The 144,179-nt window shown below is 36.6% G+C and overlaps 1 long non-coding RNA gene and 3 pseudogenes across 1 annotated transcript; all 4 read left to right on the top strand.

Annotated features, from left to right (window-relative positions):
* The first annotated feature begins 31,228 nt into the window (after positions 1-31,228).
* On the top strand, positions 31,229-32,366 carry LOC141417258 (insulin-like growth factor 2 mRNA-binding protein 1; annotated as a pseudogene).
* Positions 32,367-39,842: 7,476 nt separating this feature from the next.
* Positions 39,843-59,776, top strand: LOC141417473 (uncharacterized). The gene is made up of 4 exons (XR_012442035.1): positions 39,843-40,414; positions 41,935-42,020; positions 51,581-51,614; positions 59,064-59,776. It is a non-coding gene; the product is annotated as an uncharacterized lncRNA (long non-coding RNA).
* A 6,554-nt stretch (positions 59,777-66,330) lies between these two features.
* Positions 66,331-99,717, top strand: LOC141417472 (DCN1-like protein 5 pseudogene; annotated as a pseudogene).
* A 25,547-nt stretch (positions 99,718-125,264) lies between these two features.
* LOC141417285 (cytosol aminopeptidase pseudogene) lies at positions 125,265-127,164 on the top strand (annotated as a pseudogene).
* Positions 127,165-144,179: the final 17,015 nt, after the last annotated feature.

The raw sequence follows: 144,179 nt of genomic DNA, 5'->3' as shown, positions 1-144,179 counted from the left end.
ATCCTTGATGCTTGACTTACTCAGTGGAAGATATTACTAAGAATACTGATGATATTTCTTAAGAACACAAGAGAAGTGGGAGTAATTGCCTTATTCAAAATTATTTTATCATATTTGTACAGTGATTAAGATAGGATGATAATGGCACAGAAATAGACAAATACACTAATGCAATATAATAAAGAACACAAACACAGCATTTCAAATCCCGCTTATGAAAAATATTGTCACATGGCCTGGCTAAACAGAACATGTGGATATCCTAGGACCCGAGGATTGTATTCTTGGATGATGATATTGTTGTAAATGTGCACTAGAAGACAGAAGCATTTAAAAAACAAAGCTGTGAAATCCACATAAACATCTACCTACTACAGTGTGGATAATTGAGCTGTGGTGTGTGAGTTCAACAGAAAATTATAGAATTGCAAAAATAAATGAAGTTCAGCCAAACATATTACGATGGATCAATCTCCAGCATAAAATTGAGCACAATAATCAGGCAATAGAAAATTGATAGAGTGTGATTCTCTCTAGAATCAGGTGAATCAATGATACATTGTTTCAAAACATGCATTTTAAATGATAAAATTATAAATAAAGGCAAGGGAACAATTAGCATAAAACTCAAGGTAGTAACATCATCATCAAAATGATGGAATAGATAGTTTAAGTTCTTGTCTTTCACAGAAGCATTGAAAACAGGAAGTGCCAGAACCAAATGTATCAAAACTTTGGAAAACAGTTGAAGATTTACAACAACCCAGCAATTAAATGTTTACTGTGGAAGAGGTCTGGTAGAAATGAACCAATATGGATGTAACACACATGTGTGTAGAAGCAATGATAGGAATCTTTCTGTATAGCTATCTTTATCTCAAACTTGCAAAAATGCTGTCTTTCTTATTTCCTCTGATGTTTTCTCTTCAACAAAATTAGACAAGAGTGCAGAACAGGTTCTGCCTGGAAGCGAGGGAGGTGGGAGGTAAGGAGGGGTGGGCGGCCTGTGGGAGAGGTGGCCCAAACAATGTATGCACATATGAATGAATGTATAAACAATAAAAAAAAAGTTTACTGTGGACCAGTTCCAGCCTAGTTTATTTAGGGGATTGTAACTGATGAACTCTTCATCCTAACTGCCTGAGAAAGGTAAGAAAAAGCATTCATTAAAATCCAAAACCAAACTATTACATCTCCTTTTCCTATGCTCTTTTGTATTACAATGTTTGAAATACAATAAAATTTAAAACACAAGAAAAATAAGACCCATAATCAAAAGACAAAAAAAGTAAAAAATACCTTGCTTGATGACCAGACATTGGAATTATCAGATGAAATGATTTAAAAATATGTTATTGATAGAAGAATTGTTAGGAAAGAGCAAATAGAACAGGTAAAGAGGTGGAATAATAAGATATGTAGACATAGACAGATATACAAAAAATAGCTATAGCTATATAGATAGACAGATATTTTAAAAGGAAACTAAAACTAATCCCAGAAGCAAAAATTATAATACCTGAAAGAAAAATTCCTCAGATGGTGCCTAGGCAGCTAGACACTATGGAACGGATTGAACTTGAAGATAAGGTAACATTTTTTGCCCAGCTGAAGCATAGGTGTCTCCAGTATAGCACATAACCTTTCTGACAAGACAGCTTACTTGAGCCACATGCCAAGAGGTGCTCTTCATCATTACTCCATGTATGTTGGCAGAACTGAAGATTAGTGTGGTAGTTAAAACTGGCCCTCCATTTCCCCACCAAAGTATGATCACTAGGCTCAAATGGAGAGCCTACCTGATAATAGGTATTGGTGGAACCAGCCAAAAACAAACAAAAATGTTGCACTTTAGCCTTGTCTGGGAATAGCCATTGGAAAGAAGCTGGAAATAAATCATACTTTAACGTGACATGGAATACACATTTCACACCAACAGGCAAGCCCATTGTTAAAAATTGAACAGGGGAGACATTATTAAAAGCAGACTCAAGACATAGATATGCCGTTGTTAAATTTTATAAAGAGGATTGGCATAAGATGTAGAACTCAGTACAATACTGTCAAGGTTCCTAAGAGGATCATCTTAATGGACAAGACCTTTTCTTTAAAAAATATGTGGACGCAAAAAGAAAATATCTCTCCTTTTAATGTTAATTTCTCTCTATTAGGATTACATATATTTGTAGAGAAAGATAAGTCTTCCTATTTAGGTTGCACTACTGGTTTTTCTCCATTTTCAAAACTAAATCCATAGTTTTTTTCCAGAGAAGAAACAGCCTTCTGAGCAGTAAGTATAACTGTAAGGATTGTTTTGGTCTTTCTTCCCAATGCATGAATGCTGAAATATTGGACCCTCCAATCTATCTGAAGACTGCCTAGAGATTATACATGGAGGTCTGTGTTCCATCAGTATTTCTGTATATTGGTTATAATCTATTAAAATTGTATTACATGATCTTTCATATACTAAGTTAGGAAATGGTAAGGTTTTTCTTTAAAGAATCAGAGAGTAAATACTTTAGGCTTTGTGAACCAAACGTTCTCTATTGTAGTCCAAAATATGTTATAGATGATAAGTGAATGGGTGTAGCTATCTTTCAATAAAACTTTATTTATAGGGGCTAGGGATAGAGCTTATGTTTACTTAGCATGCCTGAGGGCTTTGGTTCAATATTCAGCATCACAAAGAAAATCCAAAAAGCAACAATGCAGGGAAAGCCTTTATGTGGCCCATAGGCACTAATTAGCTGCTGACTTGTGCTAAACCCACGGTGTTGTTAGTGCAGTGAATATTCTTTATCAAGGTATACCAAGTGCATGTTGTTCTTTTTAAAGATAATGTATTTTGGCATGTATCACACAGATTTTTACACACTGCCTTCCTATATAATTTACAAAAGATAATTTTCTAAAATAAGATTATTTTCTGAATTGCTCCCTATTATTGCTCTTATAGAATCCAGTAGCTTCATATAACTAATTGCTTATATATTCAACAAGCACAAGCTGTCCTAGAATTAGATTTCTTTAATCAAGCAAGAAATATTCCCCTTTAAACTTATGGTCTTTCCATGGCCTTTATTTTTAATTATGAGCAAAATAAACAATCAGCTTATATACTATAAAACTAAGACATATTTGAGTTGTCCTTTAGTTTGTAATTATATGAAGTCATTATTTAAAACATTGGTCTGTTTTTAGTGGCACATACATGTAATTCAATAAATCCTGAAAGAAAGTGCTACAAACATACTATGTGATCATTATATAAGTATTGAAAAATACATTAAACAAGAAGAAAATAAGTCATTCTTGATTATGCATCTTAGTTACCTATGATGTGTTTAACAGAAAGGTCTCTACTCGTGGATTCAAATTTATTTCCTTTGTGTGTGTGTGTGTGTGTGTGTGTGTGTGTGTGTGTGTGTGTGTGTATGGTGGTAAGGATCAAACATAGGTGATCCCTTGCTAGGGATCAAGCCTGCGGCATTGACCGTGCTAGGCAAGCATGTTACCTTGACCTACACTTTCCATTCACTCCTGAACTCAGTGCAGTAACTCTCATTCCCACCACGCCTGCAGCACATATGAATTTCATTTTCATCCTTTAACTTTCCTTCTTTAGCATACCATGCATTCTGCCTGTCAGTCTTTTTTATTGTTATTGTGTGTACACTTCCTTCTCATAAGTAGGATTTAGGTTTGTTTACTAGCTCAGTGCCAAGAAAAGGGCCTAGATACTCAAGAAATTTTTATTAAATGGGTGTATGCAGTTTACCTGAATATATTGTTCTAAACATTAAAGTAATTGTCACTTTTTAAACATTCAGTGTAGGTCCATTCTAAAACACATACATCCATTTTTGGATTCTTTGGACTCTTTCTATTAAGTTATATTATCTATTTTTGTTCCATTACAACAGATTACTCATGATTTAAATTTGCTGGTATTTATTGATAGTTTTAATGTTTAAATGTTTAAATGGATCACTGTATTTGCAGATTTAACTCATATTTTATTATTAATAATAAAAGGATAGTACATTTGTTGGACTTAAACATTTTACAGCTGAAGAATGTATAAGTAATTACCATTCTTTATCCCTTTTATATACTTATAATGAAGTAACACCAAGAAAGTTAAAATGATACATTCAGATATCCAAAGGGGCATCACCAAGCATTCTATTGCACCAAAGGATGTGCAATGATGCTGTAATTCTGGATCAGATAAGTTATGAGACAAATTCATTAAACTACTCAAATGAATTGAAAATGTGACTATGGCAAATTAATTTAATGTATTGTGGGTGATGGGAAACCTAACCTACTTTCACTTTTAAGGAAGATCTCTTGAATTTTCTTGTCACCATGTATTTTCCATTCCATTCTTTCTTAGCACCAAATACTTCAAAGTATTTGCTAGTCTTTTGATATTTATCAAAATAAAAGCAAATCAACTAGTCATAACTTTATAAAATAGTATCCTCTGAGCAACTTTTCATGTTTAATGATGATAAGTGCTAAAATTTAAGAGTAAATATTACATAAATCACTGTTCAGAACAAGAATATTAACTTCACACATATATTTTACCTCTGCATCAACATTTGGCCACCCTCTTCTGATGTAGGACCAGAATAATGGCAGCAGGATTGTTAGAAAACCTTCTGAGTAAAAGTGCACAACAAAATGGGTGAGTTCATTTCATTAAAAAGAAATATGGTTGAAGATCAGCTTCTTCAGGTGAAATGATGTTTCTTGATTGATACATTTAAATTTTGACCTCTGTTTTAAAGCTTTTGGTTACCCTTTTCTGCCCTACCTTCTCCCATCTATGAAATGTTCAATGGAGACTCTCTCACTATTCCATCACATAGACAGTCAATATGCTGGCAGAATCTGAGAATAATTTGTCAGTACAAATTGCCTGTCTCGAGTGCTGAACAGGCTAACACAAATTTGCTACCTGAAATGAGATAAACGTGGTAATGTAAACGAAGGGAGAAAGATATATTTTCCCTCCATCCTCCCATCCATTGTCTATTCCTGGCTAAAGGTTAACCTGTGTCACTCAAAAATAGCACTCTTGTATCTTCAGCATGGAAGTCATCTGTTTAAAAAATTCTTTCCGTCATCCTAAAACACTGCAAGAAGTCCTTTGAAACATTTAAAATGCTTGAAAGCTAAACGTACAAAATCAAATAACAAATGTAAATACTGTTGGGAATATTCTTCCAAGAGAGATCAAAACAAAAAAAAAACGTTAAAATCCAACTACTTTTCCTATATAAGTCCTGCCTTATGCAGGTCCACATAAGCTAGTAAGCATTAACAACTTCCATAGGAGGCCCAAATGTGGCAGGGTATGACTGTAATCCCAGCTCTGCGGGAGGCATAGGAGGATCACAGTCCGAGGCCAGTGCCAGGGAAGAAGCATCAAAAATAACTAAAGTAAAAAGGGCTGGGGGAATGGCTCCAGTGGAAGAGTGCCTTCCTAGCAAGCACTAGGCATTGATTTTAAAAATTTCATTATCATTGAAAAATAAAATAATAACCATCTCTAGGCTCTCAGATACTCATTGAGAGAAATAGCTGGAAAAGCAGTCTTGGTAGTTGTAGCTCTGTTTCCCTAAGTGCTATTTAAATATCTTCTTGACACAGGGTTCCTCCGCTCAGGTCCCTCTTCTGCAGGGTTCAAAAGTCTCCAACCTTTAAACTTTCAGCCTATAAAGGCAAAGATTTCTGAAATAAATACAGGCTCAAATGATCAATAGAAGACACTATTTCCCTGTCATGTAAAACAAGCTAAATGGAGACTCAATCACCTGCCCTCACCATAGACTTGTTTCCAGCTATTCTGCTGAACCTCTGCGGCTGTTTGCCAGCCAGTCCTAACACTGCCCTAACCTGTATGCATACAGGAAGAACAGCGATCAGTTGGGAAAAGAGGTGGTGGTGAGGGACCTCCTCATAGCTCTATGTTATTCAGCAACTTTGAGTCCCCTAGCCCTTGAGAGATTCTATTTCACCCTCTGTAAATTGGAGTGTAAGTAGGTGATACAACAATCCTATATGCCAGAGAGACTATAGAGACTCTATAGAGATCTTTCCAAGGGATCAAACTATTTTAGTATCTTTCAATGGAAACCTTAAACTTTGTCAGTCATTAAAATTGAACAAACAAATAAAAAGCAACAACCTGTTTGGGACTCACTTCAACCCCCTCCCATTTTAAGTGCCTTTCTAGATAGTCCCCATCATCCTGTATCCTTAACTCTCATTATAGCTTTAAGAAACTTGTCATAACTCACAGTATTTTCATCTTGTTTCTAAAATTCTTATTCCTAGTTAACCCAGTGTTTCTCTTGAAACTTCCTCTTCCCCTGTTAATTCCATCTCTGATGTTTGGCTACGTGATGAATAATTCAGGGTGCAATACTGGAATATTATGTTTAATGGTAAATTTATTATACTCATACATGCATTTTCATTCATCTTAATATGAAGATGGTCCTCACTTTTTAAAATTAACTTGTGCTTCATAAACCTTGACATCTTTTTATTTTCATGTCCCACTGAATTTGCATCTGAGTCCTTTAGAATTTCTCCACTACAAATTATTTTATGTGAAGTCAAGGTCTTTGTAAAGAAAGCATCACAAAATAGGTAGAGGCTTCAAATGAGTAAATATTTAATTTATTGACTTGTTCAAATAACACTTTAATTTTTCACATTAGATGTATGGTGTGAATTATTTCTTGAAGGAGAATATTTTTGTTTCATATATAAATGAGGAAATTGCATACAATATAGTAAAATGTTTCTTGCATATTTAATTATCTCTTAACTGGATCCTGCAAAGTAAAGCCAGTATTGCAGTTTTATGTACTCGAACTACTTAAATCCTAACAGTTTAAAAAGTACCCAAACAACCAAGTTGTCATTAGTACTATAATGGAGATAAATTTCAATTTAGTGGTGCTTATTTGCATTTTCCAGTTATTCTCACTATGTGGTATTCTTAAAAGTTAGACATCATTTTGTCATAATCCTACTATAGCCATTGTCAATGTTGAAATGTATTATAATTGTTATAGTGTCACTGAACTTAGATAATTTTAAAACATAATTTTTATTTTAAGCACTGATTTCTAGTTCTTTCCTCCGGAGAAACATTTGCCCAGGTCTTTTACTTTTCCTGTCTATTTATTTGTTTATTCATCCTTGGTTAAATTTTTAGAAGCACACTTAGAATTGGTGGAAATTTCCAGTTCTCATGTGAAGAACTTTCCGTCTATTAATCATTTCTGAGTAAACTGCTGGCAGATGTCACTACCCATTATTATCTTAGTGTGTATACTGTACAAGTCAGAACATTCTAAATAACCACAGTACAACCTTTATAATCAGAGTGTTAACCCTGAAACATGCTATCATTTACTCCTCACATTTATTTTCAGGTTTCCCCACTTATATATATTGTCCTTGTGTCAAAGGATCCCATTCTGATCCATGGATTGTACTCTTTTGTTGTATTCTTCACGTCCTTCAGTCTGCAACATTCCATCGTATTTCCTTGACCCTCGTGATCTTGAATTGTTTAAGGTAGAATTTATACAGAATGTTTCTCTGTGGAATTTTTCTGAGGCATAATTATGATTCCACCCTGAGCATGTGTTTTTGGCCAGAGTATCACACAAGTTGTTCTGTGATTTTTTCATGGAATCCTATCATGGACCTGTAATTTAGATTTTTCTATTATTAATGATATCATCAATGGTATCTGCTGAGTTGCTTCTCTCTCATAATTTTTTTTAGTTTTGTATATACTAAATGTTTTGGAGTAAGTAATTTGAGATTCTGTAAATATCTGTACCTAATAAAATTGTAATTTTTATTTATGTGTATTCAGTTCAATATATATAGTGAGCTATAATTTGTTAATGTCCTTTTAAAATTTATTTTTCTTTGGGAAATAGTCTAGTTTGACAATTTCTGGCTTATATGAAATCTGTAAGAATATTTCAAAGAATATTCCCAAATATTGACATTTTACTACATGTGCTCCATCCTTTCTCCTCCCTCTCCCTGTGTCTTTCTAGATAAATATGAACATAGGTTTATAATAAATATTTTTCTCTGAACAATTTGTGAGGTCTGGTCATGCTGCTTCTTTTATCTTAAATACTTACATTTCCTAAAAATAATGAACTATTTTATATGACTGTAATGTAATGATTGGTTCCCCATTAATATATAATCTATAAGCATATTAAAATTCTGCCAGTTATCTCAATGATGTTCAGTTAGTCAAGGAAAATCCAAGATGGGGGATTTTTTCTACTTCATCATTCATTGTGCCCCATGGTCCTGTTTCTTTAATCTCCTTTAATTTGGGACATTTCCTGGGTCTTTCCTTCGCTTTCATCACATCTATGTTTTTGTACAGAATAGGTCAGTTATTTTATAGATCTTTCTTCAGATTGAGTTTGTATGAAGTTTCTACATGGCTATGCCATGTGGGTTGTAGTGTCAAGCAAGTGATGCTGACTTCTATGCAACACATCAGATTCCTGTGGACTGGCAGATCCTCCTGGTTTGTTGAAATCAGCAGCCATGTTTAAGAAGCCCACCTGACTATGAACTGTGAACAGTCTTAGAAATTGGAGGCAACCCCTAGGACTTGAAGGTAGCCCGTAGCTCAGAGCCAAGAAATAGCTGGGATCCTCAGTCCCACAGTCACAAGGAAATAGGCAGACAAACTCTGTTACTTGGTTCCATTGTTAGTCAATGTTAACTTTATGTGTGGTTAAGGGTTGTCTGCCACATTTGTCCATAGTAAAGTAACTATTTACTCTATTGTGTTTCATAAAAATCTTGTTCAAAGATACTTCGGGACTCTGTAAATATCTGATGGCTTCTTAAAATTTCACATACTTCTGTTATAATGCTCTTGTCATTCGTGTTGAGTGAAATGATTGCTTTGAGGATTGCCAAGTAATTTTCTTCTTCTTTCACTGTCTGTACAGTGCTCATTTTTACCTGTTGGTACCACCAGGGCTCCTAGGCTGTGTGGAGCCAAGGCATTGGTGAGTTGGACTCAGGCTTCCAAGGTCTGTGACCCAGCAAGAGTGAGGGAGAGAACAAGCAGGACTCAGGCATGGGTTATAGAGACATTCCTGATCTAGGAGGAAAACTTGGAGAACACAGGCAGGAAGTAAGCCAGGAAGAATGTATGTGGGCAAAGACACTTGTGTGAGAGTGAGCAAAGTGAGTTGGGTATGGCCCATGTGAGGTTAGGGGATGACACTCTTGGAGCTTCACACAGCTGCATAAGGAGAAGACAGATGTGGCAGAAAGGTAGCAAGGGGAAAGAAGAAGTGAAGGAGCAGGAGGTAGATCATGTACAGGGCTGAGCTCTCAATCTCAAATGCTGGGACTCCACAGTTTCTTAAAGTGACAATGCTACACAGTTTGAAAATATGAATTTATGGGACAAGTGAATGACTAATTTAAAAAATCAAATAATACACCAACTATGCTTCTATAATGAATTCATTATAGACTTACTAGTTAAAAATAAATGTAAAGAGAACATGAGAAAAAAGGCTGAGCCAAAGAGAAGGGGTGCAAGGCATGCAGACATGCATTTGCTTTGCCTCTGGAAAATGTTCACTGCTTTCCATCAGTTGAGGAAACACCTTTCCACCATCTTTGAAATCACTAAAACAGCCTTCTATTAATGCATCTGCTAAATTCCCATGGACATGCCTGGACTCAGGAAATGTTCAGGAAATTAAAATTGGAGTTGGGATTTTGTTTGTAGAAGAGCTTTCTTGGCACCAAAACCTTCAGCATCCTAAAGTTCCACTCCAGTTTTAGCCAAGTTACATATAGAGATCACTTTGCCATAGGTGCCTGTAGGCTTTTAGGGAAGAATCCTAAGGCTCATCCAACTCCCAGTGATGTTTGACATTTGAAGGTACACAGATCTGCTCAGAAGTTGCCATTTGACAGCCTGGACCCTGCACATGCACAGTGAGGACCCTGGGCTACCAGATGTCACCACTGTCAGAGGATCTTGCATGTGCGTACTTGATCACTTGTGTTTGCTGGCATTGCTTGGCAACAAGGAAGTGCCATTGACAGATACTAAACCACCAGCTTCCCTTTTGGAAAGGACACCTCGGCAAGACTTGGTTGGCTCACATATAGGCTCAAGTATTGCTTTGCACGGTGGTGAAAAGCCCAGAACTGTCTTCCCCCAACCCAGTGGAGCAGCTTTTTGAAAGAAACACAGATCTGCTCAGGAGCTGAGATTTGCTAGTTTGGGCTACATGTGCTTTTGACAATTCTTGGCTCCTGGTTCTGTAACCACTGGCAATGTCCCATTTGCACAATCTCAAGTGCATACTTGTGTTTACTAGCATTGCTAGGCAAGGTGTACCTGCCAATTTACAGGTACTAACCACACAGCTTCTCTGTTGAGATGCAGTGAAGACACTTTTTCCTTTCACTATAAGTGACAGTATTGAGTCAATAAGGGTAGGGGCTGGGAGGGGGTGCTCTTGTGAGGCCAAGACCCAGCCATGAAGCCCTCTGACTCTGGAGCCAGTGTCTAGCTCCCTCGAGTTCCTCAACCTGCCGGTAGAGGACCTTCCTGTGTTGTTGGTGTGTGGTGAGGATACGGAAAGCCACCCCACACCCAGTCACCTCATCAGCTACAAAGCTGTGGGAAAGATGGATGTGACCAAAGTGCAGTGAATGCTGGATGGTGGGAAACATTGTGTGAATGGTACTGATTGGAAGATTAGGTAACAGGTCCTGGGAATGAATGCAGGGTCATCCACGGGAGGAAGGGAAAGGGTGGGTGTGACTTCAACCAGGATGCTACACTGTCTTCCCAATACAGGCTTCTAGGCACCTGGGACCTGTACAACTTGTAGAAGTCCAGTGGCACTGCCATTGTTATGAGCAGCAAGGAAATCCACTCATAATTTCCCCTCTAGAATTTTATTGATCATTGAAAAGTTATTTTACTAAAACAATTAAGTATATGCAGCATTTTATTTCTGTGCACATTTAAAAATAATTTTATTGAGTATATTGCAGAAAACTGCATAATGATGCAAATATTTCCCACAATATATCAGCTGTTGAGCTGAAGAACTCATCAGATAAAATCCAATATCCACCTTATGTTATTTCAGTATATACCCACGTATATACGAATGGATTTATCTCATTTAAAAACAAGTAATTTATGAAACATGTGGAATGCTTCTCTTGAATTTCTGGAATTTAATTTTTTTATTATTAACTTTTATGGTCGTACATGGGGTACATTGTGATATTTACCTAAGTGTTTACAATACATTTTAATTAGATTCCTTCTTCCATCTTTTTCTTTTCCCCCTCTGTCATTCTTAGAACAATTTTTCCAGGTTCATTTTTTGGGAACAATACCCACAGGCCTCACAATGCCAACAAGAGTTATATGTGACTACTCTTTCAGAAAATGGGGCTGATTGGAACGTGATAGACTCCAGCAGCAACACCGCTCTCCACTACTCTGTGTGCAGTGAACAGACTTCAATAGTTGCCAAACTCCTCACACACAGGCAAAAATTGAATCACAAACCAAGGTAAAGTTCACCCAAGATTATTTCCAAAATATTTTGAGTACAGTTGTTTTCACAGTGACGTGGGTGCCTGTTTTCTTTCTGGCCAATTGTGATCACTGTGAGGAGAGCACTCTCTAGTCTGCCTCTCCTTGTGCCTTATTCTGTGTGGGTCACACTGACTCTAGCACATAGAGTTATGGCTATATTTCTGAGTTTGTCTTTTTCTACTTCACTAGTGGGACGAGAGACTGATATTCTGCTTTTGGAAAATGATTGCAATTGATAAATCTAATTTGTGCCTTCAAGGAATTTAGTCTTTTCTAGGAAGAAAAATACTGGTATTTGAACTCAGGGTCTTGTTCTTCTAGGCAGGTACTCTACTACTTCAGTCATGCCCCAACACAGAATTTAATTGTAAGAGGACAGGTGGATTGGGGCAACTTAATTTTAGACAAATATAATTAAGAAACAGAGAGAAGAGAATTCTATTGCTACATTAAATTCTTTGCAGAATAAATTACACATGAAAAATTCAAAGTGCTGATTGATGAGTTCAAATGGACAGATTTATGCAAACAAGTCCTGTGGGAGTTTTTTCTATAATTAAAAATGGAAGACCTATTATGGAAGGCAGATAAAGGAGGCAGATGGGGTATAAGATAGAACAAGGGTGGGTGACAGGAGGATGGAACAGGACCCCACATCAGAGTAAAGAATATGGTGCAGAGATGCTTTTATTCATGTAACAAGCACTCCTGAAACATCTACCAAGAGACAGGCAGTGTGCTAGCTCCTTTGAGTGAAATCAATAAATAGTTTCTGAAAAGAGCTGAGAATTGTCCATATGTACAATTAAGAAGAAATTGTTGATCAGTGATGTGGAGGAGTTTCTTTCAATGGGATCTCTGCTGATCAGCAAGATTATAAGAATTGTAGGAAGAAATCTGTAGAGAGATTATAAGAATTGTAGGAAGAAATCTGTAGAGAGAACAGATTTAGATAAAAGTACAATGGTAGCTTACGTGAAAAGTAAAAGATTTATGTTGAGTTATTGTGATCAGCATTTTAAAATTGAAATCTCTTCCTTTTGAAGTCATGATTGCCTGGAGGAATGTCACACGGTTGCTGGTGTTTTCTATAGATGCCAGGTTTCACTTTGCTGGAGATGGGAATCTTGGTGGCATTGTTCTACCAAATGATGGTCAGTGTCACCAGGAACACAATGTATACACAATGATCCATTATTACGTAAATACTTAAGTCCTAACCTAGCAGATGGGTTAATGTTGAATTTGAGTGTCTAATGTTAACAGTATTGTGGGTAAGTGGTTGGGTGTTGTTCAAGGTTGAGGGTTTGTTATCTTGTAGCATAGACCATAATCTAATGCCAAGCTATTATGCTGTTGGTGAAGGTGTGTGATGTGCTTGTTGCTTGCACCCCAACAAGGGTGAAGTGTGGAAGGGGTGCCTCAGGCAACAAGCTACTTCTGCCTTGAACTAGGGGTATCCTCTCTTGCATACACATTTGGTAGCAACCATGCTATTATTTTTAAACAAATTTTCTCAGGTTACACTGTTGCACTGCAGTCCTCCTGCTTTTGACTCCTACATAACTGAAATTACAGATACACACCACCATGCATGGCTTCTTTGTGGAAGTGAGGTCTCCAAATTTTTGGCTGTGTGCCTCCAATCACAATCTTCCCAAGGTGGGATTTCACAGGCATGAGCCAGTGAGCCCAGCCCTAATCTTGTTCTTTTTCTTAAATGATAGATCATAGAACCTTTAATAATGAGCGGTTCTTTAATTTTGTTGTCCTAACATTTATCATGCATAGACTATCTTACTATTTAAGACCATTTTAATATGGAGATTCTTACACATGCATAAAAGTAGAAGAATAGAACCCAAGAATACACTACCTACCATAGCAATTATTTGCATTTGTTATTATTTGAAAGCAGTCTTGTCTTAGAAATCCATTTATATATGCAAATCATTATTGTTTTCATAAAGTACTGAACAGTTCAAATCCTGTAACCCCAGCACTCAGAATGTGAAGGCTGGAAAATCACAAGTTCAAGACCAGCCTGGGTTATGTAGTGATCCCTGTCTCAATAATACAAAAGCTCAGAACACATTAGAAGGGTGTTTTACATTCTGAATTGTATTACTTCATTTCTTAAGACTACCTTTTTATTGCTTACATTGTTTAGAAACTCAGTGAAAATAACATTTGGACAATTTTTGCAGTTACTGAAAAATTTCAACCCATTTATAAGGTAAATATATGTGAGATAAAAGGAACAAAGCTTAGATTTTTTTGTTTAGTCTTTTGAAGCAAAATTACATGTCTGTATTGAATAGGAAATGGCTTTGGGTAGGCAGACTGAATTTTATAAAGTGATTTATGTTCATTTTTATTCACATGATATAAAACTAGTTTTCTTTCTACTGGTTTGATTCCTAAAGTTGTTTAAGAAATACTTCAAGCTAAATATTTCTTGTTCAGTAGATTGGCTAAATAAACATATTTTTATTTAACCAAATAAAAGTGTTTATTTGGTAAAATTAAAAATTTATAAAAATGTTTTATCTTTTAATTGTAGGAACTGAAAAACTTGATCCCTAATTCAGCAGTGGAAACATTAACTGGAAATTCTAGCAATGTAATTCAGCTGATCTTCAGTGCTTACAAGGTGAGTACATTTTCAGTTAAATCAATTTTGGAAAGACATTGTTCAAAGGCAGTAAAACATTATTTACACACAGTTAGCAAGACTAGAGAGCAATAAAATTTTAAATTGTCCATCTGGAAGAAGAAATTTATAGTCTCATAAAATCATGGCCCAGGCAAAACATTGTGTACAAATACCACATTTTCTTAATCCACTCGTCAGCAGTGGGGCATCTTGGCTGTTTCCATAACTTGGCTGTTGTGACTAGCACTGCAATAAACATGGGTGTGCAGGTGCCTCTGGAGTAACCTCTGTCACATTACTTTGGCGATATCACCATGAGTGGGATTGCTGGATCATATGGCAGATGTATGTTTAGATTTTCAAGAAGCCACCAAATTTTTTGCCAGAGTGGTTGTACTAGGTTTCGTTCCCACCAGCAGTGTACTAGGGTTCCTTTTTACTCATATCCTCCCCAACACCTGTTGTTTGTCATGTTTCTAAAGATGGCTAGTTTAATAGTGGTGAGGTGGAATCTTAGTGTGGTTTTGATTTGCATTTCCTTTATGGCTAGAGATGGTGAGCATTTTTTCATGTGTTTTTTGGCCATTTGAATTTCTTCTTTTGAGAAATTTCTGTTTAGTTCAAATGCCCATTTCTTTATTGGTTCATTCATTTTTGGAGAGTTTAGTTTTTTGAGTTCCCTGTATATTCTGGCAATCATTCCTTTATCTGATGTATAACTTGCAAATATTTTCTCCCACTCTGTGGGTGGTCTCTTCAGTTGAGAGACCATTTCTTTTGCTGTGCAGAAGCTTTTTAGTTTCATGAAGTACCATTGTCCATTCTTTCTCTTAGTTGCTGAGATTCTGTGGTTCTATTGAGGAAGTCCTTGCCTATACCTATTACTTCCAAAGTGTTTCCTACTCTTTCCTGCACAACTTTAGAGTTTGGGGTCTGATATTAAGGTCCTTTATCCATTGTGAGTTGATACTACTACAGGGTGATAAACATGGATCTAGTTTCAGTTTTTTATAGACAGCTAACCAGTTTTCCCAACAACATTTGTTGAAGAGGCTGTCTTTTCTCCATAGTATATTTTTCAAGCCTTTGTCAATAATATGGTGAGTATAGTTGTGTGGATTCATATCTGGGTCCTCTACTCTGTTCCACTGTTCCTCATATCTATGTTTGTGCCAGTACCATGCTATTTTTATTGCTATTGGTTTGTAATATAGTTTGAAATTGGGTATTGTGATACTTCCAGCATTGTTCTCTTTGGTGACTATTGCCTTGGCTGTTTGCAGTCTCTTGTGTTTCAAAATGAGTTTTAGGGTAGATTTCCCATGTTTTGATTATGGTCATTGTGATTCTGATGGAAATTGCATTAAACATGTAGATTGCTTTTGCTAGTATAGCCATTTTTACTATGTTGATTCTATCAATCCATGAGCATAAGAGATCTCTCCAGATTCTGTAGTCTTCCTCTATCACTTTCTTCAGGGGTTTGTATTTCTCCTTGTAGAGTTCATTCACATCCTTTGTTAAGTTTACTCCTAGGTATTTGATTTTTTTGAGGCTATTGTAAATGGAATTCTTTTTATATATTCTTTCTCAGTTTGTTCGTTTTTGGTGTATAGCAAAGCTAATGATTTTCGTAAGCTGATTTTATATCCTGCTATCTTGCTGTAGAAATTAACAGTGTCTAGGGGTATTTGGGTACAGTTTTTTGGGTCTGTAAGGTATATGATGTTATCATCTGCAAACAGGGATACTTTGACAGTTTCTTTATCTGTTTGTTTTCCTTTTATTTCTTCTTCTTGCCTAATTGCTCTGGCTATGAATTCCACTACTATGTTGAATAGGAGTGGGGACAGTGGACATTCTTGTCTCATTCCTGTATTTGGGGAAATGATTTCAGTTTTTCACCATTAACTATGAAGTTAGCTGTAGGTTTATCATATATAGCTTTATAATGTTGAGGTACGTTCCTTCTATTCCTAGTTTTCTTAGAGCTTTTATCATGAAATGGTGATGATGTTGTTGCAAGCTTTTTCTGCATCTATTGAGATGATAAAGTGTTTTTTTTTCTTTGTGTCTATTAATGTGCTGTATTACATTTTTTGTTTTGCATATATTGAACAACCCCTAAATTTCTAGGATAAAGCCATCTTGGTCATGGTGAATGATCTTTCTGATATGTTGTTGAACTCGGTTTGCCATTATTTTACTGAAAATTTTTGCATCAATATTCATGAAGGAGATTGGCCCATAGTTCTCCTTTTTGGAGTTGTCTTTGCCTGGTTTTGGGATGAGTGTAATTTTGGCTTCATAAAATAGGTTAGGCAGTGTTCCTTCCCTTTCTATTTCATGGAACAGTTTAAGGAGGGTTGGTATTTGTTCTTTTTAATGGTCTGTTAGAATTCAGCAGTGAATCCATCAGGTCCTGAACTTTTCATTTTTGGGAGACTTTATGGCTGCTTCAATTTCATTTTGTTTTATAGATCTATTCAGGTGATTAATGTCCTCTTGGTTCAATTTTGGGTGGTCACTAGTATATAGAAATCTCTCCATTTCTTGAAGATTTTCAAATTTATTAGAATACAGGTTCTCAGTGTAGTTTCTGAGGATTTCCTGGATTACTGTGTTTTTTGTTGTTATCTCCCCTTTTGCATTTCTGATTTTACTGATTTAGGCTTTTTCTCTCCTAATTTTAGTCAGGTTCATGAGGGGTTTGTCAATCTTATTTATTTTTTGAAAGAACCAGCTTTTTGATTCTTTGTATGTTTTTTTTGTTCCTATTTCATTGATTTCAGCCCTTATGTTAATTATTTCTTTCCTTCTGCTTGTGTTGGGATCTTCTTGTTCTTGTTTTTCTAGGAGTTTGAGCTATAGGAAGAGGATATTGATTTGAAATCTTTCTGTCTTTTAAATATGTGCACTCATGGCTATAAACTTTCCTCTTAGGACTGCCTTTGCTGTGTCCCATAGATTCTGATATGTCATGTTTTCATTTTCATTAACTTCCAGGAATCTTTTAATTTCTTCTTTTATTACATCAATGACCCATTTATCATTGAGCAATGTGTTGTTCAGCTTCCAGCTGTTTCCATGTTTTTTTACTGTTGCTTTTGTTGTTGATTTCTAGTTTTCATGCATTGTTGTCAGATATAATGCATGGGACTCTTTTTATTTCTTATATTTGCTGAGGCTTGCTTTGTGTCCTAAGATATGATAAATTTTGAAGAAGGTTCCCTGAAGTTTGGTGTTGCCTGCCCTTTCATGGCTTTCTTTGCTTTCATTACTTGTGTGCAGAATTCCTTGGAAAATATTTTGTAGTGGTGGCTTGGTGGTCATATTTTATTAGAAGAGCATTGAGTAAGGTTTTCCAAGCACTGAATGAAAATAAATTCAATCCTAGGATACTCTGCCCAGCAAAACTATCATTCAAAATAGATGGAACAATAAAATTCTTCCATGATAAGCAGAAACTAAAACCATATATGATTAGCAAGCCACCACTACAAAAGAATCACAGTTTACAACATCCTGGAACACTAGCCCATGGAAAGCCTCCCTATATGGTGCTACACTGAGAAAAGCAGTGCCATTTCTGACTGTCAGCCAACTCCAATGCTGCTTGAGTGAATCTGGAGAAAAAACAGGTGAGCATCACACACCATGTGTGACTCCCCTACCCAGACCCTGGGAACATAATCCAGTGCAGTCCCTGGGCAGACTGAATTCCTGCAACAAAACTGAAAAACATAAAAAGTGAACTTTAATCTAACACAAATGGAAGAGGTGGGGGTCGTATGCTGAACCTTCCCTGGAGAATGGGGGTGGGGCAAGGAGCCAAAATCACAGTGCTGAATTCTCAGTGAACTAACGTGGGAAAAGCAACAAAGGTTGAAAGCAGAAGTGGGGCAACAAGCCAAGTTTCCAGAGGAGCTGCTAGCATCCAACAAAGGTTGGGAGAGGCACAAAGGCTGAGAGTGGACATAGGATGACAGGCCAAACTCCCAAAGCAGAACAGGTGGTGGCTCCTGGAGCTGATCTCATGGGACAAAGGGCAGCATTCAAAAGTGAATTGCCCCACCTTGCTGGGGGAGGAGCAGACCAAATAGAGTTGCAGCTGAAGCACAACACAGCTGCTGCCTGGTTAAAACAATAAGAGCTCTGACCACCCTGCATAAAAACTGGCAGACTTACCTTACCTCAAAATTGTTAAGTACCCTGTGGACAGATGACCAAATACTACTCACAAGCCATTCACTTGGTGAGACCACATCAGAGATTCTGCTTGTGTGCCAGTACCAGGATTGGACACCTAAGGAGTAACTCCAGAACTTTTACCAAAAGACTGAACTTTTTGTTGCTCCTGAACCTGGTGTTCTATACTTTTTTTCCTGTATTATTAACTTCACCATAAATATTTTCTTATCCCTTTCCCTCCTTCTCCTGTGCTACAATCCATTGTTCTCCCTCCCTCTACTATTTATACCCCTTATCATCCAGTCTCTTTGGTGGTCTTCACCTACCCCCTCTATCCTTCCCCTGACCTGACACAGCACTACCCTTCCCTCACACACATTCACCACCTGCTGACTATCCCACTGTACCAACTGTACACAACCCTAGCCCCCTGCAGTCCGTGACACAAGCACCCTCCACTGCAATGGCAGAAATACACCCAAACACATGCAAGGTCCACAAAACCCAGCAGCCCCCATACCTATTACCTACCAACTCACTCCTTTCCCTACTCCCCCTTTTAGTCCCACCTTTATCAATTTCCCAAATTTCTATATCTAGCCTAATACCCATTACCCATCCAACTCCCTCTGTTTATAGATATTATCAACAAGGGTGTTTCTATACAATATGTAAACAACTGGTTTGGCATTCAAATTATGAAAGTGTTATTGTTAAGTTACACCACCAGGCCAGGGACAGAAAGAGTATACCAACCTAGCTAACAACCAAGTTAACCACAACACAAAAATTAAAATGAGAAAGAAAACCACCAGCTAGCCTATGAAGAATACAGTTGCATAGCACCATGTGAAGTGATGGGAAGAAGAAAAAGGAATGGAAATCACTCTCTTTTTAAAAAATAATACCATACAGGATTCAATGGGAAAAGAAGAAAATGGATACCCAGTTCCTGACTCCAACAGAACAATGATAAATGTCAGTAAGAATCTCAATGAAACTCACAAAAAATATACTCAAAGAAAAAATCTTGGAAGAAATCACTGAGAAATTCATGGAAAAGATTCTAGACATGGTTAAACAGAATGTACAATATGCATTCAACTAATTTCAAGACACCGAAAACAAAGAACATGAGAAAACACAGAAACAAATAAATGCACTCAGAGAGGACTTCAAAAAATACCCTAGTGAAACAAAGGACACTGAAAAGAGAGATACATAAATTAAAGATGACAACACAAAATATAAAAGAGGAGTTGAACAAAGATATGAGAAATCTCAGAAAAATGAACCAAGCAGAAATCCTGGAAATGAAAATTCCCTTTAGTCAAACAAAAAACACAGTGGAAGGCCAGTGCAGTAGACTAGAACAAGTGGAAGACAGAATCTCAGAGCTTGAAGGAAAACATAAATTAAAGAAAAAGAGAAGAAATTTTAATCAAACAACTCAAGAGCTGTGAAAGGAATATGGAAGAACTTATTTAATCCATCAAAAGACCAAACCTGAGAATCATGAGTATTGATGAAGAAAAAGAGGTTTAAACCAAAAGGATACATAATATATTCAACAAAACAATAACAGAAAATTTCCCAAATCTCAAGAAAGTTTGGCCAATTCAGGTACAGGGGATATTCTTGTTAAAAAACAAACACAGACAATAGAGAAAGAATATTGAAGGTATAAGAGAGAAAAAACAAATAATGTATAAAGGTAAACCCATGAAAACAACAGCAGATTTCTCAGTGGAAACCTTAAAATCAAGAAGGGCATGGAGTGAGGTATTTTGGGCACTGAAAGAAAATAATTTCAGCCCTAGGATACTCTACCCAGCAAAACTATCACTCGAAATTGATGAAGAAATAAATAGAAACTAAAACAATATATGATGACCAAGCCACCACTACAGAAGATTCTACAAGGATTTCTGCTCTCAGAAGATGAAATCAAACAAAATCACAAGAGGATAGGAAGTCTCAAATCACAAGAGAAAAAAAGACAGAGATTAGCAATTGATTGACTGCACACAATCAAATCCTTAAATGACCAAAACAAGTGAATTGCAAGAATCACCACATATCTATCAATATTAACAGTGAATGTCAATGGACTCAACTCCCTCATGAAAAGCCACCATTAGGCAAACATGATTAAAAAGGAAGATCCGACAATTTGTTGTTCACTAAAGGCCATCTTATTGACAGAAATAAACACTGGCTTAGGGCAAAAGGCTGGAAGAAGATTTACCAATCCAATGGCCCCTGAAAACAGGCATGAGTAGCAATACTTATACAAGGTAAACTTCAAACTTACATTGGTCAAATGAGATAAAGAAGGTCACTTCATACTAATAAAAGGAGAAATACAAAAAGGGAAATAATAATTATCAACCTATATGCACCCATTTTCAGTGCACCCAATTTCATCAAACATTCTTTAAAGGATTTAAAATCACATATAGACCCCAGCACAGTGGTAGTGGGAGACTTTAATACTGCTCTATCACCAATAGATAGATCATCCAAACAAAAAATCAAAAAATGAAACCCTAGAACTAAATGACACCACCGATGAAATGAACTTAACTGACGTCTACAGAATATTGCATCCAACATCAGCACAATATACATTCTTCTCAGCCTATAGAACATTCTCAAAATTGGCCATATCTTAGGGCACAAAGCAAGCCTCAGCAAATCTAAGAAAATAGAAATAACCACTTGCATTCTATGTGATCACAATGCAATAAAAGTAGAAATCAATAACAAAAACAGCAGCAGAAAATATACAAACAATTGGAGGTTGAATAACACATTGCCCAACCATTAGTGCATATAGAAGAAATGAGAGGAAATCAAAAGGTTCCTGGAAGTTAATGAAAATGAAAATACAACATCCAAGAACCTGAGGGACATAGCAAATGCAGTCCTAAGTGGAAAGTTTATAGCCATGAGTGTACTTATTTAAAGGACCAAAAGATCACTAATAAATGACCTAATGCTACATCTCAAACTCCTAGAAAAGCAAGAACAAGCAAAACCCAAAACAAGTATATGGAGAGAAATAATAAATATAAGGGCTGAAGTTGATGAAATAGAGACAAAAGAAAACAAAATAAAACAAAACCCAAATAATCAATGAAATAAGAAGGTGGTTCTTGGAAAAAATAAATAAAATTGACAGACTCCTGTCTAAAATGAGGAGAGAAAAAACCCAAATCAGTAAAATCAGAAAGGAAAAAAGGGAGATAACAAGAAACACCAAGGAAATCCAGGGAATCATCAGAGACTACATTGAGAACCTATATTGCATTAAACCAGAAAATCTTGAAGAAATGGAAAATTTCTAGTTATTTATGACCATTCAATACTGAACCAAGAGGATATTAACCACCTAAACAGATCTGTAACAAATAATGAAACTGATGCAGCAATAAAGAGTCTCCCAAAAAAGAAAAGTCCAGGACCTGATGGATTCTCTGCTGAATTCTACTAGACCTTTAAAGAAGAATTAATACCAACCCTTCTTAAACTTTTCCATGAAGTAGAAAGGAACAGAACAATGCCCAACTCATTCTATGAAGCCAGTATTACAGTTATCCCAAAACCAGACAAAGACACATGCAAAAAGGAGAACTTCAGGCAAACTCCTTAATAACATTAACACAAAAATCCTCAGTGAATTAATGGCAAACCTAATTCAACAATGTATCAGAATAATCATTCAGCATGACCATGTTGGCTTCATCACAGGATGCAGGGATGGTACAACATACACAAATCAATAAATGTAGTAAAGTACATAATTAGAAGCAAAGACAAAACCACTTGGCTCTCTCAATAGATACAGAAAAATCCTTTGATAAGATTCAACATCACTTCATGATAAAGCTCTCAGAAAACTAGGAATAGAAGGAATTTTCCTCAACATTATAAACCTTGTTTATGACAAACCTTTATCCAACATCATACTCAATGGAGAAAAAATCAGGAATGAGACAGGATATCCACTCTCCCCACTCCTATCCAATGTAGTCCTAGAATTCCTAGCCAGAGCAATAAGGAAAGAGGAAGAAATAAAAGGAATACAGGTAGGTAAAGAAATAGTCAAAGTATCCCTATTTGCATATGACATGATCCTATACCTCAAGGATTATGAGTCAGCTTGCAACAAAGCACTTGTACACCCATGTTTATTGCAGCACTATTCACAATAGCCGAGCTATGGAAACAGCCAAGATGCCCCACTACTGACAAATGGATTTTAAAAATATGGTATTTATACACAATAGAATTTTACTCAGCCACAAAGGACAATGAATTTTTGTCATTTGTAGGTAAATCAATGCAACTGGAAAACATCAGCTTAAATGAAGTTGGTCAGAGTCAAACAGCCAAAAGCCACATGTTCTCTCTCATATGCAGAATCTCAACCCAATACAAATGCAGTAGTGTTAGGAAACACTGTTCACACTACGTGGAGGTAATGCAAGGGGGAGAAGGGAAACTAAGAGCTTGAGTACAGCTGCTATACTTTCTATACAAGAATGAATATAGAAATCTTAAACTGAAACTACTATAAGGAAGGGACTACTGTAGAATGAAGAAAATTAGAGGAAATAAACCAATTGTGGTTAAAATACATACATGGAAATATCACAAGGAAGCTCCCAGTGCAGCTACCTTTATCTCAAACAAGCTACAATGTCATGTTTTTCATTTTATCTTTTTTCCTTTTCCTTCAACAAAATTGGAGAACAGGACAAAAAGTCCTGCTCATGGGGAATGGTCTGCTTCAGTGGGAGGGGAAGAGATGTTGGGGAAAGGGAATAGCAGGATGAATATGGTGCAAAAATATGTACATATGTATGTAAATGCAAAAATGATACCTTTTAAAACTACTCCAGGAATTGGGGGAAGGTGATATAAAGGTGAATGGCAGAGGTAGTGAATTCATGTATGATATATTTGATACATTATAAGTACCTGTGTAAATGCTACAATGTACCCTCATGCAGCACAACAATAGGAGAAAAAAAATCACTAATTTTAGAGGTATAAATAACACCTGTGATTTGGGTTATGATATTTTGGACTGGTGAAGTTTGACTATGCATGCACAAACCACTGGTTGCTTCCTAATCACTTTTCCCGTACTTCAGCCAATGTCCTCAGCCATAAACTTCCCCTATCCTCAGGGAGGTGAATTTGGGACTTGTTCCCCCTTCTCCACATGTGGCCATCTTGTGAATAAAGTGGTTCTCCTAAAAAACACAACAAAAGCAAACTCATTTCAGTGACTGGCATACTGCACAGTGGGCAAAACATCCTAGTTCAGTAATCATAACAAATACTTACAGTCACAGTCCTGGGTAAACGGTGAAAAGAAAAGGAGGAAATATATAACATGCTCATCTTTGAGTTCTGGGATGATGGATATATTAAATTTCTTCCTTAATTCCCTTTCCAAATATTCTATAAGAAATATTTAGTGATTTAAGATTTAAAAAGCTATGGCCACTTGAGAAATTGTAAGTATCCAACTGATGTCTGGAAATACAGTGACAAGCACTGCAGTGGACTTGTCTTTTATTAAAGAATGCAAAACCGGAAACACGTATATTGAGTTGAGATTGCATGTGTCTCAACCCAGGGCTTCTGTTGGATGTTAAAAAGAGACAGTCAGTGGGGAAAGGCTGGATTTTATAATAAATTGTGCTGGAATAATTGGCTATCCATCTGGTGAGATAAAAATTAGATTTTCTCTACCTTAAGCTATATTAAAAATAAGTTTCGGATGTACTAATGACCGGAACTTAAGGAATAAAACACTAAATGAAAATTTAGGAGACTGTGTAATTTTTAGTGGGTGATACTAATGAAGACCAAAATATTTGACAGAGATTTATAGACATTCACATACAGGGAGAAAACAATGAACAAAGTCATTGCACAAATAATCTACTGTGAGGCACATGAGATGAACTAAGAGCTATGGTGCCTAATACACAAAGGGCTGCCCAAGTTGACAAAAAAGACAAGCTCACTACATATTTGAGTAAATGTTACTAACCCCCTTTCCAACCTGAATTCAGAACAAATTGAGGTGTGTGACAAAGAGAAAGGCAGATGGTAGTCAACATATCATAGTTAATATGGATATGTAGATAGCATAAAGGATGCAGTACAAGAGATGACTGTGTTCCCAATACTGGATATGAGATTTGTACAATGGGCTGACCAGTCATGACACTGTAGCTACAGAACAGACTCTTCACAGACAAGGTCACCAACATGAGAGAAAGGGAGAAGATGTGTTAATAAGACCAGGGGTCATTTAATCCATCAGCAGGTCACATGTCCACTCCTGGGGCACAGGCAGTGAAGGGGCAGAGTGCAGGATGTTCACAAACTCTTTCATGTGGACACACCATTGGGTGTGCAGAGGATATAGTCTATGCCAAAATCCAATAGAAAAACTAGGCAAAGGATATGAACAAGGAATTACATCAAGTGAGAGGAGGATAAAAGAGGAAGAGAGCAAGTAGGGAGGAAGAGAAAAGAAAAGGGTGAAAGAAAAAAAAAACTCCTCTCTTGGGTGTGTATATATGGTGCAGAAATACCTCACAAGGGAATGTCCAAAACCCAAGGGCTTGCCTTGTTTTTCTTAGATAGCTGTGTTGCTTAATTCATTATATAGATTATCTGTAACTTTAAAAATTCCCTATGAATGAAAAGATGCAGAGATTATTTCCTCAAGAGAAAAGAACTGTGCGAATTTTCTCAAATGTAAATGCTATGGAGAAGGTAAAGTGTACAACTTTGACATGGATCATGAACTAAGAGTTTCTTGTAGATACCAACAATGGCAGTTTGGGGTATCATTGTGGCCCCAAGTCAGGTTTTGACAAAGCGAGGAAATGTTGATGTGAACATGAAGCATTCAAAGAATTTGGCTAAGGAAAAGATGAGATGGTAGCTTGAGGGAACCCAGTAGTGATGGACAGATTTTGTTTTATTATTGTATAGATGTGAGCCTATTTATATACATTGATGATGGTGGCAGTGGAGGAGAGCAAAGGCATTCTGTGAGCAATGCCTCAGACAACACATAAGGTGGGATGGATGTAGGGATGTGTAAGTCTGTGGGTGAAAAGGGAAAATGGCTTATGGTCAGGTAGAGGGTAAGATTATATTTCCTGATCACGAAGTGTGGGAAAATTGAGAACACAGTTCAATTTTCATAATTGTCAATGATAATCTGGATGAAGTTGGAGACCAGACATTTCACCAATCTGATAGTATCCAGTAATAAATTTAGCAGATATTAGCCTCAGTTTACAAGGCTTTCAAGGCAACTATGCTAGGGTGCAAAAGATTTGTGGGAGTCAAGAATCTTTGAGTGCTGAGTATGGTGTTACCCATCTGTAATCCCAGCATTTGGGAGACTGAGGCAAGAGGATTGTGAAGTTGAGGTCAGCCTGGACTACATATCAAGACCTTGTCCTAAAAAACAAAAATAAAAATAAAGGGTGAATAAGGTATTGTGGGTGGTACAGTCTTGTGATCTCAGCACTCAGGAGTCAGGAGGGTGATATAGTCTTGAAAAAAAAGCAAAAGATTACTTCTTCATCTCCTGAGCATTTTATATACCTCATAAACTCACAATAACTGCCATTTATTTTCTGCTACCAATCCCACTAAGGTACAAGGAATTGTCTGCATCCTCCAGTCCTCAGCAATTTGGTTTAACAAGGGTATCCTTTGTGTCTCGAGGCTAACAATTATTGAATAGATTCTTTTAAAACATTGTATTATGCATTTTGTTGCTTTATTTACTTTTCAAAGAGGAATAACAAACAGTGTTAGAAGAAAAAGAAGGTGACAAAGCTATTGCTTCAATATTCAAGAACATTTCCTGTGTTTTGAGGTGAGAGCACAGTTAAGTTTGCTTAGAGCTTAGTAGATTCTGAATTCATAATTGTTATTCATCTTTCAGGAAGAATGAGTGCAGTCAGTGAACTCTTTAAGTCCACCCAAAATGTGTTTCACTTCTTTGTGTTTCTGAAGAATACATACTCAAATTAAAATGGACTAAAGACTCATTACAGTAAACTGATGTTGTTGCCACTAATATTTATCCCATACACCTGATGCAAAGGACTTGGTAGTGAGTTATAACACATAGGAATAGATGAACCTTACCTTGGAGATAAAACTGGATCTATTTGCCAATGAATATGGGTTTCAGAACAACATGTTCTGTCATGTTTTAGGATCATTCTCTTAATGTTCTAACATTTATTTAAATCTTCCTAATAAAGGATGTTTGTTTAAAGCTCTTTAGAAATATAAATGCAGTGGTCTGTGGCTTTAATTTTTAATTTTTGTTGCAATGTTTATCATTCCAGCCAATAGTTATGTACAGAAAAATAGAGCATGCATTGTTCTTCATGTACAAGAAATATTCCCCCTTCAAATCTTAGTCACCTTTAACTGACCTAAGATTATTTGTAAGAACTGAAATTCAGTGATTAAAGAGAGGCTAGTATTTAAAATACAGGAACTGTCCAGTCCCAAATATCAATTGTGCCAAAGTTGAGAAACTGTAGTCTAACACTTGCAGATAAATAGGTTTAATGGACTGGAGATGTGGCTCAAGTGGCAAAGCAGCTGCATAGCAAGCATGCAGCTCTGAGTTCAACCTCCAGTACTATCAGAGAAGAAAAAGAAAAGCTATTTTTAATAATACCTTTCAGTTGCCTCATGAGTGTCAACTCATATATACAAAGCACCTGCCACATAAGATAAGAATAAAAATAAGAAAAAATAGAGGTGGAATATTAAGATTTAGAGAGGAAAATGCTAAAGTCTTAATTTCCCTTGGCAACTTTGGATTGAGTATTTATTTTCAGGACATGGAAAACTATGTTTTGTTTTGATTGTTGATATTTAAGGAATAAATTCATAATACAACCAGGTGATGATTTTCCTGTATATCTGAAGTAGAACCTTCAGGAGAAGCTGATATCAGCTACATTCATAAAATCACCCATGTTGGGAAGCTGGATCCAAGAGAAAAAAAGAGGAAATTTTTCAGTGTTACAGTTGCAAGAGAGGTGGGTTGTAGCAAGTCCAGTTGTACCTGGATGTAGCAAAGTAGAGTTTATTTGCCCTTAATGCTTGGGTTGGGGAGAAGGGAAGGTGCCACTAGTTCTTTTCTTTTCCTCTCCTCTCCTCTCCTTTTCTATCCTCTGTTATCTCTTTTCTTCTTTTTTCTTTTCCTTGCTGTGTGGACAAATGCCTAGCCCTCAGAGACAATTGCTGCTAGAAGCTTATTTCTGGCTCTTTCCCATCCTGCTCTGGGACTGATGTTTGGCCTTATAATGGGAAAAAGGGCCTCATATGGAGCCTTCCAGATCTCTTCTCTTGCCAACTCAAACCCCTATTTCTTGTCCCTCCAAAGTGAGAAGTATTAGTAGGATTGTTCAGAAAGTCAGCCATTTGTCTCTATATTGTACAGCTTACTCCCAGAAAGGAGCTATGAATTGGTTCCCAGAATTTTATGTCACTTTAGATATAATTTTTTTTGTATTTGCTTATACTGTTTTTGGAGCAGGATTTCTTGCAGTCTGTGCTATGAGGTTGGGAAAAGTTCCTAGATTCATGGTTTGATGACATTGTCTTTGGTGTATCTTGTTTCATTCATTCCAATCTGTTTTGGAAGGAGATTGAATAAATGTGTTAATTTATTGCTGCATTTTCCAGATGTCCCAACACCTCTCTTAGTGGTTATGTAGCATTCCATAACCAGGATGAAGCTTAGTGTACTGAACTAATTGCAACTGACATCGTCCAAATGATTTCTAATTTTTCATCGTTATAAAAATGCTGTGAAAATTTTGTAACTAAATGTCTATGCACATTCCTGATCATCTTCTTTTTCAGCACCTTCTTTTTCCACCAGATCATATATGGACCCAGATAAACTGATCCCTGGATTCAGCTGCATGATGTTCCAAAAGGGATGTTCTTTACCTTCATTGCTGTTCTTCCTCTGTGCCCTCCTATGCTTCTTGAATCCTATATAGCTTCTTGCACAACACCTTCTACCTATTCTCTTTCACTTCAACAAAACTGCTTTTTTTTTTTACAGAATTCTGTGGTTCAGGGATTCATTTCCCTCAGGGCTTTCATTGTTTGACAATCAGTGTGACAGTCATTCAACTAACATACAGATTGCACATTTTGTGTATAATGTGCTACAATTTGAATGCAGTTCTTTATGGACTTACCTTGGTTTCTGATTATAGGTTTTGACCTTAATACAGAAGTTTTTTTTCTTTTATGATGGTTCAGGGTTTGAACTCATGGCTTCACACTTGGTACAGAAGCACTCTACTACTTTAAGTAATGCATCCAGCCCTTTAGGGACTTACTTTTGATGTGAAATTATTGAAAGTGTAATCTTCTTTCTAAAAGAATAATAACACACTGACTTTGGATGAAATATTTGATATGAATGCAGACCTTTTTATTGGTATTTTATTCTCCATAGCAAACCAATTCAGACTTCCTGTCTACACATGTAAATACATAAATGCTAAGCATGAAATGACAAAATAAGGATAAGTTGTTGCCTTCTTTTTTGGATCAGTCTTTGCTTTCTGGATCAGTCTTTGTATTAAGTCTACCACTGAAGTACTCCATAACAAGGTACTTTTTTAACAAAGTATCCCAAAGTACTTTCACTTTGGGGATAAAGACTGCAGCTTCTGTCTTAGGTGAGTGTGGTTTTCTGTCTTGTCTCTCTGTCTTATCACTCACTCTGGGAAATATCACCTGCTCTCTATGGGAAAGCCCAGGGGAGAGGTGGGAAAGGCCTGGGGAGAGGTGAGACAGCTGCCATGTTGTGAGTACACTCAGGCAGTTGGTGGAGAGTCCATGCACTGAAGAACTGAGGCCTTGCCATGAGCCACAGGAGCCTTCAAAAGATCCTGTACTAGTCAGCTTGAGATGTCGGCAGGTTTGTGAGAGGTCCCAAGTCAGAATTATCCAGTTAAGCTGTTCCCAGATTCCTGAGCTCTAAACACTACAAGATAATAAATGCTTGTTCTTTTAAGATGCTAAGTTTGGGGGTAATTTGTTAAGTAGTAACATATAACTACTAAGAAAGCAGGAATTTATTCACTAATTTATTGTACAATTTCAAAAATATTTACTGAGTTTCTCTAGGTACTACTTTAGGCATCGAGGACACCACACTGAACAAAAGGGAAAGTTCTCCTTCCATGAAAATTACATTCAAATGTACCATGTCATTTTTCTCCAATTTCTGAGTATTTATTTTAATCAGTTTCAGTTTCAGAGAGCAATGACTTTAGCACATACTATAAATAGAAAGGAACATACACAGGGAATTAATTGCAATATCATTGCCATGGCAGGAATAACAGATGTAAGCTGAATGAACCCCACGAATAACATAAAAAATTAGCCCTACTAAGGAGCTACCTGTTCAGTAAACACATTGAAGCCAGAGAATCCATAAGCTGCCACATTATTCTGGGCTCCTGGACAATACTGCTATAGCTGTGATCCACACTAGTAAAGTCAGCCTTCACCCTGTCTCAGAAAAGTTAGGTGGCTCTAGAAGCAGCAGAAAAACTGCATATTGCACATATTGTATAGGTGCAGTTGCTTGGCGGGAGCTGGTTGATGCAGAAACCAAGCAGTATATGAGTCAGGAGATAGGGTCTCCATGTTGTTAGTCTCCAATACATAGAGTAAGACCCACTCAAAGACATAGAATGGGTAAGAGTGTGAGCCATCTACATGTTGTCCAACATGACCACAGCTGTCAAGAAATATTCAAAGGGGAAAAGGCTAATGTAAAAGAATAACAAGAATAAAGTCACTGTATTGATGACTATGATTTGAAGAGAACTCAAGCCAAGGAGCTAAGTTGTATTGAGTACCTACTGTGTGTATGGTACTAGATTATGAATCTTTGTACTGGTATTTAATACTCATAACCTTGCAAGATAATTATTTTATTTTCAGGTATGGAAACTGAAGCTCAGCAGCATTAAATAACTTAGCCAAGGTCCCCCAAGAATCAGATAAGAAGATTTGAACCAGGTACTTCCTTCAAAGCTCAAGAAACGAACATTGCATTCTTAGTGCCACACAACATTATAATAGCTTAGAAAGCTCAGGGAGGAAAACCAGAGAAGGAAGAGAAGGAGGAGAAAAATGATGAGGAGGAGCAAAAGGAAAAGGAGGAGGCTGAGGAGGAGGAGAAAGTGGAAGAGCAGAGGATTAAGACTAGGAGGACTGATAGAAGAAAGGGATAGAGGAAGAGGAGGATAAGATGGAAGAGGGGGAGGACAAAGAGGAAGAGGAAGGAGGAAAAAGAAGTAAGAAAAAGAGGAGTAGATGCAGGAGAAGAAGAGGAGGAGGATGAGGAAGTAGAGGAAAAGGAGAAAGATCATGATCACAGAACTGCATCTGAGACTGGGATGCTGTGATACAGAGAATGAATGTACTGGCACTTTAACTATAAAGAAAAGAAAGAATATTGGACTAGTAAATGGCCAATTTAAAAATGTTCCTTTGTTGCCTCATGATTCAAAATAAAACATTAATTCATTATAGATTTAATGGGGGAAAATAAAAGAGAACATGGGCTGAACTCTGGGACAATGACCAGGGTTAGGAGGCATGCAGAAATGGATTTGTGGGACAGCTGGTGTTACATCACAAAACAGGTCCAGTCCAAGATAAACATACATAAGAAAGAGAATGCAGTATATCTGAAAAGATCATCAGTGCACACTCCACACCACAGGGCTGTTCCTTAACATTTAACATCATCTAAGAGAGTTTGCATAAGGAGGCAAAGAACATGAAAGTGGCTGGTGAACATCCTGTAGACCTTGAAGATCCTGGCTTATAAAAACTTGGCAGAAAATCTAATTGGTAAGGAACTCATAACCTGGAGCATGTGAAGCAGGGTACAAAGATGAAAATCACTGTCTACTCACTGCAGGACCTTATTCTGTACAACTTTGAGAGGGCCATCATGGTGGAGGATGTTATGAAGTTCTGGTAAAAGTCTGAACAAGGGATCATGAAAAACATTTAGGAAACCCATGAGACCAGTGTGCCCATCATGAACCTAAAGACTCACCTAGTACCTGGTCTCAACCTGGCTGCTTTGGTCTTTTCCAGCCTAATCTAGTGCAGCCCCATCATCATTCTTTAGTGTTAACAATGCTGCTCCCTACCTCTCTTTTATGCAGGCTCCAGACCAGGAGATGTTGCAGGTGTTTATTCCTGCCAAGGCAATAGGTGCCATGATTGGCAAGAGGAATTGGCACATAAAGCACTCTCTGAGGCTTGCCAGGGCCTCCATCAAGATTACTCTGCTTGAAGCACAAGAGTCCAAAGTTCAAAAGGTAATCATCACCAGACTCCCATATCCTCAATTCATGTCTCAGGGTAGAATCTCTGGCAAACTTGAGAGGAGAACTTTTTTTGTACAGGGGAGGAAATAAAGATGGAGACCCACATAAAGATGCTGGCCTTGGCAACTGGCCAGATCTTCAGAAAAGACAGCAAAATATGGTGAATGAGTTAGTTGTGGAATTTGAGAGCAGCTGATGTGGTAGTTCTAAGGTACCAGACTCCAGATGAGAACAATCAAATAATTCTTTTATGATCATCAGGCATTTCTATGCCAGCCAGATGGCTCATCAGAAGATCTGAGACATATGTGACCAGGTAAAGCAGCAAAACCAGAAGGGATAGAATGACCTCACACAGGCACTGAGGAAGTGACCAGCCCCTTAGTATTCCATTGTGTCTACAGCAACTGACAAACTGCAGAACCAGCTCTATAAGCATGCATGAGAATGAATGGGAATCAAAGACCCTTAGGCCTACTTGGAAATCAGGTTTGTGTACTGCCTTGCAAAAGATGTTCCAATGAGGAACAATGATCTCTGGATCCCAAACACCAGATCAATTGGACCAACATGACCCACATCTCAAAATGTCACCATTGACCCTAGCTCAGAGTATTTTTACACTTGGATTGTTTAGGTTAAATCTCCTGTCCCAAGCAAGAGTACAAGTCAGACCCCAAAGGAGAACAGAAATAAAATTTCATTCATGTTTTTAACATTTCCAAGAAGGGTAAGGGACAGGGCAGTGGATTCGAAGCATTCTCTGATTTTACTGCAGGAATTAGAAGAGTCAGATAGCAATGATGAGACTGTAATTTGAAGCGACAACATTAGAAATCATGAGCAAAGTTACAGGATGGAAAAACAGACAGGGGGAATGAAGACAACAAAGAAAAGTGCCAAACAGTTCCAAGCACATTCCTGTTCTCTGGGAGGTGTATTGGAAGGTGACATGGCAATCACAGGGTAATTAAGACAGCCATGGTGACAGACTGGCAAATCTAGATGCCGGATAATCCCACATTCCTGAAAACCTAATACACATTGTTAGGTTTTGGTGAAAGTGAGTGCTCCAGTATAGAAAGCGAGCCTTGGTAAAGAAAGAGATTTTGTCACACCCCTCACCTCTGAGAACTGTAGCAAGACTATATTTTGAGAGAGGGCCTATTGTTTGAGACTCTGGTAGCATACAGTTTTAAGAACATGGAGCAATCATGGCTCAGGGAGCTTTGGTACACACTGCCAAAGCATCTGGGTAGGAAACAGCTGTAAGAGGTGGTCACTGAGAATGTGATAGTCTGATGTGCCAAAGAAAGTTTGAAGCAGTGATGTCTCTGGCACCTGAAGGGCTCAATTGTCTGAGGTTCGGCTCACCCTGGCAAGGATCTAGACTTGCCTGAGGGTTGTAGCATAAACAAAACCCTGAGCATGTGGCTGCATTGTACTCAGACTATAGATCCTGCCTGGCTGTTTGTGTTGGCTTTTATGTGCATCAGAGGGTATTGAGCCCAACTCTGTGAAATTACATTATATCTACTACTTCTTGCCTTACTCAGAGAGATGCAATACTGATCATAGTCTGAGAGGACAAAGGCCAATCTCCTGGGAAGTGCATCTCTAAAAGATGAGATGAACTTTTGATCAGAGTCTGAAAGCACAAAGGCCAATCTTTGAGAAATGCCTCCTGGTGTATATCTGCTGTCAAGTGGGTCTAATCTCCCCAGCATATAATTGCCGAATACCACAATTTCCATAGCCTCTACCACAAAACAGGGAGGTGAACCCCTTGTTGGGTCTGGGAACCTGAAGAGCAAATGAGTGTGTTAGTATCCCATCACCCATAGAGAGCACTATGAGCTCTTCACCCTGAGAAGGAGATACTGATAAATCTGTGATTTCAAAGTTGTTTCCCCCCATAAAGGGCAAAGAGACAAGCTCATCAAAGAGAGCCCACATGCAATATTCCATGGCAATGGGAAGAACCCACCTAACCTTTACCCTAACCCAGATTTAAAGCATCTGTAAAAGTCACCAGCCTTCACCTGATTCTGGCTCTCCTGCACTGCTCTAGGTGCAGTCTTTTCTTTCTCTAATAAATCCTATTTTATGTGCCAACCTTGTTGTCTCATAAGTCAATCAGCTGTCTCATGAGTCAATTCTTTACCAGTGAAGGCAAGATCCCTTCACACCAGCCTGCAATACCCTGGGCAACATCTGAAAATACTGAGGCCCACCTCCATGAATCACACGTTGTTGTGTGTTACCTTCTAGAAGAGTCTTAGGGACTCTTAGGTCCTTAAGTCTTAGGTCCCAGACCCTCCAATTCACACGAATTTCATAGTCTCCTTCAACACAAGGAGGTGAACTAGAGTTGGACCTCAAAGCACTGAGACATGTGTGTGTTTGCTTACAGGCAGTACTAAGTCCAGATCCTCTGAGTTTTGAATCTTCCATGGCATCCTCTTACACACATGAAAGTAAACTGTTCTCAAGGGTCTGTAAGCAACCTTACAGGCGAGAGCTTTGTCCCCTCAGTCCTATCCCAGTCAGTGCAGAACACAGTGATTTATTTGTTCCCTAAACTCTCTGACACATTCTGGCATCACTCTGGGCATGAACAAATGCAGCCATAATCTAGGGGACCTTTGCCAGAGGGCCATAATCTAGGGGACCTTTGCCAGAGGGAACCTGCCCAGAAAGTGTGTAAAGCTTTCTGTGGTCAGTAGCAGGTCCCAATAGCCAAAAAGAAAGCTTTATATTAAAACAGCCCAGAAACTGAAAATCAACCTCTCTACAAGAGACTTCAGCTACTTTCCCTTGTTCTGAGCTTAGCTGGGCTGAAGCACAATACCCTTCCATGAGAACATGGAAGAATGCTTGTCTGCTGAGCCATAAACCTGGCTCAGTGGTGAGAATTAGCAAGTCAACCAAGCCACTACACCATCCTGCCTGAGCATTCAGAATACATCAAATGAAAGATTAAGGCTGAATAAAACTCTCAATTAAAGACTTAGCCTCTCCTGAGGTGCAGCTCTCATGTCAGAGCACCTGCCTAGCAGCCCAAGTTCCTGAGTTATAATCCCAGTCCAAAAGAAAAAGTCCTAACCTCAGAATTGCAAACATCAAGCCAGAAACACAGGAAATATGGGAAATCAGGTGCCAGAACTCAATTAAATCTGAAAACTCCACAGTAATAAACAACAATGAATTGAAATCTCAGATAAACAATTCAAAAATTATTATAACAATGATCAAGGAAATTAAAGAGGAAATAAATAAATGCTTAAATGACATCCAAAAAACACAATGAGTTGAATGAAATAAAAATGCAATACATGTCATGAAAAAGTAATTCAATGTAGATTCATAGATTCCGAAAGAAGGTTAATTTCAGAGGTTTGAAATGAAAAGCTAAATAAATCAAATAAAAAGTTCAGTTGGACCGGATCAAAAAGAAGAAAGAGTATCAGGGTTTGAAAGCAAGTTAGATTTGTTAGAACATACAGGTGAATATATGGAAAAAAACTAAAGATTCATGAAGAGAACATGCAAGAATTCTGGTAAACCATTAAAAGAAAAAATCTAAGAATCATGCACATAGAAGAAGGAGATCAGGGGAAAGCTAAAGTACTCGAATATTATTCAATAAAATAATAGCAGGAAATTTCTCAAATTCATGAGAAAGAGATGGTATCCAAGTACTGAGGGCATTTAGGTTTTTAAGCTGTAAGATTTGAAAAGCATCTCACTAGGTCATACAATAAACATTAGGTATAGAGAATGGGAAAGAACACTGAAATCTGCAAGAGCAAAGTGTTAAATCACTTACAAAGGCAAACCCTTCTGAATAAGAACAGATTTCTCAGCAAATATTAGAAGTAAAGAGAGCATGGAATGATGCATTTAAAGCCCTGGAAAAATAACTGCCTACCTAGATTACTGTATCCAGCAAAACTATCATACATAATTGAAGGAGAAATAAAAACTTTCCTTAATAAACAAATCAAAAGCAATTCATGACCACTAAATAGTTGCTGAAGAAGACAGTTAAAAAAACACTAATACAGAAGAGGAAAATAAATACAACTATAAAAATACAGAAAATAAAACATAGGAGGAGTAAAAAGAATCAAGCACCAAAAAACCAATAAAAGAAGGAATTACTACATATCTTTTAATAATAAAACTGAATGTTAATCTTCTCTATTTTCCAATCAAAGGACAAAGACCGGGGAGACTAGATTAAAAAATAAGAACTGATCATTTGTTGCATTTAAGAAATATATCTCAATGGGTGAAGGGAAGATAATGGAGATAGATGTGGGGGTGAATTCAGCTATGATATATTGTAAAACGTTTGTAAATGTCACAGTATACCCCCAGCATCACAGTAATAACAATAAAAAACTAATTTATCTCACTGGCAAAGAAAAACATAGGCTTAGGTTAGAAAGGATGGAAAAATATTTTCTAAGCAATGTAGACTGAAAGCACACTGGAGTACATATATTCAAATCTGGAAAGGCAGACTTCAAACCAATTTAATCAGAAGAGACAAGGAATGTCACTTCACATTGATAAAAGCGATGATCTAGGAGTTGGAAATAACAATTGTGAATATATACAAACTGAATGACATCTCACCAAACATTATAAAGCAATACTTCTGGACATAGAAACACAGATATATCCATAAACAATATTAGTAGATGACTTTAATACCTCACTCTTACTAATAGGTCATCAAAAATACAATCAACCAGGAAACTTTGGAATTAAACCACACTATCAGTCAAGAGGGCCTAAGAGCTAATTACAGAATATTTCACCCAGTATTCCCAGAACACACATGCTTCTCAGGAGTTCATGGAAATTTCCCTCAATTATACTGGATCTTAAGACATAAAGCAAGTCTTAACAAACACAAATAAACTGAAATGATATATTTTATCAAACCACAATTAAATTGGAATCAAACCACAATGAGAAAGTACATAATATATTTAAATACATGGAAACTGAACAGTTTACTCTAGAGTAATAAGTGAGTCATCCATGAAATAGGGTATATTAAAACGGTCCTAAAGCCAAATGAAATTAAAACACAATTTACTTGAAAGTTTGGGAGACAGTTAAGGGAGGGCTAAGATGAAAGGTGATTCCTGTAAGTGTCCTTATTAAAAAATCAGAGAGGTCACCAAAATTATTGTAATGATGAACCTTCATCCCTAGTAAAATAAGAACAAGCCAAACCCAAAAGCAGTAGCTGAAAAGAAGTAATAAAGACTAAGGCAATGAAACAAACACTTGGTTCTTTGAAAAGATTAACAAAATGGAAAAACCCTCAGAAACCTCACCAAAACAAAGAAAGAAGACCAAAAATCAAGAATCATACATGAGATAAGGGATTATAAGAAACAACAAGGAATTTGGAGGTATTTTAGGGCATATCTCAAAAACTTATGTTCTAATGAGGGAAAATTTAGAAGGAAATTGGTAAGCTACTTAATACATATGACTTAATAAAATTGACAGGGAGGACATAAACTGCCTAGACTGATCAATAACAAGCAATGAAATTTAAGAAGTAATAAAGACTTTCCCACTGGGGTGGTGACTCATACTTATAATGCTTGCTACTTGAGAGATAGAGCTCAGAAGGATCATGGTCCACAGACAGTTGGGCTAAAAAGTTAGAGAGACTACATCTCAACCAATAAATATGCTCAGTGTGATGGCATGTGATTCTCATTCTAAGCTAGAAGGGAATTGTAAATATGGTAATCGTGGACCAGGCCATCTTGGACATAAATATGAGCCCCTATATCAAAAGTAACTAAAGCAAAAAGGGTTGGAGCTATAGAGGTCTTGCCTAGCAAAGGCAAGGTCCTGAGTTCAAACCTCTGTCTTGCTAATAAAAGTGTCTCCCAATGAAGAAAAAAAAAACAAGTACCAGATTGATTCACTGCTGGATTCTATCATATCTTTAAAGAAATTATACTAATGCTTCTCAAACTTTCTCAGAAAATAGAAAGGGAAGGAAAGGTGTCAAAGTCATTGGTGGTGAGGATGCAGGTAAAAACGGAATCCTTGTACACCTATGTTTGATATGTAAATTAGTGCAGACAATACGGAAATCTCTATGGTGTTTAATGAAATTATTTCACTTGCAGGAATGTGTATGAGATTAGAAATCATCCTATTACCTGAAATAACCTTGACTGAGAAAGATAAATATCACATATTCCCTTTAATTTTCAGAATGCAGCCTTAGAGAGTGCGAAGTGGGAGGACTGTATAATGGTGGGAAGCAATGGAAGGAGCTGGGTTGGAAGTGATTGGAGGGAATACTTCATTCCAATACGATGGAATGAAGAAGGGGAAGACGAGGATAACCATTAAAATCTATAGCAGTGCACGTTTAAAAGGTGTGCCCTTCGGTTGAGGATATAGCTCAGCAGTACAATGTTTACCACACATGTGCAAGGCCTTCCCTGTGTGAGATGACAATCATTTCCAATTAAAAAAAATTAATTAAGGGCCCCATATGTGAGTGACCAATTGCAGATAACCTTCTTGAAAAATTGGCAAAATTGAAATTTTCCCCTTCTTCAGGGGATTCTCCACCACATTTATGTCCTTCTAACTCTGTGTGCCCTGAATCACGATCACTTGCACAGGGAGGCACCAATGCTTAGCTGGGTTTGGGCTGACCACTGTCTCTGATTTCCATCATTCCCAGGCAGATTTTTTTTCATTGGTTTTTTTGGAGGTACTGGAGTTTAAACTCAGGGCGTGGTGCTTGACAGGCAGGCACTTTTACTGCTTGGGTCACTCTGCCAGTCCGAGATTTTATATTTGTACAGTCTATTTTAGTGATTTAGATATCAGCACTAGGTAGGGGACATGAAATCCCCTTAAAATCTCAGCTCCATGAAAGACTTGAGGGTCTCAAAGATACCCTGTCCCATCCCATGTTCTCCTATAAAGGCCGGCTTCCAGACGCAAGGGTTTCAGGGCATTGCCCACTGTTTCCTGAGGGGTGGTGGGCATGGAAGTCAACTTTGAGTTCCTGATAAACTAAAGACTGTCATCTGGCAAAACCAATAAATTGGAAAGGTTATGCTTCTGAGGAAAAAACAAAAGAAATAAATTCACATATTTCAACTGGAGGATGTGCACTAGTTTCTTCTAAAAAATTCTCCCTTTTGAGAAATCACTCAAAAACCTCTCTTCCTGCATCTGCTAGTTGTTCATGGACACCCCGTGCAGCCCAGCGGATGTGGAAGGGGAATAAGCTGAGAGACAGGAAGATTTAGAATTTAGTTGAGTTTTCTTGTAGACTCCTGCTTCAGCATTCTGATTTTCCACTCTATTTTAAATCCAGTCATGTACTAACACTACTTTCCCACAGGCACGAGTCTGCCTTTTTTGCAAATGACATGAACACGCAGCTAATTTCCAGCATTTGACATTTGAAGGGAAAACAGCTCTCTCCTTCAGCTGAGACGTGACAGGCTGGCTCTACACATGCGCACTGTGCACCTTGGACTGGAGCCAGGTGTTGTCTCTGCTGTTGGAAGGCAGGCTCTGCATGTGCACAAGCATGTGCTTCTGTTTAGAGGCCAAAGTTGCTTGGCAATGAGAAGGCAGTTAACTGACATAACTGCTATGCTACAACATTGGAAAGCTGCTCAGTGTCTTCCCTGAATTGCTACATGAACTTGGAGCTAATTTCCAACAGTTGAAGGGAATGTAGCTCCGCCCTTGAGCTTTGACAGTGGACTCTGCACATGCGCACTGCGCACCCTTGCCTCTAGCCAGTTGAGGTCACTGTTGTCAGGAGGCAAGTGAGCAAGTGCACGCACAAGCCAGTTCTGGCGTTTATTTGTGTTACTTGGCAACGTGCACGTGCCAGTTGACAGCTGCCAAATAGCTGTACTGCCCTGTCGGGAAACTGCTGAGAGACTTGGTTCTTTCACTATTATCGCTGTATTGGTCTGACTGCGATTATCGCCATATTATTCGGATCTCTATAATCACTCTTCTGTTCACTCTAAGTGCTGTCTTGTGTTCAGGAGGAGGCAAGAAGCCGAGGAAGAAGAAGGGAAGGAAGGAGGAGAATGGGAGACAGGGAGGGTAGGAGCGAGGGGGATGAGAGCCCTGGAGAAGAAGCCATGAAGATCTTCGGCCTTAGGAGAAAGGGCCAGGAGTCCTAGCGTTCCTCCACAGTCCGCAGAGTTCCTTCCTGGGTTTTGGAAAACAGATCCGGAGTGCTGATATTCTCCCTGTACCCAAATACCTCGTTGGATACAAACCTGGAAAGATCTACAAGGCTGCACGCGAAAGCAATGTAGCCAAATTGCCGAAAGTGCTCCTTTATGGGAAAAATGGTGTAAAGGGCAGAGACAGGAAGAGCAGGTAAGGGCTGGTGGAGAGGCTCGACTGGTAAAGCACCTGCCTATCAAGCATGAGGCCCTGCTTTCAAACCCCAGTACCAAAAAAAAAAAAAAAATACCAGGAAGAACAGGGAGGGCAGGGTCCTGCTTTCTGCATGGATGTTGGACTTTCTTCCCATCACAGGGTGCTCAGCACCTAAGTCCTGTTTACCTGGGCTGGACTATAACCAAGTAGCAACCCAAGACCAAAACTTTATCTGCTTTCAGATCCCCACTAGTTACCTTAGAGAGTAGTGTATTTATTATTTAAAAGTGATGACACAGCAACAGCATTTCACCATTTATTTTTAATGTACAATTTAAAAAGCCTAATGTTGTGTACACTGCAGAAAAATGCATAAGGAGAAGAATATTTCCTGTCACGTTTCAGTATCAAAACTCAAAATTCTTCATGTAAAATCCACGATCCATTTTACATCAAGGCATACTTTTGTATGTTTGTTGTTTATATAGGGACCTTACTCAAATTTTTAAGACTGCTCTGTGTTTTGTTTTCTTTAAGTTATGGGAAACTGAATTATTTTGAGGTGTCATTTTCACTGTTCCTTAGATTTCTCATGTTTCTCAGATCCATTTCATCCCAATTGGTTTAGTTCTGAAGTGTTACTCAGGTTGATCTTGGTTAGAAAACCATCTTGGCTAGCATGAGTAGGTCCATCCAGCTCACTCTCAACTGCCAGGAAGACAGTGGGTAGATAAGCCAAGGTTACCTGCAAGCTGTGACAGTGACCCAAAGGGTCCTTTTCACTGCTACTGCTATGTTCACTGGGTATTCAATTGCAAGTCTCATTTCCCCCAGTGTGAGCCCTTTTTAGGTTGGTCAACTTTGGTTAGGAGGACACAGAGAAACTATCTCTAGATAACACACACTAGTCTTCGAACCAAAGTTAAGCCACTAATTTTGAAAATATAACGCTTCATTAGCCAAAAAATAGACAAATGAGGGTAATGTAATAGAAAACCTAGAAGTACCCAATTATATATAAGACTTTAGAATTTGGTACTGCTGATATTCCATACTACTTAGAAAATATGAGTTATTCATGAATGAAAAGTACTTTAGCAGTTTGGAATAAAGCATCTAGGATGGTTTTTGTTTGTTTATTAGTTTAGGGCATTTCTGGGGATGGAAGTCAAAGCTAGGTGCATGCTATGCAACTGCTCTACCATTAAGCTACATATGCCATAGTCTGTCAAACTAGCTATGTTCTTATGTGGCAACAATACATTTCTGATGAACTATAGACTAAAATTTGTAACTAATCCAAAATAAGAAGAGAACTGGAATAAACAATGGAGTGTTTATAGACTTTAGTGGTGGTAAAGAGCACCATACTTTGGGTAGCTCAAAATTTTGCATTCTTTTTGGTGGTTGCTCTGTGGCTGAAGCCATGGCCTGGGGTTTGCCATGTACAGATTCTAACACTGAGCTTCACTGTCACATCAAAAGCATACATTCTGTATGTCAATTTTTTGAAACAGAAATTGAAGCCACTGCTCTGGATGTGGTGTACAGGCCTATAATCTCAGCACCAGGGACAGTGATTTGGGAGGATCAGGAACTCAAGGTGAGATTGAACTACACAGTGAGGCATGGTCTCAGTAAAAATAAGAAAAATGAAAAAAATTAAAAACATTGTTTATGAAAAATTGAGGAAAATGGATATTATACTTCTACATGTCTCTAATATACATATATGTCACATAATGTATCCTTATTTTACACAAAATTCTTTCATCTTTTATTCTCTACTAATAATTTTTTTGAAATGTTTTCAATTATAGCTGTAATAATCATTTAAACATATCTGCAAAGTGGGTACAATCATATTTTGCTTAGTAGAAATATGATATTTGTTTAATAGTACTAATGCTATTTAATTATATCTTAAAGGTGTCAAGGTGTTATGTGCTAAAAACTGGTCTAAATACATTGCATATATTTTAATATGTCAGCAATGGTTCCTTTGAAATGGCTTATTCTTTTCCTTAATCATCATTTTTGAATGAGCAAATTGAGGCACAGAAAAACTAACTGATATGTAGTAAGCAACACAGCTTAAATAGGATTCAAATCCAAGTTAAGTTAAATTCAATAGACATGCTCTTTGTTTTCACACAGGCTGTTCTTGGCCTGGGATGTAGCCCAGTGGTATAAGGATTCCCTAGTATCCAGGAGGTCTTGATTCTTTTCTAACAACCACATCTCACACACACACACACACACACACACACACACACACACACACACATTGCCTGTCTTTTTTGTAATAAGGAATACTAATACACTAATACGAATTGTCCTTTTTCAGAAGAAAATATTTATTTTGGTGGTAGAGGATTTGTATGCTATTCAATGTTTACAATGACATGAACAATGTATGATTTGAGATCATGCTGTGTAATTTCTTTACAATCATCTCATTTTTGCAGGACTGCTCTTCATTACGCTTATGCCTATGGCCATCCAGAAGTTGTCACTGTCTTGGTAGAGAGGAAGTGTGATATTGACTCACTTGGCAATGCTTTGATAAAGTTGGTGGACGCCAACAATTTCAGCGGGAGATGGATTTGATTTAAACACTTAAAAATGAAAAGAATTCATTTATGTAGAACTAAATGGTGAAACATGTAGAATGTTTATCTTAAATGTTTTCAACTTACAACCATTTCTTGGTTCAATACCATCAGGCCTCACAATATGAGCAGGAGGAATGTCTATTCTGTTCTGATCAAACCTGGTGCGGATCCAAATGTGAAAGTCTCCAGGGGCAACACTGCCCTCTACCATGCTGTTTCTATGGGAAACACCTCAATGACTGCCAAACTGCTTGCATATAAAGCAAATAAAGATGAGAAATCCAAGGTATAGATTTCCCATCCTTATTCCCCAAATTTTTAAATGCATGTATTTTAATCGTGGGATACACATATTTAACAGAGAGGATGTATCATATAGAATGCTCAAGCATTTGAATGAAAATTATTTTGAAATAACTTATTTGTGAAAGATTTTTATTTTAAGTATTGACAGTTTGAAAATAGTATTTGAGGACACAGTTTTCTTATATATATTCATGGAAAATATTTTTGAAAACCCTGAGTTTGTAAAAGGTAAAGCTTTTGTTATTTTTGAATTATTTTTACTCCAGCGTGCTTTTTACTAATTAGAAGATTTTTTTTCCTGATTAGTATAGTACAATATAGAAAGCCTAACTTTGTCTTGGAAATCAGCTTAATCTTAAAATTCAACAATGCAAAAGTAGTTTTAGTACATGGAAATTTTGTTGCTGGGGAAAGCTGGATCAAAAGGATCCAGTTTGGGTGGTCAAGCTGAAAAGAACAAATGGAAAGGGAAACAGATAAAAATATGCAGGCAAATTTGGAAAAGAGGTAATTGAGGGAAAATATCAATAAGAGTTGTCTGTATGTTTTTGGAAACAAATTCTCACATTGTGTGTATTGATGTAGTGGTGTTCTTTACTTTGTTGGATGATGATTCTTAGTTTGAGAAAGAAAAAACTTCAATCACAAACTTTCAGGGACATTAATTTTAGGAGTATTCTGAGGAAAGCAGACTCAATCTGTAGTTGGTAATTTTAATGTATAGCCCAAGAGAAGATAAAACACTTTACTAATGTCTGTTACTGGCAGAAACAACCAATTAGGTAAGAGCCGAAAACAACTCTTATTTCTACAATGTCTTGCTGTGAGGTGGAACATATTTTATATTGTATCTTTGAGTAGCGAATTGAGGATGTATTTTGAATTGAATGATCCATGTTCTGATCCTACCAAGAAAATGAAATGCAGTTGTCTGTAGATGAAGAGTGTTAAGTAAGTCTTCTCAACTTTTCAAGTAAAATTGTGCAATTCATTGACTCAGGGATTGTTTGAAAATGTGCAAGTGCACATTTCCCCTGGAGAGTGTGACTCAGTAAATTTAATTTGGACTAGATATGGTGATTTTAAAATATTTCCTTGAGATTCTGGCACACCTCCTTGCTAAACAATACTGAATAAATTTTTGTCATATATGATCTTAGAGATCTCAAAACTTTAAGAAATCTTTAGAAGTGGTGTTTGATTGGATACTACTCCTTCCAATGTTTTAAATCCCAAAATGTTAGCTTAGATTTCATCTGTCTTCCTCTACTTCTGCAGTTTGATGAAAAGTTAAAGGAGAATTACTGGCTTTATCTCTTGGCTTACAGAATGATACCCCTTTTCTTCCAACCTTTAGTCATTCACTACTGTTCAGAAAGTCTTGAGAAATATGCTTTTAGTTGTATTGTCATAAATAAAAGTATATCTCATAAAGATTTCATATCCCCTTTTTGTCATTCAGCTCACCAGGTCACTTGATGACAATTATAAGCAGGGATTGTTTTTCCTCCTGCAGAAGAGTAGCAATCAAAATTTTTTTGTCATTTTAAGCTGTGTAGTAGTTGACCTCAGAGTGTCTGTTAAGTTCATAGTCCCCTGGAATCATCAGTCTGGGAGCAATAGTCATTGACAACCATAAGCTTCATGAGAATAGATAAGAGTCCTTTTAATAGTTCAGTTTCAACTATCCTGTGAAAATAATTATTTATTTAATTAACAGTGTTGGAGAATTAAATACAAATGGAGTATAAAATTATAGGTGTTGGAAAATTCATGAAGTTGTTATGAGGCTTTTAAATTGCATTTTGGATTGATGTTAGGCAAAGGTAAAGACACTGACATTGGATATGTCATACCCAGTTTGGTCGTGTTTCTGAAAGGGATGATTGGAATCTCTGTTGAATCATTACTTCAGGAAAAGTAAATATTAGTTGGAATATGGATGGAGAAACCCTGCTCTACAGAAGAGAATTTAGTTAATTCACTCAATAATAATACTGAATACTATTACACTGTGTTTTAGGATTTGAGGCTGTTGACATAAAACATACAGCCCTGCCATTAGGATTAAATGGGCACAATAACATGACTCCCAAACACCTGATAAAGGACACAGGATACACAATGCATGAGAAATTCTGTGACAGAAGGAAATGTCTGTGGATCCAATTAATGTTTGAGTGAGTTTTGGAGAGTACTGGGGTTCATGTGGAGGAACATTTCACATGGAAGGAGTGGCACATGTGAAAGCCAAGCGAGGTGAGAAGGAAGAGGCTACTGTGTATTTGCTCTTGTCATTATAGGTATACCTACACTGGATCCTTTAAGACTTTCAGTTCTTTTGAGAAATATAGAAAAATAATAAATTGAAACTGTTGTTTTGCAGGGTGTCCTCACACAGCTTATGCCTGCTGTAAGGGAAAACAGTCAAAGATGGCAGAATTCCTGTTTTACATTGATGAAAGTCTATATGGAATTGATAGGATGGGACGATACAGACATTTTTCACTTTCTCAAAACCTTATTGGTGTTTTAGAGTGGGAAAAGTGACTTAAGTAGGAAATATTATATTAGTACAAAAAGATTAAGTTGTACTTATTGGAATATGGTGCAACCAGACTTCAGGTAGAAAAGCCTTTATTTAGGTTCACTAATGGAAACAATAGTGTATGATAAGATTTAATTCCACTATAGAATGGACTGTTGTTTGTTTTTCATAATCTGATTTTTTGGTTATATGTTCTTATGTTAGCTAAAGGGGTCTCATATTAGTTTTATAAATTTTAAACTTATAGTTTACTTCTTTACTCACAGTGAAATTCATCACCATTTTTTATAGTGTTTTTCACCTCTGTTTCTTTTCCCTGCTGCCTTTCAAATTCTACATGAAGTATGAGCTGGAATTGAAAACCATTTTGTATGTTAGATAATTTTTATTTTTAAATTGCTTTTGTTGAAGAATACTGATGTTATGTCATCCCTTAGTGACTGTCAATTGTATTAGCCACATATTGTTCATTTTTTCTTCTTTTACTTATGATAGGTTTTGATGTTCTTATTTTAACTCACATGAGCATAGGGAAGAAAATAGTTCATCATGGAAAAGCATTGCTCTTTATATTTCTGCATGAAAGCCTGGAATAGGCAGATGTTTCCTGGCCAGTCTGGGTTACATAGAACATTTAAAAAAAAATAAAAGAGCAAAAAATGTGGGAGGCATGTCTTAATTTGTAGAGTGCGTACCTAGCAAACATAAGAATTGGACGTCGAAGCCCAATACTGCCAAATCTAACAACCATGAATTCTATTTAATATTATGATAAATGGACTTCATTTGAAAATAATTTATTAGAATTATTTGTCACAAAAATATAATTTTTGTCACTAGAACAATATAAAGTATTTTATTTTTCTTAATTATTTTCTTTCCTATGTATACAATTGAAATTATGTGTTTTATGTGTTTTCAAATTCTTTAATTACAGAGATAATGCCCATATTGTTACCCTGATTTTAATTGCTTCATATGTTTAAGTGAATGACTATATATTGTTATAATATGTGGTCATAGAAGGATCAATGAATATCTTTTAAAAATTTAATATCATTCATTTGTGGTTCTAGGGATTCCACATAGAATCTTATTCTTTGTACAAAGATAATTCAAGTTTATCCCCTCTCATCTAGAAGCAAAAAAAGTAGATATGTGAAGAGACAATTTCTCCTTCAATTAAGAAGGATAGTTTTGCTGGGTAGACTAGTCTATGTTGACAGCTGTCTTCTTTCAGGGCAGGCATTATGTCTTTCTATGACCTTCTTGCTTTTAGAATTTGTGTTGAGAAATCTGATGCTATTTTAATGGGTTTGACTTTATTTAGAAACTGCCTTATCTGTTTTGCAGCTTTCAGTATTCTTTCCTTGTTTTGATTGTGATGTATCTGGGGGTGTTTATTGTTTGTCCTGATAGTTTGGTGTTTTGTAAGCTTCTTGTACCTGGATGTTTTTCTCTTTTTCAAGGTTGGGGAAGTCTGCAGCTATTATTTTATTGAATAGGTTATCTATGACTTTACTTTGCATCTGTCCTTCTTCTATACATATGGTTCATAGGTTTGTTCTTTTCTTGTTGTCTAAGATGTCTTGCATGTTCCATTCAGGTTTTTCCTTTGGAAATTTTCCTGTTCTTTGATGGATCTAATTCTTCTACTTTGTCTTCTGTTCCTGGTACTCTGTTTTCAACTTGTTCCATTCTATTTGGCATGCTTTCAGTTGAGATTTTTATTTGGGATGTTGGATGTTCATTTTAGACTGATTCTTTTTCAGGATTTCTATATCTTTATTGAGTTCCTCTTTCATATCCTGCAAGGTCTTCTTAACTTCATTCATCTGTTTGTGTGAATTCTTTTTGAGCTCTTTTAGTTGCTTATACATGTACTCTTTGGGATCAGACTCTTGTTTTTTTAATTGTTTATACATTTATTCATATGTGTACACATTGTTTAGACCATCTCTCTCCCCATCCCTACATCTCCTCCCCTCACTTCTAGGCAGAACTGTTCTGCCCTCTACTCCAATTTTGTTGAAGAGAAAACATAAGAGGTAATAAGAAAGACACAGCATTTTTGCTAGCTTGAGATAAAGATGGGTGTTCAGAGAGATTCCTAGCATTGTTTCAGTGCACTTGTGTATTACAACCTGAAGTGGTTCATCTTTCCCAGACTTCTTCGCTACTTCCTGGTCACCTTCCCATAGTGGCTTCTGTCAGTTTAAGATTACTTTATTAGCTCCTCTACAGTGGTCCTCTCAAACATTTTCAAGTTTTTGGGTTTTTTCCCTTTCTTTGTTTCTCCCGTGTGCATTCTCCCCTTAGTGTGTGACTCATGTCTTATAACATTACTGCATTTGTTTTAGGTGTATAATCTGCATATGAGGGAGGACATAGGATTTTTGACCTTTTGAACCTGGCTAATTTTGCTTAAGATGATGTTCTCCAGTTCCATTCATTTACTTGTGAATGACAAGATTTCATTCTTCTTTGTGGCTGAGTAAAATTCTATTGTGTATCAATACCACATTTTCTTAACCCATTCATTGGTAGTAGCATGTTGGCTGTTTACATAACAATATTATGAATAGTGTTGCAACAAACATGGGTGTGCAGTGCATTTGGAATAACCTGACTTGCTTTCCTTTGAGTATATCCCTAAGAGTGATATTGCTGGATTATATTGCAGACCTATGTTAATTTTTTAGGAAGCCTCCATATTGTTTTCCAAAGTAGTTGTACTAGCTTACATTCCCACTAACAGTGTATGAGGGTTCCTTTTTTCTAGCATCTTCACCAACATTTGTTGTTGGTGGTGTTTTTGATGATAAGTCTTCTAACAGGAATAAGGTAGAATCTTAATGTGGTTTTTATTTGCATTTCTTTTATGGCCAGATATGGTAAGCATTTTTTCATGTGTTTTTTGGCCATTTGGATTTGTTCCTTTGGGAAGGTGCTGTTTAGTTCAGTTGCCCACTTCATTATTGGATCATTAATTTTGGGCGAGTTTAGGTTTTTGAGTGCCCTGTATTTTCTGGTTATCAGTCGTTTGTCTGATGTATAGCCAGTGAATATTTTCTTCCACTCAGTGGGTGGTCTCTTTAATTTAGAGACCATTTCTTTTGTTGTACAGAGCTTTTAAATTTCATGTAGTCCCATTTGTCCATTCTTTCTCTTAGTTGCTGAGCAACTAGTGTTCTACTGAGGAATTCTCTTCCTGTACCTATTGCTTCCAGAGTATTCCCTGCTCTTTCCTGTATTAACTTCAGAGTTCCAGGTTCTTGATCCATTTTGAGTTAATACTAGTGAAGAGTGATAGGCATGGATCTAGTTTTAGTTTTCTGCCACAGATAACCACTTTTCCCAGCAACATTTGTTGAAGAGACTACACTTTTGTGTTTCCTGTTTGAGCTCATAAATCATTCTTTCTATTATTTTTTAGAATTACAAATTTAGTGTTTCCTTTTGTTCACTGTTGTTTAGATCCTTAGTGGTAGAGTTAGTTTTTGAGGGGGAACAGTTTTCTTCTTCATATTTTTGTGGTGTTGAGATTTATTCATCTGAGCTTTTTTTCTTTTTTCTTTTTTTTTGTTTTGGTGTTCTAGTCCCTTGTGTTCCCTTAGTTGGGGATTTATGAAGTATTGTACAGGACTGGGTGCTGCTTGAGCTCTGGTGTGTTTTCTTGTCTCAAAATGGGGTAATAATTGCTCAATATCAGTCCTTTTAGCTTCTTACTCTCAAGATGTTGAATTTTTTCCCCTGTTCCACACAGGGAAAAAAAGGCTCAGCTACTAAAGCTTCCTCAGGAATTGAACTGCAGCCTTGAGGATGCAGTAATCCCTGATGAAGAGCAGTTACTGTTACTGTTCCAGTATGTTTGGCTTCCAATTAGAGCAAAGATGAATCTTTGTGGTACTAGAAGCTTAAATGTAGTTGGAGTGTGGTAGATCAGAGACAGAGGGAAAGTTCTTGAGGTTAATAAGAGGTGAAAATTTTATTTGGTAAGAGAGGATGGTGATTAAACTAATCTGAGGCATTAATTAACAGACAGGTGAGAGTTGTTAGAAGAGATCAGGTGGGTAATATAAACATGGGAAAATGTTGGAGAAGTAGACAAACAAATATAAAGTACTCAGAGCTGAAGAACAAAGAGGATGAAGAAAAACTGGGATTCCCTTCATCTATTGGAATTCTTAGTAGTGAAGGGGAGTTGTGGAAGGGAAGAAAAAGAGAGGGCTCATTGATATTTAAGGCATTGTTCTGGTGATTGATAGGTGGTTTGAATTGGGGAGAGTGGAAGAAAGGATAGGAGAAGAGAGGTTTGGGGTCACAAACTTGCAGACATTTCTCCATGTATTCTGTTGCTTCCATCTGTTCAGGTTCCTGTAGAGTTCTGCTCACTGCCTTTTGGTCTTGGGATGTGACTTTTCAGGGCTCATAGTTTCCAGGACCTTTAGGTTTGTGGAGTTCAGCCCAGAGTTTGGAGCTATCAGCAAACCACCACCTTGAATCAGATTCCAGTGTGTATCAACTAAACAGTTGTTTAGGTCATTGAGAAAATGGCAGATTTTTGTTATGTAAACTAGAAAAGTAAAACATTGACTGTGTAGCAGATATTATTAGTTTTGGATTATAAAGTTTTAAAGTATTGAAAATGTTGCTTCCTTGTAACAACAGTATCATTGATATGTATTGTGTGGTCAATAAGTTCTTGATGAATGCAAGAATGACTAGTTGAATAGATGAATGATGCCTGTTGAGGAAGTTCTTTAGAAAAATTAAATCTCTAATTGTTAAAGTAGGTTGCCGCAATTTCTTAGGTCTTTAATTTTTATTTTTATTTAAAAATATTTGCAAGCTGGGCGTGGTGGTCATTCCTGTAATTCCAGCACTGGGAAGGCTAAAGCAAGAGGATTTTGAGTTCTAAACCACTGTGGGCTACATTTTGAGATGATACATTATAATATGCAGAAATTATTCTTAATTATAAAGAAACATAAATGATAGTGTGGGTTCATCTTCTATTAAGTCACTTTTAAAAACTTGAAGATAAATATTACTTTCCACAGCATGTTGTGAACCATGTATTGTGGAGCCAGAATTCCTGAACCTGGAGTCTGGGTTTGCCACCAACCAGGTGTCTGGGCTTGGGCAAGTTCCTTGGCCTTCCTATTCCTAATTTCTGCCTCTTTAAAATACTACAGGTTGTCAATCTCACAGTAGTGTTCTGAACATTAAAATGAGATTTACATATGTGCAATGTTTACAGTAATGTGTAATAATTCCATAGTAGGCCCTGTAGCATCCTAACTGCTATTATCCTTAAGAGAGAGTTTGTATCAAATTATCATATGTGAACTAAAGAAATATTTTGCAAATGGGTTATATAGGAATAGAAGAAAAAATGCTGGTATATTTTTGACTGCCAAATAATGTTATGCTTTTCCTTTTGCTTTGAGTGACGGAAAGTTGGATCTGAATTTCTTCTTTATTATGTTATTAAGAGCAGTATTATATTTGTCCCTTATATTATTCTTTTTGTTTATAGTTGAATCCTCCTCAAGAAAATTATCTCATTTGGAATAGATTATGAATCATTTGAATAGGATGAAGGAAATAAAATGTAGATATTTCATATTTAGTTATTCTTTATATTTGGCATAGTTAATATTTGTCTAAACACATTTTATGTTTTTCCAGGCTTGCAAAGAAAACTTCTAGTGCAGAAAACAAGGTACAGTAAAAATAATAAAAAACAGTACTTATTTTAAAAGTGAAGTATAATAGTCATTATTATATTATAAAAATAAATAGAAAGTATAGTGAAAGAAATAAAAATTAAAATAGGCTATTTTATATGTAGAGGCATTTATTTTGAATATGTGAGAAAGTGATTAAGAGACAAGTTAACCTTTTACTTAAACGAGCTCTTTACGGAAGTACCCACATTTCAGTTTATAAGAGGATGAATAATTGCCAGTTTTATACATATTTAGTACATGGAATAATATTTAGGACACATCTGAAAATAGTATTATATATTGTACAGGACCAAAAAAAGTAATTTCTATGTAGGATTATCATGCATAACTGAGCCATCAGAAATAACATCAGAGGTTAGTGAAGAGCCTGACTGTGAGGAAACATTGCTGCCAATCAAGCTGCTTGGCATGCAGAGTAAAGGTAGGATCACTGTATAAATATAAGTCCTTTTGATGCATATTATAATGTGTGTACATAGCATAGTGGTGTGCAATAGAACACTGATATCTTATAGTGCTGATCATGTCACAAATGTGCTTTACATGAAATTAGAATGAGATCTACTGTCCATTCTCAGTGAAAGAACTATGATCATTCTCATTTACTTTTCTGAAAATGGAAGCCTCCAGGTCTGTTATGTTAATTATCCTCATCTATGCCTTTATCATTATTGGATCAGGTAACAATTGTTACTACTTGGAGTACTGCAGCAACCTTAGCACTGTTTTTCCTGCTACCCACCCACATCCTGTGATTATGGTCTGCTCTGCAACCATCATGATATCATTTGAAAATTCGGGACTCACTGTTTTTATCCCTTGCTTAAAGCCTTCTATTAGTCCTCATGCCTTAGTTTTAAAAATCTCACTGCTCTAAGTTTATCTTGCATCTCTCTTCATCCCAACCACTGTCTTAGATGTCTGTACTTTCAAGAAAGATTGTTTTCAATAATTTTAGTGAGGTATGTTTTTAATTTGATTAAATATATATATATATATATATATAGTAAGGTTTGATATATCTATCACACTTGTTTAATCACCACAATCCAGATATTTAACTAATCCAAAGCATCATCCATGAAAGTCTCTTCATGACACTGTGTTCCATTATGTAGAGACTATCAATTTGTTTTCCAAAGTATTTGTAACATTTTCTATTCCTATTAGACATATATGAGGCTGTCAGTGACAAGACATAAATGACATGTTCATTTGAGGCAAAAATAAAGGAAGAGTTAATTGAAAAAGAAGAGCCATATAATAAAGAACTCAAAGTGAGAAAAAAAAGTGAAATCTGTCTTAGGAGAGCAAATATGAGATTGATGTCATCAAGAGGAAACTTGAATGAGCTAAATTAGTCTTGTGTAAAAACTTCCTATTTCTAACTATATTTCATCAATATTACTTAAACTATCATATATATCATTATATATGTATATTCAGTCATTTTTTCACATAAAACAGGGATATCATCTGAGAAATGTGATGTTTGGCTCTTTGATCCTGTGAAATATCATAATAATGTACTTATACAACCTAAGATATCCACCATGTCCCTAGGCCATGCAGTCTCCTGGACCAGCATTGCACATGCTGTCCATGGTTGACTGACACATTGTTGAGCAGCACATGGCCATTATGTACACAGAGCTGAAAGTGTTTATTGTGAGTCTCTATGCCTAATTGATGTTCTGAATTCCTTTCTGAATGAAGCAATAGAAGATAAATTGTATTTAATCACTAAACTATATATTAGTTGGCCATTTATGTTCAAATACAGATTTACTTGCTTTTAAAATATAATGAAGGTAGTCAAATGTGATTTTGTCATTTTTATTAGCATATATTCACTGTATGGGGAGGATTGATTGTGATAATTCTGAATAACCTTACATTGTACATTGTTTTGATCACCCTCTCCATGTCCCCCTCAGCCCCCTTCCTGCCCCACTTGAAACAATTGCAAAAGATTTCATTTTCTATTTTGTATAAGTATATGAACTACATCAACCATATTCCCTCACCTTCATATCTTCCATTCACCCTTACCACTCCTCCAAGTACCACCCCTCCTTAAGGTACCTATTTTAATGTCATGTCCTTCATTTTTTATGTCATTCAATGCTTATTTTAATTCCATCATGATCCAAACAAACTTATTAATACTCATTATTATTATTGTTGTACTGGGTGTGCATTGTGACATTTACAAAAGTTGTTACAATATATCATAGTCGAATTCACCCCCTCCATCATTCTCCTTTGTTCTCCCCTCCCTCCATTTCTGGAATAGTTTCAGCAGGTCTCATTTTTCCATTTACATGCATGTGTACAGCTTTTTTACATACATGTGTTACCAACCCCCCAGACAGGACCTGTTCTTTCTTCCTGTTCTCCATTTTTATATTAAAAAATTGTGTTTGTCTAACATAGGGTGTTTCATTGTGACATTTCCATGCATGAATGTATCATAACCTGAATTGGTTCATCCCTTCTGTTTTTTTCCTTTCTACCTTAGTGCCCTTTTCTTGGTGATTTCAACAGGTTTAAACATTCTACATTCTTGTATAGGAAGTACATCAAAGTCAGTTCCCCATGGGCTTTCTTGATGTATCTCAGCTATGAATATACTATATTTGATCAGTTCAATATCCTCTATTACTCTCTCTTACACTTTCCCTCCCAACCCTATTACTCAATAGTATTCAGTATGTGCTCTTATTATACCATCTACTTGCACAGATGCAATGTTTCTTAATACTGTTGACTGTCTATCATTCTCATATCTTTTACCTCTTTCCCTGAGTAAACATGTTGTCACTTAAAAAATATATATATATATATTTTTTGGTTGGTAGTATGCATTTGAATTCAGGGCTTCATGCCTACTAGGTAGGTGAAGGGGTCACTGTTTCTTATGCTCCCTCCATTGCTGGGTGAAGCTTTTCTTTCTCACTACTTGGTTATTGCTGGACCTAACTGGACTGAACTGGGGGCAGGGGGTGACTAGAGATGTAGAAAAGACACAGGATAGACAGACAGACAGATAGAAAGTTGGGGTCAGGTGTGTTGGGCATCTGGGTGGAGACACCCGACCCTAATTGCTTCTTTTCTCTATCTTGATTCTTTAAGGCATTTCTCCTTGTAGTTCTTTAAAACCTTGCTTAAAACCTCTTTCCTTAGGCTCCCACTGTCCCATTTGCCCTTAGCTTATCTTTTGCTTAACTGCTCTTAAAGTCTTTTGCCCCCAGGCTTGCATTGTCTCATCTGCTCTTTAGACTTCATTTTTTTATTATAATTCATTTATTCACATGTGCATACATTCTTTGGATCATTTCTACCCCCTCGTTCCCCACCCTCTTCCCCCCTCCCCCCTCGCTTCAAGGCAGAACCAGTTTTGCACTTTTCTCCACTTCTATTTAAGAGTGGAAATAAGCAATAATAAGAAAGACATAGAATTTTTGCTAGTTGAGATAAGGACAGCTAAACAGAGAGATTCCTAGCATTGCTTTCATGAACAAATGTGTTACAACCAAGGTTGATTCATCTCTAACATATCTTTACACTGGTTCCTGATCCCCTTCTCATGTTGACCTCTGTCGCTTTAAGGTTTCTGTATTAGTTCCTCTGGAGAGGAGACATCAAATTCTTTCATGTTTTGGGTTTTCTACGTATCTACATACCTGCCATATGTGTTCTCCCCTTTCATATGACCCAAGTCCAGCGACATTGCTTCATTTGCACTTGATCTAACATCTGCATATGAGGGAGAACATATCATTTTTGGTCTTCTGAGTCTGGCTAACCTCTCTCAGCATTATGTTCTCCAGTTCCAACCATTTACTTGCAAATGATAAGATTTCATTCTTCTTCATGGCTGAGTAAAATTCCATTGTGTATAAATACCACATTTTCCTGATCCATTTGTCAGTAGTGGGTCATCTTTGTTGTTTCCATAACTTGGCTATTGTGAATAGTGCTGCAGTAAACATGGGTGTGTAGGGGCCTTTGGAGTAACCTGTGTCACATTCTTTTGGGTATATCCACAGGAGTGAGATTGCTGGATCAAATGGCAAATCTATGTTTAAATTTTTAAGAAGCCTCCAAACTTTTTTCCAGAGAGGTTGCACCAGCTTGCATTCCCACCAGCAGTGTAAAAGGGTTCTTTTTCCTCACATCCTCACCAACACATGGTGGTGGTGTTTTCAATGATGGCTATTCAAACAGGGGTGAGGTGGAATCTTAGTGTACTTTTGATTTGCATTTCCTTTATGGCTAGAGATGGTGAGCATTTTTTCATGTGTTTATTGGCCATTTGAGTTTCTTCATTTGAGAAAGTTCTATTTAGTTCATTTGCCCATTTCTTTATTGGTTCATTGATTTTGGCAGAGTTTAGTTTCTTAAGTTCTCTGTATATTCTGGTTTTCAGTCCTTTGTCTGATGTATAGCTGGAAAATATTTACTCCCAATCTGTGGGTGGTCTCTTCAGTTTAGAGACCATTTCTTTAGTTGTGCAGAAGCTTTTTAATTTTATGTAGTCCCATTTGTCCAGGAAGTCCTTGCCTATACCTATTACTTCCAGATTGTTTCCTGCTCCTTCCTGTATTAACTTCAGAGTTTTGGGTCTGATATTAAGGTCCTTGATCCATTTGGAGGTGTTAGTACTACAGGGTGATAAACATGGATCTAGTTTCAGTTTCTGGTAGATGGATAACCACTTTTCCAAGCAATATTTGTTGAAGAGGCTGTCTTTTCTCCATTGTATATTTTGGGCACCTTTGTCAAAAATAAGGTGTGTATAGTTGTGTGGATTCATGTCCAGGTCCTTTATTCTGTTCCCTGGTCTTCATGTCTGTTTTTGTGCCAGTACCATGCTTTTTTATCACTACTTCTTTGTGATATAATTTGAAGTCAGGTATTATGATACCTCCATCATTGCTCTTTTTGCTGATTATTGCCTTGGCTATTTGTTGTCTCTTGTGTTTCCAAATGAACTTTAGGGTTGATTTTTCAATCTTTGTGATGAAAGTCATTGGGATTTTGATGGGAATTGCATTGAAAATGTAGATTGCTTTTGGTAGTATAGCAATTTTTACTATGCTGATTGTACCAATCCATGAGCACAGGAGATCTTTCCATCTTCTGTAGTCTTCCTTAATCTCTTTCTTCAGGGGTTTGTAGTTCTCCTTATACAGGTCATTTACATCCTTTGTTATGTTTACTCATAGGTATTTGATTTTTTGAGGCTATTGTAAATGGAATTGATTCCATATACTCCTTCTCAGTTTGTTGTTGGTCCATAGGAAAGCTAAAGCCTTGGTGCTGAAACTTGCAAACAGCTGCCTACAACCTGCATAGGCATACCTCTTAAAGTCATGCACTAGTCGCATGTTCTCTTTGGTTGTTCTTTAGTTTTAGCTTTCTTAAGACCTATGTATGAAGTTCTTTCTCAGCTTTGCTTTCTGAAGCCTATGTTAAAGTTCTTAGTGCAGACTTTCTATCAACCCCTCTTTAGCATTTTCCCTTCAACAATTCTTTTCCCTTCAGCAATTTTTTCCCTTCAATAATTCTTTTTCCTTCCAAAAGATTCCCACATCAAAAGGCCCAAAGTAAAATCTTCTTTCCAATATTCAAAGGCAAAAAGCTCCCCAAATCAAAAAGCCAAATGCCAATCAAAAATTCCAAAGGCCCAAAAGCCCAATGTAAAGCCCAAAAAGGCAAAAGCCCTTAAAGGGCCCTCACCCTCCTTCACTGGGCTTTTTATAAAAGTGGCAAACAGGGTGGAGCAGAGGCTCTTGGTGGGGGCATGATATTGTAACAGGAGAAGCCTGCATTCCTGATTCTCTGAACACAAGCCCAGGAGACACAGCTGTTCTTCCTTTCCCTGTTTTATGCCTGAGGGCTGTGCCTATCTGGGCCTACAGGTAAAAGCAATTAACTGCATCCCACCTTGCTTGTGTGTAGTTCTAATAGGCTTTAATCCTCTCCCCACACGTAGGCACTGTAGCATTTCAGCCACTCCAGCAGCCTTTCTTCTGTTGGGTAATTTCGAGATATGGTCTCTTGACCTATTTGCTCATGCTAGCTTTGAACAATATCCTCCTGATCTCTGGCTACTGAGTAGGAAGGATACAGGCAAGAGCCACAACATATTTTATATGTAAATATGTATAAGATCATGTTTGTTTTGGTTTAGATGTTTCTCTTTTGGATCTATCTTCTACATATGAGAGAAAATATGTGGCCATTGTCTTTCTGAATCTGGCTTACTTCACTTAAAATACTATTTTCTAATTTCATCCATTTACCCACAAATGACATAACTTCATTCTTACTTATGGCCAAATAAAGTTCCATTGTGTATATATACCACATTTTGTTAATCTATTCATGGGTTTTAGGGCATCTGGTCTGTCCCCGTATCTTGGCTATCAGTTACATGCTACTTAGTACAGGAGCTGCCATTTGCATTGGGCTACATGATCATTATCCACTGAGCTGTCCTGAGAGAAATTAAACTATAAATTATTATGGGTGAATGAAAATACTCTTGGCTAGAGGGATTAGTGAGAAATTCATGAACTAGTGAGGATGAATTCTGGATCTCATGTTCTCCATTTGCTGCCACTTTCTAAAGTGTGAGAAATGATCGAGTGCACCTTGAATGGGAGACCTCTTCCATTGGCATGTCCCCTGCCTAAAAGATCCATTTTTTTAGAACATAGACTAGAATCCTAATACTAATGTTATTATAAAGTATTACATATAGCTCTCTCTTTGTATTGAAAACTTCTCAGTGCTTTATGCAAGTTTTCTAATTTAATCTTCCAAACAGTTCTATAAGATAGAAACTATTATCACTACTGCAAAAATGATGACACCAAGACCGAGAAAATCAGGCTGCTCATGATCCCACAGCTAGTAACCTTGGAGCTTGTATTCAGACCATGCATACTGGTCCCTGCACAGATATTGACTCTTATTGCATGAGATATCAAACTGTCACTAATTCATCCTTTTACTTTTTATCACTAGTTTCAGAGTAACAATTATATGTAGTAATACTTTAATTCACAATTAATATGGTGGTGAGTTGAATACAAAAACATAAATCACACCATAGGTATTTTTTCTTTTATACCCTTTTACAATTTTTTTCAGTGTGAAGGTATCTGATAAAATATACTTAAAAATAATACGTTTTGGTCCAAGACTAGGGCTCCACAAATATTTCTGTAAAGGGTCGCATGGTATGATAAGGTACTCATGGGCCATGGGATCCCTACTAAAACAGATCACTGAATTCTGTATCACAAGAGGAACTACAAACAACATGCATATGATGCATGCAGAAAAAGAAACAGGATGGGAAGATTTGTGCTAGATTATTAGTAGTGATTTTTTCCTATTTGTTTTAGTTGCAGAAAACAGAGGGTGAACACACGGAGACTGGAGAATGTGCTGAGGAGTGGCACGATAACCTTCAAAGTATAATTTAAAGCAGCATACAAAGTAACTTGAATGTTTATAAAGCAATTAAAATTTGTATAGCAGTATATGAATTAAATCATTTGTGATGAAAAGTATACCTGTGTGAAGCCAGGGAGAAATTTCTGCTTGACTTTGTCTGAAATGCATAATTTATTGCTAGGGACACAGCTCCAGGGTAAATTGCATATATTGTATTATTATGATATTCACCAACTGTCACTCTCACCTACTGGTGTCAACCCTAAAACACAGTCCCTATTTGAAAATCATGTCATATTGTACTTTTTTTCAGTGTAGATTCCACATATAAGCAAAAACATGGAATTTTTTCTTTCTGAGCTTGGCTTATATTGCTTAACATCATGTTCTCCAGTTCCATCCATTTTCCTGCAAAGGACATAATTTAATTTTCTTTATGGTTGAATAATGCTCCATAATATATATGTACACATTTTATTTATGTAATCAGTGGTTGTTGGGCAGTTAGGCTGTATCCATATCTTCTCTATTATAAGTAGTGCTGCATTAAATATGGGGGTGCAGCTATCTCATCTGTGTACTTACTGCCATTTTGACTGGGGTAATAGGAACTCTCAATGTTGTTTTGATTTGCATTTCCTTTAAGGCTAATTATTTTACATTGCCCATTGATACTTCTTTTTTTCTGAAAACTACCTGTTCAAGTCAATTAACCATTTCTTCATTGGATTATTTGTTCATTTGGTGTTTAATTTTTTGAGCTTTTTATATGTTCTGAATATTATTCCTTTGTCTGAAGAATAGTTTGCAAGGATTTTTCCCCATTCTTTAAGTTGTCTTTTGAGTCTGGAAATTGTTTTCTTTGATGTGTAGAAGCTTTTTATTTGATGTAAGCACATTTGTTAATTCTTATTCTTACTTGTTGAGCTATTGGAGTCCTATTTGTGAGGTTGTTTCTTACATCTGTGTATTCCAGGGTTTTCTCTGTGCTGTTCTATAGTACTTTCAGTTTTTAGGTCTTACATTAAAGGTCTTGATCCACTTTGAATTGATTTTATTCCAGGGCAACCGAGGGATCTAGTTTCAGTCTTCTACATGTGGATATCCAATTGTCCCAATATCATTTGTTTTACAGATGCTCTATTCTTCAATAAATGGTTTTTGTTTCCTTGTCAAAGATAAGATGACTGTAGCTGTGTTGCTTTACTCTGGCCCTTCTGTTCTGTTCCACTGGCCTTCATGGCTATTTTTGTGTCAATATCATATTGTTTTGTTTAGTAAGGGTCTGTCATAAAATTTAAAGTTAAATATTTTGTTACTTCCAAGATAACTCATTTTTGCCAGGGTTGCTTTCACTTTTTCAGCAATTTTATGCTTCCATATGAATTTTATTTTAGTTTTTTTTATTTTAATTTTCTGTGGCACTAGAGTTTGAACTCAGAGCATCATGCTTACAAGGCAGGTGTTCTGCCACTTGAGCCATTCTGCCAGTCCAGTGAAAAATGTAATTGTTATTTTCATGAGAATTGATTGACTCTCTAGAGTGATCTTGGTAGTGTAGCCATGTTCACAATATTAATTCTGCCATCAACATGGAATGTCATTCACCTTCTAATGTCTTCAGTTTCCTTTTCAATGTTTTATAGTTTTCACTGTAGAGGTCTTTCATCTCCTTAGTTTATTCTTAAGCCATTTTTGAGGCTACAGTGAGGGGAATAGTTTTCCTGATTTCTTTAGCTCCCTGTACAATGTTTCTATACAGAAGAACTGCAGATTTTTGTATGTTGATTTTTATATCCTGCTACTCTGCCAAACGTGTTATCAGGTCATAAGATTTTATGGAGTCCTTAAGTTCTTTAAAATATAGAGTCAAATCATCTGAAAATGGGGATAATTGGAGTTCTTCACTTCCTATTTGTATCCCTTATATTTCTTTTTTTTCCCTTAGTTCTCTGGCTGTGAGTTTCTCCAAATATTTTGAGGAGTATTGGTCTTTGTTCTTCTTTAAAATTCTGGTAGAATTTGTCAGTGAATTCATCTGGGCTTATGCTCTTTTTTGTTGGTACCTTTCTTTTAGGGCACTGTAAGCAACTGATAGCCTCTTGAGTAAATATAGACAGTCAGATGCGTCTACAAATTTATCCACTTTTTCTAGATTTTCCATTTATTAAACATAAACTTTGCAAGTATTCACTAATGGTCCACTGGATTTTCATTGCTATTTGTTGTGATATTCCTTTTCTCATCTTGGTGCATTATCCTTAAAACAGAATTAAAAACATGATGCAGTCATCAGATAGTCTACATTTCATATTTTCAGAATTTGTAATTATCTTTGAGCATTTATTTTGACATTACGTGGAATTTTCAAATGTGATCTGAAAATAATTTTGAAGTATATTCATATTTACATGTGTATAAATGTATATATATGTGTATAAATGTACATATATGTATATATATATATATATATATATATATATATATATATATATACACATTATTGGCTGACTTTAGAAGACCCTTAGTTAATACATACAGTAAGACAGCAAAAAATGAATACGGAGCAAAATTTCTCTTTGTGTAGTGTGAAAATATAGGAATATTTTAGGAAATACAAAAAGTATCTGTTACTATTTGTTTCAGTAGTGAAACAGTTTAAGAACAGGGTGACTTAATTCACAAGCACTCTACCATTGAGCTACCTTCCAGCCCTCAACTTCTTTATATTCAAAGGACACTACGTTGTCTTATGGCTGAGAAGTTGAAAATTATTCCATAATGTTATCTGTTTCCTTACTGAGGAAAGGAAAATTAAGATTTAATACTAAACTGATTTAAAAATACTCAAAGCTACCACTCTCAGAATCAGCTAATTGAAATCAGGTAAAATTTCTCATTTTGATGATCATATCAAATATTTCCAGTGGTTTTTCAGGTATTACACTTCACATCCTATATGTCTCCTTCCTTCAATTCATCTCCATTCCCTAACACGAGGGAAAATTCTAAAGTGGCACACTTGAGGACTTGTGCGAATTTGGAATTGAAGGAAATTTTAAAAATCTTCTTCCTTAACATTTGCAATATCTGTATTTAAGTCATATTGCTGCTTTCCATTCATATTGCTGGTAATTAAAAAATCAGTGTTGATATTTATTAGATTCTTACTTAAAATAGTCTTTTTTCTGTCACATAATTTGTTGTTTCTTACTATCTCTTTATAAAATGCATTTTTCTCCATACTGTTCTCTAAATAGTGTCCAAAATTGAGGGATTTCCAACAACATTTACTTTCTTCATGAATCTGTGTCTTGAATAGTGGCTGGTGAGGAAAGTTTAATTTTGTGACCCTCCTCTTTCTTAGGGATAGGTTAAAGGTTAGGGAGCTGGAGTCATCTGAAAGTTTGTGTTCCCCATGTCTGCTTTTTGCAGTGGATATTGCTGGCCTTGCAAAATAGTTTCTGCCAGGTATCGAGGGGGGTGGGGGAAAGAGGGAGGGGGCGGAGTGGGTGGTAAGGGAGGGGGTGGTGGCAGGGGGGAGAAATGACCCAAGCCTTGTATGCACATATGAATAATAAAACCATAAAAATTTAAAAAATAAATTAATAAATAAATAAATAAATAACAACAAAAAAAAAGATATTGCTGGCCTTGTTTGATAGCTGTTTGCCAGGCAGCTGTTCACTTGGCTCTCTTTCTGATCTGAGATTCTTTACAACACATGTATTGGGTTCCAAGTGCAAAGGTAAGGAATCATGTGGCATTCCTTATATCACAATGTATTCATTATATTGAACCAAAGATGGGCCTATATTCTACCATATTATGCTATTAAAGGATGACATGTCCTAAAACCACCACATTCTCACTTTTAGCCAGAAAGTTTTCTATTCAGCCATTTGAAAAGTGCATTTGTAGTTTACAATTGTCATTTATTATGGCTTCAGTATCAAACTTTAAGAGTGAGCAAAGGGAGAAGAGTGGGCGAATGGGGGTAGGGGGTGAGAAATGGCCCAAACAATGTAGACACATATGAATAAATGAATAAATAAAAAAGAGCAAGGTGTTAAATCCTTAACACTTCAGTTAGGGATGGGGATACTTAGGTTGAGGTTACTACAGTATGGAACCCTGAATGCAGTTTCTCCATATATGAAGAAAAAAGAAATTAGGAACCAAGTTATCAACCACTCATACACACACAAAATTCTGCTAAACAGTAAAACCCTCCTATCCTAGGAATGAAAAGGGGAGGTATCCAAGGAGGTACTGACATTTGGGTCCTCCATATGGAACTGATACTCCATGGATCTTTCTTTTACACTTTGGACACTTTGTTTTATTCTTTTCCTAAGAAATAATATTTCTTAGAGACTGAATAGTTTTCTCAGTCTATTTCCTCCCTGCAAAATGTCCAAAGTCTAATGGCATCTTTCATTTTTTTTACTGTATTATTTCTTTTAAGTTGAAGCTAAGAAGCAGTATTTTTATTACTACAATTTCCTTAAGAACTTTGAGTCTTCTGTGAATTTCATTGGGATTCATACCACTAAAAAGCCATTTTCCCCAAACCCTAAGAAATAGCTTTCTCCTGCTTTACTAGGACAAGATCTTTATGAATTTTGTCCTCACAAGATCCTTCTGGGAATACGTAGAACCACCTTAAAGTTTGTGAAGTGTTTACCATGAACACTTGATCCTTTGATCATGTCTTCCCTTCTGGACCCTGGATTTGTCCAGAGATTTATTTATTGCTTCTTATGCCAGAAGCAATATATTTTAATTATTTTGCATTCTGATATGTGGTGAGCTACACATGAGAAAGAGATGTTTGAACACAATTGATCCTGATTCATTTATATTTAATCATTTTTGTTTACCTCATACATCAATTTTACCCACTGCTGTGGTATAGCGAGAATTCCCTTTCACCAGGCTTTACTATCATCTTCACTGGCTTTGATGTCCTTGTCAGTGTCTTTGATGGCTGCAGGTTTCCACTGATATCCATGTGAAGCTCTTTTGGCTTTCTTTTCTAGGTCCTTTATTCTTCTGCCTACCTTCTGGTCTAAAGACATCCAACAAGATTCAGATTTCCATTTTTAAATGGCAGGAATTCATATTTCCTACCAGTATTTATACCAGTTATTCACATGTAATGAATGACACACATCCAAAGTTGGTGTCTCAAAGCCACATTTACTGTGTTCACAATCTGTATTGTGACTCTGAGGAAGCCCATTTCTTCTGCCTTTTCATCATCTGAGGACTGGAAATATCAAAGTCATGTTTATTCACTAGTCTGGCCATTGAAGCAGGATTTTGACCTGGTCTTTACCAGAGGAAGTCAGATGGATCAGCTAGTGGGAGTTTCACCATGTTGCTTGGGTTTCCTCACAATGTCATTTCTGGATTCTAGTGACAAGCTTCCTTGCAAAAATCAGGTAGAAACTATGTAACATTTTCTAATCTGCCTTAGAAATAAAACAGCAGATTCACCATATTCTATTGACTAGAAAGCAGTTACTTAGGCTGGTTCACACTCATGGCAGGCAATTTCATAGTAGAAATGTCAAAGAATATGCAGTCATGTTTTATAATCTTCCCTCTATATTCTTATTATATTTTAAGGAACCTAATTCAGTACAAGTTAGTACTTTGAATTACCACCAAATTTTTGATGTTGTTACTTTTTCTTGGTAAAGTCCTTAATTTTGTGGAATAATGTAATTAAAACCTACTGATATTAACTCATTTTTGTTCAAAAATGAAGGGATCACATTACAAAACTTTTGTACTGCCACATGTCATCGTTCCTCACTGAGACTAATTGTTTTTGGCAGATTCATATAAAACACTTGCAGTTCACAAAAAGGATTATCACATCAAAATCTCCACTTTGAAATTTCTTTAATTAGAGTTATTTTTCTAAGAGGGGAGTTAGAATCATTTTAAGAAGAAAAGACCTAAAACAAATATAGAAAAAGTAATTTTTAAGGGCAAGTTCTAATATTTGTGACAAAGATCATGTACATAGAGATTTTTTGAGCAATTCAAGGGACCACATCCTATGTATCTGATGTAGACTACATTTTATTGCTTGTGACTTTATGTCAATATTTATGATTGGCTTTGTGTTAGACCATTTTCTGCCTACAGCCTTATTTATCCAACTATATTCATTTATTCATGCATGTTGCTGATGTTATAGAATAATTGAAAAATGTATCTTTGATGCATCAAGTGCTGGATAAACAAAATCAGTCCTTTCAGCAGGAGATACTACTTAGAACAACTAGAGAAAAACAACTTGAAACACTATTGGAGAATCAGAACAAGTTGGAAGAAGAAGCAAAAGAACTCAAAAATTATAAGGAAAAAAATATGGTATACCATGATCAGATAGAACAGTACAAAAGAGAGGTTGAAGATAGAGCAAAACAAATATTATCACAAAACTTTGACAAAGTCAATCAAGTTTTGCAGATAAATATATCTGTAGTGTGCTTTAATTGATTTCACTGTAAATTATATTTTGATGTATCCATTGTATTTTTCTTGTCATTCCCTTGTAGTTAATTAAAATTTCTGTTCCTCAAGTGAAATATTTGAATTTCAATTGGCATGATAGACTGAAATGGAGGTAGAGTGATTACAGTGTTCTGGGTAGTAAAGACTGGGGAGAGATCCTTAAAATTGAGTGACTGCCCCTGCCTCTTATCTGAGAATGAGCTCTGTAGAAATAAAAATGGTAGTGTTTACGTTTCAATACTGAAGAAAGTAATAAGCAGAGGAAGGGGACGACAGAGAAGCTGGGTAAAGAAATGGGAAGCCGACCTTCCGTCCATAAGGAAGAGCCACCTGCAGGCCACCGGGTGACTGTACTGTTAAGGGGTGGGAATTTACAATGAAGAGCTCAGAAGTGAGCCATTACCGGCCATTGCAGAGGACTGGTGGTTTCATAGAACATTTCTTGGTGGCGATTATTAGCATCATAATGGTTTCATAAGAAAAGTAAGAACACTCTGGAGCAGACACCAAGTTTTGTTAGCGGTCAACAAATTCGATTTCTACTTAGGTAGCGATGAGTGTGCATCGCTCCCCCTGGCCGGAAGCATGCAGAGGGATGACAGGGGCCAAGCCCCTTGGCGCCCAGCTCCGCGCGTGTGTCACTTCCGTTCCCGGGAATGCACATCCGGGTCAAGCTGAGCCTCCTGCTCTCTGTGACTAGTGGAGGTGCTGCGCTGTCCGCTTTATTTCCTCCTGGTGAGAGCTAGCCACAGCATCCACCGGCAAAGAGCTACCGGTGTCCCAGGCAGAGGGGACCTGGGGACGGGCAGTGGCGGTGCCATGCTGCTGTGGGCTGGCGACTTTGCCGCTGTGCTTGCTGCTGTCTCTGAGGAGCGGTGCCCGCCCAGCGCTGAGGGGCCTCCCCCAGACGGCCACCCCGTTCCCCGGCTGGCCTGCCCACCCCGCCGGGGAGGGTGGAAGATGCCAGTGAAGAAGAAGAGAAAATCCTACGGGGTGGCAGTGGCAGTAGCGGAAGACGGAGGCCTCAAAAAGTGTAAAATCTCCAGCTATTGCAGATCCCAACCCCCTGCTAGACTAGTAAGAGGAGAAGAGATTTTTCAAGAAAGAAGTGCCTGGCTTGGTTTTATGAGTATGCAGGTCCCGATGAAGTTGTAGGACCAGAAGGAATGGAAAAATTTTGTGAAGACATTGGTGTTGAATCAGAAAATATTATTATTTTAGTTTTAGCGTGGAAATTGGAGGCTGAAAGCGTGGGATTTTTTGCCAAGGAAGAATGGTTAAAGGGAATGACTTCATTACAGTGTGACTGCACAGAAAAGTTACAGAACAAATTTGACTTTTTGCGCTCACAGTTGAATGATATTTCATCGTTTATGAATATATACAGATATGTCTTTGATTTTGCAAGGGATAAAGATCAGAGAAGCCTTGATATTGATAGTGCTAAATCTATGTTAGCTCTTCTGCTGGGAGGACACGGCCACTGTTCTCAGTCTTTTATCAGTACCTAGAGTATCGTGTTATAAACAAAGATCCTTGGTACAATGTATTGGAATTTAGCAGAACAGTTCACACCGATCTTAGTAACTACGACGAAGATGGTGCTTAGCCTTTTCTTCTTGATGAATTTGTTGAGTGGCAAAAAGTCCAGCAAACATCATAGCAGGAAGTATTGTGAAGAAAATGCGTACTTTTTTCATTCCCACGTGTATACAAGCTAATAAGATGAGGGAAAAAATAATCCAAAGGGTGTATTTTCAGTCATATGAAAGACTTCTCATAGTAATTTTTTTCCTTTTTTTAAAGGAAGTTTTCTTGTTACATGTGATAGGCATTGAGCCACACCTCTTATGAGACTGAATATTGATGTTTTTGTTTCAAGTTATGTTTTTAATATTTATTTTCAGAACAATAAAGATTGAGATTTGTGACAAAGGCCTTAAAGTGAAGATGTCCCTTGAGTGTCAGAGTGGTATTTATTTTTGTAAATTTGAATTCTTGAATTTTTGAGGTTCTCAGTTACCATGGATTTATGGAATTATAAAGATTGTAAGCCATGACATTGTGTTCGGCTAATGGTATGGCTCCTTATATTCAGCCTTGCACAGTTGGGAAGAATAATTAACCTGGACTTGTGGGATAATGATGTTTTGATGCAGCTAATAGAAAACATTTTTAGATAATTGAAATTGCTCCAACCTTTGGTTGTGGGTTTTTGTAAAAGTTGCCATGGTCTTATGCACATACTTTACCTAAAGTGTTGAGAATTGGAAAGATTATGTCCACTTAGTTTATTTCCTGAACATTAAATAGTATTTTCAATAAACATATTGAGAATGCTCAAAAAAAGTCGGCATGATAAATACATTGATATTTCTGAATATGCATTTTCATTAGAAAATTATATTTTAAGAATTTTTTCATAAAACAAGAGTATTAGGAAGAAAATAAAATTTTGTGGTGTGGAAATTGTAATACACATTTGAATTTTTAAAAGTTTTTAAAATTGATTTTGCTATGCTTTGTGTTAATATGTTACATGGGTAACAACCTCATATCAATTCAGAGATAACTATACCAGTCATTGTAACAGCATTTGCTTAGCATGCATGAGGCCTAGTGTTCAATCCTCAAATCAAAAGAAGATTGAAGTTTTTTTTTAATGAAATTTCAAATAAAATGCGATTTTCATGGATTATACATATTTTGAACTCTACCATCACTTCATATTCAAATTTGCTCTCTAAATCACTTGCTCAAAACTAAGGTAATCAAACATACAACAATTGTTAAAGATAAATTTTGAAAATATATCCTTTTCATTTTCCCTAGAAAAGAACAGAAGCTGATGAAAATTTAAAGCGGTCAAGAGAGAGTCAAATTACTTCATTTAAGAGTCAGATGGAATTGAAAGGTAAAGATATGAAGTTTGAGCTCACTAAACAAATCTCAAGCGGTTTCTCTTCAATCAGACAAAGAAGGCTATGAGCAAAGTTATCTTAAAGAATCTGAAATTAGAAAACACTTGTCAGACCAACTAAATAAGTAAATCAAAAGAGACTCACAGGGAATAAGTTAGGCTGATGAATTTGGCATTAAATCATCCTTTTTAGTGAGAGTGGTTCATGAGATTAGTGGGAAGTAAAGTCTAACTAGATAATAAAGATATTATATAAAGATATTTATAATAAGGTTATTATAAAGATAATAACAATAATTAGATATTTTTGAATTAGAAAATAAGTCAGTTAATTTTCTTTATAATACTAACCCAAGATAGTTATTATTTTTACCCCCATTTTTGGGGTACATGTGACTTTTACCCCTTCATATTTTCATAAAATTAATCATATCTGATAGACTCTCAGCTAAGTAATTATTAACCTCATTAATTAAGAAAGTTGTGTTTTTATTTACTTGCTTGTCAGTATTCCCTTACAGAATTTTAAAAGTTCAATTCATTTTTTTAAACACTACAATGTAAACCTAAATGTTCTAGTATTAACATTACCACTTCTCTGGGCTCATTATGCCACTTGATCAATTGACTCTCCTGGATTCTGATTGTTAGTGTTACCACTACAGGGAGGCTAGAGACAAATTGTCCTGTAGAGTGATAATAGGGAAGGACTGACACCTTCATAAAGGGATGTTTTACTCACAAAGTAAGTATGACAATTCCAAGTGGAGGTGTTTGGAAGACAGAAAGGGCAGTTTCCGCCTCAGATATCTCGGGAAGGATGTTATGAACTAATTGCCTTGGAGCTGCTTAGTTCTTTTTGATCACCTACTCAGCTCTCTCCTCCCCTAGAGTTTCCTGCTCTGTATTATCCAATGCTTGATTTCTCAAGAAATGTATACATCATGAAAGCAAATGCTTGTAAATGTCTTGGTAAGAAGTTTTAAAAGTCCAGAACTGCTTTATCAGATATAAGAATAGTATCTTTTTCTAGTCATGTTTTAATTGTATTCATTTAAGGACTACAATATGTTATTTTATTAAATTTATGCATAGTGAAATGAATATTGAAGTTCAGCAAATTACTTTATCCATCATCTGACATAGTTACTCTTCAAATGCAAGCATGTTAATAGTACTCTCTCAAACTCTCAAGTAGAGCCCTTCCCAAAGGCAGCACTGATACCTTTTGTGCCAAACACCACTGGCAGCCATTTCCCTCCTTCTTACATTGCTTGAATTACTTATTAGGTAAGAATACCACTAGAAGCACACACATATCTTTTTTATCATTTTTAATTTTTTTATTTGGATATAATGGTTGTACAAGGAAGATACATTGTGATATTTACATATGTGCTTGCAATATATCATAATTAAATTCACCCACGCCAACATTCTCCCCATCCTATCTTCCTGTAATTTAGACCAATTTCAACAGTTTTCATTATTGTATTTTCATACATGAGTACAAAATACATCCACTAAATTCGCACTTCACCCTGTTCTTATGTCCTTTCCTATCCCACAAGTGCCCACTCTTGGACAAGACCTCTTCTACTTTCCTGTCCTTCATTTTTTAAGTGCATACTGATAGTTGAAGGGAGTATTGCTTTTGTATTTCAGACCTGTATATATTGTGCCTTAGTCAGATTAATCCTCCTTTACTTCATGTTTTTCTGTTGTTCTGCTCCACAATTATTTGACAGCTTATAAGATATTACATTATATTCATAAATAGATGAAATGTTCAGTATTATTTTGCTGTCTAACATTCTCTTTCCTTCTCCTGCCTCATGGTCTCCTCAGACAGACCCAAAATATATGTATTTATGTGTACATTTATCTGATGGATCCAGCTTCCACATATGAGGAAAAACATTTAACCTGTGACATATTGAACCTGGCTTACTTTGCTTAACATTATGGCATTCAGTGCCATCCATTTACTTGCAAACAATATAATTTCATTCTTCTGTATGGCCAAATAGTACTACATTGTGTATATATATATATATATATATATATATATATATATATATATAGCTATATATATATATAGCATTGTCTTAATCCATTCATCATTTTTGGGGCCCAAGTGATGTTTCCAAAACATGATTATTGTGACTACTGCTATAATAAACATGGACGTACATGTGACTCTATAATATCCAGCACAGATTGCTTCTGGTCTATGTCCAGGGGTGGTATCATGATATTGTATGGTAGATTTACTTATAGGTTTTTGAGGACTCTCTATACTTTTCCATAGAGGTCATACTGTTTACACACTCACCAATGGTGTATAAATGTTCCTTTTCCCCAGCATCTTTTCCAGCATTTATTGTTGTGTGTGTTATTGATAAAAGCCATTCTTACTGGAGTGAGGTGGAATGTTGATATCATTTTTATTTGCATTTCTTTTATAGTCAAGTATCTTGAACATTCCTTCTCAGATTTATTGGACATTTCTATTTCTTCTTTTGAGAATTACCTTTTCAGCTCATGTGCCCATTTATTTCAGTGAGTCACTGGTCCTTTATGGGGTTGGTTTTTTGAGCTACCTGTTTATTCTGGTAATTAATTCCTTGTCAGATGTATGGCTGCCAAAGGTTTTCTCCCATTCTGTAAGCTGTCTCTTCAGTCTAGAATATTTCCTTTGCAGCTAAGTTTCATCAGAGCCATTTGTCAATAATTTCTCTTAATTGCTGAGATATTGGAGTTCTCATAAAGTTATTACGTACCTATGCCTATAACTTAAGTGTATTTCCTATTTCTAGTGTAATTTCACAGTTTCAGATCTTACCTTAGGATCTTTGATCCTCTTCGAATTGATACTAGTACAACATGAAAGACTAGCTTCAATCTTCTAAAAGTGGATATCCAATTTCCTCAGTACCAGTTTTGGAAAAGGTTATCTTTTCTCCAACACATATGTTGGGCTCATTTGTCGAAAATCATGTGGTTGTAGCTGTGTGGGTTCGTGTCATTGTTTTCTGTCTTATTCCATTTATCTTCATGTATGTTTTTGTGCCAATATCAGGCTGTTTTTATTAATATGGCTCTGTAGCATAGTTTGAACTTCTTAAGAATAAATTAAATTTACAATTGTATAAGTAGGCATATTCTAATACATGTTCAGTAGTAAAACATAGTTTATTGGGAAATTTAAATTACTCAATGATTTTTTTAATAAACTGCCCATTCCATAGTATTAATTTAGGGAAAATGAGATACTAAAACTGTGCATTTTGCATTTTTGACAGGATTAACAACAGTCTAGTGGAAGACAATAACAAGTTTCTTCTGGAGAGATCACAGATCACCATTTTACTCAACACTCTTTAGACAAGCCCTATCCCAGAGTGCACTTGTGTTGGGAATCTTCATAAAGTCTGAGGTTTAACCGAAGTTATAATCAAAGATCAGAGTGTGGTTCCTACTTCAAACCAAGGTCTTCTTTAAATGAAAGATAGAGAACTTCCAGAAGTGGGTAAGTATACAATGTCCTGTAGTTTGGGTTTCAGATTTCTGCTATAACCCTTAATTTTAAATTGGTGAACTATTAAGTCATTATGTAGATTTATGCATGATACGATTTTCTGTATTCAAAGCAACTTGTCTCCCCTTCAAAAATTTCTCCAGAGTTCTAAATTTGGATGTGTGATCATTTGCTAACTTGATCAAATGAATGTAATTAATCAGATACATTTAGAATTTCTTAAATGCATGTAAATGAGATTTTAGATGAATGTGACTGCCTATAACTATGTAGTCTGAGATGCACTGTGTTGGCAAAGATAGCCTTGCCTTCAAGTGGTGGAACAATTGAAAGGCAAATTTTATGGTTGCATCATAGAAATAGTTACAGTTAGGCAAATTTTAAGGTGCCATAACAGAGTTACTAATATGAGATAACTAATTTTAGGCAATGCTTATGGTTCCATGATAGAGATAAATACTGTGAGGTAAATTTTTCTGGGTCATCTGAGCTATAACTATTGTGAGGAAAAGTTACAGTGCCATCACACAGGTAACTACAGTGAAGCAAACTTTAAGGTACTATAAAAGAGGTAATTTCTGTGAGCCAAAGGTTTCTGTGGCATCATAAAGGTTAAGCAATTTGAGAAAAAGTTTCTGGATCCATCATATAACCTAATTACTGTGAGTTAAATGTCATGATTCTATTACAGAGGTAAACACTATGAAGTTAATGTTATGGTGACATCATAGAAGTAATTAGTATGAGTCAAAATTTGCAGTATTTACATAGATATAAACAATTTTTAGTTAAATAGTCCCATGTCATCAGAGATGTAATCACTGTGAGGCAAACAATATGATGTCATCATACATGTAACTAATGTGACAAATTTTCTAAGCCTTCATAGATATTAGTAATGTGTGAGGCAAAAATTATGATGCTATTATAGATTATCTATAATATCTATAGATATTGTAGATTATCTGTTGTGAGACAAATTTACAATGCCATGATAGAGGTTACTAATGTGATGAAGTTTTCTTTGGGATCATAATTGTAACCTATGTGAGCCAGGGTTTGCAGTGCCATTGTAGACAGGAACTACTGGAAATCAAAGATTCCCTTGTCATAATAGATGTAACTACAGTGAGGCAAATGTAAGGTGCCATCAGATAGGTTACTATTATGAAAGATTTCTATGAGATCATAAGTGTAAGTAATTTGAGCAAAAGTGTATGGTGCCATCACAAAGATAAATACAGTGAGGTAAAAAGTTATGATGTTTTCATAGATGTATCTCCCGTGAGCAAATGCCATGATGTCATCATGTAGGTAAATGCTATGAGGTAAAAGTAACAGGGCAATTATAGGGATAAGTACTGGGAGACTACTTTTATGGAGTCATCATACATGTAATTATCATGAGGCAAGACTCATGGTCCATTGTTACAGATACTAATGTGAATCAAATGTTATTATGAAATCTTAAAGGTAACTGCTGTGAGGTGAAGGCTATAGTGCATTCATAGATTGAATAGTGTGGGGTAAAGGTTACGGTGCCAACATAGAGATACCCACAGTGAGGTAAATTTCTGGGGCCTTCATAGAGCACACTAATGTGAAACAAATGTATAGGTGCTATCATAGTGGTAATTACTCTGAAGTAGTGGTTATGGTAACATCAGAGAGAGTGCTAATGTGAGGACTGTTTTCCTGGCACCATAAATTTAACCTTTCTGGGGCAAATTTAGAGTGCCATCACATAAGGAACTACCATGAGGAAAATGTTACAGTGCTGTCATAGACAATAAGTACTGTTGAGGAATAACAGTTATAAGAGGGGTAACTATAGTGAGACAAAGTTTAAGGTGCCATAGGGGAGTTTACGACCATAAGTAAAAGGTTTCTATTGAATCATAAAGGTTAATAATTCAAAGTAAAGATTCTGTTGCCCTCATAGAGGGTGATTACTGTGAGGCAAATTTAATGTGCCATTCTAGATGGAAATACTGTGAGATAAAATGTAGGAAGCCATCAAGGAGGTAACATTTTCAGGCATTATTTTTGGGTGCCAACATAAAAGTAACATATTTCAAGGTATGGTTTTGGTGCCATCATATGTATAACTAGAGTGAGGCAAAAGTTTCTACGCTATCATAAAGGTAACCTCGAAGTGGCAACAGTACTGGGCAAACACAGAGGTATCTACTATGCGATAAAGGTTACAGTGTGTTTACAGAGGTTTCTACTCTAAGGTAAATGTTTCAATGGTATCATGAAGGTAAATACATGAGATGTAAAAGTCATGGGGCCATGATAGATGAAACTAGAGTTAAACTAAGTTTACAGGGCCATTATATATGTATCTACTGTGAGGTAAAATTTTCTGTGCCATCATACAAATTTGTATTGTGAAGCAAAATTTAAGGTGCCATCACAGAGCAAACTACTGGGAATAAAGCTTAAGGTGACATATAGGTGTAACTATAATGAGGTAGATGTTGTAGTGCATTATAGAGGTTTCTACTATTTGACAGACGTCTCTGTTGCATCATAAAGGTGACTATGGTAAGGTAATATCTGTGGTGCAATCACGTAGATTAGTTAATATAAAGCACAAGTCGTGGTGCCAGCACAGAGGTGCCCAATGTGAGGCTGAGTTACACTGTTATTATAGAAGGAACTACTGTGATGCAAATTGCATGGTGAATTTTTGTAGTAAACTAGAGAGGGGCAAAAGATAGGTGACATCCTAAAGGAAACTACCATGAGGCAAATGTGTGGTTTCCGTCATAGAAGTAATTAACATGAGACAATGGTTACAGAGCCATCATAGAAGGAACTACAGTGAAGCAAAAGTTATGGAGCCATCACAGAGGTAACTACTTCAAGGCCTAAGTTGTGATTCCACCCCAGAGGCACATAATGTGAGACAAATCTTATGGTGCTATCATAGACAAAAGTACTGTGAGGAAAAGATTACCTTGACATCCCAAGTGTAACTGCTGAAAAATAACTGTTACAGTGCATTCATAGAGGTTTCTTTTGTGTAGCAAAGTTTTCTGAAGCATCATAATGTACCAATGGTAAGGTAAGTTATATGGTACAATCATTAATGTTAAATACTATCAGATAAAATTTATAAAATTTAATCATGTCAATCCAGATGTAATATAAAACAGTTACAGTGCTATTATACAGGTAAATACAGGGAAGTAAATGTTACAGTGCAATCATAGATTGGAATCACTTTTTGGTAAAAGTACATGCTATCATAGAAGTTACTATGAGGCAAAGACAAAGTGACATCTTAGAGGATATTACAGTGAGGCAAAAGACGCTGCCCATAATAGAGGTAACTACTGTGAGGCAATGTTGTGATGACATCATAGAGGTTATAAATGTGAGGAAAGATTTCCTTGGCATCATAAAGATGAGGCAATGGTAGCAATGTGAGAATAGATGGGAACTTCTCAGAGGCAGAGATTATGAGGCCATAGAAGGAGCTACAGTGAGGCAAAGTTTAAGGTGCCATCTGACAAATTAGTGCTGTGAAGCAGAAGTTTCCATGGCATCTTAAAAGTAATTAATTGCAGGTAAAATTTATGATGTCCTCATAGTTGTATTTACTGTGTGGTAAAAGTTATGATGTAATTAAAGAAGAAATTACTGTGAGACAAAGTTACAGTGCCATCATATATGTACTATTGCAAGGTAAATGTAACAATACCATCATAGATATAAGGTTATGGTACCATCATAGATATAACTCTTCTGAGGCAAAGGTTTCTTTGCTATCAAGAGACTACAACTGAGAGGTAAATCTCATGGTGCCATCACAGGGGTAACTATGTGAGGTAAATATTACCATGACATCTTAGAGTTAAATTCTGTGTGGTAAAGGTTATGATGCATTTATAGTGGTAAATATTATGGTAAAAGTTATGGTACCAACATAGCGGTATCCTCAGTGAGGTAAAGTTAGGGTGCCATCAGAGAGTAAAATTATGTGAACCAAAGATAAAGGTGCCATCAATGAGGTAACTACTGTGTGTGGCAATGGTTACAGTAATACTATAGACAGTATTAATGTGAGTATTTATTTCTCTGGCATCCTAAACCCAAACATTGTGAGGCAATGTTTATGTTGATTTCATAGATGGTAACTTCTATGAGAAAAATTTAGGTGTCATCATTGATGGAACCACTGTAAGGAAAATTTAAGTGTTATCATAGATGGAACAATTGTGAGGGAAATGATAAAGTGTTATGAGAGAGATAAGTGTAGGAAGGCAAATTTTAAGGTCTATACAAGAGTTTATTACTGTTAAGCAAAGTTTGTGTGGCATGACAAAATTAACTAATTGGTTGTACAATGTATGTTGACAACATAGAGTGTAATTAGTGTGATATAATATATAAGGTGCCATCTTAGAGGCAAATACTGTCAGGTAAAACTTATGGTGCCATCATAAATATAACTACTCATCAGACATAGTTTATGATGCCATATTGAAGGTAAATACTTTAAGGTATATGTTACAGTGACATAATAAAATTAAGTACTGGGAGGCAAAGGTAATGATGCCATAATAGAGATAACTACAGAGAGGCAAAAATTAAGATTTCATATTAGAGGAAAATGCTGTGAGGCAAATATTATGGTGACATCGCAACCCAACTAGTGTGATGAAAAGTTTACTGTTGACATCTTAAATGTGAATAAAGTGAGACAAATGTTACCATGCTTACATAGAGAATAATACTGGAATTCAAAGGATTCCATGGCATCATTAAGGAAAGTTGTGAAGGGTAACGTTTATGGTGCCATCATATGGTTTAAATAGTTTGAGCTAAGATGTGTGGTACCAACACAGAGATCCCCATTGTTAGATAAAGTTACATTGCCACTATAGAGGTCAATATATGAGATAAATGCTACAGGGCTAATTTAAAATCTTTTAAAATTATTGTACTGGGAGTACATTATGACATTTAGCAATGTTCTTGTGATGTATATAATAGTTGAATTCACCACCTCCACCAATCTCTTTTATCACTCTCCCCCATCCTTGGAATAGTTTCAAAAGGTCTCATTTTTCCATTTCATACATGCGTACATATTTCCACTACATTCAATTCACCTTCCCACACCCTTTCCTTTTATCCCTCACCTCACACTGGTACCAATCTCCAAACAGGAGCAGATTTTCCTTCCTATTCTCTGTTTTTGAAAAACAGACATTTTTATTTGTTTAAGATAGCTAATGGGGTGTTTCATATTGACATTTCCATGTATATATGTATTCTAACCCAAATTATCCCATCCTCTCTACTTTTCTCCTTTCTACCTTGATCCCCTTCTTGTGGTGATTTTGATAGTTTAAAAAATTCTGTGTTCATTCTTTTTTTTTTTCAACATATTAACAGTTTTTTTTTCATTTTTCTTTTATTATTCATATGTGCATACAAGGCTTGGTTCATTTCTCCCCCCTGCCCCCACCCCCTCCCTTACCACCCACTCCGCCCCTTCCCTCTCCCCCCCCCAGCAGAAACTATTTTGCCCTTATTTCTAATTTTGTTGTAGAGAGAGTATAAGCAATAATAGGAAGGAACAAGGGTTTTTGCTTCTATGTTCATTCTTGTATAGAAAATATATCAACCATGTTCACCTTTTTAACTTCCTCCTTTTACCCTCCCCCTGCCATTCACGACCTCCTTTTAGCATGACCTGATTTTATAATATTGCTTTCATTTGTATTAGCTCTATATTTCAAATATGAGAGAAAACATGTGGCCATTGGATTTCTGAACTTGGCTAATTTTCCTTAAGGTGATGTTCTCCAGTTCCATCCATTTACCTGCAAATGACAAAATTTCATTCTTCTTTGTTGGTGAATATAGTTCCATTGTATATAAATAACACACTTTTTAATCCATTCATCAGTTGTGGGGCATCTTGGCTGTTTCTACAGATTAATTATTGTGAATAATGCTGCAATAAACATGGGTGAGCAGGTGTCCTTATTGTAACTTGACATGTTCCTTCAGGTATATTACTAGTAGCCGTGGTATTTCTGGATTATATGGTAGTTCTAGTTTCAATTTTTTAAGGAGCCTCCCTCCTGTTTTCCACAGTGGTTGTATTAAATTACATTCCCACTAGCAGTGTATGAGAGTTCCTTTTCCTTCACATTCTAGTCAACATTTTTTGTTGTTTGTGTTCTTGTTGATAGCCAGAAAATTCTAACAGGAGTGAGGTGGAATTTTAATGTGGTTTTGATTTGCATTTCCTTTATAGTCAGGAATAGTGTGGTTTTTGGTTATTTGGACTTCTTTGAAACACCTTTGTTCAATTTATTTTCCCAATTATTCACAAGTCATTGATTTTTTGGGGGTGAATTTAGTTTTCTTGAGTTACCTGTGTATTCTATTATTACTCCATTGTCAGATGGCAAAGGCATTTTCCCATTTTGTGGTTGCCTCTTCAATTTTGTGACCATTTCTTTTGCTGTGCAGAAGCTTTTAAGTTTCATGTAGTCCCATTTGTCAATATTTTCTCTTAACTACTTTTCCACTTGAATTCTATTTGGAATGTACTTGCCTATGCCTACAAGTTCCAGTGTATTCCCCACTGTTTCCTGTACAGTGTCATCATAGATGATAAGTATTGTCTGGCAAAGGTTAGGTACAATTATAGAGGTTAGTAATGTATGGAATGTTTTCCCTGGCATCATAATGGTGACATATGTAAAGTCAAGTTAACAGTGCCATCATAGGCAGAAATTACTATGAGATAAATGTTGAAGTATGGTCAGAAATGGTAAATATGGTGAGGTAAAAGTAAATGTGTCATTGTACAGGTAACTGATGTGAGGCTAAATTAAGGTGACATACATATAGCTATTGTACAAAGCTTATGTTGCCATCATCATGGGTAATTGCTGAGAGATAAATATTCAGTTACTATCCTAGAGGTTAGTATATGAACTGAAAGTTATGATACCATTATAGAAGTCACATACAGTAGGAAAGTTTATGGTGCCATCATAACTATGATAAGTCCAAGTTTGTGTCAGCAGGGCTCTGCTGGCTCACTCCTGTAATCCTAGCTACTCAAGAGACAGAGATCAGGAGTATCTCAGTTCCAAGCCTGACCAGGCAAATAGTTTGCAAGACCAATTCTCAAAAAAAAAAATTCTGATGGGAATGGCTCAAGGTATAGGCCCTGAGTTTAAATACCGGTACCACCAAAAAAAGTTTCTGTGTCATCATGAGGTAATGAGATAATTTCTGTGAGGAAAACATTACATATCAGTATACATATAAGTACTGTGAGGTAACAGTCACAATATATTTTTTATTTTACTGGGGGTATAATGTTACCTATACACAAGTTTATACAGTATATCATAGTTGAAATCATGCTCTCTCCCCTGCCCCATCCCTGGAATAGATTCATCAGGTCTCATTTTTCCATTTACATACCTCTGTACACAATACCAGCACCATGTTCACCATCCCACAACTTCTCTCCTCATTTTCTCCCCACGCAATGGTACTAACCTCCAGAGAGGACCTGTTCTGCCCCCTTATTCATCATTTTTACTCAAAAAGACAATGTTGTTTGTTTATATATCCACAGAGAAAGTTTCCTAACCCAAATTGGTTGATTCCCCTCTATTTTTCTTCTTTCTTAGTCCCCGTCTTATGGTGATTTCAACAGGTTTAAAACTTGTATATCCAGTCTTATACAGGAAGTACATAAACCATATTCACCTACCTAACTTCCTCATTTTCACTCCCTCTCACATTGATGGCCTCCCTTAATGAGTCACAGTGCTTCCATGACTTCATAAAGGTAACTAATTTGAAGTAAAGATTATGCTGCAACCAAAGGGAGTAATTCCTTTGAGATAACTCTTCAGTGAAAACAGAGGTAAATACTCTGAAGTAAATGTTTCTATGCTTTCTTAGACATAACTACTGTGCAGCAAGTGCTACAGTGCCTTCATAGATGTAAATACATGACATGAAAGTCACGGTGCCATCATAGAGAAATATTTTGCCTACAATGAGAAATGTTTACACAGCCAACAAATATGAAACTACTGAGAAGTGAAGTTTTCTAAAGCCCACATAGAGATTTCTACTGTGAAGCAAAGTTTAAGATGCCTTCATATCATTAATCACTATAATGTTTATGGTGACATCATAAAGGCAGCTACTCTAGGTAAATGTTATGGTCCCTTATAGAGGTTTCTACTGTGAGGTAAAACTTTCCCTGGCATCATAAATGTAGTTGAGGTGAGGTAACATTTGTAGTGACAACATATTAGTTAATTCCTGTAAATGTTATGGTGTCAACATAGATCTACATATTGTTAGGTAAATTTAGTGTGTCATTATAGAGGCAAATGCCATGAGGGAAAGTAATGGAAACATCTTAGAGAAAACTATAGTGAGGCAAAAGAGAGGGGACATTATAGAGTTAACTACTATGTGGACATATGAAGGTGTCATCACAGAGGTAATTAGTGTGAGACAGTGGTTATAGAGTCATATAAGGATCTACAGTGAGGCAAAAGTTACAGAGCCATCATGGAGGTAACTCCAGTGAGATAAAATTTAAGATGTCATAAAAGATGTTATTACTGTTAGGCAAGATTATTATGACATGATCAAGGTGTTGGCATAAAGTATGTGTTGCCAATTTATAAGATAATACTATGAGCTAAAATACATGATGCTGAAATTGAATTACCACTGTGAGACAAAATGACAATGCTTTTATAGAGGTAAATACTATGAGGTAAAAGTTGCAGTGCTATCCTAGATGGTTACTACATTTTGATGAAAGTTAGGGGCCATAATAGAATTTACTAGTATGAGGAAAGTTTTTTGGTATCATAAATGTAACCTGTGTGAGACCAAGTTGACAGTGCCATCATAAACAGGATCTAATGTGAAGTGATTGTAATTGTGCTATCATAGATAGAACTATGGAGAAGCAAAGTTTAAGGTACCATAAGAGAATACTTCTGTGAGTCAAAAGTTTCTGCAGCATTGTAGTGGTAACTAATTTGAAGTAAAAGTTATGGGACCAACATAGAGGGTAACAACTGTAAGTGAAATGTTATGGTGCCATAACACAGGTAAATACTGTGAGGCAAAGATTATGGTACCATCATACGTATAACTATGTAATGCAAGCTTTCCTATAACATCATAAAGATTTTAAGGCAAAGTTTACTCTGCTATCATAGAGATTACTACTGTGTGGCAAATTGTATGGTGCCATTGTAAAGTTTACTAATGTGAGAGAAGTTTTTGCTGGTTTCATAAACTATGAGAAGCAAATTTTGCAATGTCATAAGAGAAAGAAAATACTCTGAGACAAATACTTTGGTCTCATCATGGAAGCTACTACAGTGAGGCAAAGTTTAAATTGCCACAAGACTGCTTACTACTACGTGGCACAGTTTCCTGTGGCATGATAAAGGTAACTAATTTGATGTAAATTTTATGTTGCCATCATAGAGAGTAATTACTGTGATATAAATGTTACACTGCCATCCTAGAGGTTCATTCTATGAGAAAAAAGTTATGGTACCATCACAGATGTAGGTACTATGAAGTGAATGTTATTGAATGTTATGGTGCTTTCACAGAGGTTACTGCTAAGAAACACGTGTTCTCTGTCACCATAAAGGTAAACGTGAGAAAACGTTCACAGGCTAACCATATGGATTAATTACTGTGAGCTATAAAGATTATTGCATTAAAACAATGGTACACAATGTCAGGTAAGATTTCAGAATCATAATAGATGGTAACTACTGTGAGGCAAATTTAAGGTACAATCATAGCTAGAAGAATTGTGAGTTAAATATTGGTGCCATCATAGCAGTAAATACTGCCAGGCAAAGGTTATGGAATCATCACTGAGGTTGCTAATGTGATGCACTTTTCCTTTGCTATGTGAAGCAAAGTTTACAGTGTCCTCACAGAGTGTAACTACTGTGAGGCCAACATTACATGCCATCATAGATGGAACCACTCTGTAGCAAATGTTATAGTGCAACAATAGATCATTAATGTGAGGAAAGGTTTCTTTGGCATCATAAAGATAACCTATGAAGAGGCAAATGTTGCATTGCTTCATGTACTACTGTGAGGTAAAAGACATGGTACCATCATAGTGGTAACTGCTCTGAGACAATGCTTATGGTGCCATCATAGAGGTAACTCCATAGGCAAAGGTTATAGTGACAAGATATATGTAGCTAATGTGATGCAAACTTTTCTGTGCCATCACAAAGATTATAATTGTGAAGCATAATTTGCAATGCTATCACAGGAGTAAATACTTTTAGGCAAAGTTCATGGTAACATCATGTAAGTTACTAATGTGATGAATCTTTCTCCTGCCATGATAACATTAACCTCTGAGAGACAAAACCTCTGGTAAAGATTACAGTGCAATTCTAGACTAACTACTGTCAGGCAACAGATTCTGTGCCATCATAGAAGTTTATATTATAAGGCAAAGAACACAGCGCCATCACAGTTGTAAATACTGTGTGGTATTTATTCTGTGTCATCATAGAGATAACTATATCGATGCATAGGTTAGAGTAGCATAATAGAGGTAAACATTTTCAGGTAATTTTTACTGTGCCATCACAGAGGTACTTATGCTGAGGCAAAGTTTACAGTGCCATCATAGGTGTTAGAAGATGTAATCACTCTGAGAAAAATTAACATTGCCAACATATACATACCCGATGTGATGCAGAGTTTTCTGTGCCATCATAGAAATAAGTGGCTGTGAGGTAACGGTTATGGTGCCTTCCTAGGGGTAACTAATTTGAGGCTATCACTTGAGGTGTAAGTAATTTATGATGCCATCTGAGAGGTAACAATGTGTGAAAATGGTCCCCTTGCATCATATAGATAATATCTGAGAAGCAAAGATTATAGTGTCATTGTATGTATGAAGTACTGTGAAAATACTACATGGTAATGGTCACAGTGCCATCCTTGACTGTATAAACTTAAAGGCAACATTTTTGTACTATTGTAAAGATTATTACTGTGAAATAAGGTCACAGTATCTTTATAGAGGTAAATGCTATGAGGTAAAAATTACAGTGCCATCATAGTTTACTTTTTGTTAGGCAAAGATTATATGTCAAGATAGTGGTACTCTCTGTGAAGTAAAGTTACAGTGCCATTTCTATATAAATATGGGAAGTAAAGATAACAGTGCCATCATTTTAGTATGCCATCATAGCAGTAAATATTGTTAAGTTATAAGTTTCAGTGCCATCATAGATGTGACCACAGTGAGATAAGGTTTATGATGACATCAAACACGAAACTACTATGAGGCAAAGGTTTCTATGCCATCATATAGTTAACTACTGTTGGGCAAATTTTATTGTACTAAATTTTTTAGTTTAGTAGAGGTAACTAAAGTGAGGTAAAGTCTACAGAGCATCCAATAAGAATTCCTCTGTAAGGAAAAGTCGGTGACATCAAAAGGTAACTATGTGAAGTTAAGTGCATCATAACATCACATATGTTAATTAGCATGATGTAAGGTTATGGTGCCAACAAAGATATCCCCACTGTGGGGGAAAATTATGGTGCCATCATAGAAGAAAATACTGTGAAATCATAGTGGAACTACTGTGAGGCAAAAATTAATGTGCCATAGACGAGGTTAAAATGTAAGATAATAGTTTCTATGCCATGACAAAGGTAACAATTTTTTTCCTTTATTGTTGTGATGGGTGAGTATATATTGTGGCAATTACACAGATTCTTACAATGTATCAAGTGTATCATATATGAATGCACCTCCTCAACCATTCTCCTTCATCACCCTCTCCTGGCATAGTTTCAACAGGTATCATTTTTGCATTTACTTACATACATACACATTTTTGGCACTGTATTTACCCTCCTACACCTTTTCCCAGTACCTCCCCTCTCCCACTGGTGCCATCCTTGCTCCCTGGGCAAGTATTGCTCTGCCCTCCTGTTCTCTGATTTTGTAGAAGAAAAATGAGAAAAGAGAAAATGTAAAACATGACATTTTAGCTTGTTTGAGATAAAGGTAGCTACACAGGGCCTTTCCTTGTGATATTTCCATGTATGTATGTATTATAACCCCAATTGGTTTATCTCCTCAAATTTTTTTCATTCTACCTTATTCCCTTTCTTATGGAAGTTGTAGTTGATTTAAGATATCTATATTTTTTCTTATATAGAAAGAATATCAACCCTATTCAAGTTTTTAGTTTTCCTACCCCTCCCATGCATGACCTCCTTTTATTGTGACCAGTGTTTCATAATATTGCTACATTTGTGTTAGGTCTATATACCACAAATGAGAGAGAACATGTGACTCATAGCCTTCTGTGCCTGGTTAGTTTCACTTAAGATGACGTTTTCCAGTTCCATCCATTTACATGTGAATGGCAAAATTTCATTGTTCTTTGTGGCTGCATAAAATTTTGTTGTATACAAATATGACATTTTCTTAATCCATTCATCAATAGTGGGGCATCATAGCTGCTTCCATAGCTTAGCTATTGTGAATAGTGCTGCAATAAACATAGGTGCACAGGTGCTTTTGTTGTAAGCTGACTCAGTCTGTTGAGTATATCCATAGGATTTGTATTGCTGGATTGTATGGCGGTCTATTTTTAGGTTCTTAAGGAGCCTCCATACTGTTTTCCATAGTTGTTGTACTATCTTACAATCCCATCAGCAGTGTATGAGGCTTCCTTTTCCCTGAATCCTTGCCAACATTTATCATCATTTGTGTTCTCGATGGTAGCAGTTCTAACAGGAAAAGGGTGGAATCTTAATGTGGTTTTGATTTGCATTTCCTTTATGGGCAGGGATGGTGAGCATTTTTTCATGTGTTCTTTAGCCATTTGAGCTTCGTCCCTTGAAAAGGCTCTGTTTAGTTAATTTGCCAATTTCTTCATTGGGTCATTGATTTTTTTGTGAGTTTAGTTTTTTTGAGCTCCCTCTACATTTTGGTTATCAACCCTTTATAAGATATATTGCAGGCAAAGATTTTTCCCATTCTGTGGGTGGACTCTTCTATTTAGAGTCCATTTCTTTTGTTGTACAGAAGCTTTGTAATTTCATATAGTCCTATTTGTCCATTCTTTCTGTTAGTTGCTGAGTTACTTGGATTCTACTGAGGAAGTCTGCTTATGCCTATTGCTTCCAGTGTATTCCCTGCTCTTTCCTGTAGTAGTGTCAAGGTTTCAGGTTGTATATTAAGGTCCTTAATTCACTTTGAGTTTATACTTGTACAGGGTGATAAACATGACTCTATTTTCAGTTTTCTGTATGTGGATGTTCAGTTTTCCCAACAACATTTGTTGAAAAGGTTGTCTTTTTGCCATTGCATGTTTTTGGTGCCATCATCAAAAATTAGGTAGACATAGTTGTGTGGGATTATATCCAGGCCTTCCATTCTGTTCCGCTCATCTTCCTATCTGTTTTTGTGCCAGTACCATGCTGTTTTTATTGCTATGGCTCTGAAGTATAGTTTGAAATCAGGTATTGGGAAAACTCCAGTGTTGCTCTTTTTGCTCAGTACTGCCTTGGTCTTTTGTGTTTTGAGATGAACTTTGGTGGTGATTTTTCAATCTCTATGATGAATTTCATTGGGTTATTGATAGAAATTTGGTTGAACATATAGATTGCTTTTGGAAATACAATCATTTTTACTATGTTGATTCTATCATCTGTGGTCTTCAATTTCTTTCTTCAATGATTTGTAGAATCAGAGGTCATTCACATCCTTTGTTAAGTTTATTCCTAGGTATTTGATTTTTTAAGGCTATTGTAAATGGAATTGTTTTCCTATATTCTACCTCAATCTGTTCATTGTTGGTATATAGAAAGACTGCTGAGTTTTATGAGTTAATTTTGTATCCTGCTACTTTGCTGAAGCTGTTCATGGTGTCTTGCAGTTTTTTTAGGTCTTTGAGGTATATAGTTATCTCATCTGTTAATAGGAATGGTTTAATTTCTTCCTTACCTATTTTTATTACTTTTAGTTCTTCTTCTTGCCTTATTGTTCTGGCTAGACAATAGGGTGACATTAAAAAGGTAATTGCTGTGAGGCACAAGTTATGCAGTTTCAGCATAAAGGTAGATAACCATGAGATAAAGTTAATTGTGCCATGATAGAGTCATCTACTGTGAGGAAAAGGTTTCTGTGCCATCATAGAGATAAATATTGTGAGGCAAAGATTTAATTTAATCATTGAAGTATATAATATAAGTTTACAATACACACATAGATGTTTTACTGTGGGGCAAAGGATTCCATGGTCACTGTTGTAAAGTTTATAACATAAAATGCAGGTTAATTACTGTGAGATAAAGGATAGTTTTCAAAAACAGAGGCACCCAATAAGAGTTAAAGTTACAATGCCTTCATAGAAGTAATTAATGTGAAGAAAGCTTTCCAAAGCATCATAAATGTAATATACAAGAGTCAAGGTTGATGGCATCATCATAGATGGCAACAACTGTGAGGTAAATATTAAAGTTCTGTCATAGACAGTAAATACTGTTAGAATAAGTAGGTGTCATCTAGAGGTTTTCAATTCATCATGAAGATTGTTAATTTGAGATAATGTTTATAGTGATATCATAGAGTAAAAAGTCCTGTAGGGAATGGTTACTTTGGCATCCTAGAAGTAAGTGCTGTGAGAAAAAGCTATGGTAACTAATGTGAAGCAAAATTATACAAGTAACTACTGCAAGGCAAAGCTATGAACTGCACCTTCATAGAGGTATTGCTGTGAGGCAATAAGTTCTGTGTCATTACAAAAGTAACACTGTGAGTAACGTTTAAGGTGCCATCATAGAGGTAAGCACTGTGGAGCAAATATTACAGTGCTATCATGGATATAAATATTGTGTAGCAAAGTTTTTTGTGCCATCAAAGAAGTGACTGCATTTAGGAAATGATAACATTGCCATAATAGATGTAAATATTATGAGGTAAAATTTAGAGTAGCATCATATGGTAACAACTGAAAGGCATATTCTACGTGTCTGCATAGTGATGGCTATTTGAGGCAAATATATGTTGCCATATGTGATATCTTGTTAGAGGCAAAGAGTAGTTGCCATCAGAATTAACTACTGTGTGGTAAAGTTTATGGTGATATCATAGAGGTAACTTTTGTGAAGTTATTGTTACTGTGCAATAATAGAGGTAGCCACTATGTGGAAAAGGCTACACAGTCATTATTGAGCTAATTATTGTGATGAGGTTGTTATGGCTTCATAATAGAAGTAACTACAATGAGGAAAGATTCTGGTGCCATCATCAAAGTAAATACTGTGAGGCAAAGTTGATGGTAATTAATATGAGGCAAAGGCTATGGCACATCACAGAGTTTTCTTCTATGAGATAAAAGTTGCAGTGTATTCATAAATGCTTCAAATGTGAAGGAAAGTATTCTGTGATATAAAAAAGGAACCATTATGAGGTAAGTGAAAAACTGTGAGATAAAGGTTATGCTAAATATACAGGAATCCACTGTGAGTACCAGTTATTGTATAATCAGAGAACAAACTACTCTTAGGCAAATGTGAAGGTACCATCATATAGGTAACTGCTCTTAGGCAAATATTATTTCACCCCATAACTACCATTAAAGGAAAATTTTCTGTGCCATAATAGAGATGGTTACTGAGAAGCAAAGACTGTGGTGGTATTATATAGGTAACTACTGTGATGGAAATTAATGGTCACATCATCACAGAGGAAGCTAAAATGATGCAAAAGTTAGGTGCCCTCATACAGATAACAAAATGAGGCAAATGTGAATGTGCCACCATAGAGTTAACTACACTGAGGTAAATATTATAATGTCACCTTAGATGTTACTACAGCAAAGAAAAATTTTCCACAGCATGTTAAAAGTAAATACTGTGTGAAAAGGGATATGGTACCTTCAGATAAGTTCTGTGAGTCAAAATTATAATGCCATCGTAGATATAAATACTGTGGAGTAAATATCATGGTGCCATCATAGAAGTAACTACTCTCAGGCAATAGTTATATTGACCTCATAGATATAAATCCTGAGATATAATGGTTATCCTGTGATTTAAAGTGTCATCATAGTGGTAGCTACTGTGAAGCAAATGTTAAGGGACCATCATAGGAATTATGACTGTGAGGAAAGCTTTCCTAAGGCTTATAAAGGTAACCTATATAAGGCAAAGCTTATGGTGCCATCGTAGGCTTCACAACTATGAAGCAAATGTTTCCATAGAATGATAAATGGAACTATTGTAAGACAAAGTTTATGATGCCATTATAGATGGTAAAGACAGGGAGGTATATATTAGGTATTGTAATAGGTGTAACTATTTGAGGCAAAGTTACAATGCCATCACAGACTGTATGCAAGTGAGGTAAAGATTCATTGCCATCAAAAAGATAACTACTCTGAATCAAAGATTTCCCTGGTATCATAAAAAACAACCTATGTTATGCAAAATTTACAGTACCATCAGAGACAGAAACTAATTTGGGGTAAAATTTGCATTGTTATAGTACAGTGTAGTTACTGTGATGTGAGGCAACTGTGTCTCACATCATGGAAATAGTTATTATAAGAAAATTCTTAAGGTGCCATCATAGAAGTAACTACTATTTGTTAAAGTTAATGGTGACTATTGGAGATAAGGACTGTGAGGCAAAGTTAACAGTGACATATTCGAGGTAACTATGGAGAGGCATAGTAATGATGCCATAAGGATACAATTAAGGAGAATTTACAATGACATCTTAAAGGTAACTAACATTAGATAAAACTTATGGTTCCTTTATAGAGCTTTAACTATGAGGCAATGATTGTGGCAGGACCTAAAATATAAGTACTGGGAGGGACATGTGATAATGTAGTCATGAAGTTTTTATACTGTGAGGTAAAGGTTATAGTGCATTCATAGAGGTAAATAATATGAAACATATTACCTGTTGCCATATACAATAATATCTATGAGGCAAACATTTCTGTGCCATCAGAGATGTAAATATGAGGGGGAAATTATGTTCCTTTATAAAGGTAACTACTGTGGGGGAAAGGATATGGTGACTTTTAGAAAAAAGTATTGTGATATTAGAAAGGTGACATTGTGGAGGTAACATGAGGCAAAAGAAAAGGTACCATCATAGATGTAATTCCTATGAAGCAATGGATATATAGACATGGTAAATGGAACCATGGTGTGTCAAAATTGTAGTGCAATCAATGAGGTAACTTCAGTGAGACAAAGTTTAAGGTGTTGTAGAGAGCTTAACTACGGAGATGAAAAAATTATGACATAATAAAGATTAACTTGAGGTACAGATTTTGTGGCTTCATAGATGGTAACTCCTATGAGGTAAAGTTATGGTGCATTAATTCATGTAAATACTGAGAGGTAAAATTTACAGGACCATTATATAGGTTAATGACTGAGAGTCAAAATTTATCATGGCAAAACAAAGGTACCCACCTTGAGGAAAGTTACAGAATCATCATGTTATAGTGCTATGACAGAGGTAAATATGTGAGGTGTAAATTATGGTACCATTGTAGAGGTATCTACTGTGTGGCATATATTATGGAGTCACAAACATAGCTACGGTGGCAAAGTTTTCTGTGACATCACAGAGATTACTTCTGTGTGGCAGTTTATGTTGTGATTACAGAGGTAACTAGTGTGACACAAATCATACAGGGCCATCCTAGAAGTAACTACTGTGAGGAAAATATGGTACCATCAAAGAGATAAATACAGGGAGAGAAAAAGCAATGGTGCCATCATGGAGTTAACTACTTTGAAGTAATTGTTACTGTGCCATCATAAAGGTAACTAGTATGAGACAAAGGTTACAGGGACATCATACACATAACTAATGTGACTCAGTTTTCTGTGTCATTGATATAAACACTGCAAGACAAAGATTACAGTGCCATCATAGAGGTAACAATTGTGAGGCAAAGTTTATGGTACCATCATATATGGGAATACTGTGAGGTAACTGTTACAAGGCCATGCTAGACTGTAACTACAATCAGCAAAGTGCCATCATAGACATTACCTATGTGGCAAACTTCAAAATGCCCTCTTAAACATAAATGCTGTGAGGTGAAACTGAGGGTGTCTTCCTAGACCTTATTGGTGTGAGATAAAGTGTATGGTCTCATCACAGTGGTACTCAGTGTGAAATAGTTACAGTGTCATTTTAGAGGTAAAACCTAAGAGGTTAAGATTACAGTATCATCATGTTATTTAACCATCATAGATGCAAATCTTCTGAGGTAAAAATCACAGTGCCATAAAAAATTTAGCTGTTGTTAAACAAATGTTATAGTGTGATTACTAATGTAACTATAGCAAGGCAAAGTTTCTGTGGCTCATTAGAGATTACTACTGTATACAAATATTACAGTGTCATCATAGTGGTGAGAATCTTACAGGGCCATCAATGAGTAACTACTGCAAGATAAATATTAAGGTTACATTTTAGATGTAACCACTGTGAAGTACATTCAGAGAGGCAGATACTGCAAGATAACTTTCTGTGACATAGTGGTAACTAGTGTGAGTCAAATCTTACAGGGCCTTCATAGAGGGTAATTCCTCTGTGGTAATGGTTTCAGCAATACTGGTAAATACTGTGATGTAAAGGTTACTCTGACATCATAGAGGTAACTAATGTCAGGAAATGTTTACAGTGCATGATAGATGTTTGTTCTGTGAGGCAAAAGTGATGGTACCATCATAGATGTAACTACTGTGAGGTTTAGTATACTGTGAAACATACATGTAACTACAGTGAGGTAAACCCTGTGCCATCGTAGTGATTAATACTTTGAGGCAGTTTATGGAACCATCCTAGGATTAAATACTGTGAGTTCAGTATATTGTGAGATTAGAGAGGTGACTGAGGCAAAGGTTATGGTGTATAAATAGAGATTTTACTGTCTGTGATAACTTTGTAAACCTTGCTTCACTGTACTTACTTTTACGATGGAACAGTATCCTTACCTCACATACTTCCCTGGATAATGACACATAACTTATGTATTTCAGAAGTTACAATCATAGGTTTTACCATACTTTGCCTCTAATATTTACCCATTTGTTAGCATCTAACATTAGTCTCCCAGCAGTTAGGATGTATGGTGGCATCATTAATTCTAACTCATGATAGTCACTTTTATTCTGTTATGTAAATTTTTGCCTCACAGTATTTACCTTCAGTATGGCACCTTAACACTTGCCTTACAGTATTTCCATTTATGATTGCACTTATTATTTGCCTCACTGTAGTCACCATCTATGACAGCAATGTACTTTTTATTTCATGGTATTTTATGCCTGAAATGATGCCATAATATTTGTGTTACAAATGTTTCCTTTATGATGCTGGTTTAGCCTTTCTTCATATCAGTAAACTCTATGATGGAACTTTATTTTCTCTCACAGTAATTACCTCTCTGATAGCACTGTAATCTTTGCCTCTCCATAGTTACTTGAATGATGCCATTGAAATCTTTCCTCAAAGTAGTTACCTCTCTGATGACACTGTAACCTTTGCCTCACCATAGCTACTTGAATGATGCCAATGAAGTCTTTCCTCAAAGTAGTTACCTCTGTTTGTCACCATAACCATTACCACACAATAATTACCTTTATGATAGCTCCATAAACTCTCAATAGTTATTTCTATGATGGCATCCTATCCTATACTTAACATTAATTACACTTATGATGACATTGAAATATTTCCCTGAGAGTTGTTAACTCTATGCTGGCACTTTACCTTTGCTTCAAAGTAGTACCCATCTATGATGTCACCATATGTATGGTCCAAATAATTGTTTCTATGAAGGCACCTAATATTTGCCTCTTAGTCATTATCCTGTGATTGTCCTAGAACATTTACCTCTCAATATTGATATGTGTGATAGCAATGTAATCATCCAAATAGTAATGATAACACTGTAAATCATGCCTAACGGTATTTACCTTATGATGGCACCATCACCTTTGCCTCACAGTACTTACCTCCATGATGACACAATAAACTTTACCTCATAGTATTACATGATGACAAGGAAAATATTGCCTCTCAGTAATAACCTATTTGATAGCAAAGATATTTCTTTTGCCTCACAATACTTACCTGTATGATAACTCCATAACTTATATCTCATAGTAGTTACTACAACATTTACCTCAGAGTATTTACTTCAATTATGGCACCATGACTTTACCTCACAGTAATTGCCCTCTATTATGGCACCATAAATTTTTCATCAAGTTCGTTACATTTATGGTACCATGAAATAGGTTGCTATACCTCATTAGCATCTCAGAAGTCACCTTAAAATTTATTTCACATTGGTTATCTAGATGATGGCCCTGTAAGTTTTACCTTACAGTAATTATCTCTATGAAGTCATAGAAAAATTATCCTTAAAAGATGTACATGTATAAAGACAGAATAACATTTGACTCACTATAGTAATTTATAAGATGGTTCCATAACATTTACTTCACAGTAATTACTCTCTGTGATGCCACCATAAACTTTACATAAAATGTGTTACTTTTGTCATGCCACAGACACCTTTGCCTTACATTAGTAACCTCTCTTATGGTACCTTAAAAAGTGTCATACTGTAGTTCCTCTGTGATGGCGCCTAACCTTTGCCTCACTGTAGCTATCTCTGTGAGGGCACTGTAAACTTGGCCTCACAGTAGTTACCTCTATGATACCACCATAATTTTACCAAAGAGTGGGTACACTTGGGCTGGCACCACTACCTTATATACCATCATTAACCTATATGATGGTACCATAATCTTATCTTCACAATAGTTGCCTTTGATGCCAGAGAAAAATGTTGCCTCAAACAACAGTTTTAGTGGATACACATAAGCTTTATTTCATTGTATTTAACTCTACTATGTCACCGTGAAGTTTACCTCACAGTATTTATCCACATGATGGCACAGAAACCTCTGTATCACAGTAGTTACCTGTTTGATGGCACAGAAAAATTTGTCTTGCATAGTTACATAAATTATGGTACTTAAATTTATAGTTGATGTTTAGCACTGTGATTGCATCCTAACCCTTTCCTCCCATTTGTTACTTCTACAATGGCTGTATAACTCACAGTAATAAACATATATGATGACACCACAAATACTACCTCACCTTAGTCATATTTATGACACAATGGAAAAATTTTCCTGTGCAAAGAGAGTAGTAATTTTCTTCAATCATGGAGAAAAGTACTATTAGATAAAGGTCACAATACCATGATAGAGGTAACTAGTCTTTTGCATTCTCTGCATGCTTGGGTGCAAGGTCAGGAAAAATGGAGAGATGAATATTTATAGAAAAAAAGAATACATAAGTAGAGCACAGGGTAAGTAAGAGTGTAGGAAAAAAAAGGGATTCATGTGGATTTTTTTTTCTGTGAGAAACATATCAATACAACTTGGCATCATTTTTTATTAACCAAACATATAGTTCAATATTTTTATGGAGCCAGATATTCCAAGAATTGTCATGAATTCTGCACACTGAAGGGAAAATATCTTTACAGATAAATATTTAAGATTTTATTTTTTGTCATTTACATCATTCATTAGTATGTTTGTACACTGTAGACTGTTTTTAAAGGTTGTTTTTTCCTTTATTCCTTTATCCTTGTCATATTTTTTAGGATTCCAACATTACATTTTTTCCATATATTGCATTTTTTCTCATGGTGATTACTTATTTTGAAGCATCTTTAACTAAATTGACCTTATGGATTTTGTGGAAAAAAATAATAAATTGTGAAAAACCATTGTGGGGAATTAAATGTGTACCCAAGCTTAAGGAACAGATTTTTACAGTCACCCCAGCTTGATCTGGATTGCCTTTGTTTTTCACCATCTGGTTAGTGATTATCTTCTAACCAGTATAGATACCTAAATATGCTCTCAACTACAGTTTTAGCTGGAAAACTCACTTTTATGACCAGCCTGCTTTCAGTTTTCTAAGTTTTTTCTCTTCATTATCTTTGCCCTATCTCCCCCCCACACACACACCATTTCACCATGTAAGAGAATTCAAGAATGTCTTTATTTCACCAGGCAAGATCATCATGCTCCTCTCCTAATCTCACTGTCCCTGTGAATCAAAGAATATCCACCACATCAGCAAATGAAGGAATTTCCAGGAAAAAGAAAACATACAACTTAAAGACTCACATGGGCCATCTGGAACTAAGCAAACACAAGTCTACAATTTGGACATAAGACATAATTCAGCATGTATATCCTAAAGCCTGTGTTCTAGAGCTTTCTTTTAGAAATCTATTTCCCTTAGGATAAGTCTGTAGGACTTTTTTGAGCAGTAAGTCATATGGTCCTCATTTTGCCTTGCAAAATCAGTAAACTTTTACTTGCTTTTCTCTAAAAACCTGTTGTCATTATTTGAGCAATTGCTTAAATTCAAGGGACAGAACTTCAGGTGTCGACTTTTGCACCCGGCGTGGGACGTGGAAAGGGTTTTTACCCTGAACACCTAGATACTGAGGGAATGGATGTTTATAGGAACCCCTCACACCCATCTAATTCTGGGTCTGCTGCAGTGCATTTGCTGGTGTATAATAAGAGGGGATTACTAAGTGACACTCTCAGCAACTGCCAGAGCCAGATTTTGTTTCAGGTAACTCCATTTTCTCTTTTGTGAATTGTGCACACAGAGTTGATGCTGATGGAATGACTTTGACAAAAAGTAAAAAGGGACTGACATCTTAGCCAAGCTTGAATGAGTCTACAGGGGTATACTCTGTGACCCCTGGATTCCACCTATTTGAGAGGTCCCCTTGTAGATCTACTGCCAGAAAAAAATCACAGGTTAAGTAGAAGTAGGCAACCTAGGAGATTCATTCCCATCTAGTGCCTTCCTAATTTGTTGCAATGTACTAATTTGTTGGCCTTTGTTTGGGGGAAATTCCCTTTTGTTTGGGTGATTTGTGTTTTTGTGTTGTGTTTATTATGGGAGATGTTCATCTATTCCATCTGACAGGCCTCTGGAATGAATCTTAGCAGAGTGGTCTACTTCAAGTTATAATCCAAAGAAAATTTTGAAAATTTTTTGCAAGATAGCCTGACATATGTATATTTTAGGAAATGAGGAGAGATGTTCTTTGAGTGGAACCTGGAATTATTACATGAACTAGTAGTTGGACCTATTTTGTTAGAAAGTAAGTAAATGGGATGAAAGTCCATATGTACAGGCATTTATTCAGGTGTATAATAAACAGGCTGAGAAGCTTGGAATTAAGTTGATTTTTCCAGGAAAGTAATAGCTTCCACTGAATAAGGACAGCCTTGTCCCAGAACATTAGGTCAAAGCAGAAACAATTAATTTGAATATAATGAACCTTTTTAATCTGGGATATCTTGAAGGCTGAACCACCTGGCCCTTTTCTTTGGCTGCTCCAGAGTTGCTGGATGGCCTCCTCCTGAGTGAGTGAAGGTGAATAATGGGGGTGAAACTCAGCTGATCTGGTAACATCTGGGCTATGATGGCCAGACTTATTACAGCAGGCACCAGGAGGGACATATCAGCAACCACAGGTTCAAGCTTTCACTAGGAACATTCCTAATTTCTCTGGCAATGAATTGTGACAACACAAGTAAAATGTGTACCAATGAAAATCAGTAGAAACATAATGCCCAGAGTTTTGTTGAGGGCTAGACACAGATGCCCTCTGCCTAGCATGTACTGGAATTGTAGACTCTCACAATTTTAAAAAGTGTTCAGAATGAAACACTTTCTATAGATAGTTTAGTGATAATACCCTGTGATGGTGGGAATATTCCTGAAAGCCAATTTCAAAGATGCCAGGCCAAGAACAAATTTGCAAGCAGAACATTCTGAAGATAGATTTTACCAAGTCTCATGCCCGATGTTAACTATTCTCTACACCTCAGAAAATTTACCTTTCTTGCCAGAAAACAAAATTTCTTTTTCTCTGGACTTCCTTATGCATAATGTTTCATAACTGAATGTAAATTACTAAATAATAATTGAGAACAATGATGAAGGACACGCATATAAAAAGAATATAGTTTGTTAAAATTTTCAGAATGCAAGTTTATCCATAGTTTGAGAATGTCGAAAACTCTATTTAATATTTCAACAATTCATAAATATATCTTTCCTCTTTTAAATGTCTGTCACCAGAAATGGTGGAATTATGAGCATCATGAGTTTATAGCACTGGCAGAAAGACATCCTTCTGCTAGGAAAGTCCTAGCATGATTTGCTTTACACTAACAGTTAATGTCAAATAAAATTAATTTAAAACTATTAATATAGTGAATTTGTTTTGCATTTTCATAGGTTATTTTTACTTTGGAAGAAACCAATGGATTTGTCATGGAAAATAGAAAAAAATCAGTAGTAAAACCTGACCAGGAAGTCTTAACCTTCTCTCTGTGTATATATGAACTTATATAGAGTTGTTAAGACTGAAATGACCTAATAATTTCTTTTTGAGGTAATATAGATTGTCAGAATGAATTCCTGATCCATAAAAATGCCTTTGTTATGAAACCTAATGGGCCAGGTACTGCTGTCTCATGCCTATAATCATAGGTATTGGGAGGCTGAGATCAGTAAGATCTTGGTTTGAGGACAGCACAGGCAAAAATATTCCCAGAGACTTCATCTCTAAAATAACCAGAGCAAAATGTGCTGGATATATGACTCATGTGGTAGACCACCTGCTTTGTGAGCTCAAAGTCCTGAGTTCAAACCCCAGTTCCACATAAAAATGAAACCTGAGAGTAGTCTAGTAATTTTTACATCCTCTGCCTATCCTTATTCTAAAATTTAATTAAGGTGTGTCTATTATCTTGATTCTACTTTTCATAATACCTCCCTCACTTAATTTAAGAATGGACTTAGCTGTTGGTTTGAGATGTGTATTCTTTATCATACTAAGAAAATATTCTTCTATTTCAATGTGGCTATAAAATGAAGAAAGGAGGTTACTGAGTTTTAACAAATGTCTTTGTTGTGTATATTGGAGTAGTGCACTGTATTGTGAATATAATATAGATATGTATAAAATATATATAATATATGTTATAAAATATATATAACATATAGTAATTATATACACTATACATAATTATTCAACTTATACAGTAGTTAATATTCAACTGTTCTTTTGTACACTTTGCATGTGGAATATTGTTCTTTAATTATATAATTGTTCTTTGCTGATTGAATTTGATTCTATGTAGTGATATACATGATTTTTGTGTTTCAATTCATAGTAACAGTCTCTCCATTTATTTAGGTCTTCTTTGCTTTATTTCAAGCATTTTAAAATTTTTATCATTTAAACTTATACATGATTTTGTAAATTTATACATTGACATTTCATGTGTCTGAAGTGACTACTAATGGCATTATGGTTTTCATATGTTTGTTATGAGTAGTAGATATATAATTAATTCTTGTATGTTGATCTTAGATCTTAAGAGTTTTTTAAAGATTCCTTGGGATTTTCTACATAATCATGTAATGTTCAAAGGACAGTCTTAACTCTTCCTTTCCAATCTGAATCTTTGTATTTTTTATCTTGACTAACTGTGCTTGCAAAAGTTTTCAGTGTTATTCTGAATAATAATGGTGATAGCAGATATCTATACTCCATTCCAATTACTACTTCTTGACAAGGGTAAAAAGAAACTTCATGCTTGGCTCCACCAACACGCTTGTAGGAGAATTGTAATGTCACCTGACACTGTAAGATAGGTGGTGAAAATTTGCTCTCAATTGTCCACAGACTCTACCTTGATGGAGGAAATGGAGAGTTAGTTTTCACTGACACACTGATTTTCAGTCCTGCTGGCATATTGGTGAAGAGTATTTCCTCTGGTATTGGCTCATATGAGATGGGTTTTCTCTGGAAGCATTTGTGCTAGGTGAGAGACACCTGTACATCGGTTTGGACAACATATATTACCCTATTTTAGAGTGCAAACCTTTTTAAAGTTTCTGGGTGTCTAAGCATTGTGTGATGAATTTTTATTGCAAATATCATAATTTTCATATTTAGTATTAACTTTTTATTCCTGTTAAGATATTTTATATATCTGCTGCTATGATTATACCACTTTACTCATTCTTTTTCTCTTTTGCTGAAAATTATTCTATTAATAGCAGATTTAAAAAAATTCCCATGTAATAATTCCAATGTCTAGTAGTCATAGTGCTGGCTTTTACTATTTTATCTGTTGACTATAGATCTTATTCTCTGCTTCTTCATATGTTTTAACAGTTATTGGATTTCTGGTGTTTTAAAATTAAAGAACATTGGAAAAGAAGATATAATTTTGTTTTGTTTACTGGGAAATACTTGTTTTTTCCTTTATATGGCAGTGAAAGTTAAGGAATAATCAGTTACAATCCTCTATGAATTGAATTAATGTGGAACTGGTCCATAGTTAACCTTTAGGTTGAGTTCTCATTTCTCTGGTTCAAAATATCTGCTATTTTTGCTGTCCCTGAAGGATGATTTATTTAATCTTGTTATTACTTGAGCTGTCAGGAGTTTGGACATCAATTTTAAATGCTATTTGATACATTTTGGTTATATCTGGCAGGTCATCAACATGCAATCATATCAAGAAAATGCAAGATGGAGTTTCTCTGATTTCTAGCCATTCACTTTTTACAGTTGTATAATCACTACCACAATAAAAGTATGACACATTTTCATGATCTCAAAAACTTCCACTCTACCCCTTCATGGCAAATTCTCTCCTCCTACTTTGGCTTTAGTCAATGAATAGTTTTTCACTATAGCTTTGCATTTTCTAGAATTTCATATAAATATAGTCATATGCTAGGTAACCTTCTTTGTTCAGCTTTCCCCAGTAATATTTTTGTGGTTTGTCAATGTAGTTCTATTTATCAGTAGTATATTATACTGTATGCTACTCCACAATATATCCATTAATTTATTAGTTAATAAACATTTTAATTATTTATTGTAGCTAGTTTGGCTATTGTGAATGAACCTATAATACTTACAAGTCTTTCTGAGAACATATGTGTTCATTAATCTTGGCTATTACATAAGAGTGGAAATGTCAGGTTACACCATATGTTTTACTTTATGAGCAACTTTCAAACCTGTGATTTGTCTTCTTCCAAACCATGTATGAGAGCACCAGAAGCTTCACATTCTTAATCAAACTTGGTATTATCAGTTGTTTTTGTTTCTGCCTTTTCCAATGTGTATGTAGACCTCATTTACCACCACCTGTTTGACAAAATGTGTACAGAGAGGGAGTGGTTTGGGGGGAGAAATCTGGTTAGGTGCAATGATTTCTTTTTACTGTTCAAGACCATGGCTAACCTGTATAGCTATCCTTATCTCAACCAGCAAAAACCCTTGTTCCTTCCAATTATTGCTTATACTCTCTCTACAACAAAATTAGAAATAAAGGCAAAATAGTTTCTGCTGGGTATTGAGGGGTGGTGGGGGGGGAGTGGATGGTAAGGGAGGGGGTGGGGGCAGGGGGGAGAAATGAACCAAGCCTTATATGCACATATGAATAATAAAAGAAAAATGAAAAAAAAAAAAGACCATGGCTAAGTGGCTGTCAAAGGCTGAGTGGATTTTTCCCCGTCTCTCCCAATACTGTTTGTCAATAACAGGCCTGCCTTTAGGCTGCACACACTAGGCCAAGTGCCATCTTACATCCAACACACCATGTTTAGGTGTGCATTTGACTTTGGATCTTTGTTCATCTGTAGAGCTTGTTCTGTGGAATTCAATTTTTAAAGTCCTCCTTATGTTCTCTCCTTTTCAGTATCCTCAATGAAAAGCATGAAATAATTTTATATATTTTTTGTAATGTTAACACTAGAATGAAAGCATCTAATGACTTTTTACATACTAATTCTAAGTGATTGTTTTAACCTCCTTCTAGGAGTGCTACTCAAAAATTAATTTCTGTTTCATTGTCCTGATTTGGACACATGGCTACCATAATTGGTAAATAAGACTGGAAAGTTATTAGTATTAGTATTAGCATTAGTGATAGTGTTAAAGTTAGTATTTGTTCATATGTCTTTCCCAACAATACTGAGATCCAGGTAGTTAGAAAGAAAGGTATAATTAATATATGGTAGGAAACTAGTAGTCTGATTATAATAAATTTAACTTATTTAATAACAACTGCTATTATCATATTTCTTGATGATTTTAATATCCATGTAAAAGAGATTTCCAAATTACTATTAAGTTCCATTAAACTTAAATTATCAAATTTTTATTTTTTTAATGATAATTTTTAAATAAAGCTAGACAAAATGAAGAAACATATATATACATATGTAAAATAATACTGTGCCTACTATTTGTTTTTTCCCCATTACTGCTGTTCTAGGTGGGGTTTGTTGTGGCATTGACAAATGTTCTTACAATATATCAATTACATCATACTTGAATTCATGCCCCCACTGATCTCCTTCATCTCTCCCTCCCCCAATTCCTGGAATAGTTTCAACAGATGTCATTTTTGCATTTATATTTATATGTGTGTGTGTGTGTATACATTATTTGCACCTTTTTCACTTTCCTACCCCCTTTCTCTGCCACCTCCCCCCTTCCATGGGTACCAACCCTCCTCCCTCCTGGGAGGGGCTGTTCTGCACTTGAATTCTTTGAGTTTGAAGAACAAAAAATATAAAAGATAAAAAGAAAATTGATATTTTTGCTTGTTAGAGGTAAAGATAACTACATAGGAAGTTTCCTTGTGTTGTTTCCATGAGTGTATGTAAACACCTGAATGTGGTTGTGCTCTCTGTACAGGAATGAATATAGAAATCTTAAACTGGCCAGGGTCACCATGGGAAAGGGACTAGGGAGAAGTGAAGAGACTAGAAGAGATGTGCGTATCATTTCATAACGCACTTTGACTTTTAAAAATAGCTCATGATCATGTTTCCTTTTTGAAAATTTTAAGACTATTTGGAAGGTTAAAACTGATTAGTTATTTTCACCAGGTGTTCTAATTTTGCTTGAAAAATAAAGTATTTCTATGTAAGATTCAAAGTTTTATTTATAATATTGTTTAAATAACATTATCAATTTAGATTCTTTACCTACAATGTGTGTCAAAGATAAACCAAGTTATGTTAAATTTGGAAGCTGCTGTGTTTTCCTCAGGTTTTCTTTGTTTACCATCTTTGTTCTTAAAAGTAGAATCAATCTCTTTCTGTCTATCTCTGTTTCTGTCTGCCCCCCTTTCTCCTCCTTCTCCCTCTCCCTTTTGTAATTATTTGTTGTTTTCTCTTCATTATTAACTCTTTTCTGTTTAATGCATCTTTGAGTGATACTTGGATATAAATATCTTTACTAAACTTTGTTTTTTAAATATTGAATCTTTCTCTTTACGAATATTTCTAAAATGTTGTTTAAGTTCACTTTGTAAATAGCATATAATTCAATTTTGTCTTTAAAACAAAAGTAATCATTTGTTCATATTGTCCATTGACACAGAATTATCTGTCAAAACACTTATATCTTATACATTTCATCCTCCTCATGTTTTCTGATCAAATACGTCAATGTGGTTTTCTCTGTTTATTATGTGGATGATGCTGTTTCCTTATCCATTTTTCTTTAGCATTTCTGAGATATAAACTGTTAATACAAATTATTTTTTGATTCAAATGTGACACACATTCACCATAAGAAATTCAAACACAAAAATATACAGGGGAAAAAAGTTCTTATTTTCTTTACTCCTGCTACCCATTGTCATTTCTCACAGGTTGTTGATAATGGAATGTGCATTCTATTAATAAGTATTCTGTGTATGTATAAACTCCATGTATATACACTTATTTCTTTATCCATTTCATCTGTCTCTGGACATTTGCAATGCTTTCACCTATTGTTTACTGTGAAAAATGTTGTGATGAACATGGTTATGCAAGTATTTCTTAAAGATCTTGCTTTGTTCATTTGATTTGTACTGAGAATTGGGATCACCAAATAGTATGAAAACGGTATTTTTATAGTTTTTTAAGAACCTCAACACTGTTTTCTGTTATAGCCACATCATTGAACATTCCCATAAACATTCACACAGGTTCCCATTTTTCCACATCATCACCAACACTTGCCATTTTCTGTTCTTTTGAGAGTGGCTGTTCTGGTGGGTATGAGCTGATAGTTCATTGTGGATTTGATTTTAATTTCCCTCATGAAGGGTGACATTGAGCATCTTTAAAGTATGTGTTGGCAATATGTGTGTCTTCTCTGGGGAAATGTATATTCAAGACTTTTGCTCATTTTGCTATTAACTTAAAATTACTTGATATTTTTGGCATTAACCTCTCATCCTATAAAATATTTGCAATTATTTTCTGTATTCTGAAAATTTCCTTTTCTCTTTGTTGATTTTCTTCTTTGACTCCCAGAAGTTTTGAGGTTTGATATAGTTTCAATTGTCTATGTTTTTATTTTGTTGTGTATGATTTTGGTCTCATATCTATGAAATCATATCTAATTTCAATGTCTTGAAGCTTTCCTAGTACTTCCTCTTCTAGAAATTTAAGAATTTCACATTTTGTGTTTTTTGATTTTTAGTCCACTTTGAGTAAATTTTTGTATTAGGTGTAAAATGAGGGTCAACTTCATTATTTGTATGTGGATATTCAGTTTTTCAACACCATTTGTTGAGAAGACTGTCCTTGCACTATTGAGTAATCTTGGCACCCTTGTCAAAATCATTTGGTCATGTATGTGAAGGTTTCTTTATGTGTTCTCCATCTTGTTCTACTGGTCTCTTTGTCTATCATTATGACAGTACTACACTATGTTAATTTCTGTTCCTTTTTAGAATGTTTTGAAATCAGAAAATGTGAGGCCTCCACTGTTGTTATGTTTTCAAGATTGGCTTGATATTCATGTCCCTTGAGATTTCATATGACTTTTATAATTACTTTTTCTTTTTAATATTTGTATATCTTTCCTCTTTTTTAAATCTAATTGCTGAAAGTAAATCATTCAGGACAGTGTCAAATATTCATGGTGAGAGTGAACTTTACTGCCTTGTTCTTGATCTCAGAGGAAAAGCTCTCAGTTTCCCCCCTTGGACAGGAGATGATAGCTGGGAACTTTTCATACATGGCTTTTTATGTTGAGGCAGTTTTCTTCTAGTCATAGTTTTTTAAATGTTTTTATTATGAAAACATGCAGAACATCATTAAATGCTTTTACTGCATGGATTGAAATAATCATGTTTTTTTTTGTCCTTCACATTACTAATGTAACATATTAACTAATTTTCACACTGAATTACCCTGCATTATGGGAATATATTTTCCATAGCTCTTAGCTGAATAAGTTGGCTGATTTTTTACTCCGGAGCTCTCTACTGGGTGTCCACAGAACTCTGGCGTCTGTGGTGCTGTACTCAGTTATAGTGCTGGCACTCTGCCTCGTGTCTACATGAGGTACTCGGGCACTGAGGCCAAATCTCAGGGGTCCTCTGCCGGTATCCTTTCTTATTGTACCTAAAATAGAAACCTATCTCTCCATCAGTCCCATAAATTCAGAATGTGTGTTATGTTTTCTTTCTTATTGTACATAGAATAGAACCCTGTCTCTCCATCAGGCCCATAAACTCAGAACATACGTTACATTTTGGAAAATGTCTGTTTAAAGGGATTATGTCACTTCAAGTTTCTTCCATCAGTTTATGGGAAGACTAGTTTCCCCATAATCTCCTCAGGTGTGTGTTGTTGCTTTTTGACGTTGTGTAGTCTAAAAGGTAAGAAGTAGTAGATTACCTGAGTTTATATTTTATTTTATATTAACCATTTAGCCAGACATGGTGGTCATGCCTGTAAGTCCAGCACTCCATCAGGCTAAGACAGGAGGATCTCAAGTTCAATTGCTGGTCAACCTGATGAATTTCAAGTCAGCCTGGGCTACGCCATTGGACCCTGAAATCCCCAGACAGAGGGATTTCCAGTTCAGTTCCAGCTCTTGAGATGAGCTTGTGACCTTCCTGGATCACCATCCAGGGGGCTGTGACATGCACAACTATCACCATGGTCATTTTATTTTATTTTATGAGTGAGGTTGAAAATCTTTCCTTGTGATTGACAACCAATTTCATGACTTTTTGCTAACTTCTACAAAATTTTCTTCAGCTTTCCACAGTTCTTTGTATATTAATGATATTGCAGTGTATATTTTCATTTTTTATAATTTTGCTTATAATATGTTTGATAATACAAAGGTCATTCCTATATCTACCACCTCCCCTTCTTCACTCTCTTCTTTCCCCTACTCTTCCTGTTACTCCTCTCTTCTAATTGTTAAGTAGTCAAAATTATACATTTTATGTGTCAAAGGTATCAATTTTTACCATATATGCATTTTTGACTGTAGAAAAACTTTTCTTAAAGTTATAGGTGAAAAAATTCACACTTTTTCTTATAGTACTTTTATAGCTTCATGTTTTTCGCTAAACTTACAGAAGTTCATATTGTATGTGGTGAGATGAGTGAATCAAATTTGTCTCATTCCAAACAACTTGCTAGCTGTTCAACACTGTTTGTTTCAAAGACATTTTTATCCATTGATTCCTTTAGGATCACATCCTGGATTTCTGTATTCCTCTGTGTCTTTTCTTGGATGTTTGTTTCTGTTCTATGAGTAGTCCGATTCATATGTCATGATGTGATATTAAATTTTAGCTAAAATTAGGTATAATATTTCACTATCTCCCAGGAAAATATTTCTCACAGTTTTTGTGTTTTCCTTAATGTAGTGAATTGAGTTGTACTTTCTCAAAATATAAGTCCTAAGCTTAATTACTTGTGAATTTTATTCTATTTGAAAATTCTACTTGTATATATAATTAAATTAAGGATATATAGAGAGACATAATCATGTCTGATTGACCACATAGGCCCTAGATTCAATGACAATTATCTTTATTAGAGGCAAAAATGAAAAACTGAAAAAAACAGTGCCATGTGAAGACAAAAAACAGAGATTGGTGTCATGCACCCACAAGCCAAGTAATATTCACAACCACCAGAAGTTGGAAAGAAGAGAAGAATGGAATTCCCCTTAGAACCTCATAAATGAGAAGAGCCCTCCTGACACCTAGGTTCTAGATTTCTGGACTGGAGTAATGTGAAGAAATGTTTATTTTGCTGTGGGAGACTGAACCCAGGTCTTTGTGTTGGTTAAGTATGGGTTCCACTGCTGAGTTATACATTAAGACCCCAAAGTTTTGTTTTAAAGGACCCAGTTTGTTCTTTGTCATGTCAACCCTTGGAAACCTAGATTCTTAAAGTGGGTTTATGTCCTGATAAACCGAGTATAAGTTGAAAATATCCTAAGTCGAAAATGCATGTAACACCCCTAACCTGCCAAACATCATACATTAGCTCAGCCTACCTTAAATACACATTTACATTAGCCTGTAATTGGGCACTTCACTAACACAAAGCTTATTTTATCATGAGGCATTGAGTGTCTTATTAATCTATTGAATACTGACTGAAAATGAAAAACAAATAGATTTCATTGGATGTCATTTCTGACTGGGAGCCATGACTTATGCTGCTGCTGCCCAACATTACATCATAATAACAAAGTGCTAGCCTCATAACAAACAAGATTCAAAATTCAAAGTACAGTTTGAACTAACAATGTCAAAGCAATCATATTGAACCAACCACTTGTGCTTATGGAATATAAACACAAAAATAGAGCTAATAAACTCAGTAAATTTGAGAGATATAAGGTCAGCATGCAGAAATAAATTTTATTTCAAAATAATTACAATGGGAAATTTGAAAATAAGTTGATAGCACCCAAATAAATTAACCAGTAAGTTGAAAGACATATACACAGAAGACTATGAAGACTGCTAAATGAAATTAAAGACAAACCTAAATAAACGTGGAGACATTTAGCATTCATGGAATGTAAGACTCACTATTTTTAAAAAGACAATGCCTCTCAAAGCAATCTGTAGATTCATAGAAATCCTCCTCAAAATCTCAACAGTGTTTTTGCTAAAATGGAAAAACAAATCCTAAAATTCACATCCAATCTTAATGGTCAATAAATAGACAAACAGTCTTGATGAAGAAGAAACAAGTTAAAAGGCTCATGCCTTGATTGCAAAGCTTACTGCAAAACTTTAGAAAATACTATGACACTAGCATGAAAATTTTCTTATAGATCAGTGGAATAAATTAGAGACCCAAGAGATACACCTTCATATATATGATGTCAGCTGCAGAGTTTGTAGAAATGCCTTTGGTGATACTGATGAAGTTTCTATTCCTACCTTTTTGCATTTTTTTTTAGCAGTACTGGAGTTTGAAAGTTTTGCCATGTGCTTGCCAGGAAGGTCTCCACCATATGAGCCACACCTCCCAGCTCTTTTTGCTTTAGTTTATTTTTCAGATAATGTCTCATGATTCTGCCAGGACTGACCTTGGACTGCCATGCTACTACCTTTGCTTCCTTTCTTACTGGGATTACTGGAATGTACTACTATGCTTAGCTTATTTCTTGAGATAGGGTCTCATTAACATTTTACTGGTTGGTCTTGAACCACAATCCCCCTATCTCTGCTTCTCACATAGTTGAAATTACAAGCATTACCACCATTGTAATTTTTCTTTTTAAAATTTAATTATTAGCGTATTTTAGTTGCATGTGAATGGTTTCATTGTGATATTTCCATACATACATATAATGTTCTTTTATTATATTCACCCCCACTGTTACTCTTTCTTATCCCCCATCCCTCCTTTTCTCACAATTTTAAATGGATTTCATTATGTCCTTTTCTTATGCGCACAAAAAACACTTTAATCATATTCTCCCCTTCTACCTTCTGCAGTTCCTACCTCCAATAGCCTCCCTTTTATGTTCATGTCCTTTTGTTTTAAATGTAGATTCTTCACAGGAGAGAAATGTATGTTATTTGTCTTTCTGAATCTGGCTTATTTCACTTAACATGATGATCCCCATTTCCATTTTCCTGAAAATCATATAATTCCATTCTTCTTTATGGCTGCATAATACTCTATAGTGTATATATACCACATTTCTTCATTAATTTTTACATGGCTTTAAAATCACAAAAGCATGTTGAATTTTGTCAACTGTGTTTTCTTTTCAACTGAGATAAGCATGTGTTTTCTTCCTCCTACTGATGTCATGTATTAAATTGATTTTTGCATTCCATGAATCAGTTTCACTTGGTTATGTTGCATAATCCTTGCAATTTCTTAGTATTTGCTGCAAATATTTGCACCCATGTTTATACGTGATGTTGTTCTGTTGTTTTGTTTTGATGTCTGTTTGTCTTTGGCATCAGAGAATGCTTACCACACAGAATGAAGTCAGAATTATTTCCTCCTCTTCTATTTCTTTTAAATTTCCAAGGCTTGATATCAGCTGCTTCTTAAAAATATTTCATGTGATTTACCAGCAATGATGATAAGTCACAGCTTTACTTGGTCAAGAGTTTTCTGATTACTTGTTCATTCCCTTTACTTTTGTGATTGCACTCTTCCATTCACACGTTCTATTTATTCTATCAACATTGGTAGTTTGTGTTTCTAAGAATTTTTCCTTACAGGGTGATTACCGCACTTATGGACATAGTGTGGATGATAGTATTATAATGCTGCTTATTTCTTTAAGGTCATTAGTAATGTCTCCACTCTTTTTCCTGATAGTAATAAGTTGAGTTTTCTCTCTTTCTATATAGTCAGTTTAACCAAGTTCTTCCAATTTTGTTGATCCTTTCAAAGATCTAAATTGGCTTTATTAATCTCTTTATTAGTCCTACAGTCCATCTTTCATTTATTTCTTCTCTCAGCTTTGTATTTTAAAATCCTTCTAGCTTTAGTTTTTTTAAAACATTTTATTTTGTCATTTTTACATTTACTTACATGTATATACATTATTTGGGCCACCTTCTCCTTCCCCCCCCCCCACATTTGAGCCTATTTATCTAATTTCTTTTTTTGTTTATTTTCAGTTTAATTTGTTCTGTGTATTTTAAAGTGAAAGTAAAAACATACAAACTACAGAAACTGTATAGTATTGGCCATTTTTAAAACAAAACACTAATCATTTATGCACATTCTCATCTTTAATTTTACATCTTGCTATACAAAGGTAATAACACACAAAGAGATTCTAATTCCTTATAAGCTCTTTGTGAAGAATCAAGATAACGATGCATTGTAGTACAATACATATGGTTTCTAAGAAACCACAGCAGCAGTATTTGGTAAATGGTTATGCACAGAACTGACTTGGAGGTGTGTTAAACATCCCTCACAAAGCAAGTAGTACATGTACACTAACATGGAAAATGTAACTGTTCTTAAGATAACTCCTTATTTACACTCTGGGACACTTTAAAAGCAAAATATATAAAATGCTGTATTTAAAGACTCTATAGCTGAATACTATTCTACTAGTCCCTTGGGAGTCTTTACATTTTTGAGGACTGGTCATGGGCAAGTGAGCTTCAATTATATACAAAAACACTTAATTTACAGTCAAAATCTACTTATGTTGGCTACATATTACACTAAAATATACCTGTTGAGAAAAACTTACTTAAAAAAACCTTCAGATTTGACATATAATAACTGCAAAAACTGTTAGTCTTAATAGGATAAAATCACTAACTTCACATCTTTCAACATGTGCCAGATAGGATATTTTATGAATTCATTACCTTATATATTCTAGACTTTCAAAAAATAATATTTGAAATGGCTCTTTACCCTCATACTAAGGAAATGAGTGAACATGTCTGTGAAATGGTTGCACAATATATAACGGTATTTGTTTCCAGTCTAAAAAGCCACTAAGTTCTATAGTTAACTTGAGGTAAATATTTAAAGCCTCATTTAACATGGTCACACAAATATTTAGTGTATTGGCACTTAAATCTAAATAATGCTACCTGCTATATAGGCAATTTTCACAAAAAGTTTCAGAGGCAAAAGGAAATGTATTTGATGTGGTGGGTAAAGAAATAAATACAAAATTCTACCTGAATCTTCAATTTTAGAATCCTAAAAAATAGCATACTTATCACCATCATTTTCTGGAACGGTTCATGCACATTCTACTATTTCCATGTGTTTTTAATGCTCATTACCTTTTAAACTTAAAATTAACCACAGGCTTATCCTCTTCTCACTGGAAGGCTGAAATGTACTTGGGATGCAGTCTGTTAAACTCAACTACAAAAACACTAAAACAAAACAGGAAAAGGGACAGAAATATCATGCCACATAAACAATTCTGTATTAACAACTATTTCTCTTCCCTCTCTTAGTAGCCTTAGAAATACATATGATGGTGAGTGGGCTGCACAAAAGGTTTAAAACAAAGGGTTAGTTTGTAGACTCTTCCTAATGGCATCAGTAATTTCTTTTTACTCTCCCCAATTGAGAATATTAATATACTTTTAGAGATTTTCCCAAGTTAAGTAGATTTAGAAATATCCTATAAAATAAGATAAACTTGAAGTCTAGGTGGTAATAAATAATGCCCAACATGTATAGGTTTACATGGATTATTTTGACTGTGACTTGCTAAGGGGAGGTCACATAAGAGAGGGGGAGGATAAAAGAAGGAAGTTAAGAAGGTGAATATGATTGATGTACTCTATACAAGAATGAACACAGAATTTTTAAACCTGTTGAAATCACCATAAAAAGGGGACAAAGGTAGAAAGAAGAAAAATAAAGAAGATGAACCAATTCAGCTTATATTACATATATACATGGAAATGTCACAAGGAAACTCCTTGTGTAGCTATCTTAAACAAACAAAAATGTTATCATTTTCACTTATAAAAATCCACGTGGAACATGTCCCGTTTGGAATGGTTACTACAAGTGGCAGTGGGAGGAGGTGAGGAATGGCATGGAAGGGTGAATATAGTGAAAATAATGCTGTGAATACATGTATGTAAATGGAAAAATGGTACTGTTGAAACTATTCCAGGAATTGAGGGAGGAGGATGTAAAGAAGAATGATGGAGGAGATGAAATCAAATATGTTACATTTGCTATATTGTAAGAAAATATGTAAATGCCACAATGTACCCCCACCCAGCAAAACAATAAAATAGGAAATATGTTTTGGAAAATAAGAGTTTTGTAGTAACTACAGATTTTTGTTGGTAGGGTTACATCGGCAATCATTTTTTAATACTGACACAACAGAAACTCACCAGCTAAAGTTTTTCAGCAACTGTTAGCATCTGAATCTTAGATACCCACGACAAAACACAAACATAAAAAAGAACTCAGAGCTCAAAGCATCACAATATGAAAAAATCTAATGTAATATCCTCCCAGTATCAAGATGTTTTGGAGCATTAATTATTTTTCTAATGGCCGTTATGATGTGATATTTACTTCATATATTTCACATTAAATTAATGCTAGAAACAATGTCATTTTTTTGGTGTACACAGTCACAGTAAATCCAGTAAGTCAATGAAGACTCAGCTCTGCTGGGCATCTTCCCCAGCAAATATACAAAGTTCTCTGAATTCCCTTTTAGGATGTCCAAAGGGCCACAGTATCAGCAAAAATTGTTCAACAGAAATACCGTGTTTGCTTATTCTGAGAACCCATTAATTGGGTAAAATGCACTATTGCATCACTAAGAAAAACTACTGCCCATTAAACTTTGACATATGCCCGTATCACAGAAAATGTTTATTTTTAAATAGGGCTTTAAAAGTTAAACAGATTTTTTTCACACCTGTCTTGTGAATATTAAAGAATGTGTGAACCAAATTGGGAAACTTTTAACTCTAACTTCATACTCTTCTGAATCACTTTTCAAATCACAATCACCAATGTCTGCATTTTCCCACACAGGGTTCTGAGTGTCAAGAGAACTGGTGATTCAGCCTTTCTTGAAAGAGTGCTCCAAACCTCCCTTCTGTCTAATGGCAGCAGGAAGCTTTGGATTAAATGCTGTTTGATGTCATAATGACAGTCCTGCTGCTTGCATGAATAAGTCACATCAGGCTCTTATTGCTTCAAATTTTGTCTTACTGATTCCAAAGATCATGGCAATTTCTCCCACCTTCAACTGCAATGTTTGGTGTGTGATAGACAATCCTTTTGAGCACATCTCACTGACAAAACATAGTACAGCTTGATCTACTTGTGAGTATTTTCCTTTCTTACATCCCAAAAAATATTTTGTTGTTGTCTTACAACAAATTATGGAATTTCAGTTATTCTTTCAAGGATGAATATTTGCTTCACTAATATCAAATGTGTCTCTGCCCTGAGGCTCTGCTTCCTTGCTTTTCTGCATATGCAATAACCTTTCCTTTCAATGCTAAATCATAATGTAACCTTCTTGAAGCCATTTTTAAATTCCAACTCAACCTGATATGTTTGATACCAGGGATACACATTTAAAGCATGATAATGCAACAAGCTGTAAATTCACACATGCACAAGCTAGGATGAGGACATGGCTATCACCTGGCTGACAGTAATGAGATGCATCCCAATTGCAGAAAGTGAAAATGTAAAGGAAAGAGTATGTTTCACAACTAATAAAATTTTTTTTCCTGCCTGAAATGCTTAACAGATTCCTGTCATTGCAAAACAAACAAACAAAAAGACCCCAAGAACCAAAGCACAAGCGTGTTAAGCAGAGAGAGAAGCAAAAGATTCTTTAAGATGAATTTTTCAGTGGTTCAATTTGGTTTTAATTCCCTCTATTTCTATAGGACTCACATGTAAATGCTTTTTGAACTTGAATATTAAATCCAAGTACAAATTTTTCAATCCCTTCATTCACTTTAAAATGACCTCTGTCACTGAATGCAGAAGTTCACAATTGCCATCTGTCCTGTATGGTGCCTGGGGTCAGTGCCTTCATCAGTACGTGCCCTGATTTTATCCCGTGTGGAGAGGCTGATGATCTTGTTCCGTTTCAGACCCATAGGGCCCATGGTCTCCCTCCTAGGATACAAACAAATTTAGATGAGAATAGATGTCATTCAAAATGCCAGCCACAGTACTATTATCAGCGTGGCCATGAACACCAGCAGCATCAGCTGACCTTGGGCCACATCATGAGGGCAGGAGGGAGGTCGCCTCTGGGTGGTGGGTGCAGAATTCAGTGCTGTGGCAGGCCTCAGTGGCAGTGGAAGGCTGAGGTTGCACTGTATAGAGCAGACAGAACATGGGAGCGAGGGAGGGAGAGCAGTAAACCAAGGTCACTCTACTGGCTATTGCTCAGGGGAGCCAGGCCTACGAGCCCAGGGTCCCTGGAGGACACTGATGATCTTCCAGGGCAGAAGGGAAAGGGTGAGTGTGCAGCCCTTGTTGCTAGAGGATGGATCTCATGGCCTACGTAATTTCTTAAGAGTAAAATTAAAACTTTCTTCTTTTTAATGTAGCTATTTACAGGTATACATTTTCTTCTGGACACTGATATTTGCTGAAATTCATCACTTTTGGTAGTGTGTTACTTTTTATTATTGTGACAAAATTTGTGATAGAAACAATTTAAATGAAAGAGAATTTTGTTTTGGCTCATGGGTTCCAAGGTCTTAGTTCATGGTCACTTCGTTGAGGAAAGAAGGAGGTGGGGGGCAGGAGGAGGGAAAAGAGAGGCCAAAGACAAGGTATAACCTCCCAAGGGCATGGCTCCATGGACTCACTGTTTTCAACTAAATTCCACCTTCTAAGTTTTGTCACCTCCTAATAGTTCCTGCAGTTATCAATCCATTAATGGATCAATCCATTGATAACATAAAAGCCCTCTGATCCAATCTCATTCCAGAAGCTTGGAAGCTTGCCTTTACACATAGCCTTTGGGTGGCAATGCAGATGCAAATCGTAACAGTAGGATATATTTTTGTTCTTAGTCATCAGCGTGCAACATTTCTGTGTCCTCCAGGAGAGTAGAGGGTGCCAAAACTCATCTATCAGTATTTTATAGATTCCTTCGTGTTCTTTTTCCATTACTTGTGATTGTTTGAGGATCTGCTTAATTTCCTCATATTTGCAAATTTTTCAGTTTTTTTATGAACCCTAGCTTCATTACTTTATGATCAGAAAACATAACTATGACCATTTCAATCTTTCTAACTTTATTGAGGCTTATTCATGGCCTTAACATATCCTGGATTACATTCCACTTACACTTAGAAAAATGCATGTTCTACTGCTGCTGGATGGAGTGTTCTGTTCTATGTATGTCTGCTGACTATAGGTGATTCCTACTGTTACTCAAGTTCTTTCCATTATCATCTTCTCTTTAGATGTTGTTCTTTTAAAAAGTTTTATATTGAAGTCCCTGATAATTAGTGTTGAACTGTATTATTTTCCCCCTTTATTTTTGATAATCTATGCTCCATATATGTTATGGGTTGGATAGAAAATGAAAAGGTTCATGTGTTAAATGTATATTCAAGAGCTAGTGGTACTACTTTGGAAAGTTGTGGAAACTTTAGAAAGTGGGCCCTAGGGGGAAAAGGAACCCTCTTACACTGTTGGTGGGAATGTAGACTAGTACAACCACTCTGGAAAAAAATTTGGAGGCTACTTAAAAAGCTGGACATCGATCTACCATTTGATCCAGCAATACCACTCTTGGGGATATACCCAAAAGACTGTGGCACAGGTTACTCCAGAGGCACCTGCACACCCATGTTTATTGCGGCACTATTCACAATAGCCAAGTTATGGAAACAGCCAAGATGCCCCACCACTGACGAATGGATTAAGAAAATGTGGTATCTATACACAATGGAATTCTATGCAGCCATGAAGAAGAACGAAATGTTATCATTCGCTGGTAAATGGATGGAATTGGAGAACATCATTCTGAGTGAGGTTAGCCTGGCCCAAAAGACCAAAAATCGTATGTTCTCCCTCATATGTGGACATTAGATCAAGGGCAAACACAACAAGGGGATTGGACTATGAGCACATGATAAAAGCGAGAGCACACAAGGAAGGGGTGAGGATAGGTAAGACACCTAAAAAATTAGCTAGCATTTGTTGCCCTTAACGCAGAGAAACTAAAGCAGATACCTTAAGGCAACTGAGGCCAACAGGAAAAGGGGAACAGGTACTAGAGAAAAGGTTAGATCAAAAAGAATTAACCTAGAAGGTAACACCCACGCACAGGAAATCAATGTGAGTCAATGCCCTGTATAGCTATCCTTATCTCAACCAGCAAAAACCCTTGTTCCTTCCTATTATTGCTTATACTCTCTCTACAAAAAAATTAGAAATAAGGGCAAAATAGTTTCTGCTGGGTATTGAGGGAGGGGGAGAGGAAATGGGCAGAGTGGGTGGTAAGGGAGGGGGTGGGGGCAGGGGGGAGAAATGAAGCAAGCCTTGTATGCACATATGAATAATAAAAGAAAAATGAAAAAAAAAAAAGAAAGTGGGCCCTAGTTGAAATAAGTAGGCCACTGGGGGCATGGATTTGAAAATTATATAAGGTTATCCTTTCTTCCTCTCTGCTCCCTGGCTGCTGTGGGGTGAACATTTCTGCTCCACCAAGTCCTCAGTCATCATGTCCTGCCTCCTCACAGGCAGAAGGAATGCAGCAAGCTGACATGGACTGTTACCTCTGAAATGGTGAAGCAATACAAATAATAACTTCCTTAAAATATTTATGTAAGGTAATTTGTCACAGTGATGAAAAATATCTAACACAGAAAATTGGTACCAGAGAACTGGCCTTGTAGTGCCAAAGGCCTTTGGAAATGAACTTCACTTATCAGCCAAACACTCCCAAACTTTTGTATTTTTTCAAATTGCAAAATTTCTGTGTCCTCCAGGAGAGTATAGGGTGCCAAGTACTGCCAGTGCCCTGAAGTAAGCAAGACAGAATCTGATTCTATGAGAAACAGAGAGAAAACTTGGGGTGTTAGGTGGAAGGTCCAATTCCTTCTTTTCTCAGGGAGATGCTGGGAGTTGATCTCCCAGTCACTCTATGTGAAGGAGGGAGAAGGTCTGTGGCAAATGCCTATACTCTTGATCAGGCTGCACATTTTTTCAACTCACTGATTTGATCTTTGCCATGCCCACGGTCTAGTAAATGCCACTTCGGATCAGTTGTGAGTGACTGCCCAATTAGTTGGACCCTTTGTTCTCTCTGTAGTTCATTGAGGGAAGAAATGTCCATATGTCCATGTAAATTTCCAGAGTCCTGTGAATTTCCTACCCCATGAAGGCAAGGTTCCAAATGCAAGATTGTCATAATTCAGACCCTCACGTGGCAGAAAAGTCAGGACAATAGGTTTGAAGACTCACCCATTGCAGGGAAAAACTAGGAGGTAGACATTAATTAATGCCTGGTTATTCTTCTCTGAACATTGGAAGTGTTGATGCACCTGTTTAAAACTGCCTGTTTCTTGAAAGAAGTTGAACTGACCAAAGTAAAGTATACACACAGAGAAATCCCTTTGAACATTGGCTTTGGAATTAACAAGGAAATATAGGTCTGGAAAGTAGGTAAAGTGTATAGTGGGGTACTTGCAGAAGGGGGAGTTGAATCAATGAGATGAAGGTTACAGGAATATGATTAATGGCCTGCAGAGGCATACATGAAATAGAACAGTGAAACCTCTTAGAATTGCTTTAAGTGAGGCTAGGAGGAGGTCAAGTTGGGGAGATGGTGGGAATAATCAAACCAATGTAAATGTAAGACTATTCAAAATTGTGACAATGAATTCCCCAGCACAACGAATATATGTTCACATAATTTACAAAAAAACTGCCTGTTTCTCTGTGTTCTGTATGGATCCAGCAGCATCATAAGTGACTCTGGGACCATGGATTATGAATTTTTGTTCTAAAGTTGTAAGTTACAAAGCAGTAAATCATCTCTACATAATGAACTAAAGCATTACCTCTCAATGCAATAGTGTGATATTGAAATACATTTATAAAGTTATATTTATTGGTTAGTACATTTTGATGATTGGAAATTGTAAGACTTAAATATTATAATGTACCTCATGTAGAATTTTATTTTTAAATATATTTATTAGAACTTTATTTTCAAGATTTTGGAATCTGTTTTTAAAATATGTCTAGTATTTTAAAGCTTAAGCTTACTAAAATTAATAGAGGATTACATGTAAATGAAGAAAATGTTCCTAGGTTTTAAGGAAGTGAGAGAAATACTAAATTTTCTGCACGGTATATTTAATTTTTGTGTTCAGCCATGTTCTGAGCCCTAAGTGATGCATGGGTCAGAACTGATACTTCATGGATAAGAAATAATAGGCATGGCCACATACTCACCTTCCATGCATTGCAGGAGTTGAACTTGTCATTAAGTTTAACTACTCATTAACTTTTTCTTTTTTGTTCCTTCTTCTTTAAAAACATGGTTTCAGCAATATGTCAATCAAGTAGAGGAGGCAGATCATATTGTCTCCTGCTTAATATTTTGAACTGTTTGAAAACCAATTTGAAGTGTGTATAAGTTAATTTTTGTTTAACAGTTGTTACTTATAATCTTTTAGTTTGCATAAGAATTAGTGGATAAAAAAATGTTTCTCAGGAATCTCCTTTGTAGCTACTTTTTTACTAGCTAAAATGTCAAATTTTTCATGTTCTCTTTTTTTCTCTTACAAAATCAGAAAACAGGAAGGTAGACCAAGTTGTGCCCAAGGTAGAGGGTTTGCACCAGTGGGATGGGGTAGGTATTGGGAAAAAGGGATAGGAGGATGAATACAGTAAAATAACATTTGTATGCATGTAATAAATGTAAAAATGATACCTGTTGAAATTACCCCCTCTAAACGGAGGCAGGGGAGGTGATGAATGAGAATGGTTGAGGAGGTGAATGTATCAAGTATGATATACTTGATACATGGTAAGAACCTGCCTAAATGCCACAGTGTACCTCCACCCATCACAACAATAAAGGAAAAAAATGTTTCTCATTATTTACATGATATATTCATGCTCAGATCTAGTACTCCAAGTTTGATTGACATATTCTTTCTCCTAAAATTGAATAATGAAAATTTAACAATTTTTCTTTTCCTAATTTTCTTTTTTTTTTTTTTTTGATCTTCATTAACTTTATTTCCATAGTGGTAAAATAGCTATAGAGTACAGACCCAGGGAAGATGCTAAAAGTGAAGAACTACACGAGTTCACTCATGTGGAGAGGAAAGCTCAAGGGTGCCTTAGCCAGTGTAGCCATGCTTCAAAACAGGAAACAGGATTTGGAGGACTTGTGCACATATCATTCTTAGCAAAATGGGAACCTCAAGTGAATTAATTGAATACAAGGGATTTCTGGGGCATTTCCTAAACTCCCAGTCTTAACTCTGAGCTCTTGTTTGAAGTGTGGAGAACAGGACTGAGGCCTCTGAGTACTACTATAGTTGTGGATACAAGAGAGGGGCTGGGCTCCCTCCGTCTGCAGGGGTTCAAGAGGTCAGGATGATTGAATATAAATCTTTTTAGAACTCTTCCCAAACAGGATCCCAGGGATTGGGAACAAAGTACTAACTTCAGCCTTATGCCATTATTTTATGCCTGTGAAAACCATTACGCTTTTCAACTGTGGAGTACTTCCTAAATCTCAGCATCTTCCCATGTCTCACGGAGAATATTTTGCCTTCCAAAGAACCTTTCTATAAATCAATTATCTGAAAGTCCCTAAATCTTAAGGATTAAGTTGCCAAAGTAATTTCTAGAAGGAAACAGATATTACTTACCGTGTATAGGATAGGCTAAGAGGGGAGGAGCAAAAAGTGTGTTTCATGCCAGTGGGAACTTAATTTAGGGATTTTTTTGATCATTTAACTTGGCCTGAAGTTGTGAAGTGTTTTGTCTTGAAATGGTAGAGATAAAGCTGAAAAAGTATTGGAAGCTTTTCCCGTGTAAAATAATTATGTTCGTTCAGTTTAAATAAAACCAGTCACAGTTTAGGAGGCCTAGCTTCCTGTGAAATGAGAGAGAAGTCAGCACTGATTGCAGAAATCTGATTATAACAGATCCATCCTTAAAACCATCACAATGTGCCCAGCCCTGTGCAAGGTGAGGGGTATAAATAGGATGAAGCCTATTCTGGGACTTTACATGATGGGCCATGGTGGACAATAAACATACAGTAAAATAGGTTGTTGTAAGAAGGGCTCTGAAGGAAGTAATGTCTTGTCACGCGTGCACATGGGGTAGACTTCTGAGTCGTGGTGGTGTCACTTCTAGATTCTCACTGTGTTGAGCCAAGGCAGGATGTGGTTGCTTCCCCAGGCCAATGTAAGGGGCCATGTCAGACTCTAACCTTCTGTGTCAGGCTGAATTGCCCACCACCCAAGACCCCTCCCGCAGAACTTTTGGAATCATCCCTGATTCTCTGGTAGCCCCAACAAGGGAGTGGTGGATCATGAACCGTGGAACTAAGAGTTTAGAGGAAATGGCAGCATTGTGGAATAAATAACTGTAATGTGTGCTGTCTTGCCTGCACCCTAATTGGCTCTGATTTCGCAGGCGAGTTGCTTTTCTTGGAAGCAGTACAGCCAAAGGGAAGAGTGTCTCTGGGATGTCCGCTTGGAAGAGGAGAAGCTCAGGTTGCCCGAACTGGATTAGCCCTGGGAATATCCCTGGAGGCCCCGCCCTGCCCCGCCATACCCAATGGGCTGCTGGCCCCAGGTCTGAGCTCCAACCCCGCCTCGCTGTGGGGGAGTGGCCCCATAAAAGGCATTTGTGGCCTCCTCTAGGGGAATGACATTTGGGTCTTGTCTTTGTGGTAAAAGGCTCCTTACTGCAGGGCCTGAAGCCCAACTGGGCTGAGCCTTGTAAGGGTTTGTTTCCTAAACAAAGGTGTCATAAAGAAAGGGTGGGCGTGACAGGGCAGGAGCTGTGCCAAGGTGAGCTAGGGAAGCTGCCAGAAGGCATTACTCCCTTGACTCCTACTGAGTCTGCGACTCTGCATGACATGTCCCTGTTGCATGTCATGTCCCTTCTAGGTATTTGGGCCCCAAGGCTCCTTCTCATGTCGCTAGAGTTATGGTTGTTGACCCAGAGTTTTCCCATTCCGAAGAGGGCCCAGGACTTGGTCCAGCTGACCTCCGAAGCGCCTGGGCCAACTGAGCCCTGGTCCTTACACTCCTGGGACCTCCTTCCTGACTCGCCCGAGAAGCTCACACCCCCGGCAAACCAGGGGGGGCTTTGATTATCTGGGATCATCTGCTCCCTCGCAGGTGCTCTCCCCACCTCACTTGTTGACTGACAGTTTGCTTCCTTTCCTGGACCAGGAATCTGCTAGGCAGCTGTCTCCAGAGCCAGATCAGTTTGCTGTTGCACACAAGGAGCTGCGTGACAAGCTAAATCTGCCTGAGAGACCCCCAGAAGCAGTGCCCATGCCCAGTGGGGAACAGAATCAGGCCCCAGCTCTGCCTCTTCTACTCAAAAGTAAGACTCAGCCTGTCAGTCTAGATCAGGCTTCAGATCAAGTATTTGATGTATTTGTTCCACTTCTTGATCATAAGAGATCAAAAAGAAAAATGTTTATTGGTTTACCCTGGAGACTGAAAAAGTATGTAGCTCAGCATCACGGACTTGAGGACACTGTGGTTGGAACTCCACACCAATTTGCAAACCTTCAGCTTCAGACACAACCCTTGCAGGATGATGACACAGATCCAGGTCTGAGCACAGCTGATTCTGACAGCCCTCCTCTGAAACCTCAGGAGAGCACAGATGAGCCTCCAGAGCCCCTTGAGCAAGTTACTAGAGAACATTTATCAACTTAAAAAAAATTTGTATATTTAAATAGCACACAGACATAAAATTGTTGATTTTCTCTAAAGTTAATATGCTATTTTAATATTATTCTTTAGTACTTTTGATATTTTAAATACTTTAACACTAGTTGGAAAACACTGGTCTCTTCAAGCATTTTTAGTTCTATTTTGGAAGAGACTAAGACTCTCTATATAACACTAACATAAAAGATGATTTACATGGTAGCTTTAGTGATTAGCTGCTATTCCAGTCTTCCCTTGTTAATGTCTACAATTTATTCTAACTCAATAATCTTAAAGCTTGGGTTCTTTAAAGAGAAGAGGCATACTCATTTGGAATATAAAATTATAGGGTAAAGAGAGAAACTGTATCTATCCCTTAGAACCTTCTCATTATTTTTCCTTTTGGCCCAGAGTAGAAGACTTTCATAGTCTGGACACACTTTTGTTTAGAGTTGACATAACTGCCACTGGAAAAGTGTAGTAGTTCTTTGACTATGGCATATTGGTTAATATATTCACAGAGTAGTGAGGTTCACCAAAGTCTTCTATTTTTCCACCCTCTTGCAAAATTTCAGCTCATATTCTGCCTTCTTATTTTTTAAATCTGTGAACCTATTTTCATTTTATTTTTGGCAGTACTGGTGTTTGAACTCAGGGTCTTACACTTTCTAGGCAGGTGATTTCATTCTGATTCATTAACATTTTTGTCTTCCTCTCTTTTTGTTACATTCATTCATGGTACTTGATTTGTCCCAAACACTGGCCTCCAAATTCTTTGACTTTTTCATTTGTATTACCCTTGGTCTGTACTCCCATTCACATTATTTACTTTGTTGTTCACCAAACTTCTTCATTTTCAAAATCATTCATTTAAATAATTTATATTTCTTATAAATTTATATTACTAGATTAGAATGTGTGTGTTTGTATTAGGAATCTACCTCTTTAGCAGACTCTTTTAAGGGCTTCTTAGGCATGGTAACATTTGAATATCTTAGAATAACCTTTTTACTGATGAGATTTTATTATTGGTATGTGTGTTGAGGTTAATATCTGTCCCCATGATGAACGAACAGAAATATGATGATGCTATCAGAGTGTATGGTGAACTGCACATTGAAATGTTGGATGAACCTATAATTTCACCTTTTCAGAGTTGTCCTGATGGAACGAGTGTCCACAGGTGTCTTTGATGAATTCTCACAGCTGTCACTTCCACTATATATTTAGTCCCATACCATCATCTGTCTTGCATGAAAGGATTTATTTTCAACTAAATCCCTCCAGGGAAATATCATATGTCAGTTTTATCTAGAGACAAAAATAATATGACAATTTGATTAGGGAAAGACTTATATAAAGAATTTCCATAATAGAAGTATACCTACAAAAGGTTACTTCCTACTATAGGAATTTTAGATATAGAGAACAGCTTCTTCCTTTAGGATGGAAAAACAAATAGAAAGGAACAAATCTGAATGCCCCTGATCCCCTCTTCTTCACTCAGGACAAAATTCCAGACCTTCTGAAGAGGAAAGAGTTCTCATCCATAAGTGGCATGGAACTTTGCTGGGGTTCTATGATGAAGATTAATCTCACTGGAGATCTGCCAGTGAGTCATACATTGGAAGCTAGCTTCCGTGGTGGTGGGAAAAGACATCTACCAGGGAGCTGTTGTACCTCCTGTTGGGAAGCTGTCCACAAGGATTCTTCAATGGGCAATTGTGCTAAAAAATTCTGGGTGATGTTATTCATAGGCATGTGCCCTCCAACAGAACTTGTCAAGAAGCCATCATGAATGCGATGCCATTTAAACTTCCTGAGATTGGACCCTGCTAGGTATATCACACACCGTCATAGTAGTAAGCAAAGACAAAGGCGGTAGTTTCTCCTTCCTCCAGTGCCTGCCTAGGACATTGTACTGATAAAAGGTGGTATTATGTCACCTGTCAAGGAAGAAATACTCTACTATTACAAGTAAGACACTGAAGAATAGATTTTAAGTTGAGAGGCAATAAATTGACACTTGTAACTAGTTGATACATCACTTTTTGTACTTAATTTATAATTAATGATTCTTCTTTGGGATGCAAATATAGTTCCCTTAAGTCTCCTGATCCCCTTCTCCCCAGATCTATATCCCTATCTATACTTTCCCTACATTTAATTTAAGATTTCCCATAAAGTGTTCAACATTTACTTCCTGCTTTTTTTCAAATCTTAATCCAATTCCAGGTAGTAGTCATTACCTGGAATTGGATTAAGATTAAAAAAAATAAATACTCAATCTGGAATTCCTTATGCTAGAATTTTTCTTTCCACACCTCAGGCCTTTTTCTTGACTTTGTTTTTTGTTTATTTGTTTGTTTTACTTGTCATGATTTCTCTCCCATGATAAAATCTGAACACATTTACATTGATGGATCTTTGTTTTACCTTTTGAAAACTTCCTGATACTCTCAATGACCCCTACGCTTCATATATCCAAATATTTTTATTTATATTTACTGTTTCTAGGTTTTTTTACTATGGATTTGGACACTCATTGTTGAACTTCCTTTAACTAGATTTATGACCTTGAATATTCACTATAGTATGTCATCTTATTCTATGAAACTTTCTGACTCTCTCCTCTACCCATTTCTTTTTAGAATACAAGGTTATGCCAAAGGGCTTCAGATACCAAAAGTGTCTAAGTTTTTCACATCTAGATTAAAGAACAGTAGCTCCATTGAAAGTCATAGTCTTGGAGAACAAATTATTCTTTCTATAATATGTCAGAGTAAGGATAATCTTAGAAAAAAATAGGTGTAGCAATTATTCTACAATTACTCTTGCAAATATTTTGAGTTGTCTGTATTGTTATTTGACTTGCTTAAAGTTTTTTATATTTCAAAACAGTAAACTGAAGATTTAATATCAGTTAACATGTAAAATTCCCCTCATTTGGCTATAGTTCTACTAGTATCTGAGAGTCCATATAAAAATAAGAATTTGTAAAGTATAACAGCTTTTGACTATAGCTACAAATAAGAATAATATTATAAAAATAACTCAAATTTGATAAAGGAAATAAGGAATTGTGTCAGGGTGTGCAGGAACACCCAGGGCACTGAGGAGGTCTTACTGTCTTTGTACTATTGGGAGCAGTCCCCTGCTCTGAAGAGTGAGCCACCATAATGGTGCTGGCACAAAGGGAACACAGGAAGAGGGCTCAGCCAGCCAATGTCACAGCCTTGCTGGGGGCCACCATTGCTTCATTTGATAGGAAATTTCAGAATTAGTTGAATGGTTCAAAGGAAAGTTTTCTTTTTAGAAAGGGGAGTTGGGGTGGTTAGTTCTCCACAGCCAGTTTCTTCTGATCCACTCTCCATGGGGACAAAGAAATGAATCCTTTCATACTGGCTGAAGGGAATGTTTAGCTTGGAGCCTCAGTGAGTTCCTCCTCCCAGAAGTTGGAAAGGACATAGCTTGGAATTAAAAGGAAAGGTCAGGAGGGTGGAAAAGTTTACAGACACCTTTGTCCTCAAGCCAGTAACTGCGCATTGGCCTGTTGGTCCCAGTTTGTGGCAGAGGTCACCTCAGTCTGGGTCTCCCACTCTTGCTAAGGGTAATGTTTAGTCCCATGCTGGCAGCCTTACTTGGCCTTGCGAGGCAAAATGTGTTTGGCAAGGCAGCTCTGCAGCAGTTGAGCTTGGGAGTTGGCAAGCCTTTCCTGCTCTGAGAAAGTAGTTTCTGGACTGAGGTAGAGGTGCAGAAGCCAGCTGCAGTGTCTTGACCACAGTGAAGTTTCAGGACTCGCCGGGCAGTAGGCTTGTGGAACATGCACACAGACTGCAACAGCAGCTTGTTATTCTTGTCCCACATGTATGCCACCTGATATTCAAGCCCACCACATCATCCAGAAAGACCAGTGCCCTGCCCGGTTTGCAGTGCAGATTGTTCATGGTGGGCTGTATAACTCATGAGTCCCACTGCAGGCTGAAAAGGTTGCTTGGGATCCAATTGAAGTTGGAAATTTCATACTGGAAGAGGATCATGTCAGTCCCATTGCACCAAGTCCACCAGCTCTGCCTGGTCTAGGTTTGACAGCTTGACCTTGGTGTTATGCAGGGACCCTAAGAGGCTGTTCTTAGAGAGTTCAAGCTCACTTCAGGAAGGCTGGGCAGCAAGCACCTCAGACTCATCACAATGCCCACCCTCCAGTGCCCAGCGTGCAGTTCCTCTTGTACCTGTGCCCTCTGCTCACCTGGAACCTCTATCCAGGGCAGTGTCTGCAGCAACACGTGGTGCTGGAAGCCCAGCAAGCACGCAAGGTAGTAGGACTGGACCTTGACCTGGATCTGTTCTGGATTGATGCCATAGTGCATGGCTCTGGTGCCCTCAGCAAAGCGCCTAGAGCTCTTGCCTTCTAAGGCCCCCACATGGGCACCACACTGCTTCCTCAAGGACCTTGGGAAAGCCCTGGGGTGTCATGGTGAGGAATTTAAACTCTTATTTTTTGATATACTAAAACTTTTTGTTATTGATTCTTTAACAGGGATAAAGAAGAAGACCAACAGCACTGGAAAGTTATGTACCTGTAGAGCAATAAATTGAAGGTGATAATGTATAGCTGTTTGACCTTTAGAGGATTTTATAACTATACTAACACTTGAGACTTATAGTTTAATTTTTTTTGGTTATATAATTATGTAATTGTAAACTTGGAAAATATTCAGTAGTGAGTGATATTTCAATACAAGTTTTATTATATTCTAGATTCTGGGAACACCAAAATGAACACTGTACAATTTTGTTGTGCATATGAAATTCACAGTTTACAAACACATTATGAATCATTCTAATACAGTGTATCACATAATGAAGGTATGTGTAATTAGCAGTGAGCTTATAAAATGGACAAATTTATTCTGCATGAGGAAGTTAGGGAGATTTTGGGAAGCCATAAAGCATGATTAGGACTTAGTCATTTGAAGGAGGAAAATATTTGTCATTTTAGAAGAAGATAATACCACAAAGAAACAGGGTGAATAGATAATTACAACTGGATTGGTATTAGAACATGACATGATCCATAGGGATAAACTTGTTTATAGGAATGGGTGCTGTGTTAAAGCACTGGGCCTTTTTCTCACATGTAATAGGGAAATGTAGAATGTGTTTTGTAGCAAAATGACATGGTTATATTTAATTTTAGAAAAATAATTTCAGGAGTCATTGTCAGATGTCTAGGAGTGAGGTGTCTCTGGGGCCAGGGTCTCGCAGCTGCAGCCATGATGAACGGTCTTGTTTTAGGAATCTTTTCCAAAGACAAAGAAGATGGCATGCCACAGTTTACAAGTGCAGGAGAGGATTTTGATAAGTCAGTGGCTGGAAAGCTTAGAGAAATTTTGAACATATCTGGACCACCTCTGAAGGCAGGCAAAACCTGAGCCTTTTATGGTCTACAACCCCAGTGTGGTGGTTTTTGGCCTTGACAAAAGGACAGCTGGAGTCAATGACCAGGAGAACTGGCACGAAGACAAAGAAAACATCAGAACTGCTATTGCAGCTGGGTGCAGGCAGGTTCAGGACCTGGAGCTGTCATCTGTGGAGATGGATCCCTGTGGAGATCCTCAGGCTGCCACAGAAGGAGCTATGCTTGGGCTCTATGAATATGATGACCTAAAGCAGAAAAAGAAGATGGCTGTATCTGCGAAGCTCTACGGAAGTGGGGATCAGGAAGCCTGATAAAGAGGAGTCCTCTTTGCTTCTGGGCAGAACTTGGCTCACCACTTGATGGAGACACCAGCCAATGAGATGACGCCAACCAGATTTGCTGAAATTATTGAGAAGAAACTCAAAAGTGCGAGTAGTAAAACAGAGGTTCATATCAGACCCAAGTCTTGGATTGAGCAGCAGGAAATGGGTTCATTTCTAAGTGTGGCCAAAGGGTCTGATGAGCCTCCAGTCTTCTTGGAAATCCACTATACAGGCAGCTTCCGTGCAAGTGAAGTACCCCTTGTCCTGGTCGGAAAGGGAATTACCTTTGGCAGTGGTGGTATCTCCATCAAGCCCTCTGCAAATATGGACCTCATGAGGGCTGACATGGGAGGAGCTGCAACCATATGCTCAGCCATCATGTCTGCTGCCATGCTCAGTTTGCCCATTAATATTGTAGGTTTGGCCCCTCTTTGTGAAAATATGCCCAGTGGCAAGGCCAACAAGCCTGGGGATGTCATTAGAGCCAGGAATGGGAAGACCATCCAGGTTGATAACACTGACACAGAGGGGCAGCTCATCCTGGCTGACGTGCTCTGTTATGCACACACCCTTAATCCCAAGGCCATCATCAATGCTGCCACTCTAACAGGTGCCATGGACATAGCTCTAGGGTCAGGTGCCACTGGGGTCTTTACTAATTCATCCTGGCTGTGGAACAAACTCTTTGAGGCCAGCATTGAAACAGGGTACCGTGTCTGGAGGATGCCTCTCTTTGAGCATTATACAAGACAGGATAAAGATTGCCAACCCGCTGATGTTAATAACATTGGAAAATACAGATCTGCAGGAGCGTGTACAGCTGCAGCATTCCTCAAGGAATTCGTGACTCATCCTAAGTGGGCACATTCAGACATAGCAGGTGTGATGATCAATAAAGATGAGGTTCCATACCTGCAGAAAGGCATGACTGGGAGGCCCACAAGGACTCTGATTGAGTTCTTATGTCGCTTCAGTCAGGACAGTGCTTAGTTCAGGTACTTTGGGGCAGTGGCATGGCTCAAGTAGTGACGTGCCTGCTTAGCAAATGTGAGGCCCTGAGTTCAAACCCCAGTACCACCAAAAAGGAAAAGTGATTTCAGATGCTCCTAAAAATCCTCTTCTGTCTTAAACTACACAGTTGGGCTTCAGGATATTTTCGAATGGATGAAAACCTTTTAAAGATAACAAGGGAAATATTTAAAAATGTAGAGCAAAATGAAAATTTGGCTGCCTTGATTTTTTTTTATTTTATGCAAAGATTTATAAAGGTAAAGATAGTATCTTGCTTGGAAAGAGTTTTAAGATCTATATGTGCAATTTTTAAAAAAACTTCTGGTCACTTCAGAATGTTATGTTACTTAAAAAATTGTACTTCAAGTTTTTGATGCTAGGAAAATGGACAAAATAGAAGCTACTATGCAGTTGTCAGAAAAAATAAATCCATGTTCTTGTGCAAAAAAAAATAATTTCAACCACCTTGTAGAAGTTAGATCTGGGGACTAGGAATAAGAAAAAGAAGTTTTTATTTCATTTTAAGTGTGTGGTAAATAGTAACAGTAGAACACTTGTAAAAGAAAATCAACAGGCTTGAGAAATATTTACTTGATATAGTTAGCAAAACTTGCTGAGTGAAAGAAAAGAAAGTTGATAATTTCATCAACTAGTAGAAATAAATATAAGAGAAGAAACAAGGGCTGAGGATGTAGCTCAATGTTCAGCACTTGCTAGCATACACAAGTCCCTGGGTTTGATCCCCAGTACTGCAAAAAAAATAATAATCATTACTTTCATTCTTTAAGATACTAAAATTAAAGTGCCTGATAAGAAGAATTCAGAGTTGGAAGCTGTTGATTTTTCTTTTTCTTCAGTGATTTATTAAAAATAAGAACTACAGAAAATTGTTTAGAAAAGGGGGAGGAAAATAAGAAAGAGTCATAGGGGGGTGAATTTGATCAAAGTACATTCTATGCATGTATGAAAGTATAACAATGACACCCCTTTGGGCAATTGATATACACTAATAAAATCAAAAGAAAACCCATGCAAATTAACTAAGTTATATAATTATAATTTGAAATTTATAATGGTAAAATACTTTAAATTATTTTAGAGTACATAAAAACTCACTCAATTGCAGAAATTACAGATGTTTCTCCAACTAAACTATGTACATATCCATTCATTTTACATTATTGTGTTGACAGCCTCTATTTAGTGCATAAAAAATTATAATTTAAAGTAGCAATTGTTCTGGTAACAACACAGATTCCCAGAAGTGAAGAGTCATGGAGTTCAGCTAGCTATGAAGCACATATTAAAATCTATATTTAAGGCTGCATGAAACAAAAAGTGACTCATTTTTGAGCAGTGCCATTCTAGCACTTGGAAGAGAGACTTTGAATTGTGATTATAACATGCTCCTGAAATGACTGCAGTTCCTCATGGTGGCCCAGTGATAAGTGTAAAAGATAATTTGTATATTTTGATACTAAGAATTATAGATCATCTCAAATATACTGAGGTTCTCACTGAAGCTGAATACTTATCAATTCATGAACATAAAGAGTGGCTAAAACTTATTTGACATTTTTCTGATTAATGCCAACAAAAAGGAGAAATTGTTCATTTAGGGCCTACGGTAGTAAGAATGAATTTAAAAAATAATGTAATATATCTGATGGAATTATGGATTGTAAGTGGAAAATAAAACTTGGTTGGAAAAGATTTCTTATAATTAAGCCCCATTTCAACTTTAGCTTTAAACTCCAAAGTTGCCATGTTTCAACAAAGCATAGCTGAATATTCTACAGCATATACAAATTCTACAGAACCTTCTGATCCAAGAGCGTTCAGGCCAACTGTGGTAGAAAGGAAACTATATCTTCAGGAGTAATGAAAGCCTCTGCTGCTCAGTCTTCCTCAAACACTGAGTTTTGTCTCATGGACTCAAGGTGACCTTTAGGACTTCTTTGCATTCCTCTTTGTGAAATTGTGGCCAGTCATTAAGTTGAAATCATCACTAGGGCCCTTCTTTGTTTTCCTTCACTATTATGAGTTGTGTTTTCTGGTTTCTGAATACTATTTCATGTATTTTTGTCCAGTACTTAAGTAGTTCAATGTAGAATGGTTCCTGATGTTCCATCACCGATGGAAACAGAAATCCCTGTGAAAATTTATGGGTGAATGAAACACAACTTCCATTGACAAAACCAAATTTTGAAACAATCAAACTTTGGGTTTTGTTTCTGGTTCTTTTCCTACTTTTAGTTAGGTTGTTTGTTAAAGATAGCTTTCATTTTTGAATGTAGGTTTTTAGTGATATAAACTTCCCTCTTAGTTCTAATTTTGCTGAATTCCAAGATAGTTTTTCATTTCCCTTTGGATTTATATTTTGACCCATTGTTTGCTCAGGGGATTGGTGTTTTAATTCCACATATTTGTGACTTTTTATCAGTTTTTTCACTTATGATTGAGTTCTAGTTTTGTACTATTGTAGTTAAAAAATATTCTTGCTATGATTTCAGTCTTCTTAAATTTACTAAGACATGCCTTGTGCATTAACACAATATCCATCCAGAGGAATGTTCATGTTCACTTGAGTTCAAGGTTTATTCCCCTACTTTTGGATGGAATGTTCTGTATCTGTTCCACTTGTTCTGAAGTGTAGTTTAAGTCTTCTTCACTGATGTGCTGTCCGAATGATCTGTCCATTGTTGAAAGTGATGTATTTACAGAACTGAATGTACATCTGTCTCTCCATTCAGATGTATTAATACTTGCTTCATATATTTAGGTTCTTCAATGTGGGTGTGCATGTACTAGAAATTATTATATTGTCATTTGTTTTATATAGGTTCATACTCCGTATTCCATAATGAACCTCAAATTAGTGATCCTCCCATCTCCTTCTCTTGAGAGTTGGCAGTACAGGCACATGGCACCATGCCTGGCTTTGTTATATTGTCTTGATGAAATGATCTTTCACCATTGTATAATGAAATATTGTAATTGTCTTTTGGTAATTGAGCTTAAGTTCTCTTGTCTGAAAAAAGTATAGTTAGCTCCATTTTGGCTTGCATTTGCATGACATATCTATTTACTTTCCACTCTAAAATTATTTTACTTTTCAAAATTTATGCTAATAAAATAATACTTAAGATTCTTGGGATCTGAGCATGTAGCTCAGTGATAGAAAATATGCTTAGCTTCTGGTTCAATACGAGGAAGCCCAATCCAACAAACAGAATAAAAAATGATTTTTCTACATTAAAGCAAAAGAATAGTGTTTTAAGAATTTATTTTATTCTTTAAAACAACAGTATTGTTAACATAAGAGAAAATAGTGTAAATTATGATATTACTTCCAATTAAGAAAAATATCTTCCCCATTATGCAGATACTAAATCACACACAGTATTTTGTTTAAAACATTAAAAAAATAAAGCCTTCATATATTTATGTCATTCAATGGGAAATTTGTAAAATAAATTGTATCGCATACTAGTTCAACCAGAAATATCTATTTCTATCCCTTCACTTTCAGTCTAAGTGTCCTTAAAACTGTTCTGAGGCTTTTGTATGCATCATATAATTTCTATAAACTCAACCCGTCCTATTTTTTGCTTGTGTTTACCATAACGCTAAAATGTAACACTTGGTAACCATACCAATCAGTTTGAGCTGATAAAAATACTATTTGAATTGATTGTAAAATCTATACTTTTACTACCCCCATCCATCACCTCGTTCTCTTTTTATTATTATTATTCATTTATTCACATGTGTATACATTGTTTGGGTCATTTCTCCCCCCGACACCTTCCCCCACCCTCTACCCCCTTCTGCCTTCAGTTCCAGGCAGGTCCTGATTTGCCTTTATCACTAGTTTTGTTGAATAAAAGAGACAAGCCTAATAAGGAAGACAAAGTGTTTTTACTAGTTGAGTTGAAGATAGCTATACAGAAATATTCCTAGCATTGCTTTCGTGTACACCTGTTATGACCCATGTTGATTCATCTCTAACTGATCTTTACCCAGGTTACTTATCCCCTTCTCATGTTAACTGCTTTGCTTTAAGGTTTCTGTATTAACTTCTATGGAGTGGGAACATCAAACGCTTTCATGTTTTGGGTTTTCTACCTATTTCTGTATCACCCACATGTGCTCTCCCCTTGTCATGTGGTCACAGTCCAACCACATTGCTGAATTTGCCCTAGATCTAAAGTCTGCATATGAAGGAAAACCAATTTTTGGTCTTCTGAGTTTGGCTGACTTTGCTCAGAATGATGTTCTCTAGTTCCTTCCATTTACCTGCAAATGATAACATTTCATTTTTCTTCATGGCTGAGTAAAATTCCATTGTGTACAAGTACCACATTTTCTTGATCCATTCATCAATACTGGGGCATCTTGGTTGTTTCCATGACTTGGCTATTGTGAATAGTGCTGCAATAAACATGGATATTCAGGTGCCTCTAGAGTAACCTGTGTTGCATTCCTTTGTGTATATCCCAGGAGTGGGATTGCTGGATCATATGGCAGGTCTGTGTTTATATTTTTAAGAAGTCTCCAAACTTTTTTCCAGAGTGGTGCCATCTTGCATTCCCACCAGCAGTGGATTAGGGTTCCTTTTTCCCTGCATCCTCACCAACACATGTTGTTGGTGGTGTTTTTGATGATGGCTATTCTAACAAGGGTGAGGTGGAATCTCAGTGTGGTTTTGATTTGCATTTCCTTTATGGCTAGATACGGTGAGCATTTTTTCATGTGCTTTTTTGCCATTTGAATTTCTTCTTTGTAGAAAGCTCTATTAAATTCAGCTGCCCATTTTTTAATTGGTTCATTGATTTTAGGAGAGTTTACTTTCTTAAGTTCCCTGTTTATTCTGGTTATCAGTCCCTTGTCTGATGTATAGGTGGCAAATATTTTCTCCCACTCTGTGGGTGGTCTCTTCAGTTTAGAGACCATTTTTTTTGTTGTGCAGAAGTTTTTAATTTTATGATGTCCCGTTTGTCCATCCTTTCTCTTAGTTGCTGGACTGCTGCAGTTGTATTGAGGAAGTCCTTGCCTATACCTATTAGTTCCAGAGTGTTTCCTACTCCTTCCTATAGTAACTTCAGTGTTTCAGATCTGATATTTAGGTCCTTGATCCATTTTGAGTTAATACTAGTGCAGTGTGATAGACATGGATCTAGTTTCAGTTTCTTGCAGATGAATAACCACTTTTCCTGGCAACATTTGTTGAAGAGTGTCTTTTCTTCAATGTATGTTTTTAGCCTCTTGTCAAAACTGAGGTGGGTATAGTTGTGTGGATTCATATTTGGATCTTCTGTTGTGTTCCACTGGCCTTCAAGTCTGTTTTTATGCCAGTACCATGCAGTTTTTATTGCTATTGCTTTGTAATATAGTTTGAAGTTGGGTATTGTGATACCTCCAGCATTGCTTTTTTTGCTGAGTATTGTCTTGGCTATTTGCAGTCTGTTTTGTTTCCAAATGAACTTTAGAGTAGATTTTTCAATCTCTGTTATGTAAGTCATCGGGATTTTGATGGGAATTACATTAAACATGTAGATTGATTTCAGTAGTAGAGACAATTTTACTATGTTGATTCTACCAATCCATGAGTATGGGAGATCTTTCCATCTTCAGGAGTTGGTAATTCTCCTTGTAGAGTTCATTCACATCTTTTGTTAAATTTACTCCTAGGTATCTGATTTTTTTGAGGCTATTGTGAATGGAATTGTTTCCATATATTCCTTCTCAGTTTGTTCGTTGTTCATGTATAGAAAAGCTAATGCTTTTTGTAGGTTGATTTTGTATCCAGCCACCTTTCTGTAGCTGTTTATGGTGTCTAAGAGGTTTTGGGTAGAGTTTTTTGTGTCTTTAATGTATAGAATCATATCATCTTCAAATGAGGATATTTTGAAAGTTTCATTACCTACTTGTATTCCTTTTATTTCTTCTTCTTGCCTAATTGCTCTGGCTAGGAATTCTAGTACTATGTTGAATAGGAGTGGGAATAGTGGGCACCCTTATCTTGTTCCTGATTTTAAGGGGAATGGTTTCAGTTTTTCACCATTAAGTGTGATGTTGGCTGTAGGCTTGTCATAAATAGCCTTTGCAATATTGAGATACATTCTTTCTATTCTTTTATCATGAAGTGGTGTTAGATCTTCTTGAAAGCTTTTTCTGCATCTATTGAGATGATCAAGTGGTTTTTGTTTGCTTCTAGTTATGTGCTCTATTACACTTGTAGATTTGTGTATGTTGAACCATCCCTGCATCCCTGGGATGAAGCATACTTGGTCATGGTGTATGATCTTTCTGATGTGTTGTTGCATTCATTTTGCCATTATTTTATTGAGGATTTTTGCATCGATATACATTCAGGAAATTGGCCTATAATTCTCCTTTTTGGAGGTTTCTTTGTCTGCTTTTGGCTTCATAGAATGAGTTGGGCTGTGTCCCTTCCCTTTCTATTTCATGGAACAGTTTAAGGAGAGTTGGTATTAGTTTTACTTTATTTTTTTTTTCATTTTTCTTTTATTATTCATATGTGCATACAAGGCTTGGTTCATTTCTCCCCCCTGCCCCCACCCCCTCCCTTACCACCCACTCCACCCCCTCCCGCTCCCCCCCTCAATACCCAGCAGAAACTATTTTGCCCTTATCTCTAATTTTGTTGTAGAGAGAGTATAAGCAATACTAGGAAGGAACAAGGGGTTTTGCTGGTTGAGATAAGGATAGCTATACAGGGCATTGACTCACATTGATTTCCTGTGTGTGGGTGTTACCTTCTAGGTTAATTCTTTTTGATCTAACCTTTTCTCTAGTTCCTGGTCCCCTTTTCCTATTGGCCTCAGTTGCTTTAAGGTATCTGCTTTAGTTTCTCTGCGTTAAGGGCAACAAATGCTAGCTAGTTTTTTAGGTGTCTTACCTATCCTCACCCCTCCCTTGTGTGCTCTCGCTTTTATCATGTGCTCATAGTCCAATCCCCTTGTTGTGTTTGCCCTTGATCTAATGTCCACATATGAGGGAGAACATACGATTTTTGGTCTTTTGAGCCAGGCTAACCTCACTCAGAATGATGTTCTCCAATTCCATCCATTTACCAGCGAATGATAACATTTCGTTCTTCTTCATGGCTGCATAAAATTCCATTGTGTATAGATACCACATTTTCTTAATCCATTCGTCAGTGCTGGGACATCTTGGCTGTTTCCATAACTTGGCTATTGTGAATAGTGCCGCAATAAACATGGATGTGCAGGTGCCTCTGGAGTAACAGTCTTTTGGGTATATCCCCAAGAGTGGTATTGCTGGATCAAATGGTAGATCGATGTCCATCTTTTTAAGTAGCCTCCAAACTTTTTTCCAGAGTGGTTGTACTAGTCTACATTCCCACCAACAGTGTAAAAGGGTTCCTTTTTCCCCACATCCTCGCCAACACCTGTTGTTGGTGGTGTTGCTGATGATGGCTATTCTAACAGGGGTGAGGTGGAATCTTAGTGTGGTTTTAATTTGCATTTCCTTTATTGCTAGAGATGGTGAGCATTTTTTCATGTGTTTTCTGGCCATTTGAATTTCTTCTTTTGAGAAAGTTCTGTTTAGTTCACATGCCCATTTCTTTATTGGTTCATTAGTTTTGGGAGAATTTAGTTTTTTAAGTTCCCTGTATATTCTGGTTATCAGTCCTTTGTCTGATGTATAATTGGCAAATATTTTCTCCCACTCTGTGGGTGTTCTCTTCAGTTTAGAGACCATTTCTTTTGATGAACAGAAGCTTTTTAGTTTTATGAGGTCCCATTTATCTATGCTATCTGTTAGTTGCTGTGCTGCTGGGGTTTCATTGAGAAAGTTTTTACCTATACCTACTAACTCCAGAGTATTTCCTACTCTTTCTTGTATCAACTTAAGAGTTTGGGGTCTAATATTAAGATCCTTGATCCATTTTGAGTTAATCTTGGTATAGGGTGATATACATGGATCTAGTTTCAGTTTTTTGCAGACTGCTAACCAGTTTTCCCAGCAGTTTTTGTTGAAGAGGCTGCTATTTCTCCATCGTATATTTTTAGCTCCTTTGTCAAAGATAAGTTGCTCATAGTTGTGTGGCTTCATATCTGGATCCTCTATTCTGTTCCACTGGTCTTCATGTCTGTTTTTGTGCCAGTACCATGCTGTTTTTATTGTTATTGCTTTGTAATATAGTTTGAAGTCAGGTATTGTGATACCTCCTGCATTGTTCTTTTGACTGAGTATTGCCTTGGCTATTCGTGGCCTCTTGTGTTTCCATATAAATTTCACAGTAGATTTTTCAATCTCTTTAATGAATGTCATTGGAATTTTGATGGGAATTGCATTAAACATGTAGATTACTTTGGGGAGTATCGACATTTTTACTATGTTGATTCTACCAATCCATGAGCATGGGAGATCTCTCCACTTTCTATAGTCTTCCTCAATCTCTTTCTTCAGAAGTGTATAGTTTTCCTTGTAGAGGTCTTTCACATCTTTTGTTAGGTTTACACCTAGGTATTTGATTTTTTTTGAGGCTATTGTAAATGGAATTGTTTTCATACATTCTTTTTCCGTTTGCTCATTGTTAGTGTATAGAAATGCTAATGATTTTTCTATGTTGATTTTATATCCTGCTACTTTGCTATAGCTATTGATGATGTCTAGAAGCTTCTGAGTAGAGTTTTTTGGGTCTTTAAGGTATAGGATCATGTCGTCTGCAAATAGGGATATTTTGACAGTTTCTTTACCTATTTGTATTCCTTTTATTCCTTCTTCTTGCCTAATTGCTCTGGCTAGGAATTCCAGTACTATGTTGAATAGGAGTGGAGATAGTGGGCATCCTTGTCTGGTTCCTGATTTTAGAGGGAACGGTTTTAATTTTTCTCCGTTAAGTATAATGCTGGCTGTAGGTTTGTCATATATAGCTTTTATAATGTTGAGGAACTTTCCTTCTATTCCTAGTTTTCTTAGAGCTTTTATCATGAAATGATGTTGGATCTTATCAAAGGCTTTTTCTGCGTCTATTGAGATGATCAAGTGGTTTTTGTCTTTGCTTCTGTTAATGTGGTTTATTACGTTTATTGATTTTCGTATGTTGAACCACCCCTGCATCCCTGGGATGAAGCCTACCTGGTCGTGGTGGATAATCTTTTTGATGTGTTGCTGAATTCGGTTTGCCATTATTTTGTTGAGGATTTTTGCATCAATGTTCATTAAGGAGATTGGCCTATAGTTCTCCTTTTTGGAGGTGTCTTTGCCTGGTTTTGGGATAAGTGTAATAGTGGCTTCATAAAATGTGTTTGGCAGTTTTCCTTCCCTTTCTATTTCATGGAACAGTTTAAGGAGGGTTGGTATCAGTTCTTCTTTAAAGGTCTGATAGAATTCAGCAGAGAATCCATCAGGTCCTGGACTTTTCTTTTTGGGGAGACTCTTGATTGCTGCTTCAATTTCATTTTGTGTTATAGGTCTATTCAGGTGATTAATTTCCTCTTGGTTCAGTTTTGGATGATCATATGTATCTAGAAATCTGTCCATTTCTTTTAGATTTTCAAATTTATTTGAATATAGGTTCTCAAAGTAGTCTCTGATGATTTCCTGGATTTCCATGGTGTTTGTTGTTATCTCCCCTTTTGCATTCCTGATTCTACTAATTTGGGTTTTTTCTCTCCTCATTTTAGTCAGGTTTGCCAGGGGTCTATCGATCTTGTTTATTTTTTCAAAGAACCAACTTTTTGTTTCATTAATTCTTTGTATGGTTTTTTTGGTTTCTATTTCGTTGATTTCAGCTCTTATTTTTATTATTTCTCTCCTTCTATTTGTTTTGGGATTTGCTTGTTCTTGTTTTTCTAGGAGTTTGAGATGTATCATTAGGTCATTGATTTGGGATCTTTCAATCTTTTTAATATATGCACTCATGGCTATAAACTTTCCTCTCAAGACTGCCTTAGCTGTGTCCCATAGGTTCCGGTAGGTTGTGTTTTCATTTTCATTGACTTCCAGGAACTTTTTAATTTCCTCTTTTATTGCATCGATGATCCATTCTTCATTAAGTAATGAGTTATTTAGTTTCCAGCTGTTTGCATGTTTTTTGTCTTTACTTTTGTTGTTGAGTTCTACTTTTACTGCATTGTGGTCAGATAGTATGCACGGTATTATTTCTATTTTCTTATATTTGCTGAGGCTTGCTTTGTGCCCTAGGATATGATCTATTTTGGAGAAGGTTCCATGGGCTGCTGAGAAGAATGTATATTGTGTAGAGGTTGGATGAAATGTTCTATAGACATCTACTAGGTCCACTTGATCTATTGCATATTTTAGATCTTGGATTTCTTTATTGAGTTTTTGTTTGGATGATCTATGTATTGATGATAATGGAGTGTTAAAGTCTCCCACAACCACTGTGTTGGCGTTTATATATGCTTTTAGGTCTTTTAGGGTATGTTTGATGAAATTGGGTGCGTTGACATTGGGTGCGTACAGATTGATGATTATTATTTCCTTTTGGTCTATTTCCCCTTTTATTAGTATGGAATGTCCTTCTTTGTCTCGTTTGATCAATGTAGGTTTGAAGTCTACTTTGTCAGAGATAAGTATTGCTACTCCTGCTTGTTTTCGGGGGCCATTAGCTTGGTAAATCTTCTTCCAGCCTTTCATCCTAAGCATATGCTTATTTCTGTCGGTGAGATGAGTCTCCTGTAAGCAACAAATTGTTGGATCTTCTTTTTTAATCCATTTTGTCAAACGGTGTCTTTTGATGGGTGAATTAAGTCCATTGACATTAAGTGTTAGTACTGATAGGTATGTGGTGATTCCTGCCATTTAGTTATCTTAGTTGTTTGAAGGTTTGATTGTGTGTACCTAACTTGATGTTACTCTCTACTGTCTTGCTTTTTCTTATCCTGTGGTTTGGTGCTGCCTGCCTTTTCATGGTTAAGTTGGGTGTCACTTTCTGTGTGCAGGATCCCTTGCAGAATCTTTTGTAATGGTGGCTTTGTGGTCACATATTGTTTTAGTTTCTGCTTATCATGGAAGACTTTTATTGCTCCATCTATTTTGAATGATAGCTTTGCTGGGTAGAGTATCCTGGGGTTGAAGTTATTTTCATTCAGTGCCCGGAAGATCTCACCCCACACTCTTCTTGCTTTTAATGTTTCTGTTGAGAAGTCTGCTGTGATTTTGATGGGTTTACCTTTGTATGTTACTTGTTTTTTCTCTCTTGCAGCCTTCAATATTCTTTCCTTAGTTTCTGAACTTGTTGTTTTAATGATGATATGTCGTGGAGTAGTTCTATTTTGATCTGGTCTGTTTGGTGTCCTGGAGGCCTCTTGCATTTGTATGGGAATATCTTTCTCTAGATTTGGGAAATTTTCCATTATTATTTTGTTGAATATATTACGCATTCCCTTCGCTTGCACCTCTTCTCCTTCTTCGATGCCCATGATTCTCGTTTGGTCTTTTGATGGAGTCGGTGAGTTCTTGCATTTTCTTTTCACAGGTCTTGAGTTGTTTAATTAATAGTTCTTCGGTTTTTCCTTTAATTACCATTTCATCTTCAAGTTCTGAGATTCTGTCTTCTGTTTGTTCTATTCTGCTGGATTGGCTTTCCGTTTTGTTTTGCAGTTCTGTTTCGTTCTTTTTTCTGAGGTTTTCCATATCCTGGCTGTTTTCTTCTTTATTGTTGTCTATTTTTGTCCTGAGTTCATTTATCCATTTATTCATTGTGTTCTCTCTTTCACTTTGGTGTTTATACAGTGCTTCTATGGTTTCCTTTATTTCTTCTTTTGCTTTTTCAAATTCTCTATTTTTATTGTCTTGGAATTTCTTGAGTGTCTCCTGTACATTTTGGTTGACCCTATCCAGTATCATCTCTATAAAATTCTCATTGAGTACTTGTAGTATGTCTTCTTTTAAATTATTCTTGTAGGCTTCATTGGGTCCTTTGGCATAGTTTATCTTCATTTTGTTGGAGTCTGGCTCTGAGTTTCTGTTCTCTTCATTCCCCTCTGGTTCCTGTACTAATTTTTTGCTGTGGGGAAACTGGTTTCCTTGTTTTTTCTGTCTTCCTGTCATTGTCCTTGGTGTTGTTACTGTCCCTGTACTGTGTGTAATTAAGTATTTTCTAGCTTGTAATAATAACAATGGTAATATTGAGAACGGAAGAGTGAGCTGAGATGGAAAGCAAGAAGTTAAAGAAAAGGGGAAAACAAATATACAGACAAGAGGGAGAAAGCAGAACAAGGTATCAGACAAGAGAGTTTCAAAGGTATAAACAGGGAGTGTTAGTGTACTAATCGACAGTAAGCTGAACAGACAATAGAGAGACAGAGAGAGGATTGAAAATCAAAGATAAAAAAAATAAAAAATAAGTATATGAAAGTAATATCTATTTATAAAAATGAATTAAAATAAAATGGAAAATAGGAAATTAAAAAAAAAAAAAAACCAAAAAACTTCCAAGTTTATATGCAATGCAATTTCAGTCTTAATAATTTGGATGTCCGTCTTAATCTCCAGTCCTGGAGTTGGTGCCTCAGATGTTGTTCTGTAGTTGTCTCATCAAAGGGGATGCATAAAGTAGAACAAAACTACACTCACACACACACAGAAGAAAAAATTTAAAAAAAGCCCCACCAAGTGTCCCCAGTTCAAATGCAATAGTTTCAGTAAGTTTTTCGGCTTGCAGGTGTAATTCAGTTGTTCTCTCATCAAAGGTAGGGAGAAAAAGAAAAAAACGCGTCTGGAGGCAGTTCTGAGAGTGGTATCTGCAACTGTGGCTTGCCTGCCTGCTGCTCTCAGCCTGTAGCTGGAGGCGTTATTTATGCAGATCTCTGGGGTGAGCTAGCGCTCACCTGGTCCCAGAGGCTTTGTTTGCTCAGAGTTCTCCTGTGCGGGGGAGGGGGGCCTCTGCTACAGGCTTTTCCCTTTCCAAGCACTGGGAAAGGCGACACTGCCCCGCGTTGTCAGGCCTGCGTGTTTATTTACAGTTCACGTGGGAAGTGGGTCTTCCCTCCTCTCACAAGCGTCCCTGCTCCTGGTTGCTGGGCGCGCGCCCCGCTCCCGCCAGAGCCTCTCCGGCCCGCCCGGCTCGTTTATTTACAGTCCCGGGAAGGATTCCCTTCCCCCAATCTTCAGCGCTCAGGGCGCCCCACCCTCTTTCCAGCGTGTCTTAACTGTTCTTATTGCTTAGTACTCAGTTTCTCTTTTTTTCCCGGGTGGAGGTCAGTCTGTCCAGGGGGCTATGCTGCTCTGGCCCAGGCTTGTCTGTGGGGGAACCGCGGTACCGCGAAGCTCACCTGGTCCGCGTCTTCCCAAGCCGTATGGGCGCCCGCCACTGGCGGCCCGGGGGCCTCCTCGGTTCTCCGTTTAACGTGAAGTGGAGATTCTCTGCGCCGGCTGGAGATGTGGAGGAGTCAAAGTTATGCCTTTTCTCGGTGATTATGCCTGCAAAGTGTGTCTCCAGCGTCTCTCCAAGATTTCACTATAGGAGGCTCGCTTTCTGCTTCCTACCTCTAGCCGCCATCTTGGAATCTCTTAGTTTTACTTTAAATGTCTGATAGAATTCAGCAGTGAATCCATCAGGTCCTGGACTTTTCCTTTTTGGGAGACTCGATTGCTGCTTCAATTTCATTTTATGTTATGGATCTATTCATGTGATTAATATCTTCTTGGTTCAGTTTTGGTTTGTTGTAAGTTTCCAGGAATCTATCCATTTCTTCAAGATTTTCAAATTTATTAGAGTATAGGGTCTCAAAGTAGTCTCTAATGATTTCCTGGATTTCTGTAGTCTTTGTTGTTATCTCCCCTTTTGCATTTCTGATTTTACTGATTTGGATTTTTTCTCTCCTCATTTTAGTCAGGTTTGCCAAGGGTCTATCAATCTTATTTATTTTTTCAATGGACCAGCTTTTTTTCCCATTGATTCTTTGTATGGTTTTTTTGGTTTCTATTTCATTGATTTCAGCCCTTATTTTAATGATTTCTTTCCTTCTGCTTGTTTTGGGATTTGCTTTTTCTTGTTTTTCTAGGAGTTTGAGCTGTACTATTAGGTCATTGATTTGAGATCTTTCTGTCCTTTTAATATATGCAGTCATGGCTATAACCTTTCCTCTTAGGACTGCCTTTGCTGTGTCTCATAGGTTCTGGTAGGTTGTGTTTTCATGTTCATTAATTTCCAGAAAACTTTTAATATCTTGTTTTATTTCATTGATGACCCATTTTTAACTGAGCAATGTGTTGTTCAGATTCCAATTGTTTGCATGTTTTTTACTGCTGTTTTTGTTGTTGATTTCTAGTTTTAATGCATTGTGGTCAGATAGAATGCATGGTATTATTTCTATTTTCTTATATTTGCTGAGGCTTGCATTGTGTCCTGAGAAATGATCAGTTTTGGAGAAGGTTCCATGGGCTTCTGAGAAGAATGTGTATTGTGCAGAAGTTGGATGAAATATTCTGTAGACATCAGCTAGGTCCATTTGATCTATGGTACAATTTAGTTCTAGGATTTCTTTTTTGATTTTTTGTTAGGATGACCTATCTTTTGGTGATAAGGGAGTACTAAGGTCTCCCACTATCACTGTGTTGGAGTTTATATATGTTTTAATTCCTTCAGGATATATTTGATGAAATTGGGTGCATTGACATTTGGTGCATATAGGTTGATAATTATTATTTCCTTTTGGTGTATTTCCCCTTTTATTAGTATGGAGTGTCCTTCTTTATCCTATTTGATCAATGTAGGTTTGAAGTCTACTTTCTCTGAGATAAGTATTGCTACCCCTGCCTGTTTTCAGGGACCATTGGCTTGGTATATCTTCTTCTAGCCTTTCACTTTCAGCCAGTGCTTATTTCTGTTGATGAGGTGGGTCTCCTGTAGGCAGGAGATTGTTGGATTTTCCTTTTTAATCCAGTTTGCCAGTCAGTGTGTTTTCATGGGGGAACTTAGTCCATTAACATTCAGTGTTAGCATTGATAAGTATGTGGTGATCCCTGTCATGTAGTTGTCTTTGTTGATTAAGTGTTTGATTATGTGTAGCTGAATCAATGTTACTCTTTACTTTCTTGCCTTTTCTTCTCCTGTGCTTTTGTATTGCTGCCCGTTCATGGTTTTGTTTGCTTTCATTATCTGTGTGCAGAATTCCTTGGAGAATCTTTTGTAGTGATGGCTTGGTGTTCATATATTGTTTTAACTTCTGCTTATTGGAAGAATTTTATTGTTCCATTTATTTTGAATGATAGTTTTGCTGGGTAAAGTATCCTAGGATTAAAGTTATTTTCATTCAGCACTTGGAAGATCTCACCCCATGGTCTTCTTGCTTTTAATGTTTCTATTAAGAAATCTGCTGTGATTTTGATGGGTTTGCCTTTGTATGTATGTTGTTTGTATTTTCTCTCTTAAAGGCTTCAATATTCTTTCTCGAGTCTCTGTACTTGTTGTTTTAATGATAATATGTCATCTGGTAGGTCTATTTTGGTCAGGTCTATTTGGTGTTCTGAGATATTCCTATACCTGAATGGGCATAGTTTTTTCTAGATATGGGAAATTGTTATTATTTTGTTGAATATATTACACATTCCTTTTGCTTGCACCTCTTCTCCTTCTTCAATGCCCATGATTCTCAGATTTGGTCTTTTGATGGAGTTGGTAAGTTCTTGCATTTTCTTTTCACAGGGCTTGAGTTGTTTAACTAATAGTTCTTCAGTTTTTCCTTTAATTGCCATTTCCTCTTGAAGTTCTGAGATTCTGTCTTCTGTCTGCTTTATTCTGCTGTAATACCCTTCCATTTTCTTTTGTATTTCTATTTCATTCTTTTTTTCTGAGGTTTTCCATATCTTGTGTTACTTCTTTAATATTGTCAATATTTGCCCTTAATTCAGTTCTCTCTCTGCTTATGGTGATCTTTGTTTCAGTTTGGTGTTTGTTTAGGACTCCTGTGATTTCATTTATTTGTTTCTGTGTTTTCTCATATTCTTGAGTTTTGTTGTCTTGGAATTTCTTGAGTGCTTCCTGTACATTTTTGTTGACCATGTCTAGTAGCATCTCTATGAAATTCTCATTAATTACTTGTAGAATTTCTTCTTTCAGGGTGTTCTTGTGGTGTTTGTTGGGTTCCTTGGTATAGTTTATCTTTGTTTTGTTGGAGTCATTTCGCTCTAAATCCTGTACTACTTTAGTTTTGGGGGGAGAATGGTTTCCATCCCTTTTTCTTCTTCCCATATTTCTACTAGGTACCATTTCTGTCCCTTGACTATGTGTAATTTGGTATTAAGTGGGTTACAATATTAGTACTAACAAAAAAACTGAGAGAAGGGTGAAAAGGAGAAAGAGAAGGAAGGATAAAAGGAAGAGAGAAGAGAGGGTAAAAAAAAGAAAGAAAGAAAAAAACATGGGAAAAATAGCAGGTGATCAAACAGCACCCCAGGCTGCCAAACCCTTAAAGAAGAGAGAAAAAAAAATCACCAGTTCTGGAACAGTAGGATTGCAGGCTTAGCTGTTTTTAGTTGTTTACTGTCCAGTCCAGTCTGTGTGTGTCTCTTAGGCATGCTTGGAGCCCTCTAGTGGTGGCCTGAGCAGGAGACTAGTGGAGTGGTTATCTGGGAAGCCTGTGGAGCTGAGGCCACTCCGACCAAGGGTAGGGCTCCTGGTAGGCTGTGGATGCTGCTGACCCACGCCAGGATGGTGCCGGTCCCAGCAGGGCACGGCTCCAGTTGTTCCACATGGAGCTGGAGCCCAGCAGGGCCTGATGGGTGGGGGAAGTCCAAGGGGTGGGAGTCCAGTTATCCCACATGTAGCTGGGGCTCAGCAGGGTCTGAAGGGCAGTGGGCTCTGTTAGGGGGTATCCTGGCAAGCCCTGGGAACTGGGTCTGGGCTGGGGTTCAGTGTGGACAGGTGGCGGGGATCCCGGTGGTCATGGATGTGGCAGCATGGCCAAGGGGTGTGTATTCCAGCATGGTGTGGGTCCGGATGGCTGGAAGCCAGCGTGGTTGAGGGGCGGGTATCCGCCATGTGTGGGTCTGGCGCGTGGTTGTGGCTGGCACAGGTTGAGGGACAGAGAGCCCGGAAGAACCGAGCAGCGGCTCTGCAGACCTACCGGGCGGGGATTTGGCAGGTCGGCTGTTCTTGTATTAGATCCTGGCGTGGAGAAGCCTCCCATGATCTAAGTGTTTAGAGGGCCGTGTTTCTGGCTCTCCCTGATGCTTTACCTCAGTCAGGGGTGTCTCCAGCTTCTCGCAGGGTCTCTGGGTCAGGAGCTCACAAGGTCTGCGGCTCTGTCTCTGTCACCATCTTGGATCTCTGTCACCTCGTTTTTGATGTCACAGTATCTTTTCACTATATGCATCGCTTAATAATTATCTGTAGAC

The sequence above is a fragment of the Castor canadensis genome, chromosome 15 (genome assembly GCF_047511655.1).
Source record: "Castor canadensis chromosome 15, mCasCan1.hap1v2, whole genome shotgun sequence".
NCBI classification, from domain to species: domain Eukaryota; kingdom Metazoa; phylum Chordata; class Mammalia; order Rodentia; family Castoridae; genus Castor; species Castor canadensis.
This window is presented reverse-complemented; position numbering and strand designations above follow the sequence as displayed.